Here is a 144179-nt window from a genome sequence, read left to right as displayed (position 1 = left end):
TTCATAGAAGAGGGGATCTGGAATTAAAGGAAGGAGATCTGGTCTGGTTAGCAACTAAAAATCTGAAACTACCATGTCCTTCTAGGAAGTTGGCACCCAAGTACATTGGTCCTTTTCCCATCAAGAGGAAAATTAATTTAAACTTGTACTTCCCAGCAGATACAGGATTCATCCTGTCTTTCATTCTTCATTGTTGAAACCAGTTCGGAATAATCCATTCCCAGACAGGAAGGAGGATCCTCCACCACCCATAATTGTAGGAGGGCAGGAAGAGTATGAGGTGGAGTCAATCCTGGACTCCAGAAGAAGAGGCAACAGAATTTATTATCTCATTAAGTGGAAAGGGTATGGACTCGAGGATGATACTTGGGAACCCGCCTCTGAGGTACACGCTAAACGTCTGATTAAGAACTTTCATCTGCGGTACCCAGGTAAACCAGCCCATAGGGGCATCCGGCGGCTGCCCTTAAGGGGGGGGGGCACTGTCACAGTCACTAACCTGGTCCGGCGGCAGGTACACATGGGGGTCCAGCGCGTGCGTGTGTGTGTCGACATGCCCTTTTTCCGGGGGGTGTGTTGATGCACGTCACATGCGCTGGCGCATGCGTATCGAGGTCCGCGTTGGGCGCGGATTCTCTGTGCACGTGCGCTGGCGTGACACGTAGCACATCGCGTGCGTTGGCGCATGCGTATGGAGGTCCGCGTGGGGCGCAGATTCTCTGTGCGCATGCGCTGGCGTGACGCGTAATCACGTACGCGCATGCGTACCCATTTTGGCGCCTAGAGGCCTATTTAAACCAGGAAGCAGTACTAACAAGTTGCTGTAGTATTGCAGCTAGTGTCTGTGTCTGTGACTCCGTGCTCTGTTCCTGTTCCTGTACCTGAATGCTGACCCTGGCTTGTATGATAACCCGACCTGTTGCCGAATCCTGCTCTGTCCGACTACCCGCTTGGTTACCAATATTGGCTTGTCTGAGAACCCGATCTGCTGCCGAATCCTGCTCTGTTCGACTACCCGCTTGGTTACCGATATTGGCTTGTCTGAGAACCCGATCTGCTGCCGACTTCTGCTCTGTCCAATTACTCACCTGGTTGCCGACGGTAACCATCCTGAGGAGCCAGTCTGCTGTCAGTGCTTGTTCTGCTCAGCGAAGAGTTCACTGGCCTGTTTCTGGTTCCCCGGAAACCCAAGTCATCCTCAGCACTTCACAAGCTTTCTCGGGGTTCCATCATCAGGAGACACTTTCATCTATAACTGGAGGACTACACTCAAACGGAAGTCCAACAGCTCTCCTGCTGCTCACTGCCCTGCGCTGCCTGTCTCAACCTCAGGGGCAATTGGCGGTGAGTCGCAAGGGTCACTGCACTCCACACACCGGTATCCGAAGACTCAGGTACGTGGCCGCTACACACCTGACACTGACACATACAAATATAAATAAACACTCCTTCAAGCCTATGAGCATTTCAGTGCATGCTTTTCGCCCTCCTCTTTGCATAACTAAGGTTATACAGGTGGCAACCATTAGCAATTCCTCCTTTGCTGGACACCATCTACTCCACCAGTTTGCCGGATTATTTGCCGGCAATATGAAAGGAAGGGAGAGGTTTCTCTAATAAATGTAAAATATTTTATATTTGTCATCATGCAGCTGAAAAAAGGCTGCTATTTATTATTGTAATTTAGAAAATAGATTTTATTTCTGAAATCTTGTATTTTTAGTTTGGGTCCACTTTAACCCAGTGGCCATGGCGATCTCCCGCTATTAGTAGCCGCAGTTCCCATAGTGGGCGCCCATTAAAACCACTTGCCGACCAGGGGATTTTTCACTGATCGGTGCTGCGTGGGCTCTACAGCCCGCAGCACCGATCAGGAGTGCAGCAGGGCGATCAGACTACCCCCCTTTTTTCCCCACTAGGGGGATGTCCTGCTGGGGGGGTCTGATTGCCGCCGACTGCATTTGCTTAGCGGGGGGGCTCTTCAAAGCCCCCCTCCGCAGCGTTCTCCGCCGTCTCTCCCGCTCCCTCCCTCTCCCTCCCCCTGTGAGCTGCGCAGGACGGATATCCGTCCTGTGCATTGAAGGATAGGCTTCAGCCTATCATATGCCGGCGATCCCCGGCCAATCAGAGGCCGGGGATCGCCGATCTGCCTTACGGCGCTGCTGCGCAGCAGCGCCGTATGATGTAAACAGCGGGGATTTCTTCCCCGCCTGTTTACATTTTGCCGGCGAGCCGCGATCGGCGGCTCTCCGGCTGTTCACGGAGACACCCTCCGTGAACTGACATGGTAAGGCCGCTCGATCGAGCGGCCGTTTCCATGGTAACCCGCAGACGACCAGTTTACGCCAATCGGCGTTAGCTGGTCGTCAAGAGGTTAATTAGCAGGCACCCAAATTTGTATGTGCATCTTTTAGCTGTTCCAATCTGTGCACCTGTCTAAATACAGTATACAAAAAAAAAATACTTGACCACATCTCAATCATTGATGACTAACTAGGGGGAAAATCAGCGATATGATAAACTTATTAGTGGCCTGTTGTATTGGATAGGGTAGTCACTGAGGTGCAATTAGTTGATACAGGATTATGCAAATTGTGTATGCACATTTATGCAGCTTGAAAATACACCATGAATCTATTGCGGTGGAAAACTGGGTTGCGTAAACTTGCATAGAAAATTTGCGTAATCCTGAATCAACTCAAAATTACTCAATGGCACGCAATTAATGGAGTTGCTTTTAACAGGCTCAAATGATGGACCACCAAATCCAGTATACTACTCAAATATTGTGTGTGTGAAATTTAAACATTAAGACATTATTATTATTATTATTGACTATCTGATAGCACACACTATGCTGCGCGGGCCAGGAGTGCGTGTGAATGAATTGCATGATTGTACCAATCAGATTGGACCAATCACATTGCACAACTGGACCAATCAGATTATACCAGTCACATTGCATGATTGGACCAATTAGACTGGACCAAATGTGCAATTTGATTGGTCCAATCTGATTTTGTCCAGTCATGACCCCTGTCACCCAGTGACCAGTTGTGTCAAGTTTGAGGACCCTGCCATAACTGTGTAAGAATGGTATCAATTTCATTATTCCCCTTAAAAATCCATAGGTAAAAAACTGGCTTTTGTAAAAATCAGCCTTCTTATTCTGAATTTTAACCCAGTCGCCCAGTGACTGACTGTGCCAAGTTTGAGGACTCTGGCTTTAATACTAGGAGAATGAAAGCTTTTTAAATGTTCCCATTAAATCTTATTGGCAGTTTGTGGCTCCACCCACTTTTTTGAACCCCCAAGTTGTGACAGAATTTTTCAGGTTGAGCCCATGAATATATGACCTAAGTTTGGTGAATTTAGCTTCAGAGCTGTATGAGTTCCGATAGTTTGAAATTTTCCAATGACAAAGTGGGATCTCTTGTTGGCCTACCCAGGGGCATGGTGGGTGGTATTGCTTGGAAAAGCACAAGCAACCTACACTGCTATAGCTCATAACTGTACTCCTAATACTATAGGAGGAGAAGCATATAGATAATAGCTAAATTTTGATTGCCTGGTTTAAGCTCCACCCTCTTTTTGGCATCCCCCACAACTAGATTTTTATCCGGGTTCACACAGGGCAGGATTTGTGCTTTCCAGTGCCCAAGGCCTGCTGCCACAACCGCCTCCCCCCTCCACCCAATATCATTCTGTCCAATACCCTGACATGCTATCACTGTTTGCATAAAAGCCTGTTTTATGCCTGGTACACACAATGCCATTTCCTGCCTGATTAACCTCCTTAGCGGTATGCCCAACACTGTGGCCCCAGGAGTCCCCCATAATTAAATAATTGTTCCAAATGACTGTAAATCCTTTAGCTAGCACTAGGCTAGCTAGTAAAAGTGTCTGGCACCCACCGCTCCCCTGCGATTCCCCCCGATTATACATTACCCCCCGTGAATCCAGCGATCGCGCAGCCTCCCTGCACAACTTCGGTCTCTCTATGGGGAGGATCGGGTTTGAGCATAACGTCATGATGTTGGCGACGTCATGTGCGATCCTCCCCATAGTGAAGACCGGAGCTGTCCGGGGAGGCTGCGCCGATCACTGGACCCAGGCTGGGTAATGTATAAACAGGGGAGCGGCAGGGATCGGAGGGTGCCAAACACTTCTACTAGCTAGCCTAGTACTAGCTAAAGGATTTACAGTCATTTGGAACAATTATTTAACTATCGGGCAAGAAGTAACAAAACCTCCTGAGCGGCGTAACGTTCAGGAAGTTAACTGGCTCAATTGATAATTTCCAACGCGTCCAATCTGATTTCTAATTATTTTTCTGGTCAATTTTCTGATCACTTCTATAAAAAATCAATTCAACTCATGGATCTGATGGGAAATTGCATGGTGTGTACCTGGCAGGCATTAGTGACTTGTGTATGTGTGTGCATGTTTCCTCTCAACTGACAAATTATTGTATTTATTGTCAGAGTCCCTCAGTAGTAAAGTAGCAGAGCTGAAGGCAGCAAGAGCAGTTCATCCCCCTCTCTGCTCTACTCTAATCAGAAACCTGATGCTCAGCTATCAAAAGGCATCAACTAGCTGATAAGAAAATTGTAACTCGTTACCCTCCTATGGAGCTGAACTACTATATTGGTTATTTTCAGCAAGCAGATAGCTTTTCTGTTTTGTAAATTAACAGTTTATCTTCTGTAAGTCTTCAGTTTACCTTCTAACATGGTCTGTTTGCCACAATCTCATCTCCAAATCCACTGCTGCTGACCCAATAACACTGGAATGTTTACTAAAATGCTGCTTTTATTGCTATGCCCTCTTTAGACTCAATTATTTAACTGATTCTTCAACTGATGTGATGGCTAACATGGTACTCTCAATTTGTACAGCGGGAGACATGGCAGCGCTTTCAAACTTACCAAACACACAAAGGGAAATACTCACTTCCAAACAGTCCTCTGCTGCTTTATAAAGCCTGCAGGCTGCTTATAAGCCAATAAGAAGTGCACACACACGTTACACCTAGTCTGCAGTGATTAATCAAGCAGAAGCTGAGCAGGTCAGCCAATCGTTGGAGAGGGCTTCAGTTGCATATAGACAATGGCTATATGACCAGCAGGGGGCACCAGCGTGCAGGATATTCCCTCTCATCTGCCCCCCTCCTAACTAAACTGCATGGGAATCTACAATAAAATTAAAAACAATGGTGCACAAGCCAGCCTGGGGCCCCGGGAACTCTCGCTGCCCGGGGCCCCAGAACCCGCATGTAACACCATATGTGAGCGTAGTCAAGCCCTGGAGCTGCCACCCCCAAGAGCCTGTCCCCAACTGCTCTGAAACTTACCAAACACACAAAGGGAAATACTCACTCCCAAACAGTCCTCTGCTGCTTTATAAAGCCTGCAGGCTACTTATAAGCCAATAAGAAGTGCACACACACGTTACACCTAGTATGCAGTGATTAATCAAGCAGAAGCTGAGCAGGTCAGCCAATCGTTGGAGAGGGCTTCAGTTGCATATAGACAATGGCTATATGACCAGCAGGGGGCACCAGCGTGCAGGATATTCCCTCTCATCTGCCCCCCTCCTAACTAAACTGCATGGGAATCTACAATAAAATTAAAAACAATGGTGCACAAGCCAGCCTGGGGCCCCGGGAACTCTCACTGCCCGGGGCCCCAGAACCAGCATGTAACACCATATGTGAGCGCAGTCAAGCCCTGAAGCTGCCAGCCACAAGAGCCTGTCCCCAACTGCTCTAAAACTTACCAAACACACAAAGGGAAATACTCACTCCCAAACAGTCCTCTGCTGCTTTATAAAGCCTGCAGGCTGCTTATAAGCCAATAAGAAGTGCATACACACGTTACACCTAGTCTGCAGTGATTAATCAAGCAGAAGCTGAGCAGGTCAGCCAATCGTTGGAGAGGGCTTCAGTTGCATATAGACAATGGCTATATGACCAGCAAGGGGCACCAGCGTGCAGGATATTCCCTCTCATTGGCTTATAAGCAGCCTGCAGGCTTTATAAAGCAGCAGAGGACTGTTTGGGAGTGAGTATTTCCCTTTGTGTGTTTGGTAAGTTTCAGAGCAGTTGGGGACAGGCTCTTGGGGGTGGCAGCTCCAGGGCTTGACTGCACTCACATATGGTGTTACATGCTGGTTCTGGGGCCCCGGGCAGTGAGAGTTCCCGGGGCCCCAGGCTGGCTTGTGCACCATTGTTTTTAATTTTATTGTAGATTCCCATGCAGTTTAGTTAGGAGGGGGGCAGATGAGAGGGAATATCCTGCACGCTGGTGCCCCCTGCTGGTCATATAGCCATTGTCTATATGCAACTGAAGCCCTCTCCAACGATTGGCTGACCTGCTCAGCTTCTGCTTGATTAATCACCGCAGACTAGGTGTAACGTGTGTGTGCACTTCTTATTGGCTTATAAGTAGCCTGCAGGCTTTATAAAGCAGCAGAGGACTGTTTGGGAGTGAGTATTTCCCTTTGTGTGTTTGGTAAGTTTCAGAGCAGTTGGGGACAGGCTCTTGGGGGTGACAGCTCCAGGGCTTGACTGCGCTCACATATGGTGTTACATGCTGGTTCTGGGGCCCCGGGCAGTGAGAGTTCCCGGGACCCCAGGCTGGCTTGTGCACCATTGTTTTTAATTTTATGGCAGCGCTGTCATTCAGAGGCTGTACCTGAATGATCTATCTGCATGGATGTGCAGAGCTCCAGAAACTGTACAACATTACACAACTAGCACTCAAACCAGGTATAACAAAGAAGGGTGTTAGCTTCAGTAAATAATTTGTGCACAGAATATTCCCTATGACTGACAATCACGGGGAGGCCTAACACTAGTCTAACAATAAAAACACAATTTTTCCTTGTCCTTTCCTTGTGCTGCTGATCATAAATAGTATACACATTTCATCAAGCAGGTACAATACTCTGCCTTTAAAGTGAACAAACAAAGGGTTAAGATTGAGGATAGATGATGGTGCCATAAATTCCTCTAGGTGAAAAAAAATCACATCTCTTTCTGTTTAAGAACCAGGGGGAAGAAGGAATGTGAGTGGCTGACCAGTTATACTGTCAGAGAGTTGTAAAGTAGAGCTGATATGCCTGAGCGGAATGTGTGCAGGGAAACTTTTTATTCAAGAGTTTCTACAACCCAGGCACAGTGGCACTGAAGCTTATATGTCCCAGGATCATCAGGACATAGCAGATACAGCAGAGGAAGCTGTGACTGTCTCATTGGACACCAGGAAGTAAGGCAGATGCATAGAGCTCTGGAATTCAGGCTGGGTGTACAGCAAAGCAGGGCAGCTTCAGACCAGAAGAAATTATTTACTTTTACATGTGGATCTAATCTCTCTCAAGTCCTACTGCCCTTCTGCCCTTCTACTTTTTCAGCACCCAAAGTCATGGCCTTTGTGGCCTTTCTAGAAATCTGGTCCTGGGTTCACATCAAGAATATTTGGTCCAAGTTTGGTGATTGTAGCTTCAAAACTGTAGGAGTGGCAGCAATTTGAACATTTTTCCTGTCAGAGTTAATGGGGCTGGAAGGTGTTACAGACACAAATTGGACCAGCTTGGAAATTATAATTATAGAAAAAAAAAGTGGAGGGCGATTAGATTGATGTCTGCATCTAACTTTCACCCGCTGCTGGCCTGTATATTAGGGTACCCACTATCCCTAGTGTAAGCAAAAGTATATTTTATATTCAAAACAGGTAGCTCTGGGAATACTATGTAGTAGTTACAAAAAGTACCTTTACCTGGTGCTTAAAACATATAAGCACAATCTCAGGTTTTAAAATTGCTTGAGCATCAAATCACACACACACACACACACACACACACACACACACACACACACACACACACACACACACACACACACACACACACACACACACACACACACACACACACACACACACACACACACACACACACACACACACACAAGCACATATATATACACACACACACACACACACATATATATATATATATATATATATATATATATATATATATATACATACACACACACACACACACACTCACACACTCACACACACACACACACACACACACACACAGAGGGCATAGCAGCACCAACAGGGACCTTTCCGTATGCCAGCAACGTAAGCCACCTTTATCTCATATTTATTGAGATATTGAATATAAATTATAATTATAGATTTAGGCCTCTTTCACAGTAGGACGTTGCACGCAAATTACAACGCAACTCCCCAAAAAAGTCGAGACGCAACTTAATGCCCCGTTATCATCGCATACTGTAGAGCATACAGGCAATAAAAAGTATGCTTCCAAGTCATTACTGAGCATGTGCAAACAGTCCAGCGCAGCTAATAACGTGTATAACGCACAGCATGCAGCACTTTCTAATAACGCTACATGCTACACACAAACGCAGCGTGTGCACTGTGAATGTCGCACAGACTTAGTATTCCTGTGCATTAGTCTGCGTTGGAACATTTTCTAACGTGCGACTTTAACGTCGCACTGTGAAAGAGGCCTCAGGCTTATTCCCACTAGGACAAGAAACTGACCTTTCCACATCAGAGAAACAGACATATTCACAGATTCCATACTATTCATTGGATCTGTGCACATTCATCAGTCTGCATCAGATCCCTCTCATTGGTTGCAATAAGCGGAATGCAAAATTGGAACAGTTTTACCCAGATTGCCGGACGAAGCGGATACCAACAGAATCAATGTAAGCCTATGAGAACTCTTCTTACTAGGCTTGTTGCAGCGTATGTTCCTGTTCTGCTTACTTTTTCTGTGTCATCTCAGGTCTTTCGTGCTGCTTCCACGCCACTCCACTGCAGGGGACACCTGACCTGTACATAATTCGGAAGCAGGGCAGAAGCAGGCTCCTATTGGATTGCTAAAAAAATTGATAATTCAGCTTGGCAACATGAAAAATTTTAATTGGTTAACTGAGTGGCAGACCAATGAGAATCCTCCTTGTTGTTAGGCAGGATTATTAGGGCAATTCTATGGAAGTCTGCTCCTGCATGGACTCCGGTCTATATACCGGCCAAGTGTCTCATGCAGTGGAGCTATGAAAGTGCATAGGCGCATTTTCCATGTATGCTATGCTAGCAATGTAAGCATTATTTAGGTAATATCGGTGTATCCCGTATGAACCGTTAGTACCAGGCTCTGGCTGAGTGGAATCCATCAGACACTTTCTCAGATGAGATTATCGAAGATTTATTTGTGACCTAACAGTGGTCACGGTAGTTGCAATTAACCTTAAACACCTCAATGTCACAACACCTCTCCCCTGCACATCAAAGGTCAATAATACACAATCTTGAGTCTTCACAGCCGGTGCACCAGTAAAACCTGTGGAAGGAAACGGTTAGTTACATACAAATAAGAGTGAGCTACAATAGGTCGTCTCATACAACAATCAATCACTTTACAGCATATACAGATCTCAGTACCGATGTTGGGCGTGGGCTGGGGAAAGGATTGGTCTACTGAGCAATTCAGTCCAATACCTAATCAGTTCTTAGTCATTTGCAACCAAGTCCAATCTATTATGCTCAGCAAAACCTCGGGGGAAACTCATGACAGTTCGCAATATGGTACTGAATAGTTGATAGTTCTTTGGTTGGTCCAATCAGGACATTCACCTTGCTCAAAGATCTTTCAGGCTCTTTAAGTTGTATTTGTAGCACTCAATACACTTTACTCTGACTAACTCCCCTCTGGATTTGGCTCCGAAAACAACAAACAAAATAAAATGTAAATCAAATAATCAAAAAGGGTTAAAGCAAAATAAAGATAAATAAAATATAAAGTGACCGATGCACCCCTCTATACCATCAACACCACCCTCCTACAATAGAACTCTCTTTAAAGGAAACCTAAAATGAGAGGGATATGGATGTTTCCTTTTAAGCAATACCAGTTGCCTGGCAGTCCGGCTGATCTCTTTAGCAGTAGTGGCTGAATCACACACCTGAAACAAGCATGCAGCTAATCCAGTCTGACTTCAGTCAGAGCACCTGATTTGCATATTTGTGAGGGGCTGTGGCTGAAAGACACAGGATCGGCAGGAGAGTCGGGCAACTGGTATTATTTTAAAAGGTAAAATCCAAATCCTTCTCAGTTTAGGTTCCCTTTAAGTGCACTTTGACTGTAAGGCTGAATAAGCTCTGAATTAGAGATGATGTAAAACTTGTAATCCAAGTGGGTAAACTCTGTATCTTGGCGAGATGACAGTTCTCTCTTTACTGTAGCACACTTTAGTATCACACGATGCTATATAACACCTCCTCTTTCACTTATCTTCGCAACACTGACAAGTTCACTTTAAATATCAAACTCTTTGTACTTCTGCAGAACACATCAACTGTAGAACATATGAAATGCAACTCTTGACTTGAAACAGACTTGACAGGGATAATGTCTCTTTGTAACAGAAATAGATGGAAGCGGGGGCTGTATCAGCTCAGTAGGGTATTCTATGGGGCTAAGAATGTCTCTCAGTGGCAGCTGGGCCTGGACTTCTTTGAAGCAATAGCAACTTGTCTCACTTTATATCAGTAGCTTTCTTCTGCATAAACAACTGTATAATCAGCACACTGTCTCTGTGACTGTACAGCTCTCTCACTCAAGCAGTCTTTAGCAATACCAATCAGGGACAGGGTTCGGACCTTTCCAGGTTCTGTGTTGCTATCATCAGCAAGTTTACACTGGACTCTGGCTACTAACTGTACACACTTCGTGGCTTAGGTTTGGCTCTCAGGCCTATACTCATCTGACTGCAAATGTCTTTAGGTCAAGGTTGTCCGGGTCTGTGGCCTCCGGCCTCTGGGTAGGGTCCAGCCCGCTACCGCTGTCCTTACTGCTCACTGTGTCTTTATCTGGATGGCCGCCGGGTCCCCTTAGCTTCCGGGCAACTGCTACGCCCTTCCTCTGCGCTGGTCTGGCCTCCCACCCTGCACTGCACTGCTCGCTCCTGCTCAAGTCCTCTCTCCTCCACGTTCTCTCTCGATCTCCCACTATCTGCCTGGTTCCAACCAGCTATGCCCTTCTAGGCTCTTCCCCCTGCGCCTGCGCTGTGTCTCTCTAACAGGCTGCGCAGAGCTCTGGAAAGTCCCAGCAAATTCCCCTAATTTGAATACTGTTATCGCTGGGCAACAGATTATGCGACCTTACCTTCGCTTATTTGCCCCCTCATGCCCCGTTTTGGTTCTAGCAGCATGATACTTAGTCTTAAAGGCACCACACACATGGTAATGCTTAAGTAATCTGTAACCCTCTTTGGGGGGGGGGAGTTACATGGGTTGCTGTAATTGCATTACACACAATACCTTGTTTGCATAAGTAACAGTAAAATTGCCTTGCGCTGCTTGTGCATGGTAATCTTACCGAAGTTTACAGAATTTGCCCCGTGGCAAGTAGAGATGGTCACTATCTGCTTTTAAAAGTTGCTCTCTGCAGGAAAGAGTTTTATGGCTTTAATTCCTTATCAGTGTGGGTTAAAGCTAATGGGAACCCATATAAAAAAGTCAGATACTCACCTAAGGAGAGGGAGGCTCTGGGTGCCATAGAGCATCCCCTCTCTTCTCCCGGTCCCCGTCGCTGCGCTGGCTCCCCGTAGCGGTATTCGACGGTTTCAGTCAAATACCGCTGTTTCCCGGCCGAAGTGAGGCTTCAGAAATGCACACGCACGAGCGCCCTCTTTGACGCACTCGCGCGTGCACAGTATGGAGCTGCCTGTCTTCGGGAGGACTCGGCTCCCGGAGACTTCCGAAGTCCCCTCGGCGGCGGAAGCGAACGGGGGAGCCAGCGCAGCACCGAGGGCACCGGCAGAGGAGAGGGAAGGCTCATTAGGACCGAGCCTTCCCTCTCCTTAGGTGAGTATCTGACTTTTTTTTTATTTAAATATGGGCTCACGTTAGCTTTAAAGAGAGTCTGAAGCGAGAATAAATCTCGCTTCAGACCTCATAGTCAGCAGGGGCATGTGTGCCCCTGCTAAAACGCCGCTATCCCGCGGCTAAACGAGGGTCCCTTACCCCCCGAAATCCCCTCCGAGCAGTGCATCCCCTCTTCCGGATTAAGGCAGGGTTAAGGGCTGCAGCCCTGCCTCACGCGCGTCTGTCAGCGCGTATCTCCTCCTCTCCCCCGCCCCTCTCAGTCTTCCTTCGCTGAGAGGGGCGGGGGAGAGGCGGCAATGCGCCACTGATAGACGGCGCTGAGAGGCAGGGCTGCAGCCGTTAGCCCTGCCTGAAGAGCAGCAAAATCTACGACCAAGTTGGTCGTTGATCTTGCAGGGGGGAGGGGGTTGGGGGGTCAGGGACCCTCGTTTAGCCGCAGGATGGCGGCGTTTTAACAGGGGGGCACACATGCCCCTGCTGACTATGAGACAAGAAGCGAGATTTATTCTCGCTTCAGTGTCTCTTTAAGCTATAATCTGATAAGGGTCCACAACTCTTTCAGGCACAAAAAATAAATAAAAATAAACTCCAAGTTATTTGTGTGCTTGGTTCTGTACATAAATGTTTATTTCATCATGTCATCTCAGGTACACTTTAAATACTTCCTGGTTTTGAGGCAGTATATCTATGCCCTGTGGGATGACTGTTACCGTTCCAGGGGCGTATACAGTAAGATGCGAAAGTTTGGGCAACCTTGTTAATCGTCATGATTTTCCTGTATAAATCGTTGGTTGTTACGATAAAAAATGTCAGTTAAATATATCATATAAGAGACACACATAGTGATATTTGAGAAGTGAAATGAAGTTTATTGAATTTGCAGAAAGTTAGCAATAATTGTTTAAATAAAATTAGGGAGGTGCATTAATTTGGGCACTGCTGTCATTTTATTGATTTCAACACCTCTAGAACTAATTATTGCCATGGTAAGCTCAGTGACCCCTGACCTGATACTGTCCTCTCTGTTGCCGAACTTTGCCTGTCTGACCACTCTGTCCTCACCAGTGAGCCTAGCCTTTGGTGAGGGATTCTTAGTATATAATCGCCTGCTCCTCAGGTGATCATTAGTTGCAGTATTGTTTGTAACACCTGCTCCTCAGGTGTCCTCTAGGCTGCAGTACAGCCTTAATCGCCTGCTCCTCAGGGGATCATTAGTTGCAGTATTGTTTGTAACACCTGCTCCTCAGGTGTCCTCTAGGCTGCAGTACACTCTTAATCACCTGCTTCTCAGGTGATCACTAGGTTGCAGTACAGTCTGAATCACCCGCTCCTCGGGAGATTCTATCTCCACAGTATCTGCATCTCCAGCTTGCTGGGGCTTGTACTCCTGTACGTACTGATAGGACCTCACCAGCCCCTCTGGTGAGGTCTCGCCAAACTATTAGTTACTGTTCTCTATTATAGTTTCTGTAACTGATAGCACCTTGCCAGATTCTCTGGGAAGGTCTAGCCAAACTATACAGTAACCGTATCTGTTTGTACGTTCCCAGAACCCCCGGAGGTCTGGCCGTATTTAGCAGTGCCTTGTAGCTAGTGCCAGCCAGCACCTCTGAAGGGGCCTAGCCTTTGTTAGTTTCAGCTAGTGCCAGCCAGCACCTCTGAAGGGGCCTAGCCTGATTGGTTTATGAGGCTCATCAGCTCCACTGATGAGCACTTGTTATTTATTCATTATTCTCACCAGCTCCACTGGTGAGGTAATGCTTAGTGACTGATAGCACCTTCCCAGCTCCTCTGGAAGGTTTAGCCAAAACTATCCGAGTGACTTGTATTACCTTTCCAGCTCCACTGGAAAGGTCTGGCATAGCTTTTCTTGCTACCTGATTAACTCATTCCTTGCCAGTTCCTCTGTAGATCCTCCTTTTGCAGAAATTACAGCCTCTAAACACTTCCTGTAGGTTCCAATGAGAGTCTGGATTCTGGTTGAAGGTATTTTTGACCATTCCTCTTTACAAAACATCTCTAGTGCATTCAGGTTTAATGGCTTCCGAGCATGGACAGCTCTCTTTAACTCACACCACAGATTTTCAATTATATTCAGGTCTGTCTGGGGACTGAGATAGCCATTCCAGAACGTTGTACTTGTTCCTTTGCATTAATGCCTTAGTGGATTTTGAGCAGTGTTTAGGGTCGTTGTCTTATTGAAAGATCCACTCCCGGTGAGGCTTCAGATTTGTCACTGATTCTTGGACATTGGTTTCCAGAATCTGCTGATACTGAGTGGAATCCAAGTGTCCCTCAACTCTGACAAGATTCCCAGTCCCTGCACTGGCCCCACAGCCCCACAGCATAATGGAACCACCACCATATTTTACTGTAGGTAGCAGGTGTTGGTATGCTGTGTTCTTTTTCCTCTATGCATAACACCACTTGTTATGCCCAAATAACTCACTTTTAGTTTCATCAGTCCACAGCACCTTATTCCAAAATGATGCTGGCTTGTCCAAATGTGCTTTAGCGTACCTGTTTTTGCTGTGGGTGGAGAAAAGGCTTCCTCTGCATCACTCTTGCATACAGCATCTCCTTGTGTAAAGTGCGCCAAATGGTTGAATGTTGCACAGTGACTGCATCTGCAGCAAGATGATATTGTAGGTCTTTGATGCTGGTCTGTGGGTTGACTCTGACTGTTCTCACCATTCGTCGCTTCTGTTTATCTGAGATTTTTCTGCCACTTCGAGCCTTAACTTTAACTGAGCCTGTGGTCTTCCATTTCCTCAATATGTTCCTAACTTTGGAAACAGACAGCTGAAATCTCTGAAACAGCTTTCTGGATCCTTCTCCTAAACCATGATGGTGAACAATCTTTGTCTTCAGGTCATTTGAGAGTTCTTTTGAGACCCCCATGTTGCTACTCTTCAGTGAAAATTAAAAGAGGAGGGAAATTTATAATTGACCCCGTTAAATACTCTTTCTCATAATTGGATTCACTTGTGTATGTAGGTCAGGAGTCACTGAGCTTACCATATGTAACGGTTGGGTGCCGCAACTCAGACGTCTGATTATTTGGTGATCTGCAGACTCACCAATAATGCAGACGCTATACCTGATTATGTGTGATCTGCAGAATCACCAATAATACCAGTATAGCTTCAAGGATGATATGAGTGTTGTGCTTGGTGCAACCGTAACTTTAATAGTTAGCAAGGCCTTACCAGAGGGGCTGGTAAAGCACTATCAGTACACCGACTGTACAACTATGAACAGTCCTTCCCAGAGGACTGGAGAAGGTACAAACAGAGAGAATACAGAGATAGACGGACTAGTCCTTACCAGAGGAGCTGGCAAGGAATTAGTTAATCAGGTAGCAAGAAAAGCTACGCCAGACCTTTCCAGTGGAGCTGGAAAGGTAATACAAGTGACTCGGATAGTTTTGGCTAAACCTTCCAGAGGAGCTGGAAAGGTGCTATCAGTCACTAAGCAACACCTCACCAGTGGAGCTGGTGAGAATAATGAATAAATAACGAGTGCTCATCAGTGGAGCTGATGAGCCTCATAAACCAATCAGGCTAGGCCCCTTCAGAGGTGCTGGCTGGCACTAGCTGAAACTAATAAAGGCTAGGCCCCTTCAGAGGTGCTGGCTGGCACTAACTACAAGGCACTGCTAAATACGGCCAGACCTCCGGGGGTTCTGGGAACGTACAAACAGATACGGTAACTGTATAGTTTGGCTAGACCTTCCCAGAGAATCTGGCAAAGTGCTATCAGTTACAGAAACTATAATAGAGAACAGTAACTAATAGTTTGGCGAGACCTCACCAGAGGGGCTGGTGAGGTCCTATCAGTACGTACAGGAGTACAAGCCCCAGCAAGCTGGAGATGCAGATACTGTGGAGATAGAATCTCCCGAGGAGCGGGTGATTCAGACTGTACTGCAACCTAGTGATCACCTGAGAAGCAGGTGATTAAGAGTGTACTGCAGCCTAGAGGACACCTGAGGAGCAGGTGTTACAAACAATACTGCAACTAATGATCCCCTGAGGAGCAGGCGATTAAGGCTGTACTGCAGCCTAGAGAACACCTGAGGAGCAGGTGATTAAGGCTGTACTGCAGCCTAGAGGACACCTGAGGAGCAGGTGTTACAAACAATACTGCAACTAATGATCACCTGAGGAGCAGGCGATTAAGGCTGTACTTCAGCCTAGAGGACACCTGAGGAGCAGGTGTTACAAACAATACTGCGACTAATGATCACCTGAGGAGCAGGCGACTATATACTAAGAATCCGTCACCAGAGGCTAGGCCCACTGGTGAGGACAGAGTGGTCAGACAGGCAAAGTTCGGCAACAGAGAGGACAGTATCAGTACAGAATCGTGAGGCAGGAGGATAATGGGTAAACAGGCAGAAGTTCAGCAACAAGTCAGAAAGGCAGAAGTACAGAATCAATGAGCAGATGCAAGGTCAGAGTATAGCCAGAATCATACACAGATAGTCAAACAATATAACACAATCCTAGTCTAGGTGTGAAGGTCTTGGTTTCAACACCTGGGATCTAGTCTAAGGCCTGAGCGCTAACATGTTAGTATTCACAACAACAGACAGCGCCAGACTGAAGCCCGGAGGCTTAAGAAGCAGAGGAGACCTCACTGGCACGCCCCCTGCAGTCAGCCAATCCGGGGCGCCGTGAGGCTCCTCTGACGTCAGCTGACCAGCAGGTCAGCTGACGAGCCTCCTCCTAGCATAAAGGTCCTGTCTGTGCGCGCGCCCGCGCGACACAGCGACCTTATGGGAACAAGACAGTGCCGTCCCCGGCGTCCTAGACGCCAGAGGGATGGGCAGGGGCACGGAGGCAGCGGGGGCGGTGGTGCAGTCCGCCGCGGCTGTACTCGTTACAGTAACCCCCCCCCCCCTTTAGGCGTGGACTCCGGACACGACCTAACCAAACCGCCACAACTCTCCTCCTTTATATCAAACCTCACAGGGTGGGAGGGAGAGGAATCCCCCCGAACAATAGATCTACCCCGAGACACCAGGGAAGATTTAACCCTTCTGATTCTGGAGGGCAGAGCCCATACTATGTCACCAGGTATCACCCCCCATACCTCAGACCTTCTTCTGTCCTGCTGAAATGAGCCTAAAGCAGGGAACGGAGGTTTCTGACTCTCTGCCACCAGCAGGAGCCCTTTCTCAGGGAGGATGCCCACCGAGGTGGCAGACTGTATATCATGCTCTGGTTCAACATGCTTTATCACAGGCGAGTGAACTGAGGGAATCGCATGTAATACAGGCCTATCCCTATCAGTTCGACTTTTCCGAATCATTGCGGCCTTTCTTGAGCTCCTTTGGAGCCAAGGCTGTTCAGATACTGGAAATGGCCATCTAGTAACTACAGGAGCCCGTCTGGACGACCTACTCCTGATATAGACAGGACCATTTCCAGAGTGACCGGCACTTCTCTGAGCATGATGAACATGCAGTTTCTTAGGTCCGAGATGAGGTGGCACAAATAGAGTCCTAACTGGTTTCTCCTTTGGAACCACTTGCTGAAATGGACTCAAAACAGTCGCCCCCTTTTTGCAGGATTCAACCTCTGAGGCCTTAGAGGACTGTGAAGAGCATCCCTCCACTTGTATCTCGGGAGTGCTTCTAGTGACCCTCTTTAAACACTTCTTGTGACAAGAGGAGGACCAGTTGGACAACTGTCCGGACCCCCAATTAATTTGAGGTGAATGCTTCTCCAGCCACGGCATACCAAGAATTATCGTGGAGGTAGACCTTTTAAGAACCAGGAACTGAATTTGTTCCTCATGCAACACTCCCAGTCGACACGAGACTATCGGAGTCTGAGCTAGTGGTTGTTTCACCTGCAATGGTGAACCATCCATAGCGGTAATAACCACCTGACGTTTCCCGGAAAGGATGGGAAACCCAAACTTGATGGCAAAGTCATAAGCCATCACATTCATATTAGAACCTGAGTCTACCAAGGCCTGGGTGGAATAGACTCGATTCCCCCAGGCAATAGAACACGGGAGAAGCAAAGAGTTGCTCTTTAGGGGTACGCCTGAATCACCTAGCGTGGAACCTCCAGCTACCCCTAAATGACAGAGCCTCTTCTGCTTCGGGGAACAATCCTGTATTGATTGCCCCTTTTCTGCACCATACAGACAAGATTTCTCAGAATCTCTCCCATTTCTCTCAACCTTAAAGAGGAACTGTAACGACAAAACGGCCCCTGGGGGGTACTCACCTCGGGTGGGGGAAGCCTCAGGATCCTAATGAGGCTTCCCACGCCGTCCTGCGTCCCTCGGGGGTCTCGCTGTAGCCCTCCGTACAGCCGTGACGCAATATTTACCTTCCTGGCTCCTGCGCAGGTGCTCTGATGCCTCTCGGCGCCGAAGTAGGCGGAAATACCCGATCGCCGTCGGGTCTGCTCTACTGCGCAGGCGCAAGTTTCCGGCGCCTGCGCAGTAGAGCGGACCCGACGGAGATCGGGTATTTCCGTCTATTTCCGTGCCGAAAGTCGCCACAGCGCCCCCGCTGGAGCCAGCAAAGGTAAATATTGAACTGACAGTCGGCACAGTCGCCGGCTGTTCGGAGGGCTGCGGCGAGACCCCCGTGGGACAGAGGACGGCGTGGGAAGCCTCATTAGGATCCGGAGGCTTCCCCCACCCGAGGTGAGTACCCCCCAGGGGAGGTTTTTGTTGTTACAGAGTCTCTTTAATGATCCTGGATTTTCCGATCCGTATCGGCACTTCCAGAGGAGGTGAGGTACAAACAGAAGGAGAGAAAGCCCTCAGAGCAAGACTTTCTGAGATTTTATCCCGAGATTGCTCCTGACACAGGACTTGAAACTCAATTTCCTTCTCTAAGGAAATTCTGCACTGAGGCCAAAGCCTCATGACCCTCAGGAAGACTGTATGCCCAGGACTGCAATTCACCGGATAACTGTAATGAGCGCAGCCGCGGCGGGCGGCATCGCCACCGCGGCTGCCTCTAGCTCCCTGCTCGTCTTTCCGGCGTCTAGGACGCCGGGGACGGAACGGTCTGTTCCCTGTCGGGTCGCTGTCTCACGCGGGCGCGCACATAGACAGGACCTTTATGCGGGGAGAAGCATCGTCAGCTGACCTGCTGGTCAGCTGACGGCAGAGGAGACTCATGGCGCCCCGGATTGGCTGGCTGCAGGGGGCGTGCCAGTGAGGTCTCCTCTGCTTCTTAAGCCTTTGGGCTTCAGTCTGGCGCTGTCTGTTGTCGTGAACGCTTGTGTGTCAGCGCTCAGACCATGCCCAGGATTCTTGTGTCATTGTTCTGTTATACTTTAGACCAGTTCCCTGGGGGTTGAGACCAAGGACCTCACCCCCAAGTTCAGGATTGTTGTGTCATTGCTCTGTTATACTTTAGACCAGTTCCCAGGGGGTTGAGAGCAAGGACCTCACCCCCAAGTTCAGGATTGTTGTGTCATTGCTCTGTTATACTTTAGACCAGTTCCCAGGGGGTTGAGAGCAAGGACCTCACCCCCAAGTTCAGGATTGTTGTGTCATTGCTCTGTTATACTTTAGACCAGTTCCAGGGGGGGGGGGGGGGGGGGTTGAGACCAGGGACCTCACCCCCAAGTTTAGGATATTGCTACTCTGTTATTTTCTATTTGTTTAGACTAGTTCCCGGGTGTTGACGCTAAGGATTTCACACCCAGACTAGGTTATTGCTTCTGTATTGATCTCCTGTGTATGACTCTTAGCTTTTACTCTGACCCTGATCCTGCCTTCTGATCCTGTGCTTTCACCTATCTGCCTGTAGCTGCCGGTCCAAGCCAATCTAAGAACTGAACAGCATAATCTATATGTTCTCTATAGTCACTGTTAAAATAAGAGAAGTTGATAGAAATTTAATGCTAGTTTTCTGTACAAAACAATATATACACCTATATAGGTCTGTTGTATGATAAGCAGAAAAGTTAGCCTGCTGTTAAAGTTTATTTGTGTATCGAGTAACAGCCTGCAGCATCAGCTATAATAGCTAGCTAAGCACAGGACATTACAGGGTTAATCTGAGTACTCCAGTCACCTGACACTCTAGTCCAGGGGTCTGCAACCTTTAAAACATAAAGAGCCACTTGGACCCGTTTACGAAAAGAGAAAAAAATCTGGGAGCCGCAAAACCATTATTAAACAAATCTAACACTGCATATATTGTTTCTTACCTTAATGCTATATACAGGATCAGATATGACCCCAATATGCACAATCCTTCAGCAGATATGAAAAGAAAAACCCATTTACTCATCTAGTCAGAAGACCTCCTGTCACGATCTCCTCCTGTCCCGACCTCCTTGTGGCGCGCAACTCCCACGATCCTCTTCCTTCCCGACGTCACGTCCTGCCTGCATTACACTGCAGGGCTACTGGAAATCGGCCGCCCGAAGCCCTGCACTGCACCGGTCCTGCGGCCTCTCTGATAGCCTGCCGGCCAGCGGCAGCACCCGTCACCCGCGCACCGCAACCACTGACACACACTACCTGAGTCGCGTCCTAGGAGCCGCGGCAAAGGTGAAAAAGAGCCGCATGCGGCTCTGGAGCCGCGGGTTGCCTACCCCTGCTCTAGTCCAATCAGAACCCAGCCTCACTCTGAGATCTTCTAGAATCTTCTATCCAGACATGCCAGCAGCCATCTTACAGACAGAATCTTCAGAGCTTATGAGAGAGACAGAGCAGAGAAACTGCCCTTAAGATCCTATGAGGCCAAAATAGGTGAGCTATCTTGGTTTATGTGTACTGATTCATGCTGCTAATGACAATGTTAGTGGTGTTATGTTAGAATCTATACTGAATACTGCTTTTGTATGTTTGCCTCTAGTTCTACCGCTTGATTACGCTTTCTATGCTTGAAATCACTTTCTACCACTTGAAACTGCTAAAATCACATTCTACCATGTTCAGCCACCAATAATACTAAAACTGTGATCATCTTTATTCCTGATTCCCTACCCTGATGATGTTACCAATAAAGAAAGTTATTTTTGTACCAGTGGTATGTTCTTAAAGTCTTTCAAGGATCCGAGGACAGTTACACTGCCTACCTGTTGCTGAATCTCTGCCTGTCTGACCATTCTACTCGCCAGTGGGCCCTCGCCACTGGTGAGGTGTTAACTGCGCCAGCTCCGCTGGTTAAGCAGCTCTGCTAGGCTATAGTTTAGCCCTAATTATCTGCTCATTAGGTACCTGTTGTTTTAGTATTACTGTATCTCAAAGGCGGCAGTTCAGTATGACTCACCCGCACCTCGGGTGTTCATTTGCCTGCAGTATAGTCTGAATCACCCGCTCCTCGAGAGATTCAGTATCTTCAGTATTGCTTCCCCAGCTTGCTGGAGGTTGTACGTTAGTACACACGCAGTGTACTGTTCCTACCTCACCAGCCCCTCTGGTGAGGCCTCATTAAAGCATTATAGTTACGGTTACACCAATCACCACACTCTCTGCTCTCAGTCTTGCTATGCTGGCATTATTGGTGATTCTGCGGATCATAGTTACATAGTTACATAGTTATTTTGGCTGAAAAAAGACATACGTCCATCGAGTTCAACCAGTATAAAGTACAACACCAGCCTGCTCCCTCACATATCCCTGTTGATCCAGAGGAAGGCAAAAAAAACCCTTACAAGGCATGGTCCAATTAGCCCCTAAAGGGAAAAATTCCTTCCCGACTCCAGATGGCAATCAGATAAAATCCCTGGATCAACATCATTAGGCATTACCTAGTAATTGTAGCCATGGATGTCTTTCAACGCAAGGAAAGCATCTAAGCCCCCTTTAAATGCAGGTATAGAGTTTGCCATAACGACTTCCTGTGGCAATGCATTCCACATCTTAATCACTCTTACTGTAAAGAACCCTTTCCTAAATAAATGGCTAAAACATTTTTCCTCCATGCGCAGATCATGTCCTCTAGTCCTTTGAGAAGGCCTAGGGACAAAAAGCTCATCCGCCAAGGTATTATATTGCCCTCTGATGTATTTATACATGTTAATTAGATCCCCTCTAAGGCGTCTTTTCTCTAGACTAAATAAACCCAGTTTATCTAACCTTTCTCGATAAGTGAGACCTTCCATCCCACGCATCAATTTTGTTGCTCGTCTCTGCACCTGCTCTAAAACTGCAATATCTTTTTTGTAATGTGGTGCCCAGAACTGAATTCCATATTCCAGATGTGGCCTTACTAGAGAGTTAAACAGGGGCAATATTATGCTAGCATCTCAAGTTTTTATTTCCCTTTTAATGCATCCCAAAATTTTGTTAGCTTTAGCTGCAGCTGCTTGGCATTGAGTACGATTATTTAACTTGTTGTCAATGAGTACTCCCAAGTCCTTCTCCAAGTTTGATGTCCCCAACTGTATCCCATTTATTTTGTATGGTGCTAGACCATTAGTACGTCCAAAATGCATGACCTTACATTTGTCAACATTGAATTTCATAATTGGGTATAGCGTCTGCATTGTTGGTGATTCCTCAGATCACCAGCAATCAGATATCTGAGGAGTGGCATTATTCGTCACAGAACAACAGACCAGAAAAGTTCTGGCGACACTGGGTGAACGGGTCGATGTATTGACCGCTACTCTTAGTAAGTTCATGAAGACGGTTAATACATTGCAGACTCAGATTGACCAGCTTACTGAGTCAGTTAAACGCATAATAACCTCTATTGCACCAGTGTCACCCCCCTCCTGTAATTGAACCTAGGGTGCCCTCACCAGGAACATTTTTAGGGCATCACTCTAGATTGTCTGAATCGGAAAGGATGCGAAGACGCCATGAGGGTCTTTGCTTTTATTGAGGAGAAAGAGATCATTGGGTGCAGAATTGCAGAAAAAGGTTAAGAAAACATTTTTGGGGGATGGTGAGAAGTTTGAATTCTAAGGAGTCTTCTGCACCATCTCCGGGAAATACTGGATCTGTTACTTGTCCAGATCCTGAATTCCAGAAGGCCTCTGGTAGTGCAACTAAAGTTAGGCTGGGATGCGTGTCACTTAAATATGCTCCTGATTTAGACAGATCTGTTCCATGTTCAGAATGTGGGGCGGATTTTGTATATTATGCAGATCTTCTCAATCATAGGAAATCCCACGTACATCCTGCACGACCAATCATTCATGAGAAATCTCGTACTGGTGAGAAGTCGTATAGAGGTAGTATGACCTCACTGGTATCAGAGGAACAAAGGATAGTGAGCTACAATGCGGACAGCACTTCCAAACTTTATGAGAGTGACAGCTCTATTTATAGTCATGTATCTGCTGCGCAAGGGTCAAGTTTGTTTATTGCAGCGAATCAAGTTCTGGAGTCTGAAACCGTGCAGTCCACGGCTTCATTACCTGATCAGATACTTAGTAATGAGAAACTGCATTCATGTTCTGAGTATGGGAAATGTTTCGAGCATAACTTAGATCTGATCAATCATAGTAGGCCTCATTTCACAGAACAACTTTATTCATGTTCTGACTGTGGGGACTCTTTTATACCTGAGGGTCGGCCGGTTGCTCATAAGAGATCTCACACCGGTAAGAGATTATACTTGTGTTCTGTATGTGAGGAAGAGTTTTTGTCCCAAGGTTCTGAATCCAAAAAACTTTATTCATGTCCTGAGTGAGTAAGGTGTTTTGTAAATAACACTAAACTTCTCAGTGATTGGAAGTCTCACACTGATGAGAAAACGTATTCATGTTCTGAGTGTGGAGAATGTTTTGTGCCTGAGGCACCGCTTGTCAGCCATGAGATATCTCGCACCGGTGAGAGGTTGTATCTATTTATTTATTTATTGTATTTATAAAGCGCCAACATATTACGCAGCGCTGAATGTTCTGAATGTACGAAATGCATTGACTATCACATTTATACCTTGTTCCAAAATCCTAAATCTGAAACAGGACGGTTCTCGACTCTGGTACCCGATCAGGTAAGGACGGGTGAAGAGTCTGGATGCGAGAGGAGGACATTGCAAACAGTGTCTCCCGGGGGCCTATCTGAGGCGTGTCCGGAGTCCACGCCTAAAGGGGAGGGTACTGTAATGAGCGCAGCCGTGGCGGACGGCATCGCCACCGCGGCTGCCTCTAGCTCCCTGCTCGTCTCTCCGGCGTCCTAGGACACCGGGACGGAATGGTCTGTTCCCTGTCGGGTCGCTGTCTCGCGCGGGCGCGCGCGTAGACAGGACCTTTATGCGGGGAGAAGCATCACCAGCTGACCTGCTGGTCAGCTGACGGCAGAGGAGACTCACGGCGTCCCGGATTGGCTGGCTGCAGGGGGCGTGCCAGTGAGGTCTCCTGTGCTTCTTAAGCCTTTGGGCTTCAGTCTGGCGCTGTCTGTTGTCGTGAACGCTTGTGTGTCAGCGCTCAGACCAAGCCCAGGATTGTTGTGTCATTGTTCTGTTATACTTTAGACCAGTTCCCAGGGGGTTGAGAGCAAGGACCTCACCCCCAAGTTCAGGATTGTTGTGTCATTGTTCTGTTATACTTTAGACCAGTTCCCAGGGGGTTGAGACCAAGGACCTCACCCCCAAGTTCAGGATTGTTGTGTCTTTGCTCTGTTATACTTTAGACCAGTCCCGGGGGGTTGAGACCAGGGACCTCACCCCCAAGTTTAGGATATTGCTACTCTGTTGTTTGCTATTTGTTTAGACTAGTTCCCGGGTGTTGATGCTAAGGATTTCACACCCAGACTAGGTTATTGCTTCTGTATTGATCTCCTGTGTATGACTCTTAGCTTTTACTCTGACCCTGATCCTGTGCTTTCGCCTATCTGCCTACCTGTTGCTGAATCTCTGCCTGTCTGACCATTCTACTCGCCAGTGGGCCCTCGCCACTGGTGAGGTGTTAACTGCGCCAGCTCCGCTGGTTAAGCAGCTCTGCTAGGCTATAGTTTAGACCTAATTATCTGCTCATTAGGTACCTGTTGTTTTAGTATTACTGTATCTCAAAGGCGGCAGTTCAGTATGACTCACCCGCACCTCGGGTGTTCATTTGCATGCAGTATAGTCTGAATCACCCGCTCCTCGAGAGATTCAGTCTCTTCAGTATTGCTTCCCCAGCTTGCTGGAGGTTGTACGTTAGTACACACGCAGTGTACTGTTCCTACCTCACCAGCCCCACTGGTGAGGCCTCATTAAAGCATTATAGTTACGGTTACACCAATCACCACACTCTCTGCTCTCAGTCTTGCTATACTGGCATTATTGGTGATTCTGCGGATCACACATAATCGGGTATAGCGTCTGCATTGTTGGTGATTCTACAGATCACCAGCAATCAGATATCTGAGTAGTGGCATTATTCGTCACAATAACAGGTATTTTAATAACGTGAGTCTCTGTTTCTCTGAACCCGAAGACTCTGGCCGTAACTCAAAATATGATAAGCAACGGTGCTTAAAACTCAAAAAATCAACCTGATGCCCCGAAAACCTTTCAGGAGGGGGTTTTCTGGGTTCAAACGCAAGAGGGGGGTGACACTTGTGCATTCAGGTTTTTCAAACGGTTAGCTGTCTGAAACAACTGGTCAATCTGAATCTGCTGTTCATCAACCATTTGAATGAGGTTGTTTAAGGTGGTGACTAACAGACCAAGCTGGTTGCACAGTGTCTCCATTATACTTTTACTGATCTGTTGTTCTGTAACGGTTGGGTGCCGCAACTCAGATGTCTGATTATTTGGTGATCTGCAGACTCATCAATAATGCAGACGCTATACCTGATTATGTGTGATCTGCAGAATCCCCAATAATAACAGTATAGCTTCAAGGATGATATGAGTGTTGTGCTTGGTGCAACCGTAACTTTAATAGTTAGCAAGGCCTTACCAGAGGGACTGGTAAAGCACTATCAGTACACCGACTGTACAACTATGAACAGACCTTCCCAGAGGACTGGAGAAGGTACCAACAGAGACAATACAGAGATAGACGGACTAGTCCTTACCAGAGCAGCTGGCAAGGAATTAGTTAATCAGGTAGCAAGAAAAGCTACGCCAGACCTTTCCAGTGGAGCTGACAATTGACTCGGATAGTTTTGGCTAAACCTTCCAGAGGAGCTGGGAAGGTTCTATCAGTCACTAAGCAACACCTCACCAGTGGAGCTGGTGAGAATAATGAATAAATAACGAGTGCTCATCAGTGGAGCTGATGAGCCTCATAAGCCAATCAGGCTAGGCCCCTTCAGAGGTGCTGGCTGGCACTAGCTACAAGGCACTGCTAAATACGGCCAGACCTCCGGGGGTTCTGGGAACGTACAAACAGATACGGTAACTGTATAGTTTGGCTAGACCTTCCCAGAGAAGCTGGCAAGGTGCTATCAGTTACAGAAACTATAATAGAGAACAGTAACTAATAGTTTGGCGAGACCTCACCAGAGGGGCTGGTGAGGTCCTATCAGTACGTACAGGAGTACAAGCCCCAGCAAGCTGGAGATGCAAATACTGTGGAGATAGAATCTCCCGAGGAGCAGGTGATTCAGACTGTACTGCAACCTAATGATCAGCTGAGGAGCAGGTGATTAAGAGTGTACTGCAGCCTAGAGGACACCTGAGGAGCAGGTGTTACAAACAATACTGCAACTAATGATCACCTGAGGAGCAGGCGATTAAGGCTGTACTGCAGCCTAGAGGACACCTGAGGAGCAGGTGTTACAAACAATACTGCAACTAATGATCACCTGAGGAGCAGGCGATTATATACTAAGAATCCCTCAGAGGCTAGGCCCACTGGTGAGGACAGAGTGGTCAGACAGGCAAAGTTCGGCAACAGAGAGGACAGTATCAGTACAGAATCGTGAGGCAGGAGGATAACGGGTAAACATGCAGAAGTTCAGCAACAAGTCAGAAAGGCAGAAGTACAGAATCAATGAGCAGATGCAAGGTCAGAGTACAGCCAGAATCATACACAGATAGTCAAACAATATAACACAATCCTAGTCTAGGTGTGAAGTCCTTGGTTTCAACACCTGGGATCTAGTCTAAGGTCTGAGCGCTAACACGTTAGTATTCACGACAACAGTCAGCGCCAGACTGAAGCCCGGAGGCTTAAGAAGTAGAGGAGACCTCACTGGCACGCCCCCTGCAGTCAGCTAATCCGGGGCGCCGTAAGGCTCCTCTGACTTCAGCTGACCAGCAGGTCAGCTGACGAGCCTCCTCCTAGCATAAAGGTCCTGTCTGCGCGACACAGCTACCTTATGGGAACAAGACAGTCCCGTCCCCGGCGTCCTAGACGCCGGAGGGACGGCCAGGGGCACGGAGGCAGCCGCGGCGGCGGTGCAGTCCGCCGCGGCTGTACTCGTTACACAATGGCAATTTGAGTTCCAATAATTAGTTCTAAAGGTTTTGGAATCAATAAATTGACAACAGTGCCCAAATGTATGCACCTGCCTAATTTTATTTAAACAATTATTGAACACTTTCTGTAAATCCAACAAACTTCATTTCACTTCTCAAATATTACTGTGTGTGTCTCCTATATGATATATTTAACTGACATTTTTTATCGTAACAACCAACGATTTATACAGGAAAATCATGACGATTAACGAGGTTGCCCAAACTTCTACATTCCACTATAATAATTGCAGTATTTGTATAGCGCCTTTCTCCTGTCGGACTCAAAGCGCTTGCGAGGCAGCCACTAGAGCGCACTCAGTAGGCAGTAGCAGTGTTAAGGAGACTTGCCCAAGAAACTCCTTACTGAAATAGGTGCTGGCTTACTGAACAGGCAGAGCCGAGATTTGAACCCAGGTCTCCTGTGTCAGAGCCCTTAACCATTACACTATCCAGCCACTGCATATATGTGTATACATATATAAGTATATACATATATATGTATTTACATATATATATATGTATATACATACAGTATATATATATATATATATATATATACATATATATATATATATATATATATATATACATATACATATATGTATACATATATATATATATATATATATATATATATTACAGATCGACAACCAGGCAGTCCACTTTAAAAAGGGTCACCCCCCCCCCCCCCCCCGATGACGTCACGCCACCCGACGTCACGCCACCCCAACGTCACACCGCAACGCCGCAAACCGCCGCTCGGCTGTCCTGATTGGCCGCCGGGGATCCCCAGAAGAAGAGCGGAGCAGAAGGGGATGCCAGCAGCCGGGGGGAGATTCCTGGGTCCGGCTGGCAGCACCGATTGCGTGCAGGACCCAGGAAAGTGCAGCGCGCGGCAGATTTGGGTCATCCCGAGATGAGCTCGGGATCACCGCTCTGGGTAAGTGAATCCCAGCCCGAGTTCAGCTCAGGAATACCGTTAGGGGGGTTAATACACTAAGACCAGTTGCTCTTGAAATGTGATTTTTATGTGGACAATCCTGCTTTAAAAAAGTAACATAGATAAGGTGAAAACAGAGGAAAACAGGTGAAAAAGCTTTTTGAATCATGCCCATTGTGTGAGACATGCAGAAGATTAATAATAAATCCACTTGCAGAATCGCATGGTTTCACATAAAATTCAGCCCCGAAGAGCTAAGTCAGTAAAGCACACTACAGTGTTTTCTAACTCCTCAAGCAGCTTCTTTTCTAAGACTGACACCTGCTGGTAGAAATTGGTATATTTACATTGATTTTGGTACTCCATGAACTCAGATCTGTTTGGAATAATGTACTGCTGCCATTATTATTATTATTTATTGTATTTATAAAGCGCCAACATATTACGCAGCGCTGCACAATAGATAAAAGGGTTAACATATAAGGTAGGACATACAGGAAACTCACAACAAAACAAGATCATGCAAATGATTTGATAACAATACAATGTCATAGGTCAAAATAGAGATTGTTCTAGTCCACAAAACGGGTGATTGTCAGTAAGATTGCATAATCAAGCTGGAAACACTACATAACTTAAAATGCAGAATGCAGAGATGTGGAAGCTTTATCAACTCATGCTCCTCCTCCTAATGAGGAAAATTAAAGCTGCACTTGCTGGGGGGAGGGGCGATTTTACTTCTCCACTTTAATTCTCCACACATTAAATTAAGTTTCAGGAACCTGAAGTAAGATTAGAGTGAGAGAAGGAAGTGCTATTTCTTGATCATGTTTCTATAATTTCATCTCTGTATAGTAGAGTTTTAACTCACATTTGTAAATAATACAAATAATAATACATAATAAAAATTGAGGCTGGGTGCACACATTTATGTTGTGTGCGGTTTTTGTGAGTTTTTGCTGCATTTTTACAGCATTTTTGGTGCATTTGCATTTTTTTACCGCAGAAGCGTTTTTAAGCTTTTTGCGTGCATTTTAATGCATTTGGGGTTTACATATACAAAACGCATATGGGTTTTTCATGCGTTTTTATATTTCCATTTAGGCAAATCACTAGAAAGAGAACAGGAAGCAGAAATACATCACAAAAAAATTTGGGGGGGGGAAAATGCATATAAAAACGCATGAAAAACGCATACCATTGCGTTCTTATTGACTTTCATTATGTGCGTTGTTGATGCATTTTTGCATATTATGCAACAAAACCAGCGTTTTTGAAAACGCACGCATATTTATGCATTTTTTATATGCATTTTTTCCTGCAGCCAATAGACTTCCATTAGTGGCAAAAATGCAGCGTTTTCCGCAACGCTAGCATTTCTGCTATGTGTGCACCTAGCCGAACTGTGTTCACAGGCAATGTTTTTCAGAAGTGTTTCTGAACCCAGCCAGAAATTGTTTGTTTTTAATGCAGTGCCACCTGATGGTCAAAAGATCATAAACGCACAGGCTTTCGGAGCTCATTTACAATGTGGACACAGCACTTTTTTATTGACCTGAGGAAGTGGCTGCAAGCAATGAAGCGTGTTGTCTTTGTGCAATTTTAAATAAAAATCTGAACTAATCGTCTAGCGTCTTTTTGAACATAAGACCCACACTTACCGTCCTTTTATTTGGTTTAAAATATTTTTTGTTCCTTGGGCACTTTGCTAGTCTTTGCTAGGCTTCCTCCAGCTCCATGTGCATGGATCGCTCTAACGCCAACGTCCCCTGCTGCTTGCAGCTCTGGTATCGGGTCCCGTCAGTGGCGTACCTAGGGCATTTGACTCCCGGTGCTGGGAATTACAAGACACCTCCCCCCCCCCAAAAAAGGAAATGAGCGAATACGGGAATACGGCATACTAAGCGCGCCGTGTCAGGTCATGCCAGATATATGTGCTATAAGGTAGCATAGTTGCCCCCAGTACAGGTAGTATAGTTGCCCCCAGTACAGGTAGTATAGTTGCCCCCAGTATAAGTAGTATACTTGCCCCCAGTATAGCTAGTATAGTTTCCCCCATTGTAGGTAGTATAGTTTCCCCCATTGTAGGTAGTTTAGTTGCCCCAGTATAGCTAGTATAGTTGCCCCCAGTATAGCTAGTATAGTTGCCCCCAGTATAGCTAGTATAGTTGCCCCCAGTATAGCTAGTATAGTTGCCCCCAGTATAGCTAGTATAGTTGCCCCCAGTGTAGGTAGTATAGTTGCCCCCAGTGAAGCTAGTATAGTTGCACCCAGTGTAGCTAGTATAGTTGCCCCCAGTGTAGGCAGTTTAGTTGCCCCGGTGTAGGTAGTATATTTGCCCCTAGTATAGCTAGTATAGTATAGCTTAGTATAGTATAGACACTGGCATCTTTAGGAATCAAGGGACAAGCACATTCCTGGATCTCCTCTTATCTCTCTGGTCACTCTTACACTGTGTCCTTCTCTAACACCAATTCCTCCCCACGCCCACTGTCTGTTGGTGGTCCTCAAGACTCTGTTCTTGGGCCACTTCTTTTCTCAGTCTACACCCGTGACATGGGACAACTAATTAACTCTTTTGGCTTCCAGTATCACCTCTATGCGGATGACACCCAAATCTATCTCTCAGCTCCTGATCTGTCATCACTACTATCTAGAGTCCCCGACTGTCTACGTGCCGTTTCTGCATTTATATCCTCCCGCTTCCTCAAACTCAACATGAGTAAAACGGAAATAATGATTTTTCCACCATAGCTATCTACACCCCCACCAATTGCAACCATAACAGTAGACAACACCCCAATAACCTCAATCACTAAGGCCCGCTGCTTGGGGGTTATTCTTGACTCAGAGCTCTCCTTTAAACCTCACATTGCCTCATTAACCACCACCTGCTATTTCCAGCTCAAACATATATTCCGTATCCGTCCCTTCCTCACACAAGAGGCCACCAAAATGCTTGTACATGCCTTAATCATCTCCCGCCTAGACTACTGCAACACCCTGCTCTGTGGTCTACCACAAAACAGGCTAACACCTCTCCAATCCCTTCTAAATTCAGTGGCCCACCTCATTCACCTCTCCACACGCTCTTCTGATGCAGCCCCACTGTGCCTTTCTCTCCACTGGTTACCCATTACCCAGAGGATCAAGTTCAAACTCCTGACTCTAACATACAAAGCCCTCCATGAGTTGTGCCCTCCATACATCTCATCACTAATCTCAAGATATTGTCCCTCCCGCAACCCCCGCTCCTCCCAAGAAATTCTCCTGGCCTCTAAGCTGATCACCTCCTCTCATGCTCGCATCCAAGACTTTACTCGAGCATCATCCCTTATCTGGAACTCTCTTCCACAGCCTGTACTTTATGCTCCAAACCTGGACATCTTCAAACGCACTCTTCAAAGACACCTTTTCAGACAAGCTTATAACATGCTATAGCCCTTATTTACTTATCTGACACAATGTAATCAGAGGCAAAGGGTCACTGCCTCATCCATCCTCCACCCCCTTACCTGGTGTGTCCCCCACTACCCATTAGATTGTAAGCTCGCAAGGGCAGGGTCCTCCTCCTAATGTTTACTGTTTTTGTCACAATATCTGTGCTGCTTGGAACTCTGTTGCACATTTTGTTAGTGTATCTGTGTTCCCCTTGTCGTCTTATTGTGCTTTGTAAAGCGCTGCGCAATATGTTGGCGCTATATAAATAAAAAATAATAAATAATAATAATATAGTTTCCCCCAGTGTAGGTAGTTTAGTAGCCCCCAGTATAGCTAGTACATTTGCCTCCAGTATAGCTAGTATAGTTGCCCCCAGTATAGCTAGTGTAGTTGCCCCCAGTATAGCTAGTGTAGTTGCCCCCAGTATAGCTAGTGTAGTTGCCCCCAGTGTGGGTGGTATAGTTGCCCCCAGTGAAGCTAGTATAATTGCACCCAGTGTAGCTAGTATAGTTGCCCCCAGTGTAGGTAGTTTAGTTGCCCCCAGTGTAGGTAGTATAGTTTCCCACAGTGTAGGTAGTTTAGTAGCCCCCAGTATAGCTAGTACATTTGCCTCCAGTATAGCTAGTATAGTTGCCCCAGTGAAGCTAGTATAGTTGCCCCCAATGTAGGTAGTATAGTTGCCCCCAGTGTAGGTAGTACAGTTGCCTCCAGTGTAGGTAGTAACATCAATCAAAGAATCGTGTGAAAACAACCGGCACTACGAGAGTTACAGTCCTCCAAGTTCAAACGGGTGAATGTGAGTCGATGGCAGAGAGATCAATTCACAAACTGCTGTAACCGGTTTTAACCGCCAACTGAAGGAGAACTCCACAAACACCAATGCAGGTTGTAAAATTCAAAAAATTTTATTTAAAAAAAATAAAAATACACTTTCTACTCCATGTAACCAATGAGAATTACACACAACACAATCTAATATCACAGTCTTCTTAAAGAGTAACTGTCAGGCTGCAGAAGCTAATTTAAACCTCTATTCTCCTGTGTTAAACAGTTTAGAAGGAAGCCCAAAAGCCATTAGTGAAGATAAAAATCTCAGTTACCTTTGATGTGTGCTTATCAGCAAGGCTGTTAAAACCCAAGAGGACGCAAGCCGCATACTATACTGCAAAGCATTCTGGGGCCCTCCCCTCGGCTGCTAATGAGACGTTACAGCAGCTTGTAATCAGTCCAGCGCGTAGCACTGATAAATCTCCGGGCAGAGTACACTGCAGGAGTCAGCTATTGTTCCTAGCCACATGGCTCATTAATATTCACTGCACACTGTGTTGTTCAAGTACGAGCTTATCTGTGATCAGGAAGCAGGCAGGACATGACGACACATTTGACAGAAAAACATGGAGCCTGCCATGAGCTGTCAGGAGCATCTATCTCTGCATATACTATATACAAATTCTGTGAAATCCAAACGTGGACAGTGAAATGCATATGTAATGTAAGTACAGCCAATCTTTAGCTACTGATATATGTGTTTATTTTCTCTGAGACCTTATACCTAACAGCTCCTCTTTAAGTTCTTCTGATCTTCTTCCTATAGGACACTTCCGGAAGCTAGGAGGAAAACAACTGGTTAACAATAACACATAACCTTCTCACCCGGTAAGTATTTTCTGAGCGTACCCACCCACTTAAATGACAATGGAACTTATTTGGGTTTTCTAAACCCTGAGTACTAAAGTCATTTCAGTTTAATGCTTCACTGACAAGACCGTTATATAGTACTTTAACCTCTAAGTTTGCTGATCAGCAAAATCTTTCATAAACTCAATAGTAAATAGAGTACTCTTGCTTTTTGTTCTCAGTCTGATCAATTATTCTGGCTATTTTACTTATTCAATAGTTCAGGCTGCTTTGTAGGACAAACCAGAATAATAAATGGATAAATTGGTTGGTTAGAGGTTAATAAATTGGTTGGTTAAAGGAAAACTTAAGTCAGAAAAAAAAATGACATTTACTCACCCGGGGCATCCCTCAGCCCCCCGAAGCTGGATGGTGCCCTTGCAGCCCCGCTCCGATAGTCCTGTCCCCGCCGGCGGCTACTTCCGGGTTCGGCAACAGCCGCCGACAGGCTGGGAACGTGGCTGATTTTCCGCGTTCCCAGCTGCTATATCACCCGCTATAGCAGCATAGAGGGGTGATATAGCAGCTAGGAACGCGGAAAATCAGCCGCGTTCCCAGCCTGTCGGCGGCTGTCGCCGAACCCGGAAGTAGCCACCGGCGGGGACAGGACGATCGGAGCGGGGCTGCGAGGGCACCATCCAGCTTCGGGGGGCTGAGGGATGCCCCGGGTGAGTAAATGTCATTTTTTTTTTCTGACTTAAGTTTTACTTTAATAAGTTAATGGTAAAATAACCAAAAGAAATAATACAAACAAAAATAAATAAATGAATAAAATTTGTTAGTGAATTACTAAAATTCTTAGTAAATTAATAAGGTTACTAGAATTAGATAAAGAAAATGACACTATCACTACTTCTTATGAGCAAAATGACTCAATATGCTTGCACACAAAAAAAAAAACAGTCTCTTTGTAAATCTCCAAAATCTGTCGCTCTTGTATACAATCTCTTCTATTCTTTTGCAGGACCAGTCCTTTGCCAGGAAAACAGTCTATCAACAGGTACTTCTTCTAAATCTTTTAATATTACTGGTAAATTGACATATTAATCATTCCTTCTTTCTTTTACAGGAATCCAGCCGGACGACTCTTCTCATAGGTAAGTATTTTCTTCCAATATAACTTCACACTGTATTGTGCATCCCCCATACAATGACTAAAACAAAAATGGCTTCTTGCATTTATTTCCTTAATAAAGTCAGTAGGCTTCAAGAGGATAAGATAGGCCTCTAGTGGACAGGGCAATAGCTCACTTCATTAAGTACATTCACTTTCCTCTCAATCTCACTATCTCATAGTCACATGCCTAATACATGGGCAATTTACAGTTTTTGCCTACACATGGGGGATAATCAATTTGGATTCTCAGCCTTCTGACGCTATGCTTTAGCCATAGGGAACATTACTAGAGCCAATTTTACTGTATCAAAATGTTCAAAAATCTTTCTTGTGACAGGCTGATTAATCAATACATTAATCATATTTCATACGTGTCATCTGAATAATCTCTTTTCCAACACCTCTGTTTCAGGACTCACTGTCTACACATCTGTCTGGCTCTTAGCATCTGTCTGCAATCTTTCTCCATGCTTTCCCACTCCTTGTCAGCTCTGATGGACTGATTGCTGTGCGTGGTGTATTGAAGAGTCATGGCCCCGCAGTATTTTCTCCCCAAGATTCGTCTGCTGCAGCTTCTGGCCTGCTTTCATTCAGCTCAGCCTGCTGCGTCTTTCCTCCTCGGCTGTCCGCTCCAAACTGCGCCACACCGTCCCCTCAGAGAGCTGTTATAACTCTAACGGCTCTCTCGTCTGGTTGCTTAGCAACCTTCCCTCCTCGCACGCGTAATGAATGCGGCCGGCTCTACGCATTAGAGCCTTACCCGACGCGTCCTGGTTGTCTCGGCAACCGGGAGGAACGCATGTGTCCAAATATACGCATGCACTCACTCCCCTACGCATAGCCATCAACCCTGCCCAAACACACAGCGATGGGCACTCCAAACATGGGCAAAGTGCCCTTTTTGTAAATAAACCCTGTGTCAGCAGCACCTCTGCACTTGGGCTGCTGACCAGGCAGTAATATTAATAAAAAAAAAACATTGCCCTATTCTACCTGCTACAATTCTACCTCAAAAATGAAATGGTAGCTGCATGCTCATGATAGAGATTGAATTCAGATATGAGATCAATAAAGTAGAGATATTAGACCAGGCATGGGCAAACTTGGCCCTCCAGCTGTTAAGGAACTACAAGTCCCACAATGCATTGCAGGAGTCTTGACTCATAAAGGCAAATGCATTGTGGGACTTGTAGTTCCGTAACAGCTGGAGGGCCGAGTTTGCCCATGCCTGTATTAGACAATCAGGCACTGCAGCAGTTTTAAATTTATTCCGTGTTCAGATGTTCAGCAGTATATTCCAAGCAATATGCTGTATATAGTGGCAGGTGAGTGAGTCTCAATCACATAGCTATTGCACACAGTCATAAGAATCGACATTGGTTTCATCCTACCAGTATTGAGGCAAGTGCCCCTGCAGCCGATTTTATATTGGTAAGATCACTCGCCCCTTAAAGGAGCGGGTGCAAAAACATTGGGGTTCCATTGAAAAAGGGAAAGGAGCAAGCAGGTTAATTGAACATGTTCACCAATTGCCACATGCATGGCGGCAACCCGAATGTATTAAGGTTCTGTGGCTTGGTGCAAGTTATGACCCCTAGTAGGGGAGGGGACCGTGCTTGTTTATTAAGAAGAGAATCTGTGCTTATTATTAAAAGTGATGCTCTTGGCCCTCTAGGTTTTAACGATCATAGTGACTTGGCCTGTTTCTTGGATCAATAAGATTCAGTTTCTCCTGGTGATATCTTGCTTGTATGATGTAATTATGCTAAATTGAGAATATCAATAGATTTATTGTTCATTTTGTAAATTTTGAATTGTGTTAATGCGATTTGGTAATCAGCATTTACTGTATACTGTTTCAGTATTATAGTATTGGCTATTCACTCCACTCGAATTGTGATGATAGCTGTTTAATGTATAAAAATTGTCTTGTAATACACAGGCAGTCAGTCAGATACAGTATCTTGGACCTCTTTTCCCACAGTCTGTCCAGCAAAACTCATTTCCCTTTTTTTCCTAATTTTTTTCCCCTTTTATATATTTTTTCTTCCACTTGACACGTGCACGTTTGATCCTGTACACTTGACACGTGCACGTTTGATTCACTGCATACTTAGCAGTCAATCAGGCGTCCGTCAAGTCTACATTTACAGTGATACAGCTTTAAAGGAATAATATGTTTCCTCCCCTTTCTTTGGAATGATGAATGCGTCTATCCAAATGTATCGCATAGGAATTTACGCATCAGCGTACTGCGTTCCATACTGGCATGCATCACTACGCTAATGTGTAAGATTTTACGTTTTTATGATCTTCTGTTTTGAACACGTATTTTTCTGGTCGATGCGTACGTTTTTACGCATACGGGGAACAACGCGGACGTCATGACGCAACCCGACTCCATCACATGATACATGAAATAAAACCTGAAAGTTTTTGTGTATTAGCGTGGACCAGCCTCGGAAGAAGCACCGCCGTGCGAAACGGTCGTTAGGCTGCCCGTTTTTTGCCCTGAACCCACCGCCATCTGCCTCAATACTGGTAGGACAAAACCAATGTCGATACTTATGACTGTGTGCAATAACTATGTGATTGTGACTCACTCACCTGCCACTATATACAGCATATTGCTTAGAATATACAGCTGAACATCTGAACACGGAATAAATTTAACATTGCTGAAGTGCCTGATTGTCTACTATCTCTACTTTATTAATAGTGTAGGTAGTACAGTTGCCCCCAATGTAGGTAGTTTAATTGCCCCCAGTGTAGCTAGTACAGTTGCCCCCAGTGTAGGTAGTACAGTTGCCCCCACTGGTGTAGGTAGTTTAGTTGCCCCCGGTGTAGGTAGTATAGTTGCCACCAGTATAGCTAGTATACAGTAGTTGCCCCAGGAGGGGGAAGCAGCGCTAGAAGGAGGGGCAGTGGGGACAGCGGCGGGGAGGGGGGCCAGTCCCCCCCCATCTCCCTCACCTGTTTCCCCTCCTTCTGCCTCCAGTGGCAGGTGGATAATAACTCACCTCACGTCGTCACAACTTTCTGCATTCAACGCTGCCCCCTGTGCTTCCACTAACCAGGAAGCACAGTGGGCGGTATTGAAGGTGGAAAGTTGTGACAACTGACACTGCGCTCCATCGCTTGGAACGCGGAAGTGAGGTGAGCAATTATCTGCCCGTCGAGCCTGCTCAGGGCCATTTTGGGGGGCAGGTGTAGTCGCAGCATGAGGAGAGAGCATGGCCGCACATCGGCGGGGAGGGGGAACACTCCCCCTACTCCCTCTCCTCGGGCTCTCCCCTCAACGCACTTCCCTCCTGCAATTATCAGTGGCAGCGGGTGGCGGGCAGGAACACATACCTCCATGTGTTCCACGAGCCTGAGGTTCCGCTCTCTAAGTGTCTGACGCTACTTCCTGTTTAAACAGGAAGTAGCGTAAGGCACTTAGAGATCGGACCTCTGCGGTGGATGGAGGTATGTGTTCCTGCCGCTGCCACTGATAACTGCAGGATGGGAACGCGCTGAGGGGAGAGCCCGAGAAGAGGGAGGGGGGGGGACTGTCCTCCCTTCCTGCCAATGTAGGTGACCAAGCTCTCTCCTCATGCTGCGACCTCTCCTTGTATTTTTAAGTTGTTTCTGGGGCATGGGGGAGCTGGTGGCCATGTGTGGGCATAGGGAGGAGGAATGGTGGTGCTGGTACCCCTTCCCCCCCATAAACTACAGCCTGCTCACCAGTTCCAGGCTGTGGGAGTATATTTTCCGGCAGAAGGGCTATGTGATAATGGCGTCCCAAAAGAGGAGTCTTCTGCCAGGGAAGTACATTGTTTTTACTTTTTAGGTGCTACCATCCCACCACTAATACCAGGGATATTAGGGGGCATTAACTGGGGGTAAACAGAAAACAAAGGTGAACTCTGCCTGATATATTTTATGGGGGAAATTATGCCAACTGTGTGTATTTTGTGGGGAATAGAGATGACCCGAACAGTTTGCCGGCGAGCAGTATTCTGCAAACATCGGCTGTTTGCATTTGCGGCGAACAGCGCACATTTGCATTTGCGGCAAACAGCGAACCCCCTATACATTATCATTGAGCTAAACTTTGACCTCTTACCTCACAGTCAGCAGACACATGGCAGCCAATCAGCTAGCACCCCTTCCCGGACCCCCCACCCCCCTATCAAAAAGCAGTAGCAATGGCTATATTGGATTAATTCTCTGCTGACTGCTGGCTGTTAGTGAGAGCAAGATCAGACTTGCCGCAGATAGGTAGGGAAAGCATTAGCTAGGCCTGTATTGTTGTCTCTCACTCTCCATGAAAGCACCCCAAACAGGCCTTTTGAGGGCTAGCACATCGAACTCCTGTGTTTTTTGTGTGTGTGACACTCCACAGCCCACTGACACAGAGCTGTGTGCCCGCTACTGATGTTGCCTCATTAAGTTGCAGGCACAGAACCACTCCAGTGCATTATTATTTCACTGTATTCTGATAGTACTATTGCATTTCTCTGCAGAGCTGTGCATAATGTGATTTCTGACCTTTAGGGATTAAAACCCGACTTTGCGTCAACTCCGTAATCTTTGGTAGGACTTTTGGCATGGATCCCCCTCCAGCATGCCCCTTTCTAGGTGTTAGACCCCTTGAAACAACTTTTTCATCAACGCTGCCGCATTATGTGTATTTTTTGGGAACACTGCCAGATAATGTGTATTTTGTTTAAACGCTTCCAGATTATGTGTATTTTGTGGGAATGCTGCCGCATTGTGTGTATTTTGTGGGAATTCTGATGTACTGTATATTTATTAGTCCCTCCCTATGCATTTCAACATGATCCTGTGACAAAACGCATAGGAGTAGCTTTAAAATGCATACTGTTACTCAATGCTAACGTATACATGGACAGATACCTGTACATTCATGTGGAGCCAGAGCCAGTCCTGCAAGAATTAAGGATTACTATATGCATTGACCAAGTTTTTATGATGTACGTTTTATACTGTGAGGCCATAAGGGCATTTTAAAAGATTTTTTTACTCTAGGTGTAATTTGCTTTTGAATCAGGTAGACAGGAGTTGGAGCACGCCTACGAGACAGAACAGGTAAGGCAAGTATCTATTTTTTTTGTATTTGACTGTAGGTACCCTACAGTCCTATCTCCAGGGATAAAACTAAAACATGTTTAATATTTTAAAGGATTTTGTTTTATCATAATCCCACTTTAAGTAAATGCTAAAGGCAGTAGATTGGAGTCAAATGTTGTCAGATACGAGTGATTCTGTCATCGATCATATGGGTGCCTGTTGAGTTTGCTTTACAATGCCTATATAGCAGCTCTCTAGAGGTTTACAGTACACAGCTGCAGTGTAACGAAAAATCCGCAACGCCGTATGGTTTGCGGAAATATGGTCGCATCCAGTCCGGCAAGCGGACCTTCCAACGCGGGATGCGGAAATTCGTCCGCATCCGCTGCGCAAACCCGTCCGAGCACTCTGCTCCAAACTCACCAGCATGCTGCTCACCAGGGCTCTGCCATCTTGCCTCTAGGGGGCGGGCGCGCACGACAGACACACCTTTATACTCTTAGAAAGCGTGTCCGCTGACCTGGAGGTCAGCTGACATTTTAGCCTGCTCTGATTGGTTGCTGCCTAGGGTGGAGACTTTTCTCCCAGGCAGTATATAAGGAAGTGTTTTTCAGTCACACTTCGTCTGTGTTTGCGATACCCTGTGTCAGCACTCAGACCTAGTCTGCCTTGTATTTGAGATTGTGTTATATATTGGTTTATCGCCAATATATACACATATTATACTGCCTTGATTTATCGTGTATGATTCTCTGCCTGTCTTGACTACTCTTCTGCTTCCTGATTTTGTACTTCACCAGCCCGTACCGTTATCGACTATTGGCTTGGTTTCCGACTATTCTCTTGTCTCACGTTTCTGTACTGCTGCCGCCTGATCTGTTGCCTAACCTCATTTTGTCTGACCTTTCTCCCTTCAGTGGAACGTCTCCCACTGTAGGGTTCTGTCAGAGGCTTGCCTCTTTGAGACGACCGCCACTAGCAAACCCTTGCTGCTAGAGGCCGAGACTCCTCCACTCCGTCCTTTGGAGGATCTCACACACAGGGTTCCCATTCAGAGGTAACCACACCTCTGAGGAATTACGGTGTGGTGGATATTTCCACAGACTTGAATTTACACTGTATATTATTATTGTTGTCTGCTGTTCCAGCTTGCTGGAGGTTGTATCTCTGTGCCCTATAGAGATACTCTTTTGTACCAAGCACCCTCTTGCATACGATTGTTTCGTGTCACGCTATACTTGCATTATTGGTGATTCTGCAGATCACCATATAATCAGGTATAACATCTGTATTATTGGTGATACTGCAGATCACCAATAATCAGAATATCTGAGCTTGCTGACACCAATCGTTACAAAAGCACAGACCAGAAAGAAGTAAGATGGAGGAGGTGGTAAATCAGCTTCAGACCGTAAGGGCAGAAGTAGAACAGCTGAAGATTACTGTGACTGCACAGCAGGCTCAGATTACTCAGCTGACTGAGACTGTCAAGGAGACGCAAAGAGGGTCTCTGCATGTACTGCGGAGAAAAGGACCACATTGCACAAAACTGTGGTAGGAAGTCGGTAAACTCCTTAGCTTAGGTGTGGTTGGAGGTACCACCCTAAGCGGAGTAGTTTCACCTCCTAAACAAGAGAAAATATTATTGCCCTGCTCCTCAAACTGGGAAGGGCAGAACTTTTCTACCACAGCATTTGTGGACTCTGGGTCGACTGCTAACTTTTTAGATTTAAGTTTTGCTTTAAGGTTGAATATCCCTGTACTTCCGGTAGAAAAACACTTGTATGTTACAGCAATCGACGACACCCCTTTGCAAGGAAAGTCCCCACTGTGCCACACCCCTCCTCTCTCACTGCAAGTAGGAGCTCTGCACAAGGAGATCATCCAGTTTTTTGTGTTAAAGATGTCTACCTCTACGGTGATATTAGGGTTGCCGTGGTTACGTTTACATTCGCCTCAGTTTGATTGGGGGAATGGGCAGTTGACTACTTGGTCACCTTATTGTTCACAGCATTGTTTACAGAAGATAGCCGTGTGTTCAACTAAGGTTCAAGTGGAAGAAGTACCTCCACAATATCAGGAATATTCTGATGTCTTTTGTCCTAGGGCAGCAGATCAATTACCCCCGCATAGACCTTTTGACTGCCCTATAGATTTGAAGCCAGGTACCATGCCTCCCGGGGGCCACCTATACAACCTCTCGTCCCCAGAAAAATTGGCCATGGATGAGTACATCCAAGAAAATTTACAGAAGGGTTTCATCCGCCCTTCGAGATCTCCTGTGGGGGCAGGATTCTTCTTCGTTCAGAAAAAAGATAGAGGTTTGCGCCCCTGTATCGATTACAGGGGTCTAAAAAAGATCACGATTAAGAATCGGTATCCTCTACCGCTAATCGATGACTTATTCACACAGGTTTCCGAGGCTTCTGTTTTTTCTAAGTTAGATTTGAGAGGAGCCTACAATTTGATCCGTATCAGGGAAGGAGATGAATGGAAGACGGCATTCAACACTCCCAAGGGGCATTACGAGTACTTGGTGATGCCCTTTGGGTTGTGTAACGCTCCTGCAGTCTTCCAGGAGTTCGTTACCGAAATCTTCAGGGAGGTACTGGGTCACTTTGTAATAGTATATTTGGATGACATCCTAATTTTTTCCAAGAATCTCACTGAACATCGCCAACATATTAAGCATGTGTTGCAAAAACTTAGAGAAAATCAATTATTCGCCAAGCTAGAAAAGTGTGTTTTTGAGGTAAAGGAGATTGCCTTTCTGGGATACGTTATCTCCACTACAGGGTTGTCCATGGATCCCAAGAAGGTCTTTGCTGTAAGGGAATGGCCACAACCACCTGGGCTTACAGTACTACAGAGATTCTTGGGATTCGCAAACTACTACAGAAAGTTTATCAAGGGGTTCTCTTCTGTGGTGTCTCCACTTACTAACTTGACTAAGAAGGGGGCTGATGTCTCTCATTGGTCAAAAGAAGCATGTGCAGCATTTTCCTCTCTAAAAGAAGCTTTCTGTTCTGCTCCCATATTACGTCATGTAGATGTTGCTTATCCATTCTTAGTGGAAGTGGATGCCTCAGAGGTTGGAGTGGGAGCAGTATTATCTCAGTGTTCAGGAATTCAGGACAAACTTCATCCCTGTGCTTTCTTTTCTAGAAAATTCTCTCTTGCCCAGAGAAATTATGATGTTGGGAATAGGGAGTTGTTGGCCATTAACCAGTTCGCATTCAGTCGTTTTTCGCTTCATGCATCCGAACAATGTTCACCTCCCATTCATTAGCCTATAACTTTATTACTACTTATCACAATGAACTGATCTATATCTTGTTTTTTCCGGCACCAATTAGGCTTTCTTTGGGGGGTACATTTTACTAAGAGCCACTTTACTGTAAATGCATTTTAAAAGGAAGAATAAGAAGAAAACGGAAACAAATCATTATTTCTCACTTTTCGGCAATTATAGTTTTAAAATAATACATGCCTCCATAATTAAAACCCACGTATTGTATATGCCCATTTGTCCCGTTTATTACACCATTTAAATTATGTCCCTATCACAATGTATGGCGACAATATTTTATTTGGAAATAAAAGTGCATTTTTTCCGTTTTGCATTCATCACTATTTACAAGCTTATAATAAAAAAAAAAAAGAAATATTTCATCTTTACATAGATATTTAAAAAGTTTAGACCCTTAGGTAAATATTTGTGTTTTTTTTTTTTTTTAATTGTAATGTTTTGTTTTTTTTTTAATTAAACATTTTATGTGGGTATTTTTGGGAGGGTGGGATTGAAATTGTATTTTTTTTGTAAATATATGTGTATTTTTATTTTTATTTAACATTTAGATGTAGTTTACTTTTTGGCCACAAGATGGCAGCCATGAGTTGTTTACAGTGACGTCACTCTAAGCGTACCACGTACGCTTAGAGCGACATAGGAGGCAGAAGAAGCGTAGCTTCCGAGAGAAGCTGTCGCTTTTTCTGCGGGGGAGAGGAATCAGTGATCGGGCACCGTTGCCCGATTCACTGATTCACTGGCTAACAAACCGCCGGCCGATCGCGCGCGTGCACGCGCGCGATCGGCCGCGTGGACGCGCAGGAGCGCACATGGCTTCCTGGACGTGAGTTTCACGTCCAGGAATGTGAAATAGTTAAGCTTGCTTTTGAGGAATGGCGCCATTGGTTAGAGGGGACAGAGCATGTAATAACTGTATACACGGATCATAAAAACCTACAGTACATTGAAAAGGCTAAAAGACTCACCCCCAGACTAGAGATGTCGCGAACCTCCGATTTTCGGTCCGTGAACCCTGTTCGCGAACCTCCGCAAAAGGTTCGGTTCGCGAAAAAGTTCGCGAACCGCAATACACTTCAATGGGGAGGCGAACTTTGTAAAAAAGAAAAAATTCTGACACCTAGAAAAATGATGGAAAACATGTTTCAAAGGCTCTAATACCTGGAGGCAGACATGATTGAGTGAAATACACATCACTGCTGGAGGACCCTCCCTCCTCCAAGCTAGGTCCTTATACCATTTGACTCAGTTGTCTGCCTACATTAATTAGTTATGGGACAGCTGCTACACACTCTGCTAGGGAGATTTTAATTAGCCTCTTGTGGGCTCCCTCCTCCCCTCCCTCCTACTGGGGGGAGGAGGGTCTCATCTGCCAGGGAATTCCAGTATTTCAAAAACCAGCTTATATATAATGATAGGGATTTGAATTCAGTCTCCAACTGAATAGGTGCTGGCTTACTGAACAGACAGAGACGAGATTCAAACTCTGGTCTCCTGTGTCAGAGGCAGAGCCATTCACCATTACACCATGCAGCCACTGCTTACAGATATGTAGCCAGACATGGCCTTGTATTTTGTGTTCAACAGTTGTCAAGAGAAAAATTAGACAAGATAGCAGTGTAAGGAAGACTTGCCTAAGGTCTCCGACTGAATAGGTGCTGGCTTACTGAACAGACAGAGACGAGATTTGAACTCTGGTCTCCTGTGTCAGAGGCAGAGCCGTTCACCATTACACCATGCAGCCACTGCTTACAGACATGTAGCCAGACATGGCCTTGTATTTTGTGTTCAACAGTTGTCAAGAGAAAAATTTGACAAGATAGCAGTGTTAGGAAGACTTGCCTAAGGTCTCCGACTGAATAGGCGCTGGCTTACTGAACAGACAGAGACGAGATTCAAACTCTGGTCTCCTGTGTCAGAGGCAGAGCCATTCACCATTACACCATGCAGCCACTGCTTACAGACATGTAGCCAGACATGGCCTTGTATTTTGTGTTCAACAGTTGTCAAGAGAAAAATTAGACAAGATAGCAGTGTTAGGAAGACTTGCCTAAGGTCTCCGACTGAATAGATGCTGGCTTACTGAACAGACAGAGACGAGATTCAAACTCTGGTCTCCTGTGTTAGAGGCAGAGCCATTCACCTTTACACCATGCAGCCACTGCTTACAGACATGTAGCCAGACATGGCCTTGTATTTTGTGTTCAACAGTTGTCAAGAGAAAAATTAGACAAGATAGCAGTGTTAGGAAGACTTGCCTAAGATCTCCTACTGAATAGGTGCTGGCTTACTGAACAGACAGAGCCGAGATTCGAACTCTGGTCTCCTGTGTCAGAGGCAGAGCCATTCACCATTACACCATGCAGCCACTGCCATGCAGCAAATTTTCTAGCATTGTAGGGACTCTTAGGGGGATCATAACTGGTGAGTTTCGGGCCCCTAGGCCAAAGAGGTCATAGCCTAGGGTCACAAAAACCTGTTTATTTGGGCAATTTCAATGGTGGCAATTCTGAGGTACATAAATCGCAGCCATGGCCGTTAGCAACGTCTGAATCTCACGAAATGTCTCATGCAGGTAGAAGACATATTGTTAGACTTGGGCTCCAAAGATGGGTTTCCTACATCTCTGCAAACCAGAGTTACAGGGGTCTAAAATTGGTAAAATCCCCCATAGGCTTTCACTGGGCCTCCTATTTACAGTTCCAAAATCTCACATCTTTTTAAAGGGCAATGGCTCAGCAGTGGCAAATTTTCTAGCATTGTAGGGACCCTTAGGGGGGAACATGACTGGTGAGTTTAGGGCCCCTAGGCCGAAGAGGTCATAGCCTAGGGTCACAAAAACCTGTTTATTTGGGCAATTTCAATGGTGGCATTTCTGAGGTACATAAATCGCAGCCATGGCCGTTAGCAACGTCTGAATTTCACCAAATGTCTCATGCAGGTAGAAGACATATTGTTAGACTTGGATTCCAAAAATGGGGTCCCTACATCTCTGCAAACCAGAGTTACAGGGGTCCAAAATTGGTAAAATCCCCCTGTAACGATTGTGGAACTTTCTCCGTGATCAGCGCACAACGCGTGCGCTGATACGGCGGAAATCCTCCACAAGCGTATATTTGCAGGCACCCAGCAAAAGGTGCTACGCACCCGTAGAGGGAAAATTCCTGTCGGCAGATGGCGCTGGGGAGTGCAGAGGAACCAATCCTCTGTACCTCCACAAATGCCAGACAGGAATTTGTACGAAGCGCAGAACGCAATCGCAAGATAGGCGATTGCGAATGAGAACGAGCAAAGGGACAGATTGTATGTGTGTGCGCCAATCTAGTCGCCACCCCGCGACCGTGCACACACAACAGCAGATATGAAATAGGAACGCGATCGCGAGAGGTGCGATCACCAGACGTGACACAAGGCAGATCAGAACAGAATACGAGGTTAGCAAATAATACAATGAGAATAACAAGGAAAATAACAAACGCTAGCTAACCACGGACACCGCACTCATTCGCAACAGTGCACGCGGTTATGCGCGGTCTTCACGTGATAAGCACAATAGAGACAAGCACGCCTAACTAACCATTGACAGACAAACATGAAACAGAGGACGCGTACGCTTGCTTAACGGTTACCTCACCGAGCCTCCAGCAAGCGTAGCAGACAAGACAGACACACGAAAACAGGGACAAGCGAGAGATAGGATCCCCAGCGCTAGCGAAAAGTGGCTAGAGCGATCCCAGGAGACAGAACAGAAGGATCCCCAGTGCTAGCGAAAAGTGGCTAGCGCGATCCCAGGAGACAGAACAGAAGGATCCCCAGCGCTAGCGAAAAGTGGCTAGCGCGATCCCAGGAGACAGAACAGAAGAGATAGCTGGTAGCAACCGCTGCACCAGCTATACTCCAAAAACAGAGATCAGAACCATTTCCTGTCGACCACCGTTGGGACAGGACAATGGCAAAAGAACAAACAAACAGATAAACAATCCTAACTGCACTAGGGAAAACCTGCCTAGCGCAGATTCAGGAATTACTCTAAGCTGATCTTCAAACAAAGAGCATGGCTGACACTCCCGGCAGGAGTGTTACACAGGACAAAATCCTTATGAACAGCGAAGCATTGTGGGAAAGACATAGTACTTATAGTACACGCCTCCAATGAATGTGGCCAGGCAATTTGCATGACAACGTATGCAAATTCCTCTGCAAGCACAAGCTGCAAAACTGACAGAAGCTCTTCTTTCCAGAGTCCTGCAGCATGCAAACCTACACAATGGTCAAAAGGCTGGCTGCCTGCACAGGCAGCTGAGCAAATCATCACACCCCCATAGGCTTTCATTGCCTCCCTATTTCACTTTCCAAAATCTCACATCTTTTCAAAGGGCAATTGCTCAGCAGTGGCAAATTTTCTAGCATTGTAGGGACCCTTAGGGGGAACCTGACTGGTAAGTTTAGGGCCCCTAGGCCAAAGAGGTCATAGCCTAGGGTCACAAAAACCTGTTTATTTGGGCAATTTCAATGGTAGTGATGCTGACGTACATAAATCGCAGCCATGGCCGTTAGCAACGTCTGAATTTCACGAAATGTCTCATGCCGGTAGAAGACATATTGTTAGACTTGGAATCCAAAGATGGGGTCTCTACATCTCTGCAAACCAGAGTTACAGAGCTCCAAAATTGGTAAAATCCCCTATAGGCTTTCATTGGGCCTACTATTTACCGTTCCAAAATCTCACACCATTTCAAAGGGCAATGGCTCAGCAGTGGCAAAACTCACCAGTCATGATCCCCCTAAGAGTCCCTACAATGCTAGAAAATTTGCTGCATGGCAGTGGCTGCATGGTGTAATGGTGAATGGCTCTGCCTCTGACACAGGAGACCAGAGTTCAAATCTTGTCTCTGTCTGTTCAGTAAGCCAGCACCTATTCAGTAGGAGACCTTAGGCAAGTCTTCCTGACACTGCTATGTTGTCTAATTTTTCTCGTGACAACTGTTGAACACAAAATACAAGGCCATGTCTGGCTGCATGGTGTAATGGTGAATGGCTCTGCCTCTGACACAGGAGACCAGAGTTCAAATCTTGTCTCTGTCTGTTCAGTAAGCCAGCACCAATTCAGTCAGAGACCTTAGGCAAGTCTTCCTAACACTGCTATCTTGTCTAATTTCTCTCTTGACAGCTGTTGAACACAAAATACAAGGCCATATCTGTGCTACTGCCTATAGAGTGTGCCCTAGTGGCTGCAGCTCTGGTGCTTTGAGTCTGCCAGGAGAAAAGTGTGATATAAGTGTTATTTGTCTTGTCTAATTTTTCTCTTGCATTAAGCATAAATGGTACATGCTAGGCTACTTTCAGCTACTTTCAGCTACTTTCAGCTACTTTCAGCTACTTTCAGCTACTTTCAGCTAGTAGTGTTGGTGGTACAATGGATATGTTAGTTACCTACCATACATTGAGGCCTGGGTTCAAATCCCTATCATGGTATATAGGCTGGTTTTTGAAATACTGGAATTCCCTGGCAGATGAGACCCTCCTCCCTCCAGGTAGGAGGGAGGAGGGAATGGCTAGAAGGGTAGAAGGGAGGAGGGAGGAAACCACAAACAGGCTAATTAAAATCTCCCTAGCAGAGTGTGTAGCAGCTGTCCCTTAACTAATTAGTGTAGGCAGTATAAGGACCTTACTTGGAGGGAGGGGTGGGCCTCCAGCATTGAAAGCAGTGTGTATGGCAATAATCTGTCTGCTGGCTGTAATATAAGGAGTCAAAGTTTTGCTCAATAGAGCTTTATGGGGTGAATCGAACTTCCGGGAAAGTTCGCGTTTGGTAGGCGAACGCGAACCCCCGAAGTTTGCCGGCGAACAGTTCGCGACATCTCTACCCCAGACAGGCTAGATGGGCTCTCTTTTTCTCCCGTTTTAATTTCATAATTACATTTACACCAGGGAGTAAGAACGTCAAAGCAGACGCCCTTTCTCGTTGTTTTGAACCCGAAACTGCTCCAATCCCTTCCCCAGAAAGTATCTTGTCAAAAGAGATCATCCTGGCAGCCACTGAAATAGTTGAAGACCTTACTAGCCTTCTAAGTCCTTTCCAAGTGGAAGTCCCAGAAGGGAAACCAGAAGGGGTTCTATACGTTCCTTGTGTCTTGTGCCCCAAGGTGTTGCAGTTGTTTCATGGACACAAGAATGCTGGACATCCTGGCATCACCAGAACCCAAGAGTTGTTGGGTAGGTCTGTCTGGTGGCCATCATTACAATCAGATTGCAGAGAACTTGTCAAAACCTTTACCGTCTGTGCCAGGAGCAACCAATAATCAGAATATCTGAGCTTGCTGACACCAATCGTTACATGCAGGTCAAAAGATTGTCATGTCCTTTGCTTTTATCAGTGCAGGAGATCATCCTGATAAGAACACACAGACCAGCATGATGATCCCTGGCTCCTCCTGCCGCCCTCAGCACATTGTCCCCACTCACTGTCTGCTCCGTGTGTCTCAGCGCAGCAGCTACAGCTAGCTACACACACATACACTCCTCTCCTCTCTCATCCCCATCACCCCAGCGGCACGCACACAGGGCTCCATAGCCAATCAGTAGGGGAATGTGGGTGGTGTTGCCAGGGTGACACAGAAGCTGGCAGCAGAGAGGTGGATGAGACACAGACACCGTCCTCTCCCTCTTACTACTTGTATGGGAAGCCAGGCTGGCAGGGAAGGAGGGGTGATTTGATACCTGATGCGCCCCCGGGAGGTAAAAGACAAGGGGCGTCAATCGCAGGAGGCCCATGTGCACGGCTCCAGATACGCGTCTGAATCTGTAAAATGTAAACTGTAGATGAAAAAGGAGGCGTAGGCACATGCATAATATATAATTCCTGAAGGAAGGGGCTAACATAAGTCCTGGAACAAAAAAACAATATGACTGCCCCAATTAAAGACTGGTCTTCTCAGACCTCATGATAGATTATGTCTTGAAAAATCAAGTCTGCTTTCTTTGAGTTTTTAAGTTTCCCCAATAAAATACAGACCTGCTATACTTCAAAACTATGGCTAAAAAGGGAACCTGAAGCTAAAAGTATATGTAACGATTGGTGTCAGCAAGAGGCACAAATATCTGATTAAGTGGTGATATACAGAATCACCACTAATGCAGATATGTTAGAGTGAAATAGTAAGTATCTTCCTGATGGTAAATCAGCGGAAGGCTCACTAACACGGTAAGTGCCTGAAATGATCTACTCAGACCAGTGTCACACCCCGAACCTTGATTATTGGGGATCCGCAGTATCGCCAATAATACAAGGATAGACCCGATTATATAGCAATCTGCGGAATTGCTAATAATGCGGGTAGATGTAAAGCAGTGGACACACGAACAACATGAAAATATACAAAGCAGTAAATATTCACAAAGTTGTGGAAATATCCACCACACGGCAATTCCTCAGAGGTGTGGTTACCTCTGAATGGGAACCCCGTGTGTGAGATCCCCCAAGTGGCAGTGGAGGAATCTCGGCCTCTGGCAGTAACGGTCTGCTAGGGCCGGCGTCTCAGGGAGGCAAGCCTCAGATAATAACCCAACAGTAGGAGACGTTCCACTGAAGGGAGCAAGGTCAGACAGAAAGAGGTTCGGCAACAGTACAGGCGGCAACAGTACAGAGACGTGAGACGAGAGAATAGTCAGGAACCAAGCCAATAGTCGTTAACGGTACGGGCTGGCAGAGTACAGAATCAGGAAGCAGAAGAGAAGTCAAGACAGGCACAGAATCATACACAGAGAATCAATAACAATAATAATAATCTCCTAGTCTAGGTGTGAAGTCCTTGGTTTCAACACCTGGGATCTAGTCTAAGGTCTGAGTGCTGACACAGGGTATCGCAAACACAGACAAAGTGTGACTGAAAAGCACTTCCTTATATACTGCCTGGGAGAGAAGTCTCCACCCCAGGCAGCAACCAATCAGAGCAGGCTAAAATGTCAGCTGACCTCCAGGTCAGCTGACACGCTTTCTAAGAGTATAAAGGCGTGTCTGGTGTGCGGCCGCACCCCCTAGAGGCAAGATGGCAGAACCCTGGTGAACAGCATGTTGGTGAGTTTGGAGCAGAGTGCTCGGACGGGTGTGCGCAGCGGATGCGGACGAATTTCCGCATCCCGCGTTGGAAGGTCCGCTTGCCGGATTGGATGCGACCAAATTTCCGCAATCCATCCGGCGTTGCAGATTTTTCGTTACAGTACCCCTCCCTCTAGGCGTGGACTCCGGACACGTCCCACCTGGCCTGTCAGGATGGAGCTCATGGAACCGTCTCCTAAGTTTATCAGCATGTAAATCACCTGCTTTGACCCAGGATCTTTCCTCTAGACCGTACCCTCTCCAATGCACCAAATACTGCACTGAACCCTGAACTCGTCTGGAGTCCAAGATCTCCTCAACCTCCCATTCAGGCTCACCATCAACCATGACAGGGTGAGGAGGGGGGGAATCCACCTGAACAGCTGGTTTCAGGAGTGACACATGAAAGGCTTTCCCCACCTTTAGAGACTGCGGTAACCTGACTCTGTAAGTAACACGATTAACCCTTTCGGAAATTGGATATGGTCCAATATACCTGGGCCCCAGTTTCGCGGATGGCTGCCTCAGAGCTATATGACGAGTTGATATCCAAACTCTGTCTCCTGGTTTAAACTCCCACTCCGCAGACCGTCTCTTATCTGCCTGCCTCTTCTGTATGATGAAAGCCTTTTTTAAATTTTCTCCGACATTAGCCCAAATCCTCTTGAAAGATTCCTGCCACTCCTCCAGGACAGGGAATGGAGAGGTCGACACTGGCAAAGGAGAAAATTTGGGAGATTTCCCATTGACAATTTGAAAAGGCGCATAACCAGAGGACTCATTCCTGAGATTGTTATGTGCGAACTCAGCAAATGGTAGAAACTCCGCCCACTGGTGTTGGGCGTCCGCCACATAACATCTCAGGAACTGTTCCAAAGATTGATTGGTCCTCTCTGTCTGGCCGTTGGTCTGTGGATGGTAACCTGATGAAAAGGACAACGACATACCCATCCCCTTACAGAAGGCCCGCCAGAACCTAGAGACAAACTGGACCCCTCTGTCTGAGACAACATTCTCTGGAATGCCGTGTAATTTAAAGATATTTTGAATAAAAAGATCTGCTAATTTTTGAGCAGTAGGGAAACCACTCAAAGGCACAAAGTGGGCCATCTTACTGAACCTGTCTGTGACCACCCATATGACAGTCTTTCCATTGGAATCTGGAAGTTCTCCCACGAAGTCCATGGAAATATGTGTCCATGGCTCCTGAGGGGAGGGCAGAGACTGCAAAGTTCCAACTGGAGCCAGTCGGGAGGGTTTGCTCCTGGCACAGACGGTACAGGTCTTAACAAATTCCTTGCAATCTTGTTGTAGAGATGGCCACCAGACAGATCTACACAACAATTCTTGGGTTCGGGTAATGCCAGGGTGTCCAGCATTCTTGTGTCCATGAAACAACTGCAGCACTTTGGGACGTAAAGTACAAGGGACATAAAGAACCCCTCTTGGTTTCCCTTCTGGCACTTCTAATTGAAAAGGACTTAAGAGGCTAGGAAGGTCTTCAACTATCTCAGTGGCTGCCAGGATGATCTCTTTCGACAGAATACTTTCTGAGGAAGGAGATGGAGCAGTTTCAGGTTCAAAACAACGAGAAAGGGCGTCCGCTTTAACGTTCTTACTCCCTGGTGTGAATGTAATTATAAAATTAAAACGGCAGAAAAAGAGAGCCCATCTAGCCTGTCTGGGGGTGAGTCTTTTAGCTTTTTCAATGTACTGTAAATTTTTATGATCCGTGTACACAGTAATTACATGCTCCGCCCCCTCTAACCAGTGGCGCCACTCCTCAAAAGCAAGCTTGATGGCTAATAATTCCCTGTTTCCAACATCATAATTTCTCTGGGCAGGAGAGAATTTTCTGGAAAAAAAAGCACAGGGATGAAGCTTGCCCTGAAGTCCTGAACGTTAAGACAATACTGCTCCTACTCCAACCTCCGAGGCATCCACCTCCACTATAAATGGGTAAGCAACATCTACATGACGTAATATGGGAGCAGAACAGAATGCCTCTTTCAGAGAGGAAAATGCCACAACTGCTTCTTCTGACCAATGAGTGGCATCAGCCCCTTTTTTTGTCAAATTAGTAAGCGGAGACACCACCGAAGAGAACCCCTTGATAAATTTTCTATAATAATTTGCGAATCCCAAGAATCTCTGTAGTGCTTTAAGCCCAGATGGTTGTGGCCAATCCCTTACAGCAGAGACCTTTTTGGGATCCATGGACAACCCTGATGTAGAGATAATGTAACCAAGAAAGGCAATCTCCTTTACCTCAAAAACACATTTCTCTAATTTCGCAAACAATTGATTCTCCCTGAGTCTTTGTAACACATACTTCACATGTTGGCGGTGTTCCGTGATATTTTTAGAAAATATTAAGATATCATCTAAGTAGACGATTACAAAGCGACCCAGTACCTCCCTAAAAATCTCGTTGACGAACTCCTGAAAAACTGCAGGAGCGTTACACAACCCAAAGGGCATCACCAAGTATTCGTAATGCCCCTTGGGAGTGTTGAATGCCGTCTTCCATTCATCTTCCTCCCTGATACGGATCAAATTGTAGGCCCCCCTTAGATCCAACTTAGTGAAAACAGAAGCCCCGGGAACCTGTGTAAATAAATCGTCGATTAGCGGTAGTGGATACCGATTCTTAATCGTGATCTTATTTAGACCCCTGTAGTCAATACAGGGGCGCAAACCACCATCTTTTTTCTGAACGAAAAAGAATCCCGCTCCTGCAGGAGATCTTGAAGGGCGGATGAAACCCTTCTGCAAATTCTCCTGAATGTACTCGTCCATGGCCAATTTTTCCGGGGACGAGAGGTTGTATAGGTGGCCCCTGGGTGGCATGGTTCCTGGTTTCAAATCTATTGGGCAATCAAAAGGTCTATGGGGGGGTAATTGATCTGCTGCCCTAGGACAAAAGACATCAGCATATTCCTGATATTGTGGAGGTACTCCTTCCACTTGAATCTTAGTAGAACACAAAACTACATTCTGTAAACAATGTTGTGTACAATAAGGCGACCAAGTAGTCAACTGCCCATTCCCCCAATCAAACTGAGGAGAATGTAATCGTAACCAGGGCAACCCTAGTATCACCGTAGAGGTAGACATCTTTAAAACGAAAAACTGTATGACCTCCCTGTGCAGAGCTCCCACTTGCAGCGAGAGGGGAGGTGTCTGACACAGTGGGGACTTTCCTTGCAAAGGAGTGTCATCAATCGCTGTAACATATAAATGTCTTCCTACCGGAAGTACAGGGATATTTAAACTTAAAGCAAAGCTTAAATCTAAAAAGTTAGCTGTTGACCCGGAATCTACAAATGCTGTGGTAGGAAAGTTCTTCCCTTCCCAATTTAGGGAACAGGGCAATAAAATTTTTTCTTGTTTTGGAGGTAAAACAATTCCGCTTAGGGTGGTACCCCCTACCACACCTAAGCCGAGGAGTTTCCCGACTTCCTACCACAGTTTTGTGCAATGTGGCCCTTTTCCCCGCAGTACATGCAAAGACCCTCTCTGCGTCTTCTTGACCTTTCCGCCTCCGTGAGGCGCCCGTGGCCTAACTGCATCGGCTCCTCAGTCTCAACTGCTGCCGAGCTACTGGCCCCAGAAGTCCTAGAGTACATGGGGTACCTGCCCTTCTTGTTGTACCTCAGACGCCTATCTATTTTAATAGACAGCGTAATAGCCTCATCTAGATCTTTGGGTTCCGGATGACTAACCATCACGTCAGTTACTGCTTCTGACAACCCATCTAGGTATCTATCCAAGAGTGCATATCGCTCCCATCTAGAGGACACAGCCCACTTCCTAAACTCTGACGCATACTCCTCAGCAGTACTGCGTCCTTGTCTAAGGTTTTTGAGCTTACGTTCGGCCGTGGCGGCACTATCTGGATCATCGTAGATGACCGCCATGGCCTTAAAAAACTCCTGGACAGAAGACAGAGCAGGATGCTCATCAGGTAAGCCATAAGCCCACGTCTGGGAATCTGCATGCAATAGAGTCTTGATAAGAGTGACCTTCTGAGCCTCGGTTCCCGAGGACACAGGTTTCATCTCAAAGTAAGACAGCACTCTGTGACGGAAATTCTGGAAATCTGACCTTGTGCCTGAAAATTTCTCAGGAATGTTCATTTTAGGCTCGCTAAGAGCCGGGGGAGGTAGAACGTTAAGTGGTGATTGCAACCTTTGGACAGTCTCATTTAACTGAGTAATCTGAGCCTGCTGTGCAGTTACAGTAATCTTCAGCTGTTCTAACTCTGCCCTTACAGTCTGAAGCTGGTTTATCACCCCCTCCATCTTACTTCTTTATGGTCTGTGTTTCTGTAACGATTGGTGTCAGCAAGAGGCACAAATATCTGATTAAGTGGTGATATACAGAATCACCACTAATGCAGATATGTTAGAGTGAAATAGTAAGTATCTTCCTGATGGTAAATCAGCGGAAGGCTCACTAACACGGTAAGTGCCTGAAATGATCTACTCAGACCAGTGTCACACCCCGAACCTTGATTATTGGGGATCCGCAGTATCGCCAATAATACAAGGATAGACCCGATTATATAGCAATCTGCGGAATTGCTAATAATGCGGGTAGATGTAAAGCAGTGGACACACGAACAACATGAAAATATACAAAGCAGTAAATATTCACAAAGTTGTGGAAATATCCACCACACGGCAATTCCTCAGAGGTGTGGTTACCTCTGAATGGGAACCCCGTGTGTGAGATCCCCCAAGTGGCAGTGGAGGAATCTCGGCCTCTGGCAGTAACGGTCTGCTAGGGCCGGCGTCTCAGGGAGGCAAGCCTCAGATAATAACCCAACAGTAGGAGACGTTCCACTGAAGGGAGCAAGGTCAGACAGAAAGAGGTTCGGCAACAGTACAGGCGGCAACAGTACAGAGACGTGAGACGAGAGAATAGTCAGGAACCAAGCCAATAGTCGTTAACGGTACGGGCTGGCAGAGTACAGAATCAGGAAGCAGAAGAGAAGTCAAGACAGGCACAGAATCATACACAGAGAATCAATAACAATAATAATAATCTCCTAGTCTAGGTGTGAAGTCCTTGGTTTCAACACCTGGGATCTAGTCTAAGGTCTGAGTGCTGACACAGGGTATCGCAAACACAGACAAAGTGTGACTGAAAAGCACTTCCTTATATACTGCCTGGGAGAGAAGTCTCCACCCCAGGCAGCAACCAATCAGAGCAGGCTAAAATGTCAGCTGACCTCCAGGTCAGCTGACACGCTTTCTAAGAGTATAAAGGCGTGTCTGGTGTGCGGCCGCACCCCCTAGAGGCAAGATGGCAGAACCCTGGTGAACAGCATGTTGGTGAGTTTGGAGCAGAGTGCTCGGACGGGTGTGCGCAGCGGATGCGGACGAATTTCCGCATCCCGCGTTGGAAGGTCCGCTTGCCGGATTGGATGCGACCAAATTTCCGCAATCCATCCGGCGTTGCAGATTTTTCGTTACAGTATATGGGAGGCTGCCATATTTATTTCCGTTTAAACAATACCAGTTGCCTGTCAGCCCTGCTGATCAGTTTAGCTGCATCAGTGTCTTAATCACACTAGAAACAAGCATTGTTTCTGGTGGCCAGTAGACTTTGAGGTTGGTCCACGACTAGGTCCCAGTGTACAATTTCGGCCCACTTTGTATTTGAGTTTGACAACCCTGCTCTAACGTCAGGTGTTCTTTAACAACACCTCTTAAAAGAAGTAATAATACACAAGTAAAAACAGTTCTTTATTGTTACATGATATAAACAAACAGTGATAAAGCATTACAACATTCTAACATTGTTGTTGGAGTACAAAGTTATTTAAAAGGAAAAAACAAATATCAGGAATATTCAGACTCTATTCTAAGAGTCTTTGCTTTCGTTTGTATACTTTAAGGAAGGGCGTGACATAAAATATATTATACTAAGCACAATCATGGAAATACTCTGGATACTTATACATTGATTGTTAAAGCAAGCAATTTTAGGGTACATAATTGGAGGATTTTTTAGCACCATGTTTGGCTTGTGTGCCTATTTTCTCACTGTTACATTTGTTTTATCTCAATAGGTGGTTTGTACAGGCTCACACTCCACTTGTAGTAGTTTGGTAGGGAATGGCTGGAGCAAGCCCAACTCTGTTGCTGCCCCGATCAAATACAGAGTAATATTGGCCAATGAAGACATCTCCCAGAATCCACAGTGGTCCTACAGGAGGAGGCATATCTTGTCCCTGAAAGCCACTGCCACAATAGCCTCCTCCATCCTGCCAGAAAAAGAAAGATTACGTATTATTCTCTGGTTTGACTGTTTGTCTACTGATTTATGAACAGTCACTAGATTTGTTCCAGAATGCAGTGAAACTGGGTCTTTGTATACATGTGAGACACATACTGTATACAAAATCACACAATTATAATTAAAGAGGAATGCCAGATAAAATGCAAAACAAGACATAGTGTAGAAGCCATCTGTACTTTGCTTGTTTTGCAGTGCGCTCAACAGGAAATGGGAGGAGATTACTACGTGTTTTTGGTAAGGTTTAGGTCCTGTTTCCACTACACGCAGATTCTGGATGCAGAAAAACCTGACTCCAATGAATGCCTATGGGTCTGTTTCCACCAAATGCGATTTTTCTGATGCAGATTTCCCATAGGCATTCATTGGAGTCAGTTTTCTGCATCCAGAATCCGCATGTAGTGGAAACAGTCCCTTAGTGAAGCCTGGGGAGCAGAACCCAAGAAGTATAAAATGTTTTTTGGAAGATTTCTCTACCACAGAAGAAAGATGGCTCTGGCTAACAACATACCAGTTCTATTTCTTTGAACTGTGAGGAACCATCAGACAACCCCCATCTTGTTAGTGCATTGCTACATAGGACTGAATAGCTGAATGGGTGTGGTTCCTGCCACCTCCTGCTCAATGTAGCCTAAAGGTGCATACACACGCACTACCAGCGGCAACGACGGGTCGCCGGACCCTCCTGCTGGGCGGTCTTTTAGCCGACAGTAGTGCCGTGTGTACGCGCTTTCGGAGGACTTATAAGGCTGTTTCTGAACGATCTGCTGAGCACATGCTACTGTCAGCTAAAGACCGCCCAGCGGGAGGATCCGGCAGATCCGTCGTTGCCGCTGGTAGTGCGTGTGTACACACCTTAAAACAGACCTGGCAAAGATGCATTTACCAGAAGCATACTTCACAATCAGTAATGGTTAAATGCAACCCTAAATTTTCTCTTATTACAAGATTCTTCCCTTGTAATAAGATGCACGTAATGAAAGCTGAGCATTACGCTTAAGAGAAAACTGTACGTGCAAACACAGCACTCTATTTCAGCTTTGTCTTTCCTTTGAACTGGAGCTATGGCTTTATCTCATGAGAGCTGGGAGTGGTCAGTAATGCTGTTCATTGTTATTTCTGGCCACTCTAACTTTAACAGAATAAAGGATAATACACACCAAGCAAATGCCAGTTTAATGGTGTTTGTCAAGTAGCACACCTGGATATACTGTTAGAGACTACACAAACAGTAGATTAGCCATTATGATACACACAAAGAAGTGCTGCATTAGTGTCTCAGTGCTATCACATACTGCTACAAAATCAATGGTGTCTAAATTCTGTTTGAGGGCTATATTTATTTTTCATTACAGTTAGTAATACATCATTGAGTAACTAAAGGAACTAGTAGGTGTAACAGTAATCCTAAGTCCAAAGTCCCATTCTAGATAAACGCTGAAAAGGATGAAAAAGGCTGAACTGGACTTTACTGGTGCAACAATATCCAACTCATCATAAAGAATAAATCTCTACTAACAGACAATAAAAATGCACTACGGTCATCTCTCAGACTCTCATGGTTAGAAAAGCAATAAAACAAATACCGGTAGTGTGAGACAGAAAATATGATTATTACTGCGTACATTTTTCAAAATATAAACAAAACTCTTAAAAAGATTTATTGCAAATCTTACACTGCATGTGAACGCAAGATCTTCTCTGCAATTATAGGAGATAATATAATGCAAAGTATAGTGATAAAAGGGTAAATGTAGACTCTGTAGTAAGCACAACTGAATCAAGCAGAATATGGAGGCTGGCATAAGCAAGACCAATTGCCTGGCTATCCTGCTGATCCTCTTCCTCTAATACTTTTAGCCCTAGACCCTGAACAAGCATATGTAGATCCGGTGTTTCTGACAAGGTTAGTTGCATGCTTGTTTCTGGTGTGATTCAGACACTACTGCAGCCAAATAGATCAGCAGAGATGCCAGATAACGGACATTGTTTAAAAAATAAATAAATATGGCAGCCTCCATATTCTTCTCACTTCAGTTGCTTTGAAAGCGTCCAAAGCAGATGGTATTTCAGACTTTCTTGCATTTGGAAATTGCTTGCAATGGGAAAACTGATGTTTATAACTGATTGCTTAAATCATTTTTGTAAACATTTTTTGGTGTAATTATCTGCCAAATGTCTCTAGCAGCATTCCTAGGGGAAATTCAAATGAAACTGATATTCAAATGAGGCCATACGCGATTCAATTTTCCTTTTTCTTACCATAGAAATCAGAACGATTTTTCAGGTTGATCAAATAATTTCAAAATCGAACCAATATACCATACACTTATGATCAATTTTTGTGAACATTTAAAAAAAAAATTGAATAAAACATTGAGTTTTTATTTGTTTCTCTCCGATTTTTCCAATACATCTGATCAGATATTTAGCTAAACAAAAACAGAAAAATTGATAATTTTTATCAATTCAAATACCCCTACTTTTGATTTCTTACACATTTTATCATTTTTATTTTAAAAACGTAAAATAAATTGTTTTGAGTATATAGTGCATGGCCACCTTTAGGCTCTAGTGCTGTAGGATAAGTACTCCAGCGTACATTACTGAAAGGTAAGAGGTTGGAAATGTATGTAAACTATATAAAGTCTCATAAATATTACCAGGATGAGTACCTTTTTTACTATTATTATAATTGCTTACTAATAAAAACAATATTATTTGCTTATAAAAACTATTGTCAACTGGTAAATACGAGATGGACAGTTAGAAGACAGAGAAATCCCTGCATTATTTCCTGTTGAAAAAAAAAAATTCTATATGGTAAAAAGGAAGTCATCTCTGTGCCCATATGGGACCTTGAAAACCAAAAAAACCCTTTATTACTAGGGGACTACTGAGGACCTTTCCAACTTTAAAGAGAGGAATGCCATTTAGAATCACATCAGGGTTTTAACTGTCTGACAAATTTAAGGTGGCCATACATTATTTTCCCGTACGGTCAACCAATCAATTTGATAATTTTATTAGATCAAGGAATATTTGGTTATGTTCCATTCTGCTCGGTTGATGAAAATTGCCTCCGTTGATGGAATTTTTCAATTTACTGGATTGGGCAGGATGGAATATATTAACCACTTTGCATCCAGACCTTGTTTCCCACTTATGGACCAGAACTGTTTTGACAGTTTAGCTATGTCCCTATTAAATCAGAAATAACTTTATCCCTACTTATGACACAGAAATTAAATATATATTGTGTTTTTCAAGACAAACTAGGCTTTCATTGTATGCAATTTGTTCTCTCGAACAATTTTGTTTTCCATGAATTATAATGGGAAAACAAGGAAAAAAATTGAAAAAACACATTATTTCTCAGTTTTACCAATTCCAGTTTAAAAATAAAAAGTGCTACTGTAGATAAACTACACAAATTTTGTTTGGCTATTCTTACTGCTTTTCACAAAACTTAGATTATGTTCCTGTTACAATTTATGGTGAAGATATTTGATTCTGAAATAATGCTACAGAGTGTATTTTTCACTATGAACTGAGAAAATAAAAGTATTTTTAATGGTAAAAATCAATCTCATTAGCTCAGGAAACATATATTCCCATTCACCAATTACTGCTGCATCAGATAGTGCCAGAAATGTGCACAGGAGCAAGCCCAATCCTGCACAGCACTGCTTCTGCTACAAGACGTATATCTACTGACTCGTGGCTTAGATGAAGGCACAGAGGATGTAGATATACTGCAGTGGTGGATGAAGTGGTTAATCAACCGTAAAGAAATCAGCTAATGTTGTTCACATGATTGTGAGCAACACAGAATCGATTTTTAGTTTCAGAGCATGAAAACACTGTTTAGACCAATAGTGAAGGAGAATTGCACAGGCTCTTGTTTGATCTCGACCAATAAAGTCAATCACTTTAAGGACCACTGTCGCGAAAATGTAAAATATATGTAAACACATACAAATAAGTACATTTCTTCCAGAATAAAATGAGCTATAAATTATGTTTCTGCTATGCTGCTGTCACTTACAGTAAAGGTGGCCATACACTGGTCGATTTGCCATCAGATTCGACCAACAGATAGATCCCTCTCTGATCGAATCTGATCAGAGAGGGATCGTATGGCTGCCCCTTACTGCAAACAGATTGTGAACCGATTTCAGCCTGAAACCGATCACAATCTGTGGTGGTGGTGGTGGTGCTGCCGCCGCTCCCCTTCCACCCCCCCCCCCCCCCCGCATACATTACCTGCTCTGCTGGCGCGACTCCCCAGGTCTCTGCTGTCTTCTTCTCCGCTCTGGTCTGGTCTCCGGCATGCTTCACTTCTTCCTGCCCGGCAGGAAGTTTAAACAGTAGAGCGCCCTCTACTGTTTAAACTTCCTGCCGGGCAGGAAGAAGTGAAGCATGCCAGAGACCAGACCAGAGCAGAGAAGACAGCAGAGACCAGGGGACTCGCGCAGGCCGTAACAGGTAATGTATACCCGCTGTATTGCGTCGGTCGTCGGGCATTCGAACGCCGCTATCGACGCACTCCCGACCCGCCAGCGATCGGGAAAAATCTTCCGCACGGACGGATCGACGGGAATCGACGGAAAGGATCGATTTCGGATGGAAATTGATCGTTCTGTCAGCGGTGAGCGCGACGATTTCACAGCCGATTCAATCACTGTGATCGAATCGGCCGTATATCGGCGGGAAAATCGTTAGGTGTATGGGCCCCTTTAGTACTACAAATCTGGCAGAACCAACAAGTTTTGGATTAGTTGTAAACTAGTGGTAAACTAAGTTTTGGACTTGCCCATCTCCCTATGGGGGGCTCTCAGGGGGTTCTTTATTTTCAAAAGCACTTAGTGAATGGCAGTTTGTATGTCCAACTGCCAAAAAAGTGTACGGTGAGCAGGGAAGCTGGCCAGCATTATGTATAAATCTTTTTCAGGGAGTTTCTTCATAAAGAATAAAGGTTGTGCTGAGAATCCCCTATGGAAAGATGGACTAGCCCAAAACCTATCGGTGATTTCAGGTTTCGACTACTTACTGTAAGTTAAAGCAGCATAGTAGAAAAGTAATTTATGGCTCATTTTACTCTGGAAGAAACATACTTCTTATTTGTATGTGTTTTCATGTATTTTAAATTTTAAGATTTTCACGATAGTGGTCCGTTAGACACTAGATGGAAAATCGAGTAACATATGGCTACCTTTAGAGACTGTGAAAATCAGTGCAATATAATGAGTAAAGTGAATTTGTGAGTTTAACTACCATGAAAAAAAAATAATTAATTGCTACTTGCTACTCTCATATCCCACATTTTCACAAAGGTCTTTGGGTCCTCTTATCCTTTGAGAAGGTGAAAGTTAGGACTCTGGGAGAGAGGGCGTCACCCAGCTTCCAAGTGTCCTCTGTTCACCAGGAGAAGCCTCTAATCAAATCAAACTTTTATATCGAGAAGGATGGGCACCTGCACCCTATTATTACTTTTTAAAATTTAAATTCATGTATAACTATCACATAAAGTAAGGATGGTCAATTGTATTATGTGATCTACTTTTTAGCGCTGGGCTCATTTACAACTTTCCTGACCAGTGTAAGCTCAGCCACGCACATGTGGTCAACATTCATGTTGGCCTCTAAAATGATGGCCTCTAAAATGATGGACATCTGAGTACAGCTTCAACTAAACACAAAGCCATCTTTGCTTTTGCCCGGTGGGTAATAAATTCCGTTTGGAGTTGGGTCATTCCATGCCTTTTTTTTACTATTCGGTAACGGGCTAGTAAAAAAGGGCGCACAGGGCTAGTGGACAAAAAGGGCGCCGCCATAGACTGCAATGCAAAATATCGGCTATTTGGTGCCCGACAGGAAAAAAGGGCGCCCGAGAAATAGCGGTTACAGGGATCGTGTTAACAAAAGTTTTCGTTTACAGAATAAGGTTTATAACAAATATCGTTTACAAGTTCGTTTTGAGTTTGTGTTTGTAAGGCTTGGTGGTGTATTCTCCACAGTCAGCATGCAACGCATGAGCTGACGTGGAGGAGGTACACACACTAGCACAAAGGAACAGGTTATCCCTAGTATAGTGGAGGGGAGGACTGACTCCAATAGGAGATTGTGGCGCACAGAGCCGGTGCAGATCTGACAGCCACAAACAATGCTTTCGTTATAACGTCTCAGCGCAAAGTAGCGCTGAGCGCATAAACCAGAACTGAGGAGATCAGGACAGGTAGACAGAATGAACGCTTGCTAGCTAGCGGCTACTTAGCGACAGCAAGCGTCCAAAACCAGACAGACTGGAATGAGGCAGCCAATGCATTGCGGCGATGGCGTGCCTCACAAAGACAGGACAGGATAGTCAGGAAATAGCAGGATTGAGATAGATGAACGTAACACAGATAAATATACAATAAGTATGTTTTCCTAGCGTATTACAATTACAGCTATCAATGAAACTATTTGTAAGGTCTGACTAACATATGTATATATCGGCAATGAACCGATATATGACATAAGAAGGAACGCTGACTAGGACTGGAGTAATACAGGGAACAGGACTCAGAAGGATTCGCTATCTCTTCGCAGAGATGAACGCAATCCACAAACAGTAACAGAACAGGATTCAGAAGGATTCGTTATCTCTTCGCAGAGATGAACGCAATCCACAAACAGGACCAGGAACAGGATAACTAGCTCAGCACGGGTGTTCACGGTACGCGCAAACTACCAAAACGTGCTGGAAAACTGACTAACTGAACACAGGAAATAAACAGTTCGTGTACGTATATATCAGCGACACTGATGTATCAACGTAACACGAATACAAGGAAAATAATAAACGTGCTGGTATGCATATATATTGGCAATGAACCAATATATGATGCAAAACCAGCAAAGTATCTTTAGAACAAGAAACACGATCGGGGGCTGAAGCGACAGCAAGACGGGCTTAACTGAAGCTATGAAAACCCAAGGAAACCCTGCAGGAAGCAGATCTCCACACTGAGGTCATCCAATGGGAGCAGACATGCAGACCCCCACACAGGTGAACGACAACCAGTCACAAGCTGACAGCAGGGAAAGACAGACAAAGCTATGCAGCTTGCACGGAAAGACATCAGAACTGCCTGAGCTGCAGCACCACTACTTCCAGCAACACCTGCTGCAGCAGCGACCATTACAGTGTTATACTTATTTTTTCGTTTTTAAATTTCGCTTATATCAGTTTTTACTTATTATTTAGTTTAAAAATTTCGCTTACAAAAGTATAACAACTAAATTTTCGTTTACACTTCTTTGATCATTTAAAAATTAGTTTTCATATGTATAATGCATAAATACCGTTGTCAACCTTATTGTATTAGAAATACATCGCTTTTGGTATTAACTTTGTTTTCACACTTATAATGCGTTGATTATAGTTACTAAAATATCGCTTTTAATATTACTGTTATTTTAAGGTTGTTTTTACACTTATAATGCGTTGATTATAGTTACTAAAATATCGCTTTTAATGTTACTGTTATTTTAAGATTTCTAATGCTTGTAAGGCTATCTATTGTATTGTATATATTTATATATACTTTTCTCTATTTTTAATATTAATGTATATGTGATTTTAAGGCTATTTTTAAGGCTATTTATTCTATTACAAATATATAAATTATTTTATTCATGTTATTTGTAGAGAAGTATTTTTAAGGATTAAATATATTATTGTTTATATGTGTTTAGGGTGTTTGTGCGGTGGGGATGGTTAGGTTTAGGCATTACCAGGGGGGTCTAGGGGTTAGGGATAGGTACAGGGAGGGTTGGGTATAGTTACAGTATAATATACGCAATCAGGGGGGTCTTAGGGTTAGGCACCACCAGGGGGGGTCTTAGGGTTAGGCACCACCAGGGGGGGTCTTAGGGTTAGGCACCACCAGGGGGGGTCTTAGGGTTAGGCACCACCAGGGGGGTCTTAGGGTTAGGCACCACCAGGGGGGTCTTAGGGTTAGGCACCACCAGGGGGGTCTTAGGGTTAGGCACCACCAGGGGGGTCTTAGGGTTAGGCACCACCAGGGGGGTCTTAGGGTTAGGCACCACCAGGGGGGTCTAGGGGTTAGGGATAGGTACAGGGAGGGCTCTGTGTGAGCCTACATTTTGCTATAATTACAGTAAAATATCTGTAAAACCTACCATTGCATTGCTATGCTTAATACAAGTGTAAATATCGTTTTTGTTATAGACGATATTTGACGTTTCTTTTCAGAATTCGTTTGTTGTTATAGACGGTATTTTGCCATTTCATTTCCGTTTATTTAACCTATTTAGCACAAAATTTTCGTTTACAACCCCTTAAAAGATAAATATGGTTTTGCATTAAAACTTAACATTTCGGCTATACCCCGTGCCCGTTTTTCCAGGCGCCCTTTTTTGATACACGCATTTGGTAATTTAATGTATGTGTACCTGGTGTGATATTTGTTGAAAATAAAGATATATGTGAATGCTGTAATAGAACTTACCTGAAGGGTGTATTGTTCGGCAGTCAGTGGGTAATTAACACCATTGATTGTAAAAGTGATAGTTGGCATTTGGCTCAGGTTAGAACAACTCACTCCATCCTGAAGCACAAAAATATCAAATGATTGTTAATGATGTAAAAGTGTTATTATGAAGTTACATAGTCATTTTACAAAACGTAAATGCTATTTATGCAATAATGTGCATTATAACTAGGTAGGCTGCTTCATTAAAGGCACAAAAAGGATAGTTAAAGAGAGAGAGATGTTAGACACACATAAATGAGTATCATCTTGCTAGATTTCTTATAAAGTAGCAAGATATGCTTGATATAGCAAATACATGTAAATCAATGACATGAGGGTGCAAAGCACCCAACATATTACAGTATGTACATTAAATATTAGAGATGGCCAATAGAAATAATAATAATAATGTTAAAGGACAACTGTAGTGAGAAGAATGTGGAGGCTGCCATATTTATTTTCTATTAAAAAAATACCAGCTACCTGGCATCTCTGCTGATCTATTTGGCTGCAGTAATGTCTGAATCACAACCCTGAAACAAGCATGTAGCTAATCCAGTCAGATCTAACTATAATGTCAGAAACACCTGATTTGCTGCATGCACTTGAAACAAAAAAGAAAAACCAAGAGCCCAATATGGTGCAGTAAGTCTAGCAATTGTTGCCAAAATAATTAACAGATGTGGATATACTCACAAACACGGGTTGCCACATAGGCAACCACTTGAAATGCAGATGGGGAGCATTAGAACCTGATCCCACTCAGGTTTAAGAAGTCGCTCTCTGTAGAAAGAAGGGGAGAGTCCCCTCCACCCAAGGTGGACTATATACTGTGCAAATTTGGACAGAGGCGCCAGGCAGGTTAAAATGATCAAAAACAACTAAAAAGGAGGAGTACAGGTGGACTTACCTCCTGAAATAATGGACAATCGAGATTGTTCAAATCGCAAAGAACAATTTATTTTGGCACTCTGCAACGCGTTTCGCAGGTATAACCCGCTTCATCAGGCAAGGAGTGCAAGCTCAAAAAGGTCCAAAAGTGGCAATGCGCCTCTGTCAACTGGCATTGCCACTTTTAGACCTTTTTGAGCTTGCACTCCTTGCCTGATGAAGCGGGTTATACCTGCGAAACACGTTGCGGAGTGCCAAAATAAATTGTTATTTGCGATTTGACAATCTCGATTGTCCATCATTTCAGGAGGTAAGTCCACCTGTACACCTGTACTCCTCCTTTTTAGTTGTTTTTAGATCATTTTAACCTGCCTGGCGCCTCTGTCCAAATTTGCACTGATCTGCTGCATGCTTGTTCCGGGTCTATGGCTAAAAGTATAAGAGGCAAAGGATAAGCAGGACATCCAGGCAGCTGGTATTGCTTAAAAGGAAATAAATATGGCATCCTCCATATCCCTTTTGCTTCAGTTGTCCTTTAAGTTCATGCAACTTGTACTGTATATACATTTTTTGTAAATGTATGCAGCATGAATGTAGTTTCTGTAGTCATGTGCCTTCTCTGTATTTATAACTAACACCTAATCAAGCCTTTTAATATATGTTAGTACACAGTGAACATGCTCAAAGACCAGTATAGTCTTGTACTTTAGTACGGCTGGCTAGGGATGGTCAATAAAATGTAAAAAATCTATTTTATGTTAATTTTATGGAAATATATGCAGTTTGAAAATGGACTTGTGGAGTGAAGCCACCACAAGATTTGATTGGTCCATTTTCAAGCTGAATACATTTTCATAAAATTTATTGTCAAAAATGTATTGTAAGAATTATTTGCGCTTTATCGAATGTCCTCACTGCTGGCAGCATTTTAATGCCTGCAAGAACCATTGTTACTTTTTATTATCAGTAATTAGTGACCTAATAGATTTTTTACTGTCCCATACACACTAGAAAACAAGATTGCCGTGCCTCTTGAAATGTTGCTGTTATAGACTGCCACCAAAGAGGTCCTGAAACTCACTGACTGGTAAAGTCCAAGATGGACAAAATAGAAGTAAGACTAACTTAGTAAATGCTGAACAACTTAATGAATTTCATCTTACCGCTCCATCTTGACTTGTAAATCCAAGAAAATTTTGAAGCTGTCCAATATCAGCTGATGGACCTGTAATCAAAGAGGTGCCAGTATCTACAATGGCCTGACATCCCTCTAAGCAGAATAGTGTTTCTCCTGCCACCTGTATGCTGAGAGAAAATGTATTATTTATTGTAATACACCATACATATTAAACCAGTTATAATTCACTTACAGCAACCCCATGTGCACCTGAATTGTAAATACTTGCATTAATCATTTGTCTTTAGGCTCTCTCAGAGTATGAAATTATTTTGGTTTAAAATTTCAAACCACATTTTTATAAAGCCCTGCTAAATTTTCCACAGTATTAGATAGGATCGCACGGATATTGAATTTTTACCTTTAATGCCTGCACCAGTTATCTTCTGCTGTTTGCTGGTTGCCAGAGGCGTATCTACAGACGTGCAGGCGGGGCTAATGCTATGGGCGCCGCCTCCTTCCAGCTACTAGGGGGGCGCAGTTCCCTCTTCCTCCTCCCTGACTGTGCTGTGTTCTTTAATGCTCGCTTCAGTCCCTCAGTCATGCTGTGAGGGTTTTGGGTGACTGTATCAGTGAGGGGACAAAGCGTACAGCTAACAGGCTTCCATTCCCTTCAGCTGAGCGACCAGAGCTGCAGCCATCACCCTGCGTGAGCACAATCAGTGATGGCTGCTCAGGGCTTCTCTGATGGGGAATCCTGCAGGCAGCTCTGTATTGCCTGCTCTCCCTCCCTCCTCAGCTGCTGGGGACAGATTACATTACAGCAGCCTTTCCCCACTGGGGTAATGCAGAGAAGTTCAGTGACAGCCAGGCAGATCGGCATCTCTCACCCACCATACCTGCTCTACAATCGCCTGGCTCTGCCTTCCTGTACCTCTGATCAGACCCAGCCGGAGGATTTCAGAGCCTGCAGGAAGAGGAGAGATGCAAATCTGCCGGTCACTAAACTTCTGTTGCTACACGAGGTGGAGAAGTGAGTGCTGGATAATCTGCCACAGCTGTTGATGAGAGAGGCAGAATATGCAACATGGAGCCAGAGGATTCCACAGTAGAGGAGCCCCAAGCAGCATGCCACTGATCTGTGTTTTGGGCAGTGAAATAGAGCAGTCAGCAGGACCTCAGAAGTAGGTATCAACAACCTGTTTAGTTGGGGTGGCTGAATAATTGTGGCCAGTAAGACAGACTCAACTCCTTCCCTGCAGACAGTATAGGTAGCTGCCTCCTCCCCCACCCCTTCCAGTATAGGTAGCTTCTCTCTTATCCTTATCCCTCATTCCCTCCCCCAGCCCTCTCTTATCCTTATCCCTCATTCCTTCCCCCATCCCTCTCTTATCCTTATCCCTCATTCCTTCCCCCATCCCTCTCTTATCCTTATCCCTCATTCCTTCCCCCCAGCCCTCTCTTATCCTTCATTCCCTCCCTCCAGCCCCCACTCTCCTCAGCCCTCTCTTATCCTTATCCCTCATTCCTTCCCCCATCCCTCTCTTATCCTTATCCCTCATTCCTTCCCCCATCCCTCTCTTATCCTTATCCCTCATTCCTTCCCCCATCCCTCTCTTATCCTTATCCCTCATTCCTTCCCCCCAGCCCTCTCTTATCCTTATCCCTCATTCCTTCCCCCCAGCCCTCTCTTATCCTTCATTCCCTCCCTCCAGCCCCCATCCCTCTCTTATCCTTATCCCTCATTCCTTCCCCCATCCCTCTCTTATCCTTATCCCTCATTCCTTCCCCCATCCCTCTCTTATCCTTATCCCTCATTCCTTCCCCCCAGCCCTCTCTTATCCTTCATTCCCTCCCTCCAGCCCCCACTCTCCTCAGCCCTCTCTTTCCCCCTTAACCCTCATTCCAGCCTCCTCTCTCCTTATCCCTCTCTCCCTCACTTTCCTCATTATCCCTCATTCCCTCTCCCACAGCCCTTTCTTCTACTCATCCCTCATTCCCCCCCCCCCCCCCCGGCCTAACTCTCACCCTAACCCCTGGTTCCTCCCCCCTCATCCCTCTCATTTCTCCTTAGCTCTCACTGAACTAATCCCCCCCCCCCCCCAGCAGCTGTGGAATTTCCCAAGGGGGCGCAGTTAAAGTGCTTGCCATAGGCGCTATCTTCCCTAGATACGCCACTGCTGGTTGCGTTAGGTTTTACAATATAATGTACCGCCCCCTACCCCCTCTAGTGTGGTTCACCCCTCTCTGTTACACCTCTCCCACACTACGGTATGTCTCCTTGTTAGCTGGTCATGTACAACAGTATTTGCTGCTACAGCAAGAGGCCCTAGAGGTGAGCTAAAGAACTGAAGGCAGCTACAAAACCCAAAGGAACATGCCAAACACTGCTGAATTCATAATGATGTTCCTGTGATTAAAGAGTTGATTATGTTTGGGGAGTGAATCTGGTACACTTTTTAATAAGTACTGAGGCACTCAAAGGAATACAATAAATTATAACAGCAGATAGATACAGAGAAGTGTGTGTTTTATTCATAGTTTACATAAGCTGGTGCTTCATGTAAAAGGGAACTGGTGACACAGAACTTTAATGCAGACAAATTGCTGATGCTGCAAACACTCCAAACACTGGGAAGTAGTCTGTGTGTGAGAGGCAGCAGATGAGGAAAGAGCCACACTGGGGGTGGGGGTGAGAGGGGTGACATGAGATGGTACACTCCAGCACTATTGAGAAGTGGAAGAAGGTAATAGAACATTAGTAAGGGCATTTAGAATAAAAATGTAGCAGAGGTTAACTCTGGAGGTTGGTCTGTTTATTGTCCTTTACTAAAGTGGCATATTGTAGATCTTGGGTGTTAAAGAGAACCCGAGGTGGGTTTGAAGAATGCTATTAGGACACAGAGGCTGGTTCTGCATACTATCACCAGCCTCTGTGTCTGTACTGTGTCCCCCAGGCCCCCCCTGCGCTTTGCTGTCCCCATAAAAAAAAAACGCATCCATCCGGTCCCGGCTATATCTCATCCATCCGGTCCCGGCTCTATCTCCAGAATTTACTCCAGACTCTCCCGTCCAGTATCCGCTAGGTTACATCCATATATTTCTGGCTGGGAAAGAGAACTGGGTCAACATAGGGAAAGTGAAGACTGAGCTGACTGTTGGTCTCGTATAGCTAGCTGCTCCACAAATGTATACGCTATAGAATCTGCATACAAAGTATTGACTAGGTGGTACCTTGTCCCTTCAAGGCTGCATACCCTTTCTTCAGCTATCCACTCTAAATGTTTCAGAGGCTGTGGAAGGGAGGGCACAATGTATCATATTTGGTGGCAATGTCCACGTCTTACTCGCTTCTGGAGCAGGATTTTTGGCCTCTTACAGTCCCTTTTTCACATCACTATACGTAAAGATCCGTGGATAGTCCTCTTCCATGGTAAGATAGATGGTCTTACGACTAACCAAAATAAACTTGCATCCTTCCTCTTCTTATCTGCTAAAATGACAATAGCTGGGAACTGGAAGTAAACACCCTCAAACTTCTCAGAGGTCAAAGCACGTATGTCGGAATTCATGGTCAATGAAAAACTAACCAGTATCTTACGTAACACGCATAACAAATTTCTTCGTATTTGGCAACCCTGGATTGACCTTGAGTACCCAAATGATGCCAACCTGTTTACAGCATAATGAGCTCCTCTAGACTCCCTTAGACTCCACTCCTTTTCTCCTCTGTTTCGCCTCTTTCCTCCTGTTTCTCTTTCCACACTTTCTCCCTTTTCTCTTTTCTTTGCTTGTCCCCCGGTCAGGGGATGGGGAACACAGAGGGTGAAGGGGTAGTTTAGCCCCTTTCCCCCTCTTTTCTAGCCCTGTTTGTGAACACTGGCTCCCAGTTCTGGTCACTGTGGAGCTTCTAAGGACCATGCTTTATGTTTTATGTTTGTTGTTCTTAGTTATGATAGTACATAGTATGATTGGGTTTGACCTTTCTGGTACATTATGCCTTCGGCTGCCAGAACGTCTCAAACCAAAATTTGTTCCAACAGAACCACATATGTACAACTGTTCAATTTGTTTAATTTGTTTATACAATCAATAAAAATATTGAAACTAAAAAAAAAAACCCATGCTAGCGACATGCAGCTTGTCGCTAGCTGGCTGTATACCGTAATGCTGCCTGTCACCGTCGCTCCCCCACCTCCTCTATAGCACCGCTCGCCGCCTGCGTCCCTTCCCTCCCCTTCTCAGTAAACCGATTGGAGGGAAGGGACGCAGGCGGGAGGCGGCTCTATAGAGGAGGCGGGGGAGTGGTGGTGACAGGCAGCATTAAGGTAAACAGCCAGCTAGCGACAAGCTGCATGTCGCTAGCAGTTTTTTTTTATGGGGGACAGCAGAGCACAGGAGGGGGGGGGGCTGGGGGGACACAGTACAGACACAGAGGCTGGTGATTGTATGCAGAACCAGCCTCTGTGTCCTAATAGCATTCTTCAAACCCACATCGGGTTTGTCCTCGCAGACCCTCCTCTAGCTTTTTGAGTTGGGAGTGGAAGCAATACCTATAATCATATGACCACAACTTCTATCTTAGATTAAAAGTACTGCAGATTTCTTCTAAGTTAGGGATAAAACTTTTTAATTAATCATCATTGGTTGTCTATAATTAATAGAAATCAAATTTAATTTTATTAGTGACAGAAAACAGTGCTGCTAAAGGTATCCTGCTCTTGGGCTTATAATGTAAAGGTGATTCACTAGCTACATGACTTTCTTTTTTTTCCTTTTGAAAGTAGTCATCCTCTTAAAACAATAATTTTGGATGGAATCAGTTAAAATAGAAAAACGAGAAATGCCACTGTTATGTGTAAAGGTGCAGAGTCCAAGGATATTATTCTTGTCTGAACAGTCAGTGAGATGCTGCTGAGGTGGAACAGGCAGCATGTTTTAGGTGTGGTGCAGGGTGTGGTGGAAGAACACACAACCATGGTGGATATTAGTTAACAGTCCATACTGTAGACACTAAAGGTAGCCATACACTGGTCGATTTGCCATCAGATTCGACCAACTGACAGATCCCTATCTGATCGAATCTGATCAGAGAGGGATCGTATGGCTACCTTTACTGCAAACAGATTGTGAACCGATTTTTCAGCCTGAAACCGTTCACAATCTGTTGTGGTGGTGGTGCTGCTGCTGCCGCCGCATGCCCGCATACATTACCTGCTGCGCCGGCGCGACTCCAGTCCCCAGGTCACCGCTGCTCCGTCTCCGCTCTGGTCTCCGGCCCCGGCATGCTTTACTTATTCCTGCCCGGCAAGAAGTTTAAACAGTAGAGCGCCCTCTACTGTTTAAACTTCCTGCCGGGCCGGAGGAACTGAAGCATGCCGGAGACCAGCGCGGACATGGACCAGCGGTGACCGGGCGTAGACGTGCCGGCGGAGCAGGTAATGTATGCGGCTCTATTGCGTCGGTCGTCGGGTACTCGAACGCCGCTAGCGACGCGCTCCCTACCCGCGGGCGATCGATGCTAATTTTCCGCACAGAGCGATCCACGGGATCGGACGAAAAGGATCGAAATTCGGCGTGTAGCGCAAACGATTGGCAGCAGATTCGATCCCAGTGATCGAATCTGCTGTCGAAACGGCGCCGAATCGGGCCAGTGTATGGCCACCTTTAATCTTACAGGCAAATATTGAACCTCAATGCCCGAATGCCTTTATTTCCTGCAAGACAATAGCTCATTTGCTTTGATGCCTAGGTGCTCTGTGTCATCTGTGAGGTGTGATTACACTCCAGCTTCATACAGCATACATCAGGTGACTCAGTATGCCAAAACACATTTCAAAACCACAATGAGTGTTTAGAACTATGGAGGCAAATATAAGTGCAACTTTAGGACTCTGGGGCCCATATGCAAGTCACTTTTTCTCCTGAATTTTCTCCTAGGAGATCATTTTTTATTTTTTGTTTAAAATAGCTATTCAGCACTCTGTGATTGAAAAAGTATCAAAAAGTAGGTGAAAAGGTACTATGAAAATTATTTGAGCATTTTCTTGCTTGTTGGTGTTTAACCACTTGCCGACCGCCTTAAGCCGATGGGCGGCGGCAAGGGCTGGGCCCAAACGACCGCAATACGCCCATCGGCAGTGGTGGCGGCAGGCGTGGTTAGGCGGAGATCGCATCAGCAATGACGCGATCTACCGCCGGCATTCGGCCCCGCCCACTCTGCGGCGTAACCCGCCGGCCAATTAGCAGCACCGGCAGGTAATGTAACAAAGTGTATTATACTGGCTGCCTCCTCTGCTGATGGTGACTCGTCGTGCGACCATCAGAGAGGACGGCAGCCCTACAGATAAGATAAAAAAAACACACTTTCACCCACCCAGACCCCCCGATCGCCCGCCCCAGCCCTCAGAACCCCCCCTGCTCACCCCAGCACCCCACATTTTGCACCCAAGCACCCCCATAAAACCCATCAATCACTCCCTGTCACTATCTAGTGACGCTATCCCCTCCGTTAGGTCCCTAACTGCCCCCTAGGGTCCCCTGATCACCCCCCCTACCCTCAGATCCCCCTAGACCCCCCTCCCAGACCACCCCCCCCTGTATACTGTATACAGCTGTATAGCTGCCTTACCCACTGATCACCTGTCTATCACCCATCTATCACCTGTCTATTACCCCTTGTCACCACCACCAATCAGAGCAGACCCTAAACTGTCCCTTGGGGGCACCTGATCACCCACACAGACCCTCAGATTGCCCTCAGACCCCCCTCCTGGTAACCTCCCCAGTGCATTGTTTACATCTATTCTCCCCTGTAATCCCTCACTGATCTCCCATCGTCACCCCCTGTGTCTGCCACCCATCAGATCAGGACCCAGTCTGCCCCATGCGGGCACCTAATCAACCCCCCACGCCCTCAGATCGCCCTCAGACACCCCCCAATCCCCTTCCCAGTGCATTGTATTTGATTGTGCTGTAATTGTATTTGATTGTGCTGACATTGTATTTGTGCTGACATTGTATTTGATAGTGCTGACATCATATTTGATTGTGCTGTAATTGTATTTGATTATCCCGTGATCGGCTTTGATTGTCCCGTGATTGGCTTTGATTGCCCCTTGATTGCCCTTTGATTGCCCTATGATTGCCCTGTGATTGGCCTGTGATTGGCTTTGATTGCCCTGTGATTGGCCTGTGATTGGCTTTGATTGGCCTGTGATTTTCCCGTGATCGGCTTTGATTGTCCTGTGATCGACTTTAATTGTCCCGTAATCGGCTTTGATTCTCCCGTGATTGCCCTGTGATTGCCCTGTGATTGGCGTTGATTGGCTTTGATTGTCCCGTGATCGGCTTTGATTGTCCCGTGATCGGCTTTGATTGTGCCGTGATTGGTTTGATTGCCCTGTGATTGGCTTTGATTGGCCTGTGATTGGCTTTGATTGTCCCGTGATTGGCTTTTATTGTGCCGTGATTGGTTTGATTGCCCTGTGATTGCCCTGTGATTGGCCTGTGATTGGCTTTGATTGGCCTGTGATTGGCTTTGATTGTCCCATGATTGACTTTGATTGGCCCGTGAATTGAGTGCCCTGTGATTGTCCTGCGATTGCCCTGTGATTGCCTTTGATTGTCCTGTGATTGTTTCTGATTGCCTATGATTCCCCAATCGCCACCACCCCCCTGTCACTATCCTAGTGATCTAAAAACAGTGATCAGTGAAAACTGTCACTTTTTTAGTATCACTAGTGTTAGCAGTTAGGCCAGTTAGCTAGGCCCCTTTGTAAGTGTCAGTTAATGCTCAGCCCACTGCACCACAGTCACTAATTAGCGTCATCACTGTCGCTAATCAACATTGGTACTATATAGTATCTGTAAGTGATCATTACTGATTGCAGTCAGATCTATTAGGGTCACTAGGATCCACAAAAAAACACAGTGTTTGCCTGATCAGGCCTGATCGTTCGCCTGCACTTGCGTTCAGCCCGCTCCACTGCAGTGACAGAATTTTTTTTTTCTGATCACTGCAAAAAACACTGTACAATAGCTGTGGCACTGTAAGTGACCACAGCTTTCTACCTCTCAAATACTCCCTTTTGCTAGGTAGGTGCTCTTTTTCTGGGTAGTCTCAGAGGAATACCCTCTAAATTTAGCAGTCCACCATGGCAAGAAAGGGGTATTCCGATGATGAGGTTCTCAGGTACATGGCCCAGTCGGATGAGGATGATTGGGACGCCTCATTCGACGAATCTTCCGGGTCAGAGTTTGCACCTGAATTGAGCAGTGGCTCACTGACCGATAGTGATGACGAGGTTGAAGTCCCGGCTAGAGCCAGGCGTACCACACCCCATGTTGTTGGACCGCAGGTGGCGCAGGATCGGCCTCAAGGGCAGCAGAGTGGTGTTCGTGCTGGTCTGAGATTTCATGGTGGGGTAGGCACCAGCAGCACAACATCTCCTGGACCTAGAACCAGTACTTCCGTAGACCCTGGTGAAGTGGCAAGCACCAGCATTAAAGTTGAAACTGGTTCGGTGGCATGTGCAGTAAGATCCCAGTCGCAGCCACCAAGAAGACGGGCCCGTACTACCCCTAGTTTACCAGAGGTGCTGGCAAACCCAAATTGGCAATCCCCTGATTCCGCCGTACCCGTACTTCCCCCTTTCACCGCCCAGTCTGCAGTCCAGGTGGAGACAGATAATCTAGGATCGGCCCTAGACTTTTTCTCTCTGTTCTTCACCCAGGATCTCTTAGACTTAATTGTGGCAGAGACCAACCGTAAGGCCACACAATATATAACCGCCAATCCGGAAAAGTTCCTTGCCCAGCCTTTTCGGTGGAAACCAGTCCAAGTTTCCGAAATTAAAATTTTTTGGGGCCTTCTCCTTCACACGGGACTAGTAAAGCAGAATGTGTTGCGGTCTTATTGGTCTACGGACCCAGCATATCATGTTCCCCTGTACTCTGCTGCCATGTCCAGGGCACGATTTGAGAACATCCTGCGCTTCCTGGACTTCAGTAACAACGAAACCTGTCATTGAAGTGACCGCCCTGCTTTTGACCGGCTCCACAAAATTCTACCCCTTATAGACCACCTGTCATCCAGATTTGCAGATGCTTATACCCCTGACCAGGACATCTGCGTAGACGAGTCCCTCATACGTTTTACCGGACGCCTTCACATCAAACAGTACATCCCAGGCAAGCGCGCCCGGTATGGGGTGAAACTGTATAAGCTCTGTGAAAGGGCCACAGGCTATACATCTTATTTTAGGGTCTATGAGGGAAAAGACTCAAAATTGGAGCCGGTCGGATGCCCTGACTACCTGGGGAGCAGTGGAAAGGTTGTGTGGGACTTTGTGTCACCCTTGTTCCAGAAGGGGTACCATCTTTTTGTGGACAATTATTACACAAGTGTGACCCTCTTTCAGCACTTAAAAATAGAAAAAATCCGATGCTGTGGCACCGTGCGGCCTAGTCGCCGGGGCTTCCCTCAATGGCTCATTACCACCAGACTTGAACGGGGGCAGAGGGCCGCCTTGTGTGCTGACGACCTGCTCGCGGTGAAATGGAAGGACAAGAGGGAGGTTTACTTCCTGTCCACCATTCACGCAGACACGACAGTTGAAATTCAACGGCGAACTGAGGTCATTGAAAAACCCCTTGTCGTCCACGAGTATAATACTAACATGGGAGGGGTGGACTTCAATGACCAGAGGTTAGCACCCTATTTAGTTGCCCGAAAAACAAGACGCTGGTATAAAAAAAGTGTCTTTTTACCTCATTCAATTGGCAATTTAAAACAGCTTTGTTCTCTACAGGAAAGCTAGGAGAACTGGATCGTTTATTCAATTTCATAAACAGATCGTGATGGAACTCCTGTGTCCAGGAGGTGCCGTGGCCCAACCCCAAGATGCAACTAGCCGGCTGCATGGAAGGCATTACGCCTATCCAATTCCGAGTACCCCAGGTCACCGAATCCGAAGAAAACGTTGTCGTGTCTGCAGCAGGGCTGGAATAAGGCGTGACACCACTGTTTATTGTCCCAACTGTCCTGAACAGCCTGGCCTATGCCTAGGGGAGTGTTTTGAGAGGTACCATGAGCAGGTACACTATTAGAGAGTAGGGAACTCCAGACACAGCGGTAGGCACACAAGGGTCTCTCAGTGCTATTTCACACTGCTGCGATGCGTTAGGGCAAAATGCCTAGCGAAAGTCACACTTTGCGGGTCCCCCCCTACGCCGGAAGTGCTTGACTTAACGCTAGTGCATGCCTACGTTACTGCGTGGCTTCTGTGGCAATATCGATCGGCCTGGAAGTCATGTTAGTCTATGGCGACGCAGTTCATTACTAGGCCGATTGCTACTCGACCCACCGGATATGTCAATATGCAGTGTGAAACCAAACATCGGGTTTCCAGAGACCCTAATACACAGGGCTGCCAGAAACCTCTCCTTTCACTTGGGACAAATTGCGTAATGTACTTCGCCACAACTCTGTGCGATTTGCACTTCGCACATTGTCCCATGGGGGAGGAGAGGTTTGTCCTTGGGAGGTAAGTTAAAAAACAAAACAAAAAAAACAACAGGTAAGCAAAAAAGTTAATGTTTGGTTCGCAATGTTAAGGTTTTGATTAAAAAAGTTCAAAGTTTATTATTGTTAATGAAGTAATTGCTTTGCTGCTTGCTTGTTTTTTGTTTTTTGTTTGTATTTTTTTTCTCTTTTTCCATCCATTAACCTTCCAGGTGGACCGAGCGAACGACTAACCAGCTGCAGCACTGATGGTGCATCCTGACAGAACATTGCTCGTCTGTCAGGTTATCGGTAATCGGTGCATGCAGCGCTGCAGGATGAGATTTCTCCTCCGCAGTCAAAAAGATACGTTTGCCGAGGCACATGGGCCGAGGAGCGGTGTTGGGGTTCATACGCTTTGGCAAGCACTTTGTATCAAAAAAGAACTCTGGCAATGATTTGTTCATCCACATCGATCGGTGTGAATGGATAAATCAGGTTTGCCAGGGCATACGAGCTGGTGGGTTTGGATTTTTGGGGCGGCAGCTCCTATGTCCTGGCAGACGCCTTCCCCTCCTTTTTGTATTGTTTTGTCTTTTTTCTTCTCTCTTTTTTCTATCCAGACCGACCAATCAGCTGCAGCACTGATGGTGAATCCTGACAGAAGCATTGTGCTTCTGTCAGGTTACACAAAATCGGTGCATGCAGCGCTGCAGGACGAGAGTTCTCCTCCGCAGTCAAAAAGATACGTTTGCCGAGGCATATGAGCCGAGGAGCGGTGTTGGGGTTTCATATGCTTTGGCAAGCACTTTGTATCAAAAAAGAACTCTGGCAATGATTTGTTCATCCACATCGATCGGTGTGAATGAATAAATCGGGTTTGCCAGGGCATACGAGCTGGTAGGTTTGGATTTTTGGGGCGGCAGCTCCTATGTCCTGGCAGACGCCTTCCCCTTTTTTTTTTCAAATTTTTTTGGCAGATATTTTTTCATCCACATTGATTGATTGATTGTCTGACGTTCATTTTTCCTTTCAGCCCAGAGTGCATTACCCTTATGCCCAATATAAGGAGTATAGCAGAAACTCCTAATACTGGCCATACATGTAATGATTGCAGAGACCCTAAAATGCCAGGACAGACCCCACGAAAGATGCCATTTTGGAAAGAGGACACCCCAAAGTATTCCATTAGGTGCATGGTGAGTTCATAGAATATTTTATTTTTTGTCACAAGTTAGCAGAAATTGTGGTTTTGTTTTTTTTTTTCACAAAATGTCATTTTCCGCTAACTTGTGACAAAAAATACAATTTTCTATGAACTCACCATGGCCTTCATGGAATACCTTAGTGTGTATTCTTTCCAAATGGGGAGGTTTGTTAACTGTCCTAGCAAGTGTGTGTGGGGGGGGGGGTGCTAAATTGTAAGCACCCTTGTAAAGCCTGAAGGTGCTCATTGGACTTTGGGCCCCTTAGCACAGTTAGGGTGCAAAAATGTGCCGGAAATATCTCTGTAAATGACAATTTTTTTTTATTTTTTTACACACAATTGTCCATTTACAGAGATATTTCTCCCACCCAGCATGGGTATGTGTAAAAATACACCCCAAAACACATTAAACTACTTCTCCAGAGTGCGGCGATTCCACATGTGTGGCACTTTTTTGCACCCTAACTGCGCTAAGGGGCCCAAAGTCCAATGAGTACCTTTAGGATTTCACAGGTCATTTTGAGAAATTTCGTTTCAAGACTACTCCTCACGGTTTAGGGCCCCTAGAATGCCAGGACAGTATAGGAACCCCACAAATGACCCCATTTTAGAAAGAAGACACCCCAAGGTATTCCGTTAGTAGTACGGTGAGTTCATAGAAGATTTTACTTTTTGTCACAAGTTAGCGGAAATTGATCCTGGCATTTTAGAGGCCCTAAACCGCGAGGAGTAGTCTTGAAAACAAATGTCTCAAAATGAACCTTGAAATTCTAAAGGTACTCATTGGACTTGGGCCCCTTAGCGCAGTTAGGGTGCAAAAAAGTGCCACACATGTGGTATCACCGTACTCAGGAGTATAATGTGTTTTGGGGTGTATTTTTACACATACCCATGCTGGGTGGGAGAAATCTCTCTGTAAATGGACAATTGTGTGTAAAAAAAATCAAAAGATTGTCATTTACAAAGATATTTCTCCCACCCAGCATGGGTATGCATAAAAATACACCCCAAAACACATTATACTACTTCTCCTGAGTACGGCAATACCACATGTGTGACCCCTTTTGCAGCCTAAGTGCGCTAAGGGGCCCAACGTCCAATGAGCACCTTTAGGCTTTACAGGGGTGCTTACAATTTAGCACCCCCCAAAATGCCAGGACAGTAAATACACCCAACAAATGACCCCATTTTGGAAAGTAGACACTTCAAGGTATTCAGAGAGGGCTATGGTGAGTCTGTGGCAGATTTCATTTTTTTTTTTGTCACAAGTTAGCAGAAATGGAATTTTTTTTTTTGTCACAAAGTGTCATTTTCCGCTAACTTGTGACAAAAAATAAAATCTTCTATGAACTCACCATGCCTCTTTGTGAATACTTTGGGATGTCTTCTTTCCAAAATGGGGTCATTTGGGGGGTATTTATACTATCCTGGAATTTTAGCACCTCATGAAACCTGACAGGTGGTCAGAAAAGTCAGAGATGCTTTAAAATGGGAAAATTCACTTTTGGCACCATAGTTTGTAAACGCTATAACTTTTACCCAATCCAATAAATATACACTGAATGTTTTTTTTTTATCAAAGACATGTAGCAGAATAACTTTCACGCTCAAATGTATAGGAAATTTTACTTTATTTGAAAAATGTCAGCACAGAAAGTTAAAAAAGTCATTTTTTTGACAAAATTCATGTCTTTTTTGATGAATATAATAAAAACTAAAAATCGCAGCAGCAATCAAATAGCACCAAAAGAAAGCTTTATTAGTGAGAAGAAAAGGAGGTAAAATTCATTTAGGTGGTAGGTTGTATGACCGAGCAATAAACCGTGAAAGCTGTAGTGGTCTGAATGGGAAAAAAGTGCCTGGTCCTTAAGGGGTAGAAAGACTGTGGTCCTCAAGTGGTTAAAGGACAACAGGAAATAGCCTGTAGCGTGGATCGGGGGGTTTGCCCTAGAGCTGCGCAGCCGCACTCGAGCATATGCGGACTGCGCAGCCGCGGCTAGCTCCGTCGGCCATATTGGAAGAGGCAGGAGAGCCCGACCTGGTCTGTGGGGTCGGGACCGGCCCGGGGGGGGCATTCAGCTGTGGGGACCCGGCAGAAAGACACGGAGGGCGCGGATGGTGTCCTCCGTGCATTGATATTTCATGCAGGTAATTACCTTTTTTAACCTATTTCGCCTCGTACGTCCTTTAAGAGGTATTTTATGGACAAGGGGCCTCATTCACAAAGCGGTGCTAACCTAGTTAGCACGTGCGAAACGTTGCACCGGCTGCGACGAAAACGGCGCACTCGATGCGCCCAAAACGTCGCATTGGATGCTCCCTAAACGTCGCACCCATGCAACGTTTAGGGTGTATTCAATGCGATGTTTTGGGCGCATCGGGTGCGCCGTTTTTGTCACACCCGGTGCAACGTTTCGCACGCACTGGGCAGCTCTAAACTTAGCGCTCTAACGTGAAACTTAGCCCTCGAGTGCTAATTAGCGCGCGCAAAGTGTGTTTAGGCATGCTAAGGGGCTTTTCACAAGCGTGCTAACAGTTAGCACCCCTTTGTGAATCAAGCCCAAGGTGTGAAAATATCCCATTGGAGAAAACTCAGCAGAAAAAGTCAATAGCACATGTGCCCAGGGCTACTTAGCCTTTATGCTCCAATACTTTATTGGCTGTATATGTTTGCATCCTCAAAAGTCATCGACGATAACTCCAATATATGTATCCTAATGTTTCTGTGAAGATTTCCTCTTTTCTGTTTTCCCCATGCTTTATTAAAAGATGCTGAAGTGAGAGCAATATGGAGGCTGCCATATGTATATCCTTTTAAACAATGCACATTGCCTGCCTGTGCTGCCAATCTTCTGCCTCTAATGCTTGGCACACACCATGCAATTTCCCATCAGATAGATGGGTCAAATCGATTATTTCAGACAGGTCCTATCTGATTTCCGATCATTTTTCTGATCAATTTTCCGATCAAAAATCGATCAAAAAAATGATCGAAACCTGATAGGACTTGTTGGAAATAATCGTTTTGAACCATCTATCTGACGGGAAATTGCATGGTATGTACCAGCCATAATACTTTTAACCATAGTCTCTGAACAAGCATGCAGGTCAGATATTTCTGACTGAAGTTTAACTGGATTTGTCACGTGCTTGCTTCAGGTGTGTGATTCAGACACTACTGCAGCCAAAGAGATCAGTGGGTCTGCCAGGCAATCTGCATTGTTTAAAAGGATATACATATGGCAGCTTCCATATGGCTCTTACTTCAGGTGTGCTTTAAAGCGGTATAAAACCCTGACATAATATTCAATAAAAACATGTTTTCCTACTTTTTATATGCCATAGGGTTAGCATATTTGATTTTGTGCATAAGTATTAGTATTCATTTAGAAATGATACATTACTAAAATAAACTCATTTTACTCTGAGAGCTGACTTTGCATTTTATTTATAACTGCTTTATTCATCCTCTAACTTAATCAGAAAGCATTTATGCTTGTCTCACTGTGTTTGTGAGCTTCTAAAGCCTGTGTTAACCCTTTGAATGCAGTTCTAGTAAAAAAAAAATGCTGGTTGTATATAATATGCTGTAAATAATCTATTAGAGCAAAGTAGAAATGCTGGGTGTCATTCCGCTTTAAGATCTGAAACATTGTAGTTAGACTTATCAATCATGAATATGCAATAAAGGAGAATTATAATAAAATGTTCCTCTTTCGTAGAGTTTTACGCTAAAGTCTCTGTTCTGATTACCAGAATGTCTCACTTTATAGGACCCTAAAATAGCCTTGAATTACAACTGAATTGCTACTAAAACTCTGTAATTGATAATACAGAGTTTCAATGAACTCATACATCGTCCAAACAAATATGATTATGTCTGAACAAGAAACGCCTTTAAAAAAAAAAAAAAATCATCACGCAAGTAATGTACTACGTTATGTTCAAAATGCACATATGGTTACCAAAAGTCCATTTAAACTCATTGTAGATATTAGTCTGAAGACACATTTTATATACTTACGCATCCACTTGTATCTGCCAGTATCCGGGAACAGTAACCGGCACCCAGTTTAGCTGACCAGAGAAGCGGGAAGTGTCAAAGCCCCCAAAAACCAGTTCTCCACCTTCTGATGAGTTAGGATCTCTGGTAAAATTGGATGCAAACAACTGTTATATTGACTCTTTCAGCGTTACATCATTCAGTGGGGATTACTAACATAAGACAACAGTAATAGTGGAAAAAGTTAAAAAAATGAAGAATAGTGCTCTTGTGTCACTACCACTGCTACTGCACTGTTGTGTGAGGAGGTTCAAGACTTAGCTGGATTTCCATACCAGGAAATCCAGCTTCATGAATGCAGTAAAGGACAATGCTGCCATGTATATGACAAGTAAGTGGACAGGAATAGTGATAATTCTGTTCTTACCACTAGTTTTATGATCCCACTTTAAGGTAACTTTAAATACATCCGTATCCACAGTTATCATTATTGGCCGAATCAAATAGTTTGTGCCTAAATTGCTCATTTTTAACCTTTCCAAAATTCCAGTTTGATGGGCAGAAATGGTCTGAGTATAGACAGCCTTCTTCTGGAGCAGGTTTGCTTTATGCTAGTTGAGGAGTTCAGGCCGCTTACATGAACGATTCTTGTGTCGTTTTTATAAATCATTTTATATTTTACTATTATGTTGTTTAAATTGGCATTGCATGATCATTTGGATATTACTTATATACGTTTTATATTTCTATACAATTTTCTTGTCATTTGTTTGCTATGATCTTCAAATGACATGTGTAATAAGATATCATGGTTCTTCAAAAGTAATTTCAACGATTTTGTATTAGGCTTATTGTGCAATACACTTTTCTTGGTAAACTGAAAATAAATAGTTTATTGTCAATATTTTATATACACACAATACAAAAAATACATTTTAGGAGGTTTCCAATTTTGTTGAGAAAAACTCAGTGTTTTAAGCTTGGCTCTTGTTTTGGTTCTATACGCTGCAAGGGTTAATGGCTTTGTTTTTATGTGCATAGAAACACAGGAATGTCGAAATTTGCTGTCATCCGATGAATTAAGCCCAGTGTGTATTGCTCTAATGGCCCATACTCACGGGCTACAATTGTCGCCCGTGAGTATGAGGCGTTGCACGGGCGCGCACCCTGAACCGTCGCTCGTCGCTGCTGTCGCCAGGCGATTGGCGTGGTCAATCGCCCGGCGACAGTTGCCGCCGCAACTCTGCCGCAACTGTCGCTAGTCTGCGTGAGTATGAGGACTAGCGACAGCAACCAGCAGGGAATACCCTGAGCTTCCGGCGAGGGGAGGAACTTCAGCGACAGCTTCCTTCGCGTCAGTTGACAGGTCCCTCCGCCGTGTGTATGCGGAGGGACCTGGCGACGAGCTGTCGCCGGCCTGTCGCGCACACGCTCCCGTATGCTAGCGACAGGCCAGAAATGCTGCCCGTGAGTATATGGCATTAATGATCATTGCAGCATACAAGCAAGCAACTTCTAATGGGCATGATTATTGCTAACACCATGTGGTTGTTTGCCATATGTTCATCACTGTTGTTTTGAAATCCGATGTGGGAAACCTGCGCATGTGCTAGACTCTCACTTGAGGCCTCGTAGACAGTCGTCTTGGTTGAGTTTTTATTCTAGCGTGTGTACAGGCCAGGGGCGGACTGGCCAGGGGGGAAGGGGGGCAATCTCCCCCCAGGCCACCTTTCATTCAGGGATTTAGGGCCGGTCAGGTGCCCGGTGTATTCAGGTAACAGGTTTGTTGTTGTAAGGCAATGTGAAACATCAGACTAGCTGATAAAAGTGCAATTAGAGGACGGGCATGCACGCTGGTAAATAATCACAGCATGATGCAGGGCTTGCCTGGAGGGTCTGTGGGAAAAATCTTTCTGGTCTCTGCCCTGATTGTGATAATGACTGCATGTGCTGATAAGGTGTTAAACAAGTTGAAAAGTTTTTGACAGTCCCTAGACTCCAGGAGGGCTGCTTACTGACTTATGTGAGAGACTGGCAGGGATAGGTGTCCTATTACAGGCAAGTAGCCTCTGTCTGATGTGGGACTGCAATACAGATGAGCTCTCTGCTCAATCTCAGGCTATTCTCAATTTCTCTCCACTCCTCCTTTGGGCTAGTGCAATGCAAAATCGCAACAGCAATCGCTAGCAATTTGTGAGTGCGATTTTATGAAACGATTTTCAGCGTGATTTTTGAATAAATCGCTCCAAAAAATGCTTCATGCAGTGTGTTTGTGATTTTGAAAAAAATCACAACGCTGCTGTGAGAACACTCTCATAGGGTAACAATAGCCAATCGCTTTTCAAATCACTGTTCCCACCAACCGTTTTGATATTATCGAATCGGCTAAAAATTTTGGGTGGAAATTGGTTGAATGTATCAATCTGAGATGTTGGGAAATCTCGGGCCAATGTGGTTGTCAGGTGCGATAATCACGGCATGCGATAACCACAACTTTACCTGTCACGCAGTCCCTAGAGTGTTCTTTCTGTATTTCCGCATTGGTGCTCCACGTGACTACTGGCATTTACGACATGGGGTGCGTGTGTGATGTCATTTGGTTTGGGGCTTTCATGATAATAGACCTCTAGTTTGTGTTTCCCCCCACACCAAAAGGTCCCAGTCCTCCCCTGGTACAGGCCTTTAGTCCAGGTGAATAAATTGATTAAAAAGCCTTGTGCCATGTGCAGCAGTAACTGCTGCAGCAAGGCGGGAGTGTCTGGACATCCTCATAGCAACTGTACAACTAACAAAGCATAGAGAGTAGTGTTGCCAAAACTGCTAAAAAAAATGGCATTTTGAACTTACTGTCAGGTTTGGAAATTCCTAACGAGCCACATATCGACACAAACACTGGTTCGCACGACAGCCGGGGGACGGGACTCTTTCACTGGCCGGGGCTCCCACACCACCATGCGATACCCAGAGTAAAGTGCAGACGAGCTCTGGACCTCTCACTGCCAGGGAATTCACCCCCACAGCCTCTGAACTGATTGCTAACTGCAACACACACAATTGCTGACTCCCAGCTAAAGCCATTTCCAACCTTTATTTGGTCAGCAGGCGTCAGTCAGCCTATCAGGTGTACTGTCATATACCCTTTGCCTGCCGTACCAAATCTAGCAGGAATTGCATAAATTAGGTAGCATTCAGGTGGGAGGCTTCGGTTGGATGTAATTTTAGATTAAATCGCTAGCAGGGATGCCTAGTGCAGGCAGGTCTCCCGCACGGTCCACTCCCTGACCACTCCGCTTCCAGGATGCGGTTGACAGGTGAGTGGTTAGGGAGGGGACTGTGCAGGAGACCTGCCTGCACGGGGCATCCCTGCTCGCGATGTGATCTAAGATTACATCCAACCGAAGCCTCTCACCTGAATGCTACCTAATTTATGCAATTCCTGCTAGATTTGGTACAGCATGCAAAGGGTGTATAACAGTACACCTGATTGGCTGACTGGTGCTTCCTGACCAAATAAAGGTAGGAAATGGCTTTAGTTGGGAGTCAACAATTGTGTGTGTTGCAGTTAGAATTCAGTTCAGAGGCAGTGGGGGTGAATTCCCTGGTGGTGAGAGATCCAAGGCTCGCCGGCACTTTCCTCTGGGTATCGCATGGTGGTGTGGGGGCCCTGGTCAGTGAGAGAGTCTGGGGCCCATGGCTGTCATCAGAACCAGTGTTTGTGATTTTAAATTGCTTTTTTGCAGCTTCCAGGATACGGTTGACAGGTGAGTGTTTAGGGAGTGGACCGTGTGGGAGACGAGCCATGAATGTATAAACACCCGCCAAACTGCACTGCAAGTGTGCTGGTTGTCCCTGCTAGCGATGTAATATATGATTACATCCAACCGAAGCCTCCCAACTGAATGCTACCTAATTTATGCAATTCCTGCTAGATTTGGTACAGCAGGCAAAGGGTGTTTGTTTAACAGTACACCAGATTGGCTGACTGGTGCCTGCTGACTAAATAAAGGTAGGAAATGGCTATAGCTTGGGAGTGAGCAATTGTAGCAATATATCGAAACAGAAAGATCATATACAGAAGAATAAAATTGGGAAAACATTTTTTAATTATAAATATGATTCTTTGTAATGGAATATTTGGATAATGAATACATCATGTGCTCTGAATTATATCAGTACAAATGTGTGTTAAAAAGAATCAATATCCTTGTAAACAAATTAAATTAGTTCAAAACTTAGATTAAACAGCTCTCATGTGATCCCAGGGATTACTTTACAGCATCACATCAAGGCCTATACCCAGGCCTTGATTTACCTCCCATGAGCCCACAGGCACAGATGTCCTGGCACCTTATACTTCACCCTCCATGAATCTATAAACACCCTGAAAACTGCACTGCAAGTGTGCTGGTTGTCCCAGCTGGCACTTCTCCCTTACTGTGAAGGCAACAACTTAGAAGTGCATGTGCAGAAGTACCGGCCTCACTTGGCGTTGTGGGGTGTAGATGCGCTTGCAGCTCCAAAAGGTGTATACAAATCAATCAAGATTATTTCCCCTAAGGTGAGGGGTACAAGTACAAACTAGCAGGGTAGAAGGTGCCCAAAAACAAGATCAGAAAATTAATTTTCTTTTGGCAAAATGTCCAGGCCAGGTATTGGAACCAGCTAAATATACAAAAGATAAGAGGCTCTTACCGTCTAATAAGAAATGTCAAACTAGGTAGTTTTCCAAAAAGTTTTTTCTTTTCTTTTATTTAGCACTTAATGGAAAACTTGTTTCACAATAGTAAGCGCTTCATCAGGTCAGTTGTGTGCCTCAAAAGGTTGGGAGCTCAGCTCTAGGCCCTGTATGTCTATCAGAGCACAGGTCACAGAACTGACCTAATGAAGCGATTCGGTTATTGCCGTGAAACGCATTGTCCATTAAGTGCTAAATAAAAGGAAAAACGGCCTAGTTTGACATCACTCATTAGAAGGTAAGATCTTCTTATCTTCTGTATATTTTACTCTTGAAAGATTCCAGCTGCTTCCAAATACCTGGCCTGGATATTTTGCCAAAATTAAATAAATTTTCTGATCTTCTTGTTTTTGGGCGCCTCCTACCCTGCTAGTCAGTATTAAGTAGCTAGAGGTGCCCCTGACTGAAGGGAGATCTGGTCAGTGGAATGCCAAGAACCGGGTAAGTAATCTCTCATTTACACTCTCATCAGGACTCTGCATAGGGGAGGAGGGAGTAAGGCGCTCATGGAGGGGAGTGAGCCGTCTTTCCATTATCAGGCGCCTGCAGGCATGTGCCTACAGTGCCTTATGGTAAATCCGGCCCTGACTATACCTGTTCACAGAGCAGATCAGTTGCATATGCCATTAATTAGTATTTGCAACAAAATTATAATTTTCTCTGTTTAAATTTTACCTGTTCAAAAAGACACCAAATAATGGTAATTCCACCAAGTTTTGGGAAATCATGTTATCAAAAACAGGGACACAATTATCCACAGCAAGGTTGGGAAATGCCAGTCCCAAGATTCCATCAAAATTTGAATCTGCAAATGTGCTTCCTGGCTCTGACACACTTTCTGCAAATGTCTGATTCTGCACCGCTATACCTTGAACCTATAAGAAGAGATTGATGTAAGAACATACACATTATTGCTGAAGAACAAGAAGCTATATTTATGACCATTAACATTTAAAATGGACGCCAATGTGCTTATAGTTTATCTCATGCAAGAAATGACTACAGACTACAGAAAAACATTAATTGGTCCGGGTCCATTAATCTTACTTAACTTCAGCTACAGTTTGTTCTACCATTGCTGAGCTACTGGCACATCATAAAAGTCATGGAACTGCACTGTTCTGTATCATGTCAACAATCTGACTGGATATATTCAACTGCAATTCTAATACAGTTATTAGAAGACAAACTACTGTATCATCCTGTGTGCATCAACGTGGAACCTTTCAACTTCCTCCTGTCTACTTAAAATAAGGCACTAATTTCTGAATCCCTAGTCCATGCAGTGTAAGAGACTACACTGTGTGGTCTTTCATCATGTGACCTCCATGATCATCTCTATGATCATCCTCTTCTTCATGGCCATAAAAGGAAAAGTTGCAAAACAAAGAACCCTTGATATTTATGTGGCATGCTATGGGAAAGGGTTAAATGAGACCTTAATCAAGTCAATTTTAACCACTCTAGTACCACAGGCTTACATAGGCTAGTGACTAGAGATGAGCTGAAATTTTCGAAATTTCGAACTGCTTTTATTACGAATGCGAAATTTAACATTACGACCCAAATTCGTAATTTCGTAATTAATTTTCAAATCGTAATTTACAATTTCGTAATCGAAATTTCACTCCCGTAATTACGAATTTCGTGTGTCCAACCGAAATTTTACTTTTTCACGTTTGTAAGGGTTTGTATCCCTCTAGATGCCTAAAATGAATAGCACAGCCAGCCTCCTCCCCTCTCCCCCTCTCCCCCTCTCCCCCTCTCTCTCTCTCTCTCTCTCTCTCTCCCCCTCTCTCTCTCTAGAGATCTGTAGTATTTCAAAACCATACTCACATTCATGACATGTCCAGGGATCAAACCCAGGCCAACCACATGGAAGACAGCTATGCTCACCACCATACCACCAAACACACACTAAATAGACTGCTAACCTAAATCTTACTTGTAGACAGTCATATGAGACACATGCTGGGTGCAGGGCTTTGTGATTGGACCATGGACCATGCGATAGAGTGAGGTGCAAAAATGAAATCATGCCTAGCAGAGGATGGTTTCACAATGCTAAATGCTAGGCTGGCTGTGGTGCAATTGGTTAGTGCGTCTGGCTGGTAACAGCAAGGTTACAGGTTCGATTCCATCCAGGCATGTCTTTTCCTTTTGCGTTCAACAGTTGTCCAAACAGAGCCAACAGAGCCCCAGATAGCCATGTAGAGTTAGGTCACAGCTAGCCTGGCTGTGGTGCAATTGGTTAGTGTGTCTGGCTGGTAACAGCAAGGTTACAGGTTCGATTCCATCCAGGCATGTCTTTTCCTTTTGAGTTCAACAGTTGTCCAAACACCGAGCACAAAGTTTTGCATGCGTAAAGTTTTACGCACGCAAAATACCCCATGGGGTTCAATGGCGCAGCGCGCGCACGCAAAAGGAAAAGACATGCCTGGATGGAATCGAACCTGTAACCTTGCTGTTACCAGCCAGACACACTAACCAATTGCACCACAGCCAGGCTAGCTGTGACCTAACTCTACATGGCTATCTGGGGCTCTGTTGGCTCTGTTTGGACAACTGTTGAACGCAAAAGGAAAAGACATGCCTGGATGGAATTGAACCTGTAACCTTGCTGTTACCAGCCAGATGCACTAACCAATTGCACCACAGCCAGCCTAGCATTTAGCATTGTGAAACCATCCTCTGCTAGGCATGATTTCATTTTTGCACCTCACTCTATCGCATGGTCCATGGTCCAATCACAAAGCCCTGCACCCAGCATGTGTCTCATATGACTGTCTACAAGTAAGATTTAGGTTAGCAGTCTATTTAGTGTGTGTTTGGTGGTATGGTGGTGAGCATAGCTGTCTTCCATGTGGTTGGCCTGGGTTTGATCCCTGGACATGTCATGAATGTGAGTATGGTTTTGAAATACTACAGATCTCTAGAGAGAGAGAGAGAGAGAGAGAGAGAGAGAAGGAGGGAGGAGGGAGGAGGCTGGCTGTGCTATTCATTTTAGGCATCTAGAGGGATACAAACTTTAAAATACTAAATTTCGTAATTACGAAAATTTGCGTAATTTGCGAAAATTACGAAATTCCGATTACTGTTAAAATCGTAATTGTAGTAATTTCGCGAAATTTCGGAAATTCGTAATTAGGTCATTACGCTCATCCCTACTAGTGACCAGGCGATTTTTTACAATTCAGCACTGCGCAGCTTTAACAGTTTATTGTGCAGTCATACAGCTTAGCACCCAAATTAATCTTACCCCCTTTTCTTCATACCAACAGAGCTTTATGTTGGTGGTCTCTGATTGCTGCTGCCATGTGTTGTTGTTTTTTTATTTAAAAATAAAGAGAGGGGTATATTTATTAATCTAATAAATAGTAGCGTGTTGCTTACAGACTATATCAATATTATGTTGCATGAACCAAGATAGCAGCTTCTTCACTGGATAAATGTGGCCAATGGAGCAATTAAGATTTTTACACAGATGATGTTTCTTTACTGCTAAAGGTTGAAAGTATAGTTCCTTTTGGTTCCATATAGTTATCTTAAAGCAGATATGAGATGACTAACTCTAACAAGTAACTTGTCTATATATCCTATCTAAAGTTTAGATAGTTTACACAGAAAATCTAGCTGTAATTAGCTTCAACAGTTTATGATTATTTATTCCTTTGATACAATGAGGGCAGCCATGTTCTGTTTGTCACATTACACACAGGAAAGCTGATAGCATCTCCAGCTCTCAGCCTGTGACAAATTCACTCCCTTTCCCCTCCCTCCTCCCCTCTGCCTCTGAAATCTCTGGCTAGTAACCTCCTCCTCCCCCTGCCCAGACTGAGCTCCCATAAGCCCTTGCTACAGTGCCAAGGCTCTCTGGAGAAGCAGAGGGCGAGACTTGTTTAGTTTATAGGGAATTAGAATATTAAAACAAAAAACAAAAAGTATCTGGCTTGAGGAAAGCCATATAAACTATATGAAAGGAACACAATTATGCAATGAGTACAAGTTTATGTCGGATCCACTTTAAGGTAGCCATACACTAATAGATGGCCACCAGATCGACCAACAGATAGATCCCTCTCTGATCTAATCTGATCAAAGAGGGATATCATTTTGCCCATACACTGCACACAGGTTTGAATTGATTTCAGCATGAAATCGATTAGAAACCTGTGGAGCTATCGCTTGCCTCGCGGCCCCAGGCCTCCCCCATTCAGGCCCCCCCGGCCAGCAGCAATAACATCACCTGTCCGGCCAGTGCGAGTCCCCGAGACCTATGCTGTCCTCACTTCTTCCCCTCTTCCTTTCCTGTCATGTCCTGTGACTAGCGAAAGTTCATACAGTAGAGGGTGCTCTACTGTTTGAACTTCGGCTAGTCATAGGACGTGACAGGAAGGAAAGAAGAGATGGAGAAGACAGTGAGACAGCATGGACCCCGGGGACTCGACCGATGTTGGATGGCAAACGTTTGCATTAACGATTTCACAGCAGATTAAATCTGCTGTGTATCGGCAGGAATTGGACCCAGTGTATGGGTTACTTTACCTGTCTTTGGCCCAAAGTAAAGTAATCTGTGGAAAAATGGTAATGTTCCCACAGGCTCCAGAATGCATGGTGTTGAACTGACTGAAGTCTGATTGGATTAGCCACATGCTTGTTTCAGGTGTGTGATTCAGACACTTCTGCAGCCAATGAGATCAGCAGGACTTCCAGGCAATTAGTATTGTTTTAAAGGACAGCACCGTGGCGTTGTGGTTAGTGCTCTCGCCTTGCAGCACTGGGTCCACGGTTCGATTCTCAGCCAGGTCAACATCTGCAAGGAGTTTGTATGTTCTCCCCGTGTCTGTGTGGGTTTCCTCCGGACACTCCGGTTTCCTCCCACATCCCAAAAACCTACAGATAAGTTAATTGGCTTCCCCCTAAAATTGGCCCTAGACTATGATACATGCACTACACGATACATACATAGACATGACTATGGTAGGGACTAGATTGTGAGCCCCTCTGAGGGACAGTTAGTGACAAGACAATATACTCTGTATAGCGCTGCGTAATATGTCGGTGCTATATAAATACTTAAATAAATAAGAAAATAAATATGGCCGCTGCCATATCCCTCTCAGTTCAAGTGTACTTTCAACCAACAGTCCGGCTAACTGACACAACATTGCAGATGTTAATTGTATAGGTGTCTGGCTCAAGATGTCTACTGTCTCCAAAATGTTTAACAAACATGATAGAACATCATTGATATATGGGAGACAAATGGTGTCAAAACCCCCCAAATCCCTGCCTATAACTGAAGAATTACTCTGAATAAATTATGAATATCTACAACAGAAAACAATGTCTAATTAAAGCTTTTTTTTAAAAAATATACTATGACCAGGCTAAATTAAAATATTTCAGCTGTTAATGGTTAATATGTGACTGTTTTACCAAACAGACGTGTATTTAGTTGACTTTTGTTTCACACAGTATTAATTTTGTTACTCATACTTACAGTAACTTCATCAATTCCTAGTATTCCTGTTAGGTTGCCAGTCCCATACTGGATATAGAAAGATTCTCCATTAGAAACATAAGAGGATGACTGACTCGGCTGGTACCTGTTATGGCTCACTTAAAAAAAACCCACAGAGATGGTTTACAGATGGTTTGCATATTTCCTGCACAATGTTTTCATGTAGAAACACATATTAAAGAGGGTTGAAACGTTCATAACAAAATCAAATTAAGGCCCTTAAAAATATAGATCAGTAGTTTTACACACTGCGGAAAGCATCTTGCTAGTCTAATATTTACTGGAGTGATGCTATAACTGCTTATGGACTGAAGCCAAAAAGGAGGCAGTCTATCCTTCACTGTGCATTCTGTGTCCCTCACTTTAGTCACATACAGTGTGTCAGCATGCAGCAAGAGACATACTTCTGGGTGATCCAGAATGCACAGTGAAAGAAAGACAGCCTCCCTGTCGGCTTCAGGCTTCATAAGCAGCTGCAGGATCAATCAGGCAAATATAAGACCAGCAAGATGAGTTATTTAGTGTGACAAACTGCTGATCTTTGCACTAATTTCATTTTAATTTTATTTTAAATGGAAGTTTCATCATGCTTTAAATAAATTGCACAGTAATAAGGAAATGTAACAAAATGTAAGCCCGATAATCATTTTTCCTATGCATTAACAGGGCCGGTTTAAGCAACAACGGGGCCCCAGGGCAAAATAAACCTGGGGGGCACCCCCAACAGATACCCCGGAACAAAAATCGGCATTAAGGGACCTTTTTGTAGCTGGTATAACAGGGTGTGAAGTCCCAATCGGTCGGAGCTCCACATTCTGGCTATCCCAGCGTGCATGGGGGACAAGGGGTTAAAAAGTTTCAGGAGGGGGGACCCCACATAATTTTTTTTTTAAAAAAATTTCCACACTTTAAACATAACATTTTTTTGGGGAAAATAGGAAAAAATGCCATGGATCTTCATACAGCCATATTGCGGCTGTATAGCAATCCCTGGCCAAAGCGCTGCGGCTGCGCATAGACCCCCTGGAAACCCCGTCAGGAAATGTATTGCGCTTTCGTTTGATGCATGTAAAATTACACTACCGTTAGGTTTGCTACTAAAAGTGACATTTACCGCATTTAAAAGTATACTTTTTTCCTTCAAAACTTTAAAATCGATTTTCTCAAAAACTATAAGGTCTTTTTGAAAAATTGTTTTTTCCTCTTATTCCCAATGATATCCTTAACATATCCTGCAAATTTAGGGTTTCTAGCATTTAAGGTGGATTTGCTATTAACCATTAAAGTCGGCAGGTTTTTAAATGTGTATTTTTTTTCCTTTGAAACTTTAAAATCGATTTTCTCAAAAACGATAAGGTCGATTTGAATTTTTTTTTCCTCTTGTAGCCACTGGGGGCCCCTACAAGCTCTGGGGCCCTGGGGCAATTGCCCCCTTTGCCTCTATGGTAGCGCTGGCCCTGTGCATTAAAACAAAAATGGATCTCCAAGTCACCACTGCTTCTCAATGAGAATATGGCCTACAGCTGCTCATTCACTGGACTGTGGTTTTGCTTAGTCAGGACATTTGTAGAAATACACATAATCATTTTTCTGCCTCTTTAAAAGTGATGATTACTGAATTTTATTTTTTTATTTTTTACCAAAAATTAGGAACAAGTATTTTGATCCCTTTTAACCACTTGACACCTGAGGCATTTTTCCTCTTGTGGACCAGAGCAATTTTCACCTGTCAGCGCTCCTGCCTTACTTTTCCCAATAACTTAATCACTACTAATCACAGCGTAATGATCTATATCTTGTTTTTCTTGCCACCAATTAGGCTTTCTTTGGGAGGTACAGTATGCCAAGAATTATTTTATCCTAAATGCATTTTAACATGAATAATAAGAAAACAATATATAAAATGCATTATTTTTCAGTTTTTGACCATTATAGTGTTAAAATAAAACATTCTACTGTGGATAAAAGCCACACATTTTATGTGCCCTTTTGTCCCGGTTATTGCAACGTTCAAAAAATTTCCCTAGTAGAATGCATGGTGCCAATATTTCATTTGGAAATAAAGGTGCATTTTTTCAGTTTTGCGTCCATCACTAATTACACGCCCATAAATTAAAAATTAATAGTAATATACTGCCTTGACATACATTTTTAAAAAGTTCAGTCCCTAAGGTAACTACTTATATATTTTTTTTTTGATGTAATTTTTTTTCCCCCTTTTATAAATAAAAAAAAGTTTGGGTATTATGGGAGGGTGTGGGAGGGAAATAGTTAATTATATCAGTCAGTGTGGGGATTTTTATTAAATAAAAAGCAATTTTGGTGCAATATACTATTTGGCCACAAGATGTCCTCAGTCGTCATTTCCGATTCACATACGTAAGCACATGAATCGGAAGTAATCCGTGGCTGTGTAACACAGGAAGATGCAATGAATGCCGGCGTCTCGTAGACGCTGGTATTCATTGAATCGGGGACTCAGATTTATGAATGGGACCTGCGGTCCCATTCATTAACTTCCCCTCTAAGCGGCGGTAACGGCGGTGCGCGCGCACGCGCGAACGGGAGCGAGCGGCGGCTGCATGCCGCTGCAGACTTGTTTTCACGGCCCTGCTGCATCCTGTCTTTTTTAAAGGGCCGTGAATATACTGCACGGCATGCAGCAAGTAGTTAAAGGACAGCTATCAAAGTTAAGTAAAATTTTAAATGCCACACGTATTTCCAATAATTACTAGCAAATAGCAATACAAAGACTTTTTTCATCTTTTCGTGTTTTATATGAAGAAAATGACATTTACAGAGAACAGTTCTAACTGGGGGCATTGCTATGAAGGACGGTGCCCAGCACATCCAGCATACAGAAACAATCTTCACTGACTCTAATACTGTGATTGGAATCTGTTCACAATGATAGAAAGCAGAAATATAGCTTCAAATGTGTGTAAATAATCATCAGCTGAAGCTCTGTGTTCCTGTCTGTGTGCCTCTGTCTGCCATGCAGTGTAAAGTAAACAGTGTATAGCCAGGTTACAGTTCAGCTCTGCCTCCAACTTTCCCCTATGCTAACACAAAATTGTTAAAAAAACAGCTGGTAAACAAGGCTTTTTTTTCAAACAGGCTGTGATGAGAGACCCCTGAAAAGCATTTTAGTGTTGCTGGCTGTAAGCTCTATAGGTATTAAGGGTTTACAGGAAAAACATTTTTTTTGATAGTTGTTCTGTAATCACTTAAGCCTAACTGGACAAATATACAGTATTTGTCCAGTGTATTTGTGGAGAGTGCACTACCAGTTTGTTACTAAATGATGCATATGTGGTATCATTTTAACCGTGAAGAGTTGTAGAATACATTTTAGTGTGTCCTAAAGCTTGGGCGCACTCCACATAAAAAATGGGTAGGGACAAACTCAATCCAACATAAAAATGTAATTTTCAACAATATAGCCAAACTTGGGAAAGTCTTAGAAAAAATACAAGAGACATATGTGGTAACATTTTAACCCTGATACGTTGTAGAGTGGAGTTTAGAGAGTTTTATGGTTGAGGCCCATGTCTTGTGTATTCTTTTTAGTCACAAACTGAATCAAAAGCAATTAAATTTTCGCATAATCTGTACCAAAATAAAAGACTTGTAAAATGAAAACAAAGGTGTCAATTCACCAGAGAGGATTTGCTAAGAGAAAAAAGGTAGGTATTTTATCTCATGAGGTATTTTAACACTCTGGAGTCAATTCACCAGTGTGAGAGGACAGAGAGAAAAGTGTTCGATAGCAGGGGATAATGGAGAGATATGCATGAGGAAAGTGTGAGAAAGCAGAGAGTTTGGTAATCGGTATTAATGATTTACATGGGATACTTTTCCTCTCTGTAAGCTTAAAAGTGAAGCATTGTGGGTAGGAGGCGGAGTTTTACCACTACCTGACCAGAGTATTCCCACCTTTTACTGCCGGATCATATCATAAATTATATCACGAGTGAGTCTGAACTTCTTCACCACCTCTGTCTCAGTAAAATTATCAAGAACTGTTCTCTCACGAAAAATACGAGGGGCGATTAAACAGACCCTCCTCCTGCGCCTTCGTCTCCTCATAATAGAAGCAAGCTCTAAGGCCTAGTGCACACCAGAGTGGTTCGGCTGCGTTTTGCGATCCGCTTGCGGCTGTGGATACGCTTGGGTAATGTATTTCAATGGGCTGGTGCACACCAGAGCGGGAGGCGTTTTGCAGAAACGCATACTCCCGGGCTGCTGCAGATTTTGGATTGCGGAGGCGTTTCTGCCTCAATGTTAAGTATAGGAAAAACGCAAACCGCTCTGAAAAACGGCACTTCAGAGCGGTTTGCCAGGCGGTTTTTGTTACAGTAGCTGTTCAGTAACAGCTTTACTGTAACAATACATGAAATCTACTACACCAAAAACGCTTCACAAAACCGCAAAATGCTATCTGAAACGCTACAGAAAAAGAAGAAAAAGCGTTTCAAAATCTGCTAGCATTTTGCGGATCTGCTAGCGGTTTTTGGTGTGCACCAGGCCTAACAGAGTAAGCTCAAAAGGCTCCATCTTCCACAGCAGCAGCTGCTGTGTGAAAACCACGATATCTCCAGGTTCATTCAGGGGATAAAGAGATGAAAAAATAACGAATGGCCACACCCCCTTTCTTCCCTGGTGAATTGTGATTTGGAGAAAAACTAACTACTAACTATCACTTATTTATCTCATACTTATCTCACATTTATCTCTTGCATTTCTCTCTGTCGATATTTTCCCCTATACTTCTGGAGAATTGCTATTTGGAGATATCACAGGGGGTAAATTACCTCCCAAGAGATAAATAGGTTGGTAACCTCTGGTGAATTGACGCCTAAGTGACAGAATATAAGAGAAAATACATGTATTGTTACCTTAGGAACTTGGCTTTTTAAATATTCATGCCATGAAGATATATTACTATTATTTTTGCAAATAAGCTGTCATAATCATCGATAGTGTACAATGAGAGAGCAAAAAACAACGAGAGAGCAAAAAAATGACACCTTTATTTCTAAATACAATAATGTCACCATACATTGTGCTAGGGACATAATCTAAATGCTGTAATAACCAGGATGGATGAACAAATAAAATGTGTGGGTTTAACTTATACTTAGCACTGTTTATTGTAACTTATACTTAGCACTGTTTATTGTATTTTTTACCTTAATTTCCCTTTAAAATGCATAGAAAATAAGATAATTACTAAGCAAAAATATCACTCTCTAAAAGCCTAATTTGTCCTGAAAAAAACAATATATAGATAATTTAGGTGTGATCAGTAGTAAAGTTATTGATGAATGAATGGGAGCAGTGCTGATAAGTGAAACTTGCTCTCGCCCTGAAGTGGTTAAGAAGGTGGGTTATAAAGCTCCAAAGGGGTCTAAAAGTACACTCTTGCAGAAGACTGGTGTTTGTGTATGTGTATACGCTTTTTTGTTTTGTTTGTCAACTTTATTTTTAGTAGTTCTATCTTTTATTTTTTTCAAAACAATATCATAACATTGTGCACAGTTCTTTGAAGTTTGTAACGCACAGTATACAACTCCAAGATAAACTTTAGAAAATAGAACAAATTGCTCATTAGACAAGAGAAGTAAAGAGACTAGTCATGTCCTGAAGCAGCATCAGGGAAAATACTATTAACAGGCTGTGGGGGATGAAAAGTTGTCCAAGCAGCTATCTACCCCAAGTTTGAAGGAATTTGCTAGACTCAAATTTGCTTTAATATGTTAAAGGTCATTTTCCCTAGCAAATAAGTACAGGTAGTCCCCGACTTACGAACGCCGACTTAAGAACGACCTGCCGATACGAACAGCATGGATTCTGTGTTTCCATGGGAACAAGTAAAAAAAATTCAAGTTGGACTTGTAGTTTTTGAGAAAGTCGATTTAAAAAATTCAAAGAAAAAATGGCTTTTAAACTTGTATAAGTAGGTACAGAGGGCAGATGTGACACAGAGGGGGACACTGGAGGCACAGAGGGGTACAGGGGACAGAGATGGCACAGTGTTCTGACTTAAGAACAGATTCAGGTTAAGAACGAACCTACAGTCCCTATCCTATTCGTTAACTGGAGACTTCCTGTATAATGATTTTTCTGAACGAAAACCCACCTTGGGTGGGGTATAGTTCTCCAAGTCTTGGCCAGCAGCACTGACGCAGCATTACATACAAATATGATAAACAAGTTGTTACATTTAGAATTGCCCTCAATTCTCTAATCTAATAGGGATGCCCATGGTTCAGGAGGAATGGCAACCTCAACCCTCTTAGAAATTAGGCTAAATGTATCCTAAGTTCTTGTAAGTTCTGTACTTAAAGTGACTCTGTAACAAAAATTACAACGTTTTTTCTACCATCCTACAAGTTCCTAAACCTATTCTAATGTGTTCTGGCTTACTGCAGCTCTTTCTACTATAACCATCTCTGTAATAAATCAATGTATCTTTCCCCTGTCAGACTTGTCGGCCTGTGTCTGGAAGGCTGCCAAGTTCTTCAGTGTTGAACTGTTCCTCTATGCACACTCCAGTGTGTGTTTTATTTACATAAGCCAGCAGCTTCTCTGCTATCTTATCAGTGATAGAAGAGAGCTGGATAAAAATCCTCCTCTGGAGGCTGTGAAAGGAGCTGGTCTGTCACATACTGAGGAATTAACGACACAGGCAGAGCTGTCTGCAGGAAGCCTGTAATGTTCAGTTCATGAGAGAAGCTGGGGACAGAAGGTAAACACACACAAGTGATCTCTTGAGATTCAGAAGTAAGGCTGTATACAGCCTGCTTGTGTATGAATGTATTTTCTATGTGTGGACATGCTGTACATCAACCTACTTCCTGTTTTGGTGGCCATTTTGTTTGTTTATAAACAAACTTTTTAAAACTGTTTTTGACTACTTTTAATGCGGCGGGGAGCGGTGAAATTGTGACAGAGGGTAATAGGTGATGTCCCCTAACACACTGGTATGTTTACTTTTGTGCGATTTTAACAATACAGATTCTCTTTAACACAATCTCACCAACATGTGTGCACTTGAAAAAAAAATGCAACCTGGCAATTTCACTCATTTCTCATTGGAATAATAATAAGCCTAGTTCTTATGTAGAAAATTAGGCAACTAAAATATTGGAAAAATCTGTAAAGAAATATGTTTAATATTTTTAATTAGAACTGTCAAACTGGCAGCAGAGCAGAACAATGATTCTTGCAATCTGTTTGCTACAATCCCTCAACAATTTGAAGTAGCAGGCATCCTGAGAACAGCATGTTTCCACTATTATTTCTTTCCCATAGCTGATTTCTGCTGCCCTCCTGCATGGGTACTGCCATCTTGCTTGTGATGTCAGCACTACACTTTGCAGCTTTCTAGGATTCTGTGCACTTTCCCTGTTGTATTTGGTTGTTGTAGGCTACACCCACTTTCCTGAATATAAATCCCAGTCACCCAGTGACTAAGTGTGCCAAGTTTTAAAACCCTGCGATTAATAGTGAAAGTTTGCATTTTCCCATTTAAAATGAACAGCTGAAATTTGATTGGCTGTTTTATGCTACATCTACTTTCCCTGAATTTTTTACCTCAGTGACCAATTGCCAAGTTTGGAGACTATAGCTTTATAACTGTGAGAATGGCAGCATTTTACATTTGTTCCATGGGTGAATGGGTAAAATCTGATTAACTGTGTGTGGTTCTGCCCAGGTGTGCAGGGGGGGGGGGGGGGGGATACCAAGTTTTGTTGAAATTGGTCATTGGTCAAGGTGTTTTCGAGCGATTGCAGCACACACACACTTTCTGTAAATAGAAAGTGAATCTCCTGGACGGCTAGTTACTTATGCAATGGTAACTAGAACATTTCTGTATCCACCATTCTGTTTTGTAAGGTTTTATAAAATCTAGTGAAAGTTGTAGATTTCAGTATTTAAATTTTATTTGCAGAACATAATATAGCACTTAGCAACTAGTAAGATGATTGCTGGTTACCAAAAGAGCACTTGCCAAATCCTGCAGAGATGGAAAAATACCATAGATGGATAGAAGTATTTCATGTATCATTCACTATGGACATGGTTAGCTGGCTATTAAAAACCTTCCTTTACCGTAATCTTTAGATACTGGCTTCAATTCATTTGTAATGCTTAAAACAGCTGATTTTTCAGAGCATTTTGAAAATTTCAATTCATCAAGGCTGTTACCGCAGGGCAAGCTGAAACTACTGACCAGTAAGGTAAATTACCAACTTGTGCGATAAACACCTCAACAAATGTCAGTAAATGTCAATTCATGAAGATTACAATATGCGGTAAAGCCCAGAAACATGTCCGATGATTACCGGCATTTCTGGTATGTCGAGAACAGTGCAGAGACTGTATGGGAGCCGTGACTCACAGAAGCAGAGAGGGATTACCTATGACTTACAGAAACAGAGAGCTAATAGAAACAGCCCCGGTCTCCTGCAAGTCCAGCTTATCGAATGCTGATAGGATGCAAAAGCTTGTAGGGAGGAACAATCTTTTCTACCCTTCAGGCAGCGGAGAAGAGAGGATGGAACAAAAGAGGTTTCCCCTGCAGCCCTTCTGAAGTTTAACCCTTTAGGTTCCTGTTTGAAGATGTGTAGGAGCTAGTGGGGAAATCACCTAAGCATGGCATGTGTAATGTATCTTGGAATTTCATCTAAGCTGTGGCAATTAAATAAAATGTTAAGAAACACTAATAGACAGATTTAGAGTGTGCAGAGATAGGGCTTGATTCACAAAGCCCCTGTTCACGCCTAAAGTGACTTTGTGCATGCTAACTACTGCTCGCATGCAAAACTTTGCGCTTGCACAGCATGGTGTGCGCGAAATGTCGCATCGCGGTGCGTCAAAAACGGCGCACCCGATGCGACAATAAGGGCGCATTGAGTGTCGACCTTATCGTCGCACTATGTGACATTAAGGTCGCACCCAATGCACCTTTATAGTCGCATCGGGCGCGCCGTTTTCTTTGCCCCGCACGTGAGCTGATTCACTTTTCTTGGTGCTAACTACTTAGAACCCTAGTTAGAACGCCCAAAGCCTTTGGGCGTGCTAACTGGGTTAGCACAGAATAGTGAATAAGGCCCCTAGTATGCAGGGCTGGATTTATACTCTTTACCACCCAAGGCCACTGTCACCAGCTGCCCCTCTTCAGTACAGGTAACCAGATGACCATTCCCCCTTCCCTACAGTATAGGTAGCCAGAAGACCCCTCCCCTTTTCTTTCAGTATAGGTAGCCAGATGACCCCCCCAGTATAGGTAGCCAGATGACCCCTCCCCCCTTTCCCTCCAGTTTTGGTAGTCAGATGACTACCTTAATCCCTCCTCTCCCCCCCCCCCCCCTTTTTTTCAGTATAGGTAGCCAGCTTGCCTTCGTACTGTAGCAGCCATTAGTGTCACTCAGTTCTCCGCTTATCTCCAGTGCATAAGTTTCCTCTTCTTTCCGTCTCCAATGCTGCCCAAGTCCATGGCTGCCGGCCACAATACAAACGTGCACAGAGAGCAAGGTGGCTGCAATGCTGGTTTCCCTGCATTGCAGCTTTTGCAAGCTTACAAACCACCAGTTTAGGATGCTGCTTTGGTGCCCTTGCTCCTGTGGTGCCCTAGGCCATGGCCTAGTTGTCCTTGGCCTAAATATGGCCCTGGCAGTGTGACAAACATTGTAAAGGGATGTCGGGGTTGCCTCTTACTATTGTAATGCTGTCACTGCACGGAACAGCATGTAACAAAACAGAGACAACTCCACACTCTTCTGCTGTTACCAAACAAGTTTTTGTGAATTAAAGCTATGGGTTTCTTGATGAATTAGCAAAAAAAAAAGTCTAAAATACCGAATAGTGAACAGCCTTTGATGAATTGAAGTCACTGTACTTAAAAACACATTTAGGTCTGAGAATAATGATAACAGCTACATTATGACCCTAGAATAACAATATAACAAGTAAAAAGTTGACCATTGCTGCAACACCCCCCAAAAAACCTATTGTGAAATTAGACAAACTCAAACACTTTAAAATGCTACAAGTCTTACTGCATGCTTGACTTGTGCAATAGATGGATGCAATCCACAGATTTGAGGATCCGGTGTCAAAGATCACTGTGAACGTCTGAGGAGGTGTACCAATAGTTATTTGACCAAAATATTCCATCTGCAAAAAAATCCACTATATTTTTAAGAAAGTTTAGAAGAAACATTCATGTATTATTACTGGTGAGCAGCAGTGAGAAGCAAAAATGCTAATATTATTTTTGTCTTTTTTCCGTGAAAATAAGTACAATTTTCACTTAGACAAGCAAAAACTCGCCCTAATATTTTAGCACTTTTTTTGCCTGATAGCTGCCGACTTTCATGATTAATAGCACAGTCTCCTTACAAGCTAGAACCATCAAATTTGCAAGATATGTTGGGGAAATCAGTGGGTACAAGAGGGCAAAACGTTTTCTAAAATACCTTATAGTATAGTTTTAACGCTACGATAGGAAAAAAAAAGTATACATTTAAATGCGGTACATGACATATAATGTAGCAACATAACAGTAGTGTAAATTTACTTATATAAAAAAAAAGAGCAGTGAATTTCATGTTAGGGGGTCCACACTAGTGATGTTGCAAACTTGAAATTTTGGGAATTTTCTGCAAACATTCGCGAACCGGCAAACCACAGGAACCGCCAAATACTTCAATGGGCAGGTGAATTTTAAAACCTGGAGGGACTGTTTCTGGCCACAAAAGTGATGAAAAAGCTGTTTCAAGGGGCCTAACACACCTTTACCGTGGCATGCCAGAGGGCGATCCACTTAGTAGACCCACAGTTAGAGTTGGGCCGAACCTCCGATTTTAGGTTCGCGAACCGGGTTCGCGAACTTTCGCGGAACGTTCGGTTCGCGTTAAAGTTCGCGAACCGCAATAGACTTCAATGGGGATGCGAACTTTGAAAAAAAAAAATAATTATGCTGGCCACAAAAGAGATGGAAAAGATGTTTCAAGGGGTCTAACACCTGGAGGGGGGCATGGCGGAGTGGGATACACGCCAAAAGTCCCCGGGAAAAATCTGGATTTGACGCAAAGCAGCGTTTTAAGGGCAGAAATCACATTGAATGCTAAATGACAGGCCTAAAGTGCTTTAAAACATCTTGCATGTGTATACATCAATCAGGTAGTGTAATTAAGGTACTGCTTCACACTGACACACCAAACTCACCGTGTAACGCACCGCAAACAGCTGTTTGTACTAGTGACGGCCGTGCTGGACTGGTGCGCACCATGGCGAGAGTGCAGGTTTTGGTGGCTTTACAGCCCATATGGTCGGCCTGGCTGATGTAGCTGAATGACAGAACAGTGACTGTCCAGCTGATCAAATTTGGTCTGACCACAATGAAGCAACGACCTTATTATCTTTTGTGTGCCCCCCGAGACACTCGTCTAGGCGCCGGTCATTGCTTCATTGTGATACGCAAGCCCCTTCACCACGGCAAGGTAATGATCACGAAGGGGAATGGGCGCATGTACATGCCTTTTCTTTTGTTGTTGCAGCTGCCCTCAGTGCAGCCAGAAAAATTAGGCAGTCATGTACACGCACCATAAAAATTATTACAGCGGCCGCTGCTAGCAGCGGCCTAAAAAATTCAGCAATCCGCCTGGAGTCCCGGACCCTGTTGGTGGTGGCGGAGAAGGTAGTGAAGCGGCCTGCAGGCAGACATGCTGTGTGGAGGGACTGGGAGCGACTTAGTCTTTTTGGGGCAGGCCAGGCAGCCAGTCACACGGCGTGCAGGCAGAGATGCTGTGTGTGCGGGGACTGACTTAGTCTTGGGGCGGGCAGCAGCCCTCCGGGATCCATGCCTCATTCATTTTGATAAAGGTGAGGTACTTAACACTTTTGTGACTTAGGCGACTTCTCTTCTCTGTGACAATGCCTCCAGCTGCGCTGAAGGTCCTTTCTGAGAGGACGCTTGCGGCAGGGCAGGAGAGAAGTTGGATGGCAAATTGGGACAGCTCTGGCCACAGGTCAAGCCTGCGCACCCAGTAGTTCAAGGGTTCCTCATCGCTGTTCACAGCAGTGTCTACATCCACACTTAAGGCCAGGTAGTCGGCTACCTGCCGGTCGAGGCGTTGGTGGAGGGTGGATCCGGAAGGGCTACGGCGAGGCGTTGGACTAAAGAACGTCCGCATGTCCGACATCACCATGAGATCGCTGGAGCGTCCTGTCTTTGACTGCGTGGACACGGGAGGAGGATTAGTGGCAGTGGTACCTTGCTGGCGTTGTGCTGTCACATCACCCTTAAAGGCATTGTAAAGCATAGTTGACAGCTGGTTCTGCATGTGCTGCATCCTTTCCACCTTCCGGTGAGTTGGTAACAGGTCCGCCACTTTGTGCCTGTACCGAGGGTCTAGTAGTGTGGCCACCCAGTACAGCTGTCGAGATTTCCATATGGCGGGATATCATTTTTCCAATAAACTGAACTGTGTATGATCAGATACACATAGACCTAATAATTTCCTTTCCTTAGGTTACAGAAGACAAAGACTTCTTAATGTAGGGTGATTATAGGTTAACATATACATTGATCATTGAGAAAGGCAGAGCATATTTTAATATGGCGATGTAATATTGCCATGCAAGGCTGACTTGTATGTGTCTCTAAAGGAAGGTCAGATGTTGAACAACAGGCAGTCAGCTGATGTGCTATTTGCAATGGGTAATCCCATTCACCCTACTGGGAACAATGATATCAGACCATTCTTTGTTTTAGGTCAAAACACTTGACAAGATAGCAAACAAGAGGAGTCTGAGTGACAATAGTGTGTTTAAAAATGGACTAATATCTGTATACAATGGCTCAAACCTGGCTACATTGAATGTGAAACCAAAACCCATGCAAGGGTTCTATGCAATATTTGTGTTTCCAAAGTCCAGACACAAACACAAGGCTTAGGAAATACCTTTATTTTTCTTATAGCTGGGCAAACCAGTAACAATATGAAAATGTTATTGAAAATGTATACGTGTTAATATAAAGATTCCCTGAATGAATATATCCAGAATGGTATAGAAATGTTATATGGTTACCAGTGTTGTATATTAAACAATAATGTTAGAGATATAAAACCATGCTAACAAAAACAATGTTTTATATAAGGAGGTCCATGGTGGTTTTCAATATGCCACTATGATTTTGGATAAAATCAAATCTATCTTGGATATGATAGAAAAGGTCACTGTATACTAAATAATAACCAATGATCCCATCCAGAGCAGCTATCCATAAGATATGAATTTTTATAACATTGATTTATTCACTGTTGGGGTATAATAAAACATGATTTTTGTTTTTAGTTTGCCAAATATCCCAGTAAGTCTGTGATTAGTTAGCCAACAGCACCTACAAAGGGTGAAAGCCAGTATTACACTTGGGTTAAAGATTAGTCACAGAAAGCTCCCATTGGTCACTCCCACTGCCCAGTGATAGGCTAGAAGATTTAATCTCCTGGGCAGGACCATAGGTAGTGAGGGGAATAAGATGAGAGGGGTCATGCAATGAGAGAATCAGACCATCAGGAGATCTGAGCAGACCAGGACATAGAGGATTCATGCCATCTGAACGCAACCACGCCTAAGAGGAACACGCCCAGAGGCCATCTTGGTGACTATACTTGAACCCAGTTCTGATTTTCTTGTCAGTTAGACGGCTTATTACAGCGCAGAATATCTGAACATATGATGTATTGATTGAATTTCATTGGTTGATATTTTAAAAAGGGGTGAGCTTTTCCAAAGTTGCAAGTTGGAAACAACTCACCTAAGTTCTACCATATGTTCATTGATAACTGGCTGTTTAACTCAGTCTTGGATAAAAACTAGACCTTTCAAGCTACCTCCTCTAGATATTTTGATACTTTGCCGCAGCATGTGCAAGCCACACCTAGCCAAGTTTAGGACGACTCAATAGATATTTTATTCCAAAAATTATATGTATTTTACCCGCCTGCTCTGTGTAGTAACACAGGCCAGCGGAGGTTAAAGTGTAGACAGAGGGAAAATTCCTGTCATTTATAGTTGATTGCATAGCGATTGTGGGGCAACGCCCAGTCGTCAGATCCACTGAGTCATCCTAAATTTGTTATATTGAATGGTATAGCTGACATCAGCCAGTTTATTTTGGACTGCGCAATTTTGATTTTTGATAGCCACCATTTTGTTTTTGATAGCCACCATTTTGTTTTTGATAGCCACCATTTTGTTTTGGATAGCAGCCATTTTGATTTTGATAACAGCCATTTTGTTTTCGTTCAATTCATCCATTTTGTCTCCAGAGACCCTGTGGTAAATTGAGTGACAGGGCCGACGGCCATATTTGATGAGTCATATCTCTGCACTGTATTTGAGTTGACTGCTAATTGGTTTAAGCCTTTTGTATTGGTGAATAAGTATAATAACATTTTGATGTTTTACTGAAATTATTATCCAGCTCATTGCTTATTATAAGAATGACCTTATGAGTTTTGTTTTATATCAAAAGTGCAATATTATATTGTTTTGATATTGTAATATTTATTCGATATTAAATTGATATTTTTATAAATTGGTCTACGTTTATTTGCATGTTTAAACCAGTACTGTAAAACCTCGGAAAACAAGCTCACACAGTTAGGCGTATGTTTGTATTTTAGCTCCTCCTATTTTCCCAGGAGCATTACATTTACATTTTTGATTTTATATATATATTTTAAACAAGTTATACAAACATTGACAAAACGCCCGACATAAGATTGGAGGCCCCAGCGAGATCCGTTTACTTTCCATTACTGGTTTAAACAGTGTAAAAACGTTTTATTGAGCTGGTTTTATTGCATTGGCTATTGAATCATGAGTGCTACAGGTAGTGATTCAGAACTGCATTTGGAACAGACGTTCCGAAAAATTGTGGAATTTATATTTATACAACTGAAATATAATGAGGAAGTAGATGAATGGATAAGCAGAATGAGGAAAAGTATAAAACAGGAAGCTGATCATATATTTCAATCTAAGGGTCTGGTGGATCATTATCTTTCATGTATGACCACAATAACCTCGGATTCCGAACTGAAGAAGAGGTTGTTAGGCGCCCTACCCTCTGTTCTATATGGGTTATTAGAGGTAGATATCCTTGCACAGTCTAGAAAAAAAGAAATTGTACAGTTGAGATCCCAATTGCAAGGAACAGAGGGAGACGTCCAATCATTGAACTCCCAGTTACGGGATGTGGAATCAGATCTTCAAATTATAAGGGCTGATAGAGACCAATTAATGATTAATATTTCAGACAGGGAGGTAGCGATCAAAAGTCTGGAAAGAGACGCCGAACGGAATCGTGAAGCGCATCGCAGACTTAAACAGGATTTTGAAGAACTACAACAGCAGTACTTCAAAATCCAACAGGCAGGTAGACTCGATAGATCATCCAGCCCTTGCCCGCCAATACTCACTCCATATGACCTAAAATGGCAAGGCATGTTGGATCGTATGGAGACGGTATGTAAGACTATGAATACCATAATCGATGACAGTACAAGGGTCCCTAAAGATCAACATTTGGATTCCTCTCCAGAGAGAGATATGCAAATGAGGGCCCCTAGGTATGATGGTTCCTATAAAGGTCACGACTCCCTTGCTGATATCGATTCAGATGAATTTGAGGCTGATGAAAGAAAGCGGAAATCCAGCCCTATCCCAAGAAGGGGGAAAGGTACGTATAAAGGGGTTTCAAGCAGGGGAAATAATCAGTACTCCCAGGAAAAGCAGAGCTCGGCCAGCATCATAAAATTCTTAAACACCGCTGTGCCAAAATTCACTAAAAAGGGTTCAGCACAAATCGCATCCCACTTGGAGTTATATGAATCCACTATGGATTCTTTAAATCTGTCTGAAGCAGACAGGATCAGATTTCTCCCATGGGTTTTTGATGACAGATACCGCCACTATTTCACTTCATTTAAGGAGCGGGGTATCATTAGATGGCAAGCAGTTTCACACGAAGTGAAGCTTGAGTTTGGGCCGTATCGCACTAACTCAGAAGCTAAACGAGATGTGTATCGACTTACTTGTCGACCCGATCAGAGCCCCCGAGAATTCCTTTCCGTGCTAAAAAACTCTTACAGTTTAGCATATCGGAATCCTAACTGGGAGTCTCTTGATTTTAAACAGGCATATTACGATGCATTGCCTACCCAAATAAAGTTAAGCATGGCCAATGAGTTAGACTTCGGAAACTCCCTAGAGAAAATGGTTACCTCAGCAACCCTGCTTTTCAATATCAGTGGGAGTTCCAACGTAAGTGGGAGGAACAACAGAAAGTACCCAGAGCGCGGAGTAGATGAAACCAAAGTGAAAGCGGACCTAAACCTTGAATCCCAGCAGAAGAAAATACCTCCTGCAAAAGTACCTATCCAGCAGGGCCAAAGACAGCAACAAAACCCTAATCAAAACAGACCACAAAACCCTAAAGGGTCAGATAGGGAGAGCTCAGGCTCTGGAAACCAGGACTACCGTCCTCGGTTTAATCGCAGGTATCAAGGATACCAGGGTTACCAAGGAAACCGGGGCGGCCAGGGGTACAGAGGTTACCAGGGATATAGAGAACCCCAGGGGTACAGGCGTCCCCAAGGATATAGACGGTGGGATAACCGACCCAGGCAGCAGTGGGAAAGGAGACAGTACCCACATAGTTCACCTAGGGGTAGATCATCCCCTAACTCACCTAGAAGTGGATCACCCGCAGGGAACAGAAATGATCCCCGGAACCAGAACCCTCGCCGACCTAACAGGTTTGATCAGCTTGTCGATCAAGTGAACAAGCTGAGTGACATGATGGGTAAGTTGACTCAGGGATCTGCCGGAAGACAGCATGAGGATTTTTTAGCTGGGGGGGCAGGGCCCAGCTCTGCCAACTAAAGGAAACCGAGATAGATCACTGTACGGAAATGGATACGGTTAATGAAAATGATGTGCAATGTACCGACATACCCCAGGTCGTGGAAGGGAAGTCTAATGTTCTTGATATTTCACCACAAATGTGTGATATTGTGTCATGTGAGCCAGAGCGTGAAGTACCCTCTGTTCAGACTGTCCCAGTGGTAGAATCCATGGGAACCCAAATGCCTTGCAGGCAGGATCAGGAGGAACAAGTTCCTAATACCCTGACGCTGCAGAGAGATCATTCTCTGAAGCAACAAATGGAGAAACATTCCAATTTTCTTTGCAATCTTGAACAGGTAGATGGCCGGTATTTTATCGATACCCATCTACAAGATGGATGTATCGGACCGATCCCAGGTTTACTGGATACCGGTTCCCAGGTTACTATTCTGTCTTTTAACTATTACCAGCAGATCTTGGATTCATTACAAAGGAAGCCAAGATTAAAAGCCTTTGACGGTGCACTAATAAGCGTTGGTGGTAATAGTTTACAAGTGAAAGGCACATCCTGGCTGACATATAAGATCGGTAAAAAGATCATTAAACATCCAACTTTGATTGTTGATCTTCCATATGATAGATTGATCATTGGAATCGATCTGCTCAAACGACTAAATTCCATAATTGACTTCATAAATGAAGCAATATGGGCTCAAGTCAATGCTCCAATTGATTTTGAGCGCTCCAGCAATGCACAGTCGCAACGCAGCTGCCATATGATTGAGGAAAGGCCTAACTCTGTTGAAATCCATTTCCGGAACAGTCAGATACCAGAAGTCACTATCCTGAAAAACGGTAAACCCGAGGAAAATGCTAACACTGCTTTTCACATCATAAATATCCGAAAGGATAAGATTGAAAAGATAGTCCTTGAAGAGGATGTGTTAACTATTTCCTTTAAAGGGGGAAACCAGGAAGTGGCAGGCATAACCAAGCATACACAGGCATTGGTTGAAATCGAGAAAATCAATGATAATGTGCTGGTTCCCGTGCAGGTAAATAATATTGCTCGGGTAAAATATGCCAAGTTGGATCTCAAATCTGAGGCCAGCTACATAAGCCTAGGACTGCTGAAGCAGGTTACCGACCCTCAGATAATCAAATTTATTTCCACACAGGAATGGATCCATGATCTGGATAACGATAACCAGAGTCATAATGTAATTGCAAAATGCATCTTATCTGTGTCTCTAGGAAACAAATCTGCAAAACATGTCTTCAGTGTGTTAAAGGAACCACAGTACCAAATGTACTTAGGAAACGACATTATTCACCGATTTGCCATACAGGTTGATCTGGTCAATAATGTTCTGTGGTCCAAATTATCCGGAAACCCAGAGGAATTCCAGGATAGAGAACAAGCCTTGAGATGGGGACAGCGGATACCATATGCAGTGGATATCACTGTCGCTGAAAAAGTAAAAATCCCTGAAGGTTGCAAATCATTTCTTTTACCCATTCGAGTAAAGAAGGGTCAAAAGATGAGAAATGCAGATGCATTGATTTGTTTATCCAATCGGATGCAACAATTGGGGTTGAAGGTAAAACCAATTCCCCTAATAAATATTCATCAGGAACCATTATATATGGTCATGCAAAACATGAGCCCTCATAGTATCACGTTACAGGAGGATACAATGATTGGCTTAGCCATTGACTCAGAGTATTATACTTTTGGATTCCAAAATGAAGTCATTGGACTAATACCTGATGAATATTTGACAGAAGAACAAATAGTGGACCAACAATATTTCTCAACACCTGAAGGATTGTTCAGCATACACTCTATTTATCCTTTCAGTTCTGAGGAAGGTACATGTCATGTCGAGGGAACATCATTGATTTTTAACCAGGAAATCAATGAAAGTGAGTATCAATCACTCCAGCAGGGTAAGGATCAAGCATGTTACACCCCAAATGACTTAACTAATAGGCTTGAAGAAGCTTATGAGGTAGGTCAACCTGAGATTTTCCCAGAATTTCAGGAACGGGTAGAAGAACAACTCTCTATAGCTGATGGATGTTCTAATGAATCAGAACGACAGCAGCTAAGGCAACTATTCTGGGATTTCCAGGAGATGTTTGCCAAGGACTCTTATGACTGTGGGGAGACTAACCTGCATGTTACGAGAATCCTGACTGATCCAGATGCACCCCCTGTGTTTATCAAACAATATCGACTTCCGCTAGCAGCCTACGAGTCATTATCGGAAATTGTTAAGAACCTGGAAAAGAAAGGTATTATCCGCCCAGTACACAGTTCCTTCAATCATCCAGTACTCGGAGTTCTTAAACCGAATGGTCAGTTCCGTCTATGCTCAGACTTGAGACAGTTAAACAAACGTGTCTACATGTCGGGTTGGCCTGTACCATACATTGACCAATGCTTGGCGCAAATCCAAGGGTCTAAAATATTCACAGCCCTTGACTGCGCACAAGGATATTGGACAATTAAAGTGGATGAAAGGGATCAATACAAACTAGCCTTCACATTCGGTAACAGACAATTTGCGTGGACCCGTACGCCTTTCGGATACATCAACGCAGGCCACGAATTTGCTGTGTTCATGCACAAAGCAATGCCTGATGCAGCTGAACGAGGTACCCTAACTTATGTCGATGATATCCTTATCAAAAGTACAATCTTTGAGGAACATATTTCAGAGTTGAGATATGTATTGAATCAACTAAGAGAAGCAGGTGTTAAACTTTCCCTACAGAAAGCTCAATGGTGCCGATCTAAAGTAAATTTCCTAGGACATGAAATTACTGCAGAAGGAATTAATCCACAGAAAAAGAAAGTGGAAGCAATCAAAAATACGAGGTCCCCCACAAATCTCAAGGAACTGAGATCATTCCTGGGGATGATGAATTATTCTCGCAAGTTCATAGATAACTATGCTGAGATTACAAAACCGCTATTGCAGCTGCTAAAGAAAGGAGTACAATGGGAATGGAATGAGTGCCATGAACAAGCTGTATCTGAGCTTAAAACAAAACTCATACAGGCCCCATGCCTTGCTTATCCAGAAGGTGGTAAACCCTTCTATGTTGAAACAGGTTTTACCGATAAGAGTGTAAGTGCAGTTCTTTTCCAAAAGCAAGAAAGACTGAATAAAATAATTGCTTATGCCAGTAAATCACTATCACCAGTTGAAATCAAATTTAATAATTGTGAGAAGGCATTATTAGCAACTGTGTGGGCTTTGCAATATTTCAGAAGTTTTATTCAAGGGGAAAAGATCATTGTAGAAACTGCACACCAATCACTACAATATTTGCAAAGTAACCAAATAAAAGAAGGTAACCTGTCAAACAGTAGGATAACGGCATGGACAATGTCCCTAATGGGATGGCCACTGGAAATCAAATATAAACAGGATACTAAAAATCCAGTTGCTCAAGGATTAGCTGAACTCCATGATTGCTCTCATGTGGAACATAAAGATGAGCCACCAGAAAACGATTTTCTGGAAGAGCAATCTTTATCTCCATATAAATCCTATGAAGAAGAGTACTGCAAATCACTACCATGTGCATATGTTGACGGCTGTTCTTTTCACACAGAAGGAGATGAAAAGATGCTGGTTGCAGGTATCGGTATCGTATGGAATAACATATTTCCAGAGATATCTGCGGGATACAAAATTGGTCCCAAAAGTAGCCAGGTCGCAGAACTCGCTGCCGTGTATAAAGCTATACAAATGGCTATCGAACATGACCTTAAGGAATTTGTTTTGATAACAGATTCTGAGTATGTTCGGAACAGTTTTGTGGAATATTTTCCCAGTTGGAAAAGGACTAGCATGACAAGGAGTAACAAAAAGCCAGTCAAACATGGTAAATTGTTTTGTAAAATTGATGAACTGGTTAATACCCACGACCTTACCATTTATTGGAAAAAGGTAAGGGGTCATTCGAAACACCCTGGCGCTGATAAAGATGGGAACGATCTAGCAGATTCCCTCGCTAAGAAAGCAGCCATTGATGGTGAAATCTTCGATATCAATGACCTCATGGGAACTATCGAAGTAAATGTCACCACTAGGGGGCAGGCCCAAAAGGAGTCTCAACCCAGTGTAGCAATGTGGAGTCAAGATTCTCCTAATGAGGATCTCATTGCGAGCCAAAAGGGGGATCCCATTATTGGTTTGTTTTATAAACATATTGGAAGTCCACATGATTATCCCATCACCGTGGAAGACTGCAGTGACAACGAAGAATTACGTATTTTGATGAAAGGTGTGTCACAATTTGCATTACAGGATGGATTGCTAATACGAACCTCGAAAAATGGTATTACGCAGTGGGTAGTACCCGCAGCATATCGGGGTTTAATGTTACAACATGCTCACGATGCCCCAACAGCTGGTCATCGAGGAGAGAAAATAACGTATGAGTTATTAAGAGACTACGCTTACTGGCCACACATGTTACAGGATGTCAGGACATATTGTCAAGGGTGCTTGATATGCCCTCAATTCCAGCCACAAGGTCCCACTCACAGGGCACCGCTGATGAAAAGAGGCATAGCTATGCCATGGTCAGACATCCAGATCGATTTTATTGGTCCAGTAACAACGTCCTCAAAAGGAAACCGGTATATGTTAACCGTAACATGCCTGTTCACTAAATGGGTAGAATGTCTACCAAGTAAAACATGCAGTTCCAGTGTGTGCGCATCACTGCTCATTAACCACATATTTTCCCGATTTGGTCTTCCACAGCGCATCGAATCCGATCGCGGAAGTCACTTCACCAGTGAAGTAATGACCAAAATGTGGGAAATCCTAGGGGTAAAACGGAAGCTACACATAGCTTACCGACCAGCCTCTAGTGGTGGAGTGGAGCGTTACAATCAATCCATTGTAAATATCCTGAAAAAATTTGTTAGCGAATCAGGTAAAGACTGGGATGTCAAGCTGCCACTAGTTCTCATGGCTATTAGAGCTACTCCAAGCGCAGCAACCAAACTTTCGCCATTTGAGATGCTCACAGGTAGAAAGATGGTGTTACCCCAACATTTGCTTTACAAAACCACGGATCACAATTTGATGAATGCAACTACTGCACATCAATATGTGGAGAACTTACGGAAGCACCTCCAGCATGCCTTTGCATTTGCTCAAAGAAACATCGAAAAAGCCGCAGTCAGTACAAAAACGTACTATGACCTCAAAACTACGCAAAAGGAGTATCAGGTGGACGATAAGGTGTATCTGTACAATTTCGCCAGAGACCAGGTAAAGGAGAAGAAGTTCCTCCCTTCATGGAAGGGCCCATATCCAATCACTGATAAGTTGTCTCCTGTGGTTTATAAGGTTAAGATCCCTAAGGGGGATGACTTTGTTGAAAAATGGGTGCATATTAATCAGTTGCGTATATGTCACCCTAGCTCACAGTTGCGGAGAATTGAGCAATCTTGAAATGTGTGCTAACAAATTATTTTTCTCCTGACAGGTATACCTAATGATGCATTTAATCTCCACTAGACACAAAGATTCCAATCCGGCGCAAAGATGCCCCACCTGATGATTGCCATCCTTTATGCAGTCCTAATCTTGGGGAAGAGTGCCGAGCCACGAGTGATGCCAGATTCAGCATCCGTGATGTTACCGGATACAGCGGAGTTCATCATGACCAGATAGATGTTCCTATCCTAGAGGGTCCAGATGAGCCTAAACCCGCGATGTGTCGTTGAATGACGAGCTGATGTATCCGAGGTCCATTGAAGGGAGATGCAAGTCTGATACCTGTTCCACACCAGATACTCACAGGAGTGAGTTATTCAAATCTTGAAGCAGATCCGGAAAATCCTTTTGTTTGAACCAAAGGCCAAAGCAGTTCATCGCTGTTACAGTCGCTGTTTGCCACCTTTGCAACAAGAGGAAACCTGTTTGTTTACATCCGGAGTATCATTTGCCAAGTTTATTTTTCTTGAGGCGTGAAACATAAACTTCAATGTGATGAAGACAATGTTTAAAGTCCATTTCCCTTTCATACTTGGATTACAAATACAAAACATAAAGCTTCGTTCGCAACGCGTTCCCACAGGAATGAAGAAAACGTAAAACGTTTAATAATCCTTGTTGTTCTTTTGAAATGGTCACACCCTGGAACATTCCAAAAGAAAAGGGGGATGTGTCGAGATTTCCATATGGCGGGATATCATTTTTCCAATAAACTGAACTGTGTATGATCAGATACACATAGACCTAATAATTTCCTTTCCTTAGGTTACAGAAGACAAAGACTTCTTAATGTAGGGTGATTATAGGTTAACATATACATTGATCATTGAGAAAGGCAGAGCATATTTTAATATGGCGATGTAATATTGCCATGCAAGGCTGACTTGTATGTGTCTCTAAAGGAAGGTCAGATGTTGAACAACAGGCAGTCAGCTGATGTGCTATTTGCAATGGGTAATCCCATTCACCCTACTGGGAACAATGATATCAGACCATTCTTTGTTTTAGGTCAAAACACTTGACAAGATAGCAAACAAGAGGAGTCTGAGTGACAATAGTGTGTTTAAAAATGGACTAATATCTGTATACAATGGCTCAAACCTGGCTACATTGAATGTGAAACCAAAACCCATGCAAGGGTTCTATGCAATATTTGTGTTTCCAAAGTCCAGACACAAACACAAGGCTTAGGAAATACCTTTATTTTTCTTATAGCTGGGCAAACCAGTAACAATATGAAAATGTTATTGAAAATGTATACGTGTTAATATAAAGATTCCCTGAATGAATATATCCAGAATGGTATAGAAATGTTATATGGTTACCAGTGTTGTATATTAAACAATAATGTTAGAGATATAAAACCATGCTAACAAAAACAATGTTTTATATAAGGAGGTCCATGGTGGTTTTCAATATGCCACTATGATTTTGGATAAAATCAAATCTATCTTGGATATGATAGAAAAGGTCACTGTATACTAAATAATAACCAATGATCCCATCCAGAGCAGCTATCCATAAGATATGAATTTTTATAACATTGATTTATTCACTGTTGGGGTATAATAAAACATGATTTTTGTTTTTAGTTTGCCAAATATCCCAGTAAGTCTGTGATTAGTTAGCCAACAGCACCTACAAAGGGTGAAAGCCAGTATTACACTTGGGTTAAAGATTAGTCACAGAAAGCTCCCATTGGTCACTCCCACTGCCCAGTGATAGGCTAGAAGATTTAATCTCCTGGGCAGGACCATAGGTAGTGAGGGGAATAAGATGAGAGGGGTCATGCAATGAGAGAATCAGACCATCAGGAGATCTGAGCAGACCAGGACATAGAGGATTCATGCCATCTGAACGCAACCACGCCTAAGAGGAACACGCCCAGAGGCCATCTTGGTGACTATACTTGAACCCAGTTCTGATTTTCTTGTCAGTTAGACGGCTTATTACAGCGCAGAATATCTGAACATATGATGTATTGATTGAATTTCATTGGTTGATATTTTAAAAAGGGGTGAGCTTTTCCAAAGTTGCAAGTTGGAAACAACTCACCTAAGTTCTACCATATGTTCATTGATAACTGGCTGTTTAACTCAGTCTTGGATAAAAACTAGACCTTTCAAGCTACCTCCTCTAGATATTTTGATACTTTGCCGCAGCATGTGCAAGCCACACCTAGCCAAGTTTAGGACGACTCAATAGATATTTTATTCCAAAAATTATATGTATTTTACCCGCCTGCTCTGTGTAGTAACACAGGCCAGCGGAGGTTAAAGTGTAGACAGAGGGAAAATTCCTGTCATTTATAGTTGATTGCATAGCGATTGTGGGGCAACGCCCAGTCGTCAGATCCACTGAGTCATCCTAAATTTGTTATATTGAATGGTATAGCTGACATCAGCCAGTTTATTTTGGACTGCGCAATTTTGATTTTTGATAGCCACCATTTTGTTTTTGATAGCCACCATTTTGTTTTTGATAGCCACCATTTTGTTTTGGATAGCAGCCATTTTGATTTTGATAACAGCCATTTTGTTTTCGTTCAATTCATCCATTTTGTCTCCAGAGACCCTGTGGTAAATTGAGTGACAGGGCCGACGGCCATATTTGATGAGTCATATCTCTGCACTGTATTTGAGTTGACTGCTAATTGGTTTAAGCCTTTTGTATTGGTGAATAAGTATAATAACATTTTGATGTTTTACTGAAATTATTATCCAGCTCATTGCTTATTATAAGAATGACCTTATGAGTTTTGTTTTATATCAAAAGTGCAATATTATATTGTTTTGATATTGTAATATTTATTCGATATTAAATTGATATTTTTATAAATTGGTCTACGTTTATTTGCATGTTTAAACCAGTACTGTAAAACCTCGGAAAACAAGCTCACACAGTTAGGCGTATGTTTGTATTTTAGCTCCTCCTATTTTCCCAGGAGCATTACATTTACATTTTTGATTTTATATATATATTTTAAACAAGTTATACAAACATTGACAAAACGCCCGACACAGCTCATTCCCCTTGAGGTTTTTTATACGGGGGTCCCTCAACAGGCAGGACAGCATAAAAGACGACATCTGCACAAAGTCGGATCCAGTACCCTCCATCTCCTCTTGCTCTTCCTCAGTGATGTCAGGTAAGTCAACCTCCTCCCCCCAGCCGCGAACAATACTACGGGAAGGTTGAGCAGCACAAGCCCCCTGCGACGCCTGCTGCGGTTGTTCTCCTGCCGCTGTCCCCTCCTCCTCCTCCTCCTCCTCCCCCAAAGAAACACCTTGCTCATCATCCTCTGAGTCTGACTCGTCTTCTGCACACGACCTCTCTTCTTCCTCCTCCTCCCCCCTCTGTGCTGCCGCAGGTGTTGAGGAAACAGCTGGGTCTGATGAAAATTGGTCCCATGCCTGTTCCTGCCGTAACGGTTCCTGGTCACGCTCATTCGCAGCTTCATCCGCCACTCTACGCACAGCACGCTCCAAGAAGTACGCGTAGGGAATTAAGTCGCTGATGGTGCCCTCACTGCGGCTCACCAGGTTGGTCACCTCCTCAAACGGCCGCATGAGCCTGCATGCATTTTTCATCAGTGTCCAGTTGTCGGGCCAGAACAACCCCAATCTTCCCAGACTGTTTCGTTCTACTCCAGTTGTAGAGGTACTGGGTGACGGCTTTCTTCTGTTCTAGCAGGCGGGAGAACATGAGCAGGGTCGAGTTCCAGCGAGTGGGGCTATCGCAAATGAGGCGTCTCACCGGCATGTTGTTTTTACGCTGAATTTCTGCAAATCGTGCCATGGCTGTGTAAGAGCGCCTCAAATGCCCACAGAACTTCCTGGCCTGCTTCAGGACATCCGCTAAGCCAGGGTACTTTGCCACAAATCTTTGAACCACTAGATTCATGACATGTGCCATGCAGGGTATGTGTGTCAGCTTCCCCATATGCAAAGCGGCAAGCAGATTGCTGCCGTTGTCGCACACCACGTTGCCTATCTCCAGGTGGTGCGGGGTCAGCCACTCATCCACCTGTTTCTTAAGAGCAGCCAGGAGAGCTGCTCCAGTGTGATTCTCCGCTTTGAGACAAGCCATGTCTAAGATGGCGTGACACCGTCGTACCTGGCATGCAGCATAGGCCCTGCGGAGCTGGGGCTGTGTAGCTGGAGAGGAGAACTGCCACTCAGCCAAGGAGGAGGAGGAGGACAGCGAAGAGCATGTAGCAGGAGGAGAGGAGGTGGCAGGAGGCCTGCCTGCAAGCCGTGGAGGTGTCACAATTTGGTCCGCCGCTTTCTGCTTGCCATCGTTCACCACCAGGTTCACCCAATGGGCTGTGTAGGTAATGTAGCGGCCCTGCCCGTGCTTGGCAGACCAGCCATCCGTGGTCAGGTGTACCCTTGACCCAACGCTCTTCGCAAGAGATGACACCACTTGCCTCTCAACTTCACGGTGCAGTTGGGGTATGGCCTTTCTCGAAAAATAAGTGCGGCCTGGCATCTTCCACTGCGGTGTTCCGATGGCCACAAATTTACGGAAGGCCTCAGAGTCCACCAGCCGGTATGGTAACAGCTGGCGAGCTAACAGTTCCGCCATGCCAGCTGTCAGACGCCGGGCAAGGGGGTGACTGGCCAAAAGTGGCTTCTTCCGCTCAAACATTTCCTTCACGGACACCTGACTGCTGCTGTGGGCAGAGGAGCAGGAACCGCTCAAGGGCAGAGGCGGAGTGGAGGAGGGTGCCTGTGAAGGTGCAAGGGAGAAAGCGGCAGAAGCAGATGATGCACCTGAAGGAGGAAGAGGAGAAGGAGGGTGACTTTTCTTTTGTGTGCTGCTGCTGCTTTTGCTCAGGTGGCCATCCCATTGCTGTTTGTGCCTTTTCTCCAGGTGCCTTCGTAAGGCACTTGTCCCTACGTGAGTGTTGGCCTTTCCACGGCTCAATTTTTGTTGGCAGAGCGAACAGATGGCTTTGGTCCGATCTGAGGCACACACATTAAAAAATTTCCACACCGCTGAGCCACCCTGGGATGTGGGCACTATGGGGACCTCAGCAGCTGATGCTGAAGGGCAAGTTGGCTGGCTGTACATAGGTGGCGATACATGGTGCCGGACTCTGCCACCAGCTGTTTCTGACGAAGAGCTGCCCCAGCTTCTTTCAGCAACTTCTCTCCTCCTACTACTCTCTGACTCCCCCTCTGAACTGTCCCCCTCTTCATCTCCTCTATTGGGAACATACAGAGGATCCCTATTACCGTCATCATCGTAGTCATCCTGCCCAGCTTCGCTTGCCTCAGACAAATCCAAACTTGCACCATCAGTAGGTCCTTCATCCTCCTGACACGTTACATCCATAGTGTTGCCGCGTAACTCAGACATATGAGCTGGTGAAAATTCATCTGGCTGTAACAACAATGGCTGTGCATCAGTGATTTCAACACTAAATAATTCTTGCGAAGTGTCAAATGCAGCGGAAGTGGTGCTAGTAGTAGCGCTGGTGGCTGAGCAAGATGAGGTGTTCTGTGTCGCTAAATACTCAACCACGTCCTGACAATCTTGGGAGGTGATGGGACGTGCCTTCTTCCGAGCACTGTACTGTGGGCCAGGTCCACACGAAATTACATTTACACGACCTCGCGCAGACCTGCCGGGTGGCCTTCCTCTGCCTCTGCCACTACCTCTTCCTCTTCCTCTACCTGTTTTGTCCATATTGGGTATGCACGGAGTGGTATATCACACTGCGTGCACTCACGTAGGTAGGTGGGTTCACTTAACTGCACAGGTATGCGCACTGATGCGGTGGGTTCACTGAACAGTACAGGTATACAGTGGCAGGTTCACTGAACACAACAGGTATGCAGTGGCGGGTTCACTGAACAGGTATACAGTGGCGGGTCCACTGAACAGAACAGGTATACAGTGGCGGGTTCACAGAACAGGTATGCAGTGGCAGGATCACTGAACACAATAGGTATGCAGTGGCGTGTTCACTAAACAGGTATACAGTGGCGGGTCCACTGAACAGAACAGGTATACAGTGGCGGGTCCACTGAACAGAACAGGTATACAGTGGCGGGTCCACTGAACAGAACAGGTATACAGTGGCGGGTCCACTGAACAGAACAGGTATACAGTGGCGGGTCCACTGAACAGAACAGGTATACAGTGGCGGGTTCACAGAACAGGTATGCAGTGGCAGGATCACTGAGCACAATAGGTATGCAGTGGCGTGTTCACTAAACAGGTATACAGTGGCGGGTCCACTGAACAGAACAGGTATACAGTGGCGGGTCCACTGAACAGAACAGGTATACAGTGGCGGGTCCACTGAACAGAACAGGTATACAGTGGCGGGTTCACTGAACAGGTATACAGTGGCGGGTCCACTGAACAGAACAGGTATACAGTGGCGGGTTCACAGAACAGGTATGCAGTGGCAGGATCACTGAACACAATAGGTATGCAGTGGCGTGTTCACTAAACAGGTATACAGTGGCGGGTCCACTGAACAGAACAGGTATACAGTGGCGGGTTCACTGAACAGGTATACAGTGGCGGGTCCACTGAACAGAACAGGTATACAGTGGCGGGTTCACAGAACAGGTATGCAGTGGCAGGTTCACTGAACACAACAGGTATGCAGTGGCGGGTTCACTGAACAGGTATACAGTGGCGGGTCCACTGAACAGAACAGGTATACAGTGGCGGGTCCACTGAACAGAACAGGTATACAGTGGCGGGTCCACTGAACAGAACAGGTATACAGTGGCGGGTTCACAGAACAGGTATACAGTGGCGGGTCCACTGAACAGAACAGGTATACAGTGGCGGGTTCACAGAACAGGTATGCAGTTGCAGGATAACTGAACAGGTATGCAGTGGCAGGATCACTGAACAGGTATGGAGTGGCAGGATCACAGTACAGGTATGCAGTGGGCTGAGGGCTCACTGAACAGAACAGGTATGCAGTGGCAGGATCACTGACCCTCAGTGCATTATGGGGCGAACCGAACTTCTTCCGCAAAAGGTTCGCGTGCGGTACCCGCACGCGAACCACCTACGTTCGCGCGAACCACGTTCGCCGGCGAACCGTTCGGCCCAACTCTACCCACAGTCATGTTTTAGTCTCTAATGGGCAGAAATCACATTACATTCCTAAATTTGTGGAATAAAGTGCTTTAAAATGTCCAGTGTCTGTACACGTCGATCAGGTAGTATGAGGGTTAGGCCCGGTTCACACTGACAGATGAAACGCCACATTTACCGCACCGCAAACATCTGCAGAGAGCTTTAGTGATAACTGCGTATGGACCCTCTGGAAACTCCATGGAAGTGGAAGCTTTGGCCAGAGATCGCTATACAGCCGCAATATGGCTGTATAAGATCCCTGGCAATGCTGGATGTTTTAAAGCACTTTATTCCACAAATTTAAGAATGTAATGTGATTTCTGCCCTTTAGAGATTAAAACACGACTTTGGGTCAACTATGTAATTTTTTGTGGGTCTTTTGCCATGGATCCCCCTCCGGCATGCAACAGTCCAGATTTTAGGCCCCTTTAACCTCTTAAGGACCACAGTGCTAAACTCCCCTAAAGATCAGGATACTTTTAGTTAAATTGGCCACTGCAGCTTTAAGGCCAAGCACACTAGTGATCTCCCCCCCCCCCCCCCCTTTTCTCCCCACCAACAGAGCTCTCTGTTGGTTAGGTCTGGTCGACCCCCTCCCCGTTGTTTATTTTTTTTAATATAAATATTTATTTTATTTTTTTACTATTTATTTTATTATTTATTTTTTTAAACCCCTCCCTCCCCCCAGCCAGCCAATCATGGCGATCAGCTCTCATAGGCTTCACCCTATGAGAGCCGATCGCTCTCCTGTGTGACAGGGCGACAGCCGTGTCACACCGCTGTCCCCAGTACAGCGCTGCTACATATCGCAGCGCTGTACTTAGTAGAAAGTCGTCTAACAGTCTCCCGAGCCGCGATCACCACTTGGCAGACGCGTATTTACAAGGGTGCAGGCATGGCTAGTGCTATGGGCGCCAAGGCACCCATGGGCGCCATGCCTGCTAGTCCTGGTCCGCGGCAAAATTGCCTTCCTACATTCTCTATTTACTACAGCGGGCCGGGCAGCAGCTGTGTCACTGCAGCGGCCGCTATCCCTCAGACACACTCTCCGCCCTCCTCTCACCTCCTGCCTATCAGTGGGGTGGAGGGGCGGTGAAAGCACAGGAAGCGTACACACACAGGCAGAGTTATGGAGAGAATGTGTGTCTCACCCACTGCGCCCAGTAAGTAATCATCTCCCCGGCTAAGGGGCTCTTCTCCTCCTCCTCATGTCTCATAGCAGCTCTCTCCCCATGTGCTTCAGCCTCTGCAGTCTCGTGGTTCAGACTCAGAGGTCAGAGCACACACAGGAAAGTTCGGAGCAGCTTTAGCAGGGGCTGGAGAGTAGCGACAGCCTTGCAATGCATATAGATGAATCGAGTAGAAGCAGAATCCCTGCCGTGCCCGGTCACCTCTCTTTGCAGCTGCTACCCTTCCCCCCATTACACTGCAGGAGAGAGCATTACACATCTCCACGAATGAGCTGTCCCTGGACGTCAGTGTTTTCCCAAACCTGCAGTGTGATGTGCAGCACAGGTTACAGGAGCTGTGAGAGGATTACATTCCTTATATCTAAAGTTCATATAGTAATTGCTCCTACAACTTGCAATCCTCTCTTTTTTTTCTGCATAGTCTGTTTCTCACTCAGGAACATACACACTCACACTTCACACACGCTCTCTCTCCCTGTCTCTCTCTTTCCTCTGTCTCTCTCTTTCCTCTCTCTCTTTCCTCTGTCTGTTTCTCTTTCCTCTGTCTCTCTCTCTCGGTCTCCCTCTCTCTTTCCCTCTCTCTCTTTCGCCTGTCTCTCCCTCTGTCTGTCTCTCTCCCTCTGTCTGTCTCTCTCCCTCTGTGTCCCTCTCTCTGTCTCTCCCTCTGTCTCTCTGTCTCTCCCTCTGTCTCTCTCTCTCTCCCTGTCTCTCTCTCTCTCTCCCTGTCTCTCTCACTCTCTCCCTGTCTCTCTCTCTCCCTCTCTCTCTTTCCTCTGTCTCTCCCTCTCTCTCTTTCCTCTGTCTCTCCCTCTCTCTCTTTCCTCTGTCTCTCCCTCTGTCTCTGTCCCTCTGTCTGTCTCTGTCTCTCTCTCTCTCTCTCCCTGTCTCTCTCTCTCTCTTTGTCTCCCTCTCTCTCTTTCCTCTGTCTCTCCCTCTGTCTCTCTCCCTCTGTCTGTCTCTCTCTCCCTCTCTCTTTCCCCTGTCTGTCTCTCTTTCCCCCCCCCCCCCTCTCCCTCTCTCTTCTCCCTCTGTCTCTCTTTCCTCTGTCTATCTCTCTCTCTCTCCTCTGTCTGTCTGTCTCTCTCTCCTCTGTCTGTCTGTCTGTCTCTCTCTCCTCTCTCTCTCTTTCTCTCTCTCTCTTTCCTCTCTCTCTCTTTCCTCTCTCTCTCTCTCTTTCTCTCTCCCTCTCTCTTTCCTCTCTCTCTCTTTCTCTCTCTCTCTCTTTCCTCTCTCTCTCTCTCTTTCCTCTCTCTCTCTCTCTCTTTCCTCTCTCTCTCTCTCGTTCCTCCCTCTCTCTCTCTCTCTCTCTCTCTCTCTCTCTCTCTCTCTCCAAATCCAAATCCAAATCCAAAAAAGCTTTATTGGCAGGACCAAATACATTTAGCATTGCCAAAGCAAAATAGAACATTAACGGGGGGGGGGGGGGGGGGGGATTGTGGGAATAAGGGAAGGACATGGGTATACAGTCCATAGGAGGATGTACGGGATGGTATGGGGGGGATAGGGTATATAGTCCATAGGGGAGGGGGGTTATAGGCATACAGTCCATAGGGGAGGGGAGTATGGGGTTATACAGTCCATGTGTTATCATGTTCCTCTCAGTTGGTGGCAGGCCGTGACATATCGGGCAGCTATTTGCACAGTTTCTTCCTCTTCCCCCAGTATGATATAGAGTTTCCTCTCCTCATCTGTGGAGGTGAAATCTGCAATGTGGGCGGAGAGTCTTTGAAAATGGGCGGTCCTCAACGGTGTATATTTGCTGCAGTGTAGCAGGAAGTGGGCCTCATCCTCCAGGACCCCCTGGTCACATTGCCTGCACAGTCTCTCCTCCCGGGGCTTCCATGTCTGTCTGTGTCGTCCTGTCTCTATCTCCAGGTTGTGGGCGCTCAGACGGTACAGGCTCAAGGCCTGTCTATCTTTGTGGTGGTGTAGCCTCTCCAGATATGGGGCCATTGTGTACTCCCTCTGTAGTGATTGGTAGATAGTGAGTTTCTGGGAGTTCTTTATGTCACTTCTCCATTCCTCTATGTATCGGTCCTTGCAGCTTTCTATCATTCCTTTTATTTGGGCTTTTGTCAGCCTGTTTTGGTGGTCTTGGCTGGGCTGGCTCTTGACGTTTTGTTTCAGAGAGCGTGGTATGGCCTCCCCATCCTGGCTCAGTGAGGCTTTATGGTGGTAAGTGCTGGGGTTGCTGCTCTGTATATGCGCCCAATATGAGAGCGCCCTCTGCTGGATAGTCAGCCATAGTGGGAATCTGCCTAGCTCTGCCCGGCAAGCTGAGTTCGAAGTGCTGCGATGGACTTGGAGGAGATACTTGCAGAACTCTAGATGGAAGATTTCTGTTGGGCTGGAGTCCCATTTTGATTGGTCAGGGTAGGTGACCGGGCCCCATACCTCACTGCTATAGAGCAGGATTGGGGTGATGATGCTGTTGAATATCTTTACCCAGACTCTCACCGGTGGTTTTAGGTGGTAAAGTTGCCTTCTGATGGCATAAAACGTTCTGCAGGCTTTTTCCTTCAGGGCCTCTACTGCTGGTTTAAAGCTCCCAGTTTGGTTAATTTCCAGCCCCAGGTAGGTGTAACTGTTTGTGGTCTCCAGTGGGCAGCCATTTAATATAAATGAGGAGGTGGGCACTTTTAGATTTTTTCTCTGGAACACCATCACTTTTGTCTTCTTTGGGTTGATGGGCAGTGCCCATGTGGTGCAGAAACTCTCCAGTACTGCCAGGCTGTCCTGTAGGCCCCTTTCTGTTGGGGAGAGCAGCAGGAGATCATCTGCATACAGCAGGAACTTCACCTCGTGGTCATGCAAGAGGAGGCCTGGTGCTGGGGAGGATTCCAGGTCTACAGCCAGTTGGTTAATAAATATGTTAAAGAGCGTTGGGCTCAAACTGCAGCCCTGCCTGACTCCTCGACCCTGCTTGAAGAACGCGCTTCTCTTCCCGTCCACTTTCACACTGCATTGGTTCCCAGTATATGAACTCTTGATGACTCTCTCTCTCTCTCTCTTTCCTCTCTCTCCCCTCTCTCTTTCCTCTCTCTCTTTCCTCTCTCTCTCTCTTTTTCCCTTCATAGCTCACTCACACTATCCCTCACACACACTTTTTTTCTCTTTCCCATTTTTTCTCTCACACACTGTCCCTCAAAGACATTTGATCTCCTTCCCTGACACTCAGTTTCATTACTAAAATCCGCCCCTGGTAGCACTGCACACCCATAGCACCCAGCATAGAATCCTACCTAGTAGCTTTACAGGGGAAGAATGCTCTGATCAGAGGGGGGGGGGGGGGGGGGGGGGGCGCAGTTTCAGTGTTTGCCATAGGCACCATATTACTCAGATACGCCTCTGCCACTTGGAGACTGAAGGCGGGACGGAGCTCTGCCCCCCAAGCAGGAGATGCGCGCGCAGCCCGCGAAAGATCTCCTGCATTAGCCAGCCCCAGGACTTGACGCCAATTGGCGTTAGGCGGTCCTGGGCTGCCGCCGCGGTCACGCCCATGAGGTTGTTAGGTAGTTAAACAACTTTTCCATCACTTTTGTGGCCAGAAAAAGTCCCTCTAGGTCTAAGAATTCCTTGCCCATTAAAGTCTATGGCAGTTCGCAAACGTTTGTGCCAAATTTGCATTCGTGAACCGAAAATTTCATGTTCGCAACTTCACTAGTACGGACCCCTGGAAACCCCATCATGAAATTCATTGCTCTTTCTTTTGATATAAGTAAATTTACACTACCGTTACATTGATACATAATCTGTCATTTACCGCATTTAAAGGGAACCTAAACTGAGAGAGATATGGATCTTTTCTTTCAAACAATACTGGTTGCCTGGCTGCCCTGCTGATCTATTTCGCTACAGTAGTGGCTAAATCACACACCTGAAACAAGCATGCAGCTAATCCAGTCTGACTTCAGTCAGAGCACCTGATCTGCATGCTTGTTCAGGGGCTGTGACTAAAAGTATTAGAGACACAGGATCAGCAGGAGAGTCAGGGAACTGGTATTATTTTAAAAGGAAAAATCCATATCCATCTCAGTGTAGGTTCCCTTTAAATGCATACTTTTTTCCTTTCATAATTTTAAAATCGATTATCTCCAAAACTGTAAGGTCTTTTTGAAAAATATTTTTTTTTCCATACCCACTGTTCACCTTAACATATCCTGAAAATTTGGTGATTCTAGCTATTAAGGGGGCTTTACCATTAATTGCAAAAGTCGGCAGCCATTAGGCAAAAAATGCGCAAATTTTTGCGAATTTACATGGAAATCTAGAAGGCAAAAAGCATGAAAATGTCAGCGTATTTTCAGTAAAAAAATCTTGAAAACAAAAATGGCATTTTTCAATGCGAAAATGCGTTTGGCGAAAAAATCGCGAGCAACACTGGTGTGCAGTATGTTTTTCCTCAAAAACATCCTTAGTAATCTTCATAACTTAAATAGCATTGTAATCACCTCGAAGATATTTAAAGGAAAAACAGAAATCATTTTAATTTCTAAATGAAAGGAATACTCACAACAGCATTCCAGTTAGTTGTTCTAAATTACATGAACACAAAATTCCCCCCACTTATGGCGTGCTGACTGACTCAGGCAGGGAACACACTAGGCAGAAACGCTAACATTGCAGAAAACGCAGCAAAAGCGCACATAATGAAAGTCAATGGGCAGCATGAAGAAACACACATACTTGCGGTCTGCTATGTGCATTTTAAAAAATGCTGGTTTTGTTGCATATTTTTCAAAAACACATCAAAAACGCACATAATTAATAAAAAGTCAACGGTGGCACAGAGGTATTGCATTTTAGTGCGCTTTGTATGTGCTTTGCATGTGATTTTATATGCATTTTTAAAAAGAAACAAGTTTGATTATGTATTTCCGCTTCGTGTTGACTTCCTAGTGATTTGCATAAAACACATAAAAATGCATACAAAACACATATATAATTTATATATGTGAACCGCAAATGCATTAAAACGCTCGCGAAACGCAAGTAAACGCATGTGTGGGAAAAAATGCAAAATGCAAACGCACAGAAAATGCACGTAAACGCACTAAAAATGGCCAAACGCATATGCAGCAAAACACTATGTTTCACGCACTAGGAAAATCTGCATCCTGCACCCATTTAGGTCTCTTTAGTGGACTGCAGTCACAGCCATTCAGCAGGTCAGTATAACAGTGTCAGAAATTTTACTGCTTAACATTAAATAGGACAAACCATTGCTATCATTTTTAGTTCTTATTTTTTTAAACAGTGTAAGGAGAATTACAGCAAATCAGGTGCAAAAGTGGAGCAGAAGGATTTTGATTTAGCCACTGTGCATTTGCACCTGTTTTGCTCCAATTATGCTCCATTGCCCATGCAGTGGGTTTGATATTCCTGCCCAAAGGATTTTACTTACATCATAATAAGTCATGAGGGGCTCACTGACAGTTTGTGGGGAGTTACAGGAATCAGTGTACGCCATGAATTCCTTCCCATGTTTGGTCCACAGATCTGAGAGCTTCCCTTTTTCCTTCAGTGTTTGTTTCAGTGACTTCTGTCTTTTCAGGGGAATTCTGTATAAATAAAAACAAACACATTAAAAGTAATCCCACATACACAGTGGCATAGCTAAGGAGCTATGGGCCCCAGTGCAAGTTTTCAGGGCCGGTTTAAGCAACAATGGGGCCCTAGGGCAAAATAAACCTATGCCCCCCCCCCCCCCCCCCAACATATACCCCGGAACAACAATCGGCATTAGGGGACCTTTTTTGCAGCTGGTATAGTCAGGGTGTGAAGTCCCAATCGGTCAGAGCTCCACATTCTGGTTATCCCAGCCTGCATGGGGGACAAGGGGTTAAAAAGTTTCAGGAGGGGGGACCCCACATAATTTTTTATTTTTTTTTTAAATTCCCACACTCTAAACATAAAAAAAAAATTGGGAAAATAGGAAAAAATGCCAGGGATCTTCATACAGCCATATTGCGGCTGTATAGCGATCCCTGTCCAAAGCGCTGCGGCTGCGTATAGACCCCCTGGAAACCCCGTCAGGATATTGATTGCGCTTTCGTTTGATACATGTAAAATGACACTACCGTTAGGTTTGCTACTAAAAGTTACATTTACCGCATTTAAAACTATACTTTTTCCTTCCACTTTAAAATCTATTTTCTCAAAAACTATAAGGTCTTTTTGAAAAATTGTTTTTTCCTCTTATTCCTAATGATCTCCTTAACATATCCTGCAAATTTAGGGTTTCTAGCATTTAAGGTAGATTTGCTATTAACCATTAAAGTCGGCAGGTTTTTAAATGTGTTTTTTTTCCTTTAAAACTTTAAAATCGATTTTCTCAAAAACTATAAGGCCGATTTGAAAAAAAAATTTTTCCTCTTGTAGCCACTGGGGGCCCCTACAAGCTCTGGGGCCCTGGGGCAGCTGCCTCCTTTGCCTTAATGGTAGCGCCGGCCCTGCAAGTTTTACATGCCCCCCCCCCTATTCATGACAAGTGATATGGCGCGCCAAAACCTGCCAAGGACAACCAAATGTCAGAGAGGTGCAAGAAGAGGATGGGGAGCAGTTTGTTAATGATCCCTACTATTCAAAGCATCTATGGAAGTGATTATTACAAGCACAGGACCAATAGAGAGCTAATACTGTCTGTGATAGAGGGTGGACCCTTCGGGGCCCCTCTGGCCCAAGGGCCCCGATGCGGTGGCTACCACTGCACCCCCTATTGCTACACCACTGCACATACACAGCTGTAGACAACTGGTACCCATACATCTAGCGATTTTACTGTATGATCAACCATTCGATTCGATCATTTTTTCGAATAGATAGAAAATTAAGTGTGTTCCATTATGCCCAATCGATGAAAAGTGGCTGATATCATGTTGAATCGACCAGCTTAGTCGATCATGCAGGATGCAAGATATTGGTCGATCACACAGGAATCGTCTACTGTTTACGTATCATTCAATAGACTCTGAATCAATGCATTCAGAACATGGAGACACAACATCGGTCAGATCAATCAGTGAGGGTGAATCGCATAGGATATCTCTTGTATTGTGTGGTTCACTAGTTGATCGACTTTCAATCAACTATAGTGTACTCGATTCCCCAATAAAGTCGCTCTCTTTTTCTGAATCAGAATCATTAGATGTATGGCTACCTTTACACATGGCTAGGCAGCTATTTTAATTAAAGGGAACTTTTTTTTTTTTTGCATTGCATGGCCGAATACGTATTGGACTAAACAGAGAATGCAGAAATTTACAGCGGTAATCAGAAGACCACAGACATTTTAGGGTAATCACAAGACTTTGGAATACTCGGCAGTATCCAAATCTTGTGCTTGGTCTAAAATTACTGTGGTAATCTGATTTTCGCTGAAAAATTCTGCATTCTCTGATTGGTCGAATGCTTCTGTTTTCTGTGATTGAGCTAAAATTAATGAGTGGTTGTATGCGGTATTTCCATGGAAATTCGATTTCCGGGGCCATTTTCAGATATTGGAAATGCAGATTTCCTGACGGAAATGCACGAAATTTCAATTTCCTTGGAATCCAAATGAGCATCCGTACCTGGCAGCCCTACTGATCTCTTTGGCTGCAGTAGTGTCCGAATCACACACCTGAAAGAAGCATGCAGCTTATATTATCAGATGTTTGTCAGAAACATGTCATCTGCATGCTTGTTCATGGTCTATGGGTAAAAGTGTTAGGAAGAAGAGGATCAGCAGGACAACCAGGCAACTGCATTGTTTAAAAGGAAATAAATAAGGCAGCTTTCAGATACCTCTTGCTTCCGGTTCACTTTAATACCACATTACAACTAGTAGCAAATACAATGAATATCTTACAAAATGAGCAGAAACCATATAACTATAATTTTTAAAGGACAAACGGAAGCCAGAGGGCTATGGAGGCTGCCATATGTATCTACTTTTAAGCAATATCAGATGCCTGGTTATGTTGATGATCATCTGCCTCTAATACGTTTTAGCCATAGCCCTTGAACAAGCATAAGCATGCTTGTTTCTGGTGTTATTCAGACACTACTGCAGCCAAAAAGACCACCAGGGCTGCCAGGCAACTGGTATTGTTTAAAAGAAAATAAATATGGCAGCCTCCATGCATTTCTCACTTTGAAAAATGCATAGAGTGATGTTTGCTGAATGATAAAAGTTTCTCCAGATGCACCACCATATCAGGGTTGTTAAACATTCAGATTTGTTCTCAATTCATACAGTAATAATATCTGACCCCCCAGGCTGAATATAAATTAGCTGCAATGAGAGAATGTGAATCTTAGGAAAAACTTCATATTGTTTCATTGGGTCAAGTTTTGTATCTTTGAACAGGTATAATATTTGTAAGGCATAATTTTTTTTAAATTAAATAATAAATTTATCAGCTGCAACAGGTTAAAATAATCCCCAAGGGTGTGAGTTCCCATGCAATATACTTTGTTAGGCCTCTTTTCCACAGGCAGTTAATAGGGAGTGAGATGCCTCTCAAACTCTCATAACTGTTTGCTTCTGCCTGGTAACTGCTCACTGTTGCCTGGCAACTACTCACTACTACCTGGTAAGTAGAGATGGCCCGAACGGTTCGCCGGCGAACGGTTCCCGGCGAACTTCCGGGGGTTCGCGATCGCGGAGAACTGCGCACTTTTCCGGAAGTTCGGTTTGCCCCCATAGTGCATCACGAGGGTCAACTTTGACCCTCTACACACAGTCAGCACGCACATTGTAGCCAATCAGGCTACACTCCCTCCTGGAGCCACTCCCCCCCTTATAAAAGGCAGGCAGCGTCAGGCTTTTCACTCACTAGTGTGCCTGCATTAAGTAGAGAAGGGAAAGCTGCTGCAGACTCTCATAGGTAAAGCTTAGTTAGGCTCTTGTAGGCTTGTTAGCTTGCTCCTTGCTGATTCTTATTGCTAAAAAAGCACCCCACAACAGCTCTTTTGAGAGCTAATCCTGTTCTTGTGATCTATTTTTTTTATGTGTGTGTGTTTCCCACTGACACTTGTGTTGCATAGACAGCCTTGGTAATTCCAACTGTGTGTGCCACTGCCAGCCAGGCCCAGCACATCCAGTGACTACCTGTGTGTGTGACAGGTGCACATTGTAATACCCATCACTGCATATTGTTGTTCACAGTGCACCCACCTACCGACATGAGTGCACGCAGTGTCACTGTGGCTGTCCTGTACCTGTCTCTGTGTGACAGGTGGACATTGTAATACCCATCACTGCATATACCTACCTGTTGTTCACTGTGCACCCACCTACCTACATGAGTGCACGCAGTGTCACTGTGCCTGTCCGGTTTCTGTCTGTGTATGACAGGTGCACATTGTAATACCCACTGCATATACCTACCTGTTGTTCACGGTGCACACACCCACCTACGTGAGCGTATGCAGTGTCACTGTGCCTAACCGGTACCTGTGTGTGTGTGACAGGTGCACATTGTAATACCCAATGCATATACCTACCTGTTGTTCACTGTGCATCCACCCACCTTCGTGAGAGCACGCAGTGTCACTGTGCCTGTCCGGTACTTGTCTGTGTGTGACAGGTGCACATTGTAATACCCATCACTGCATATTGTTGTTCACAGTGCACCCACCTACCGATATGAGTGCACGCAGTGTCACTGTGGCTGTCCTGTACCTGTCTCTGTGTGACAGGTGGACATTGTAATACCCATCACTGCATATACCTACCTGTTGTTCACTGTGCACCCACCTACCTACATGAGTGCACGCAGTGTCACTGTGCCTGTCCGGTTTCTGTCTGTGTATGACAGGTGCACATTGTAATACCCACTGCATATACCTACCTGTTGTTCACGGTGCACACACCCACCTACGTGAGCGTATGCAGTGTCACTGTGCCTAACCGGTACCTGTGTGTGTGTGACAGGTGCACATTGTAATACCCAATGCATATACCTACCTGTTGTTCACTGTGCATCCACCCACCTTCGTGAGAGCACGCAGTGTCACTGTGCCTGTCCGGTACTTGTCTGTGTGTGACAGGTGCACATTGTAATACCCATCACTGCATATACCTACTACCTGTTGTTCACTTCAGTCAGTGCACCCACCTACTCACGTGAGCGCACGCAGTGTCACTGTGCCTGTCCGGTACCTGTCTGTGTGTGACAGGTGCACATTGTAATACCCATCACTGCATATACCTACCTGTTGTGTTCAGTGCACCCACCTCATCACTGCATATACCTACCTGTTGTGTTCAGTGCACCCACCTCATCACTGCATATACCTACGTGTTGTGTTCAGTGCACCCACCTACCTACATGAGTGCACGCAGTGTGATATACCACTCCGTGCATATCTGTTAACTGCACCTGTGTGACTGCACATTGTATTACTCAATTCAGTGCATACCTTTCACTTCATTCCCCCCGATATGGACAAAATGGACAAAACAGCTAGAGGCAGAGGTAGAGGCAGACCAAGAGGAAGGCCACCCGGCAGGTCTGTGTGAGGTCATGGTGATGTGATTTTGTGCGGCCCTGGACCAAAGTACAGTGCTCAGAAGACGGCACGTGCCATTAACTCCCAAGATTGTCAGGATGTGGTTGACTATTTAACACAGAACACCTCATCTTCCGCAGCCACCAGCGCTACTCCAAGTACCACATTCACTGCATTTGACAGTTCGCAGGAGTTATTTGGTGGGGAAATCACTGATGCACAGCCATTATTGTTACAACCAGATGAAGGCACTAAGCAAGTTACACCACCTCATATGTCTGAGTTAGGCGACACTATGGACGTAACGTGTGAGGAGGAGGATGATGAAGTACCTGCTGTTGGTGCAGTTTTGGAGGTGTCTGAGGCAAGCGAAGCTGGGCAGGATGATTATGATGATGACAATGATACGGATGCCACGTATGTTCCCAATAGAAGGAATGAACAGGGGGACAGTTCAGAGAGGGAGTCATAGAGGAGTAGGAGGAGACGAGTTCCTGAAAGAAGCAGGGGAAGCTCGTCATCAGAAACAGCTGGTGGCAGTGTCCGGCGCCATGTATCGCCACCTATGTACAGCCAGCCAACATGCCCTTCAACGTCAGCTGCTGATGCCACCATAGTGCCATCACCCCAGGGGGGCTCAGCGGATTGGAAATTTTTTAATGTGTCTGCCTCAGATCAGAACAATGCCATCTGTTCTCTCTGCCTACAAAATTAGGGACAAGTGCCTTATGAAGGCACATGGAGAAAAGGCACAAACTGCAATGGGAAGAGCACCTGAGCAAAAGCAGCACACAAAAGAAAAGCCACCCTCCTTCTACTCTTCCTCCTTCAGGTGCATCATCTTCAGCCGCTTTCTCCCTTGCACCTTCACAGCCACTCTCCTCCACTCCGCCTCTGACCTTGAGTGGTTCCTGCTCCTCTGCCCACAGCAGCCAGGTGTCTGTGAAGGAAATATTTGAGTGGAAGAAGCCAATTTCTGCGTCACCCCCTTGCCCAGCGTCTGACAGCTGGCTTGGTGGAACTGTTAGCTCGCCAGCTGTTACCATACCAGCTGGTGGACTCTGAGGCCTTCCGTAAATTTGTGGCCATTGGGACACCGCAGTGAAAAATGCCAGGCCACAATTATTTCTCTAAAAAGGTGATACCTAAACTGTACCTAGAGTTGAGAGGCAAGTGGTGTCATCTCTGGCACACAGCGTTGGGTCAAGGGTCCACCTGACCACGGATGCCTGGTCTTCCAAGCACGGTCAGAGCCGCTACATTACTTACACAGCCCATTGGGTCAACCAGGTGACCGATGGCAAGCAGAGAGTACGTAGCTGTGCAGCGGACCAACTTGTGACACCTCCACGGCTTGCAGGCAGGCCTCCTGTCACCTCCTCTCCTCCTGCTATATCCTCTTCGCTGTTGTCATCCTCCTCCTCCTTGGCTAAGTGTCAGTTCAACTCTACTGGTGCTGCGATTTCCTCTCCAGCTACACAGCCCCATCTCCGCAGGGCCTATGCTGCATGCCAGGTACGACAGTGTCACGCCATCTTATTTTTTAAAGATTCTTTATTTTATTTTGAAGAAGAAAAAGCATTTTAAACAAAACAACAAGTGGTTCATCACAGTCTTGAACAAAAAAAATACAGATAACAATAGCACTTAGTGGGGAGGGGCATTCCTAGCCACAGGTCAGATATAACATTCCAAACTATTGTGCACAACAGTTAAAATCCTAAGCCCAGGGGCCTATCCCTTCCCCCACTATTAACGCTTAAAGAGTAAAACTGTAGTGTTACCACTATTAAACGGAGTATATGAAGAGGGGTAAGGGGAAAGAAAGAAAGAGGGGGAAGGAAAGAAAACCAGAGGAAAGGAGAGAAATAGAATGGGTCCTCTGAAGACCAGATCCAGAGAACCCATTAGAGTGAAATAAAGAAGGAAAGATTTATAGTAAGATCCGCGCCGGGCCGAACCCAAATAGACCTCACATGATCTAGTAAAAAACTCAAGTTTATGAGGAAAAATGTGGAATCACCCCAATACGAAGGGGAAAATGTAAAATATTTATGTATCCTGGGGAATTTGTAGGTATTCTTCTGATTCTAGAAACATATCCCAGTGAATCCATGTACGTGAGAAGGCCTCGTCCCTATCGTGTAAGGTGTGGGTCAAAGACTCCATCTGATAGACAAACTTTATCTCATTGATCCATTCCCTTATTGAAGGCACAGATTGTGATTTCCTGTGGCGAGCAATAAGGACTCTTGCAGCTTGGATCAAATGGCGAGAAAGAGAGCGCTTGAATTTTTTAAAGGGTTTTGGGGTATTATGGAGCAAGTAGTATGAGGGATCTTCAATCGGATCTCCGTCTGTTAAAATTTTAATGTATTTCTGGAGCGATTGCCAAAATGGTTTTATAGCTTCGCAGTCCCAGAATATATGGGTTAATGAACCTACTGCATTGTCACATCGCCAACATTGAGAGCTAGTATTAGGGAAGATTTTATTTAATCTGCTCGGAGTCAGGTACCACCTGGACAAGATTTTATAATTGGACTCTTTGATCCGAGAGGACATTGAGGCAGATTGATTTAGCGTGAGTATCTTCTGCCAACGCTCATCAGAAAATACACAGTTAAGTTCTGATTCCCATTTAGATTTGAGTTCTAGCGACCAGGTGGTATCTGAGAGCAGAAGTTGATATAACTGGGAAAGCGTTTTTTTAATGGTGCCCTTAGATAAACATAAATTCTCAAAAGTAGAGAGTGGTCTAGAAAGTTGCTCCCTATTTCCCAGAGAACTGAGAAAGTGGACAAATTGCATGTGACTCCATTCGTCCAAAAATGGACATGAACGTGAGTCACGTATCTGTGAGAGTGGGATCCAAGCTTTATTTTGTATGAGGTCACGGCATCTAATTATGTCACCCATTCTCCAGCAGGCATAGCTTTGAGAAGAACAGCCTGGGGGGAATAATGGGTTGTTTAGTAAGGGCACCATAGGGGAAGGTCAAGGAGATAAATCTGGGAGATGGCGGACCCTAAAGAGAGCATTTAAGGTGGAGTTCACAGAGAGATATTCATTTTGTATTTTAAAAGAGGACCAAGGATAAACACAAAGCTCCGTGCCAACAAGATCTTGCTCCAGTTGTACCCATCTTTTCTGATTGGAGTTCCTGTGCCAGTCAACTAGGCGAGTCAAGGATGCTGCGGAGTGATATTTTCCCATGTCCGGTACAGCTAAACCACCAGAATCTTTGGGCAGAACAAGTGCAGTGTAACGGATGCGTGGGGGCTTGCGTTTCCAGATGAACCGTGCAAACCGCTTCTGTAAAGTCTTAAAGTGTTCCGCTGGCAAGACTATTGGTATGGTTTGGTAAAGGTATAGTATTCTTGGTAAAATGTTCATTTTTATAATGTTGATCCTTCCTAACCAGGAAAAGCAAGGTTTGTCCCAACGCTGTAGATCGGAAGTTAGAGTTTGGGTCAAAGGGACAAAATTGAGTCTGTACAAATCATTTAGTGAAGAGGGAATACGTATGCCAAGGTATGTAATAGCTTGTGGTGGCCATTTATAAGGAAAGTTATTTTTGATCTGGGAACTTAAATTAGTTGGCATGGATACCCCCATAGCTTGGCATTTGTCTGGATTTTTTTTTAAATTAGAAATGTATTGGTATGATTTTAATTCCAGTTCCAAAGAGGGGAGGGAAGTGTGGGGTTCTATCAGGTAAAATAGCAGATCATCCGCATAGGCCGCCACCTTGTGCTCTGAAGAGGATAGTTGGGGGCCTCTGATATTCACATTCTTGCGGATAGTGCGTAGGAAGGGTTCTAATGATAAGGCAAATATTAAAGGGGAAAGGGGACAGCCTTGCCTTGTACCATTGGCAATAGGGAAAGAGGCAGAGACAACACCATTAACACGGACCTGCGCAGACGGGATGGAATAGAGTGACATAATCCACCGCAACATATGTTGACCAAGGCCTATATGTTGAAGTGTAGCCTCTAAAAAGCTCCAGTCAACCCTATCAAATGCCTTTTCGGCATCGGTGGATAAAAGAAGCAGAGGGGTATGTGTCTTATGCGCCCATTGGATAAGATCAATTGTGCGTATGGTGTTGTCTCTCGCCTCACGTCCTGGTATAAAACCAGCTTGGTCTGGATGAACTAGTGAATCCATAAGGGGGGAAAGCCTGTTTGCCAACACTTTGGCAAACAGTTTCAAGTCAGCGTTTAAAAGGGAAATGGGACGATAATTAGAGCACAAGGTGGCGTCCTTACCCGGTTTAGGAATAACCGCTATCTGTGCAGATAGCATGTCTCTGGGTAGACTAGAGGGAGGAGCATCTTCCGATACTAAGGCATTAAGAAACGTCAGTAAGCGGGGGATCAGAATGTCTCCAAAGGTTTTATAATAATCAAGTGGGAGGCCGTCAGGACCGGGGGCCTTGCCAGTAGCTGAAGACTTTATTGCCTGTCTAAGTTCAAAGTCAGTTATAGGGGATTCTAGATCACTAACGATTTGTTCAGTCAATTTGGGCAGCAGCTTGTAGATAAGTGTTTATGGCATGAGACCTTGCCTGGTTAGGAGGATCAGAGTTGTTAGATGGTAAGTTGTAAAGGGAATGGTAATAATCCCTGAAAACCTTGGCGATTGATTCAGATCTATATTTTTTAATTCCCGAACGGTCTTGGATATGTGCCACATTAGTGTGAGCATAGGTTTCCCGGAGGGCCCTAGCTAGCATTCTACTGCACTTGTTGCCAAACTCATAATATGAGCGTTTGCACTTAAGAGCCAAGTGTTTCTCCCTGTGGAAGAGAGAGGTTTTCAGTTTTTCCCTTTCCAATTGCAGATTTTGCAAATCAGCACATGATAAGGTTTTCTTGTGACGCGACTCCAGTACTCTAATAGTGTTTAAACTATGAAGAATGTCTTCCAGCCTTTTTTTGTGTCTGAAGCTCGCCTCTTGTATCATTTTCCCTCTAATGGTGCATTTGTGTGCTTCCCAGATTGAAGAAAGCGGGACTTTTTCAGTAGTATTTGTTAAAAAATACTCCTGAAGGGCGTTGGAAATGGAGTGTTTAAAGTCCTTATCTTGCAGAAGGGAAATGTTCAAACGCCATTGTCTAGGGACTTGAGTTTTAGGGCGAATACCCAATTCCAGTGTAACCGGAGAATGGTCAGATAGCGTCATATTGCCAATCTCTGAGGAAATTTGTTCAGAAAGTAGATTTTGAGAGATAAAAATATGATCAATACGCGTATAGGAATTGTGTAAGTTGGAGAAAAAAGTATAATCGCGCCCGGATGGGTGCTGGATCCTCCAGATATCGACTAATTGGCGCTGAACCAATTCCCTCCTACACTTAGCAATTGCTCTGTTGGTCAGGGAGCTCTTACCCGTAGAGCAGTCCACAGATGGGTCCAGGATCATGTTAAGATCGCCTCCCAGAATTAAGCTTCCCTCTGCGAAGCTATCAAGGGCATCGAGGGCCCTGACTAAAAAAGCCGGTTGCCCACTATTAGGGGCATAATAAGTGCCAAGTGTAAAAGTTCGGGATAAATAAGTACCTTTTATAAAAAGGAAGCTGCCGGAGTTGTCCTTGTGTTCCTGCAAGAAACGAAAATCGAAATCCTTGGACAGTAATATTGCTACACCTTTGGTTTTTGTGTCAGGCGAGTTACTGAAGAAGGCCTGAGTGTAATACTTATCAGTAAGTTTGGGGGCAGTATTGCCTTTGAAGTGCGTTTCCTGCAGGAACACAATGTGCACACGTTGTTTATGAAGTTGGCGTAAGAGGGCTCTACGTTTTTCAGAGAGGTTAAGTCCCTTCGTATTCAGGGTTTGAGTTTTAAGGAACATGAGGATGTGAATAGCGTGCTAAGGGTGAGGTCAGGGTCGGCCCGGCATAGATCTTTAAAAAACAAGAAAGAGACAGGAGAGGAAGAACATAGGAGAAAGAAGAGAAAAAGAGTAATGGGAAAGGAAAAATCCATATCCCATAGCATAATATTAACAAACTAAAAATTGTGCAACATAGTGTCACGCCATCTTAGACATGTCTTGCCTCAAAGCGAAGAGTCACACTGGAGCAGCTCTCCTGGCTGCTCTTAACAAACAGGTGGATCAGTGGCTGACCCCGCACCAGCTGGAGATCGGCAACGTGGTGTGTGACAACGGCAGCAATCTCATTTCCGCTTTTAATTTGGGAAAGCTGACACATGTACCCTGCATGGCACATGTGCTGAATCTACTCATTCAAAGATTTGTGTCAAAGTACCCAGGCTTAGAGGACGTCCTGAAGCAGGCCAGGACGTTGTGTGGGCATTTCAGGCGGTCTTACACGGCCATGGCACACTTTGCCGAGATTCAGCTGAGAAACAAGTTGCCGGTGAGACGCCTCATTTGTGATAGCCCAACTCGCTGGAATTCGACCCTCCTTATGTTCTCTCGCCTGCTAGAACAGGAGAAAGCTGTCACCCGTACTGGGTAATACTTATTTAAACACTATACTAACCTTAAAGAGTAATCAAATATTGGCCTCAATTCACTAAGCTTATCTCCTGTCTTTAATAACCCTTCTAGAGTTGTTACCATGGTGATAAGGCATGTAGTATTCAGGAAACATTTTACCTCAGGCAAACCTAAAGTTAACTCTTCTGTCTTTAAGTTAACTCTCCAATCCTTAAAATAACTCCAGAGTTAAAGACAGGCTGTTAATTAACTGCGTGTGAAAATAACTACAGGTGAGGTAAATTAACTACAGAGGAGGTAAATTAACTACAGATGAGGTAAATTAACTACAGAAGAGGTAACGTAAGGAATGAAGAGATAAGATAACTCTCTCACTGTGTGAGGTAAGTTTTCTCTTGCCTTATTATCTCCAGCATGATCTTAGTGAATTGAGGCCATTGTGTATACTGATCAGCTATCTAAATAATTTCATTCTATAATTTTTTTTATGAAGAAATCATTAATTTTATAAACTTATAAAAGATTACAAAAAAACGCCAGATGGCATTGTAATATGTATTAAGCTTATGATTAAAAATGCTTTATCTGACATTTTATAAAAGTCACAATGAACTACCATAACCATAACGTGATGTTTGCTATCGTCCCTAATTTCAAAATCAGATATTGTTCCCAAAACAAAGAAAGACATGGCAACCTTGGTCTGTCTGGAAAACAGTTTCCCTTAGCCTAGTTTCAAATATATTCTGAAGATTTTGCTATTTGTACTTGTTTAAGGAATAACTCTAGCTAGCATATAACTGACACTCATTCTTGAAATGCATACATATCAGGCTTATTTGAATCATCATAGTTAACTAAAAATAATATAGAACACAGGGTTTCAGTGTGGTTATAACAGAACTCTTCCAATGCATTATTATTTCACTATATACTGATAGTACTATTGTATCTCTCTGTGAAAAATTACCAGCAATTTTGTGCAGTTCTGGATGGCACCAGACTAGGTAGCCACGGCACACAGGGCTCCGGCCCTTTTCATCTTTTACTTTTTTTTTTTAATTCAATTTTGCTTCTTGATTACAGACCTCGATTGCCAGTCTGCATGTGGTCAGTCCTCACTGCTCACATCGCTGCCAGGACACAGACGCCGCTCAACAGTCGCCGAGGAAACCAGGACGCCACACGGCGGGTCCTGATCAGCTGAGCCACTCGGCTCCACTGCTGTGTCTCAAAAGGCCTGATGCCGCTGATCCACAAACCGTTATGTGCATGCAGGCTAGCCGTTCCACTGCTCCTGGATGTAGGGGACACCCGTTGTCTACAGCCGGGGATCGATGAGGCTGTTGGACCCAAGCATTAAGCAGCCAGATCCCCTCCATCACATGGGCTGCTGCGCCCCTGTTGCCTAGGAGTCCAGGACGCCAGAACAGAGCACCTGGACACTACACAAGCAAGGCCTGATGTCCGCTGCTACTCCAGCCACCATAGGAAGAACGGGGCTCCACCATCGCGACTACAGAGGGTCTGATGCTGCTGCCCACAGCACTTTACTCCCAGGGCAGCCACAGAAGAGGAGATACCATCACTCCTCCAGATGGAGCTGCAGCTGCCTGCTGCACCCTGTTTACTATCAGCCTGGCCGCCACAGCTATGGAAGGCTCTCTTCGGCTAGCCACCCCTGGAGCTGCACAACTTGCATGTAGATGTCCCAGCATCAGCTGAAGCCGCAACCCACATGGTTCCGGCCTCCGCATCAGGACTCCATCGCTGCTGCTACCAAGGTAGGCAGGAAGCGACCTCAAGCACGCGCAAGTCCGTCCCAACCCTCCATGCAGGCAGCAGATAAAAGGTGAGGCCAGATCCCTGCTAATGTTCCGACGATATCTGCAGGGAAGACCACATATGAACCTTTGTGCCTCCAAGCCTCTTTCCCCCCCTGCTAATGTTGTCGCTGCTAACCCGGGAGAGCCGAGGTAGCCAGCCCACCACCATCTTGTCCCTTAGTGAACCCGGCCCTCCACCGCTGAACTTGCTGGGGTGATACCCGGCCGCCGGACACAGCTCCACTAATCTGCCTAACTGCATAGACCTGTGCGGCTCCAGCTCCACTGTGGGCCAGGCACCCCGGTCCCTACATGGGTCAGCCAATTGCTCTGGCATCTCGTGCTGGCATCGGAAGGTCCTTCCACACGTAGTTTGACGTCGGACCTAGCAGTTATGAACCATCACAGCCACAAAGCTAGTCATCAGGGACACCAACCGGCCAGGTTTACACTGCAATCCCAAGGGGTCTCACTCTCACTGCTCTCTTACCTTCTGTCTCTTTTAGCTTCCCTTCTCTCCCTTCCTCTCCTCTCTCTCTCTTCCCAGGATAGACTGTGGGGCATCTGATTCAAAGTATCGCTGCAGAAGCGTTTTGAGTGCCTAGATGGCAGCGGATTTCCCCCGCTCCTTTCTCCTGGGTCTATCTTTCTACAGCTTCTCTACCTATAACTTCACTCTATAATCTATGCCTATATAAGCTTGAACCTACTGTAAGTATCTATTGTATGTATCGGCAGAAGCTGTATGTATCTACTGTGTATCAAATGTACCTACTGTATGCTACATGTACTTTTTTTGTTAATGTACCATCTCCAACTCTGTTTGTGCCAAAATCAATTCTGGTTACAA

At 44.7% G+C, this 144179-nt stretch overlaps 2 protein-coding genes across 2 annotated transcripts; one reads left to right on the top strand and one right to left on the bottom strand.

Annotated features, from left to right (window-relative positions):
* Window positions 1–56962: 56962 nt before the first annotated feature.
* Window positions 56963–133004, bottom strand: CTSE (cathepsin E). The gene is made up of 9 exons (XM_068265545.1): window positions 132989–133004; window positions 129939–130095; window positions 103836–103953; window positions 93748–93866; window positions 88920–89119; window positions 83531–83653; window positions 67842–67983; window positions 65764–65862; window positions 56963–57212 (listed from the first exon to the last, which is right to left on the bottom strand). The coding sequence occupies exons 2-9, from the start codon at window positions 130002–130004 to the stop codon at window positions 57033–57035; spliced, it is 1047 nt and encodes a 348-aa protein (XP_068121646.1). The 5' UTR covers window positions 130005–130095; window positions 132989–133004; the 3' UTR covers window positions 56963–57032.
* On the top strand, window positions 108774–116461 carry LOC137547487 (uncharacterized). Its single transcript, XM_068271083.1, has 3 exons — window positions 108774–108796; window positions 109353–110656; window positions 116253–116461. Exons 1-3 carry the CDS (start codon window positions 108774–108776, stop codon window positions 116459–116461), a joined length of 1536 nt encoding a protein of 511 aa, XP_068127184.1.
* Window positions 133005–144179: the final 11175 nt, after the last annotated feature.

This window comes from Hyperolius riggenbachi, chromosome 2 (genome assembly GCF_040937935.1).
Source record: "Hyperolius riggenbachi isolate aHypRig1 chromosome 2, aHypRig1.pri, whole genome shotgun sequence".
Lineage (NCBI taxonomy): Eukaryota > Metazoa > Chordata > Amphibia > Anura > Hyperoliidae > Hyperolius > Hyperolius riggenbachi.
Note: the sequence above shows the minus strand (reverse complement) of the source record. Positions and strands in the feature narration are given on the sequence as shown.

Bases quoted from the DNA above. Each gene is read 5' to 3' on its own strand.
- LOC137547487 (XM_068271083.1), top strand. From the start codon at position 108,774: ATGGATAAGCAGAATGAGGAAAA. The intron at 108,797-109,352 runs GTATAAAACAGG...AATCGATGACAG, and splicing joins GATAAGCAGAATGAGGAAAA to TACAAGGGTCCCTAAAGATC. The intron at 110,657-116,252 runs GTAAGTTGACTC...AATCTCCACTAG, and splicing joins CAAGCTGAGTGACATGATGG to ACACAAAGATTCCAATCCGG.
- CTSE (XM_068265545.1), bottom strand. From the start codon at position 130,004: ATGGCGTACACTGATTCCTGTAACTCCCCACAAACTGTCAGTGAGCCC. The intron at 103,954-129,938 runs GTAAGTAAAATC...ATTTTTTTGCAG, and splicing joins CCCTCATGACTTATTATGAT to ATGGAATATTTTGGTCAAAT. The intron at 65,863-67,841 runs GTAAGATGAAAT...TTTGTGCTTCAG, and splicing joins TTACAAGTCAAGATGGAGCG to GATGGAGTGAGTTGTTCTAA.